The 144,179-nt window shown below is 44.1% G+C and overlaps 5 protein-coding genes and 1 long non-coding RNA gene across 55 annotated transcripts; 4 read left to right on the forward strand and 2 right to left on the reverse strand.

The window, feature by feature from the left end:
* Window positions 1–24,198: 24,198 nt before the first annotated feature.
* On the reverse strand, window positions 24,199–45,349 carry LOC135913811 (zinc finger protein 2-like). The gene is made up of 3 exons (XM_065446509.1): window positions 40,855–45,349; window positions 32,608–32,988; window positions 24,199–28,288 (listed from the first exon to the last, which is right to left on the reverse strand). The coding sequence occupies exons 1-3, from the start codon at window positions 40,970–40,972 to the stop codon at window positions 27,864–27,866; spliced, it is 924 nt and encodes a 307-aa protein (XP_065302581.1). The 5' UTR covers window positions 40,973–45,349; the 3' UTR covers window positions 24,199–27,863.
* A 2,127-nt stretch (window positions 45,350–47,476) lies between these two features.
* On the reverse strand, window positions 47,477–79,149 carry LOC135913789 (zinc finger protein 436-like). 50 transcript variants are annotated; one of them, XM_065446444.1, is made up of 10 exons: window positions 78,907–79,149; window positions 78,601–78,797; window positions 77,881–77,918; window positions 76,866–77,096; window positions 73,952–74,032; window positions 67,375–67,435; window positions 64,843–64,888; window positions 56,497–59,357; window positions 53,468–53,704; window positions 47,477–48,760 (listed from the first exon to the last, which is right to left on the reverse strand). In XM_065446444.1, exons 8-10 carry the CDS (start codon window positions 57,245–57,247, stop codon window positions 48,375–48,377), a joined length of 1,374 nt encoding a protein of 457 aa, XP_065302516.1. In that variant the 5' UTR covers window positions 57,248–59,357; window positions 64,843–64,888; window positions 67,375–67,435; window positions 73,952–74,032; window positions 76,866–77,096; window positions 77,881–77,918; window positions 78,601–78,797; window positions 78,907–79,149; the 3' UTR covers window positions 47,477–48,374. The 50 variants fall into 50 exon arrangements, 44 of the variants coding, with proteins under 44 accessions (XP_065302516.1, XP_070397382.1, XP_065302519.1 ...); XM_070541281.1 differs by lacking the exon at window positions 78,601–78,797; XM_065446447.1 differs by lacking the exons at window positions 73,952–74,032; window positions 76,866–77,096 and adding an exon at window positions 60,380–60,452.
* On the forward strand, window positions 55,888–57,905 carry LOC139061353 (uncharacterized). Its single transcript, XR_011515387.1, has 2 exons — window positions 55,888–56,227; window positions 56,259–57,905. It is a non-coding gene; the product is annotated as an uncharacterized lncRNA (long non-coding RNA).
* Window positions 68,779–73,091, forward strand: LOC135913788 (uncharacterized). Its single transcript, XM_065446441.2, has 2 exons — window positions 68,779–70,403; window positions 71,504–73,091. Exons 1-2 carry the CDS (start codon window positions 68,847–68,849, stop codon window positions 71,546–71,548), a joined length of 1,602 nt encoding a protein of 533 aa, XP_065302513.1. The 5' UTR covers window positions 68,779–68,846; the 3' UTR covers window positions 71,549–73,091.
* A 6,937-nt stretch (window positions 79,150–86,086) lies between the features above and the next one.
* On the forward strand, window positions 86,087–96,714 carry LOC135913791 (uncharacterized). The gene is made up of 3 exons (XM_070521047.1): window positions 86,087–86,168; window positions 94,449–94,607; window positions 95,816–96,714. The coding sequence occupies exons 1-3, from the start codon at window positions 86,087–86,089 to the stop codon at window positions 96,211–96,213; spliced, it is 639 nt and encodes a 212-aa protein (XP_070377148.1). The 3' UTR covers window positions 96,214–96,714.
* Window positions 96,715–126,192: 29,478 nt separating this feature from the next.
* On the forward strand, window positions 126,193–128,624 carry LOC135913774 (uncharacterized). The gene has a single exon (XM_065446418.2). It carries the CDS (start codon window positions 126,225–126,227, stop codon window positions 127,431–127,433), a length of 1,209 nt encoding a protein of 402 aa, XP_065302490.1. The 5' UTR covers window positions 126,193–126,224; the 3' UTR covers window positions 127,434–128,624.
* The last annotated feature ends 15,555 nt before the right edge of the window (window positions 128,625–144,179 follow it).

A 144,179-nucleotide genomic window follows, 5' to 3' on the forward strand; every position in this document is an offset into this window, starting at 1 on the left:
CGATCCCTGCGGGGTACAGCGTGAGCCCAGCTCGATCACTTCATTTTACCAAGGACCCACAGTATTACTCATATTCATAGCAACCATACTGAAACACATTTGTATTTATGAAATAAACTGCATTTTTTACTTTTCCTTTAAGCATCTACGAGCCATTATGCAAGGTGGTGTCTGTGTACACAGGAAACAGCCTTTCTACATGCTGTTTTATCTTCCCTAAAATGCGCTCTTCCCACACTTGTACTCAGTTCTCCTGGAATTAGTACTGCATGCAACCGTTTAGAGTGCTGCTTACTTGAGATGATAGTGGTATTTATTAGTTATATTCGGTCGCGAAAATGGCATATGTGGTTTCTGCATATGCATCCGTGCATTTTTATACCAATGCAGATCTACTGGCACATAAGATGCACATGCAGTGCAACCTACTCATGGCCTGTTAAACAAAGAAAATAGAATCGTCAATTTGTTTCAATATTCCAGACATACTCGGACATACATGCTTATGAAGCGCGCTGCTACAGCCGGCAGGCATAGTATAGCATGCTAGTACTCATCCACTAGTACAACAAAACAATGGTCCTTTCTGACTCTGAAGATGTAGAAATACTTACAGGCATGGTGCTCAAACGTTGAGAATGGTTAAACTAAAGGACCTGTACCTTAAGTTGTTAAAAATAAAGGGGCATAATGAAATGTCGCTCTTTCTGCCACGCTTGCGTAGCAGCAGACATCATACTTTCTAAGAAAACCTCCATCAGTGTTTCATTACCTACTTTGGTACACGTTAAAGTTGGTTAGTGCTGACGCCATTTAATCACTAGGAATTACTTATACTTGCATTAACTTAGGCAAAAACTGTTGTCTTGCATTTTAAAAGGAATGTGTGGGAGAAACATCTGTAGAGCTCAAATACACTTCTTTGTGAACGTTGGAATAACTATTTCGGTACTGGTGCTAGTATTGACAAAAAGTATTTTGTTACACTGTATTTATTACTTCATTAACTGATCATCAATTTGGCATTTGTGCACTATCACAGCAGCATGAAATTAAGGGCTTGACAGCAGCTCATTTGGTTGAGAATTGGCACAAGACACTGACCTCAGTCAAAGTGAAAATTTTACTGTGACGTGACGTGCAAAATAAGAATCCTACCTTCCAGGATCGTAAACATGGTAAGCAGAGCTAACTATAGCACCTGCGAAGCTGAAACAATGAGCCTGGACACTGAATGTCTACACCGCAGCTACAGCAACGCTTCCCAAGGTGGCTACTAGACGTAAGTGGAGGGAGCATTATCTGAGCTACCAGCTGACTTGTACAGGTCTAGGCCTAGAGCACAACTTGCAAAAGACGGCTACTAGTTGTGGCTTTGGCTAGATTCAGCTTCTAGCTAGCCGCGTGTTTCCAGGTGCCGGCTCCTCCGCGCCGCAGGCGCTCCGGTACTGTTGCCGCGGCTTGGATGAGGCGAGGAAAAAGAATGAGTTTGCGCTGCTGCGGCACTTCTTAGTAATGTGTAAATGATGACTGACGGTCTTCGAGGGGCAAAGTGCATTCTGGCACACCTGTTTATTCTAAAATGCACTTATTTAATATTTTTCACGCACGGGGGTAATCCCACAACTTCACGTTGGTAGGTATACAAGTGGAATATATTTTCAAGAGTTTCTTCATGCGTCGGGAGCGCACTATACACTGAACAATTTGTTAATTATGAAAGGAAGTTAAATTATGGAGTTTTACGGGCCAAAACCACTGATTATGAGGCACGCCGTAGTGGAGGACTCCGGAAACTTGGTCCAGCTGGGGTGCTCTAACGTGCACCTAAATCTAAGTACACGGGTATTTTCGCATTTCACCCCCATCAAAATGCGGTCGCCATGGCCGGGATTCGATCCTGCGACCTCGGGCTTAGCAGCCCAACACTCCATTCACAAAGCAACCACGACGGGTAATTTGGTGATTATACACAGGGTGTCCCAGCTATCGTGCCCTAAGATTTAAAGGTTTTCTAATGAAAAGTGACCGGACAGAAACAGGGTAATGTTGTCTGCCGTCCCTTGCAGATAGAACACTTTTCCATTCCGCCTAAATACATATTTGGTCCAAATTAATTATTCAAATTCTTAAATATTATACTTAGATGAAAAGTGTCAATGAGAATATTGTATAGCAACAAGAAAAACTCCTGATACAGCTTTCTGTTGCTCAAGACGTGGTACACAAAAGTGTTTTCTTTTTTTTCGAGCGTAAAAGAAGCCCGCGAATATACGCTATGTCCCTGGAGTGGCCAGTCACGCGACAATTTTGCGTCTATTAGCAGGCATCTTTACGCTCGAGAAAAAAAAAACACTTTTATGTACCACTTTTATGTACAACGGCTTCTTTACGCTCGAGAAAAAAAGGCAGCTCAGCGAAATTAACATGTTCGGTTTCAAATGGCACATTTCAATGAGGTGGAAAAATCATGCAGTCTGTCTTCTGCTTATATTTTGGATTGTTCAGTTGACATTGTTGTCACGAGCTAATGTAATCGCTAATACATTACTTTATACCGGGCCATGTAAATATTCTCCTCATTATGTAGTATGTTTGCAAGAAGCCGTCATGCCCTCCTGACTTTGGACTGTCGTGATAGAGGTCGAGAACTTTTGTTTTCAGTGTATCCGGTACGTGAAACTTTCCGTCTAAATACATCAGCTGTTCTGTGCTTTGCCACGTTTTAAGTGAGTCCACGCTTTCTTCGTTCCCACAGTTACTAACAGTGGGAAGTCGAGAAAGTGCATCAGCATCTGACAATTCTTGTCCGCTCCTGCGTGCCACCTTAATATCTAACTGTTGAATTTCACTGATCCAGCGAGCAATCCGCCCTTTCGGTTTATTACCATTCAGCGAATGAGTAAGCGCCTGATGGTCAGTGAACAGTTTGAATTTCGCGCCTCCTAGGTACGATCGAATATACTTAATCGCTAGTACAACAGCCAAATGCCCCCTTTTCAGTTGTGCTGTAGTTTTGTTCTGATTTTGTGGAAGTATAAGAGTAATATCCAACCATTTGTCTTCCTCTTTCGCTGCCACTTGTGCTTCTTCGTTGGTACAGTACACCACCTGTTCCGTAGTTCGATCCATCCGTTGTAAGTTCAAATGGAACAGTGAAGTCCGGTATTGTGAGGACCGGGTCTGATGATATGGCTAATACCAAATCTCTGTACGCCTTCTCACATTCTTCAGTCCAAATGAAATCTGTGTTTTTACGGGGTAGGTTGTTCAACGGTTTAGCTCGTGCAATGTCCTGCAAGGCCAAAAAAACTATGGCTGCGTGTACATTGTCCAGCTTCTTCATCTGTCGTACACGTTCCACGGACACCCGTTTCGTGCTCTTTGTGAATCCGTCCAAAATGCGACCGTGAAATGTAATTTTGTGTTTAAAAATTCACTTTTCTTAAAATTCACTTTAAGCTTGGCGTAACTTAATGCCATCAAAATAGATGTGAAGTGCTCGGCGTGTGATGTTTTATCATTGGAGTAGACTATGATGTCGTCTACATACACATTACATAATAATCCGAGAAATGGCTTGAGAACACTATTCATCACCTTTTAAAACCATGCTGAACTGTTTTTTTTTTTCATTCAAAAGGCGAACGATTATATTCGCACACAATAAATGGAGTGACAAAGGCTGTATGCATTTTATAATCCTTTTCGAGCGGAATCTGCCAAAATACTTCGCAAAGGTATATACGGGAGAATATTTTGCAGCCTCCGGTTTCTTCAATTATCTCGTCAATCCTTGGCATGGGAAAAGGAAAAATGCACGTTTGGCTATTCAAGATCCGGTAATCAGTTCGCAGTCGCAGAGATCCGTCTTCTTTCGGAGCCAGAGTAATAAGCGAGGCGAACGTCGACACCGATGGCCGTATTATTCCAACATCTAACATATTTAGGATCTCATTTTTCAACCAAACGTTCTTTTCGCGTGACATACTGTAAGGCTTTTTTTCTAACTGGCGTAACATCTATCAGCTTAAAGGGAACAGTAAATGTTGTAGCCGGTGGATAGTTGCCTAGACAGATAAGTTCAGGGAATTTTTCACGAACGTCTTTTTCACACTTTACACGGCGGTCCGCGGCGTTCAAGGACGCACACGTTTAGTGCCCACAGTTACTTCATCAAAGCACACGAAGAAGCAACCCTTGTTTCTATACCTTTATCGCGGACCGACGCAGACCAACACTTAGGCAAGCTAGCGCACTCTTTGACATTGGAGAAGTGGCACACACCTGAATTTACTCAACATCGATTGCATTCCCTAGATCCCTCTATGCAACTGCGGCTGTTACCAGGTCTTCCGCGAAATGAGGAAACAATGCTGTGCCGCTTACGTTTGGGCGTCGCATTCACCAATGCAAATGTATTTTTGATTGGTATGGCTCACAGGGCCGAGTGCAATGCCTGTGGTATCGAGGAAACCATAGAACACCTACTGTGCTACTGCCCATCTATTGAAAATGAAAGGAAAGACCTCTGCACAGCTCTCAATCAGCTAGATGGAAAGCCGTTCACCTTGAATAAGATATTGGGACCATGGCCTCGCATATCGCAGCTACTAAAGGCCACAAAAGCGCTGCTGCGATATTTGAAAGCTACCGGATTAAGTCAGCGTCTGTGGTCCGGACTGAGTGACCGACTGATATCCCCAGTGGACTTTCTCTTCTTTTAATCTTTCCATCCCTCTTTCACTTTCCCCAGTGTAGGGTAGCCAACCGGGCTCAGTCCTGATTAACCTCCCTGCCCTTCATTTATCATTTTCTCTCTCATCAATCCAACAAAGGTTTAACTTCAGAGTCTTCATATCTGGTCTGTAAAGTAAGAATTTATAGACACATCCCTTCACCACAAGGGCGTCGATATTAGCCTTCCGGCCTTGATAAGAGGCATTCGCTTTCACCCATTCATCATATATTTGTCTCGTCCCATCAAAGCTGTGTACCTGCACCGGTCTTCCTTTAATTATTTCGTCCCTTTTAACAAGAGCCTCATTTATTCAAGATACAGATGCACCACTATCGAGCAATGCATCAACATCGTCTCTATTGATATTGATATAGACAAGGCTAAGGGCGGTTAGAAAAACAGTATCAATTTCTGTCGTCAGGTGGGACTGGACACCCTCTTTTATTACTTCTTTGGTTGCGCTTTCTCTGAATTAGAGGCTACTGGTTCTGCGTCATTGCTGTTAGTAGACATTAAGTTGACGACTCCATTTCGACCATGAGGATTTTCGAGCTCGCGAGACCTCCACGGAGCCCTTTCGAAAGTCTGATCTGTCCGACGCATATCTTGTGGTGTAAAATCGGTGCTACTGTTCTTAGATAGCTTTAGGCGATTTTGCTTGCACCTGTTTCTGAAGTTCCTTGGGTAAGCCATGAACAATCAGTGGCACTACTGCAGATTCCGGTAGTTCTGCATTTGCCATATGAAACCGCCTTTTCTCGTAAAAATTTTCTAGGGGCTTTTCTGAGCGATATTTATAAAAAAATAGCTTAGTCCCACCTTTCAACCGGCTTTTCGACAAAAGCTGCCAAAAAGCTCGTTCTCCACTACTTCCATGCATCCGTCATATGTCAAGCGCAATGGATGTCATACCACTTCTTGGCAAGTCCGTTGAGAAATTGGCGCATGTTCCTGATGCGATCGAATGGGTCGTCCCAGGACTTCTCCTCACACGCTTGTTCGTAGAACTGGATCCAAGTCTCTGAGCTTGAGCTCTCTCCATCAAAGAAGTCGGGCTTTACCATTTGCCTGTTTTGCCGTTGTTGGGCTTGAACAACATTAATAAGATTTTGAATGAGTTGCTGCTGTCACTCGGCGTGGTGCAGATGCAGGCGAAGCATTTCTAGCAGGCGCGAGTCCATGGAAGAGTTGGTCTTGATCGGTGCAGTTCTTGCTGTCAGCTGCACCAGCGGCGTCATTATGTGTTTATTACTTTTTTCAAGCGAAGCTTGTAATGGCTCATAAATTTCGGTGGCGGTCTGGTCATGCAAAATCCCTTGTTGCTCCCAGAACATTTGCGGGAAAGGGCGGCTTGATAAGCCGACAGATGCGCCAGCGCCGGATCATGAGTCAGTAGCAAGGATTCCAGCGGCATAGGCGCGCGCTCACGCCACGCGCGCAACCAACCAGAGGAGATTCGCTTCCGCCGGGGAGGGAAAAGGCAGGAGAGAGTTTCGCGCGCGTTGCGCTAGCTTCGCTTCCATTCCGTTCAGTCTTGGAAAACGGATGGGGCGGCCACGCGTTCTGCATTCCTCGGAGAAACGGGCAGCCTTCGACGAGCAACGGCGAGAACTCGCCCGTGAAAGGGTTCGCCGTCGGCGGGCCCGGCATAGCGTGAGCGCGCGCACACGCTGCGTCGTTGACTTACCTCACGTTGACGAGAGCAGCGTCTATAGTTCGACCGATGATTCGACGCACTAGCGCGGCCAACGCGCTTCGACGTGCCTGGCGTCGAGCGACGCTAGCCTGCGCGCCGATAACGCCCCTTTAGAGCCACCCGGGCCCAGGAAATCCGACAGCAACGAGAAGAAAATCCCGAGCTGAGGGAGTGGGACGCCGAAGCAATCCGGCACCGTTACTTGTGAGTTACTTAACCGTGACAAAGGTCAGGTGCACGCAGGACAAGCTGCGCTTACCCCCATTTTCCGGTAGGGAAAGGGTTGGTACTTTTTTGCTGCCATCTCTAGAGTAACGTTTCATCGTGCTGAGTTATCAACTGTAATGTAATTGTCATTTCATTCTAAAATTTTGAACCTTGTTTACTGACAGGAAATAGTGTTGCGTCTATTGATATGCGCCAGCTAAAAAGCGAGAACCTTCAAACTTATTATGCGAAGGTACAGAATGAAACATTTTATGCGTGTCTATGTATGTAGTGTTGATTTTGTCAGCACACGGACAAACTGAACTCGCAGGATTAAGTACGCCAATCCAAAGGCAAATATTAAAGCTGAACTGTCACGGAAATGTGTAAACGCACAATGAAGTTTTCAGCTAAGGCTTAAGAAAGGTTTTTGTGGGGATTAAAGGAAATTCGTATGTTCTGCTGTGTGAGTTTGAGAGCCCTTATCTGCAGCGTGCCGCCGTATCAATGCAGGATGGAGCAAGAAATTGTGCACCAAGCGTAAAATAAATTATGCAATTATTTCTTCATATATCAGCATATGTAGTTGCCGCTCAAGCATGCATTACCATAACTAAAAATAGTAATGATTAAAATGTCAATAACATCAACAGATACTAGCTTCTTTTCTGCGCACCTGTCTGCTTACAGCATGTGTATTTTATTTAATCATTTATTTATTTATTTATGAATACCTTACGTGGCCTTCAGGAAGGCATATTGAGTAAGGGGCAACAAGCTTCTATCAACGTAAAAATAGTTTTTACAACAAGGTCAAAAAATCACCACTTGACAAAACAATTATTCGCACGAAGCAACAGCACGATTCATCAACCTAAAAGAACAAGAAAAAGAGTACGTGCGGGAAGATACAAGTAAACATTCCACAAACATCATTGCATTATAGAGTAGGCACACAAACTCGAAAACTGCCCTAATAATTGCTGAATCACCACAATTCAAAGCGCAATAAAGTAAAGAAAACAAACTAGGCAGACAATTAAACTCTGCCAGCTACGATAAGCTAGAACTTCACGACAACTGCTGGTGTGCGAACCTACACATAATTTGTTTAGAAAAAGAAAGCCGCAGTTTCATCTACAAGACGAAGCATATGGGAAAGTAAGTTGTTCTATAGCTATACCAAATAAAGATACCAGTTTTATCGACCGTATAAAGTTGTAAACATTTGCTAACTAATTTAACATGCATGGTGTCACGCACACACAGGCAAACATGAATACATGAATAAACTAGATGACCAAGGTCATTCACTGGCGTGAGGAAGAGCGGCAGCAGCAGCGATCCAATTGACCTTCGTGTTGCCTCTCTCCTCAACGCGAACTAATTGGCGAAAACAGAGCACACAAGAAGCTGGCAGCCCTCGGCACGCCTACACTCTGCAACCATCGCAGATCGCTATCAAGATAGGACCCATGTGGCCGCGCTCAGCCGCGCCATACGCAGCCGCCGCCGGAGTAGAACGCCCCCCTCCCTTCCGGTGCCTTGCTCGCGATTGAAGATGGCGACCGTCCTTCCCGCCTTCCTCTGGAGCGCCCGAAATCGAGCCAACATCCTCAGCCGCCCCCCCCCCCCGCTCTACGCTTTCACTCGCACCCACAGCATATGGCGCGTGGCCTCGATGTTACCGCACTTGGACTTTCTACTGAACATCACGACGACGCCGACGGCGGAGAATACACTAAAAAATCAATTAATAAGGACAAAAGCAGATGCAAGAAAAAACAAAGGCACAAAAGAACTAATCGGTTGAGACTGAAATATTCTCTAGGCAGAGCTGAGAAACGGTCTGCGATATACCCTGCGAAAATCTCTCCCCAACACGTGAAAAGAGGAAATGCGCACGTTGAAATCCCGCGTACTTTGCCTGCTACGGCTACCTCCACGGCCGCGGAGCCCTCAGCTAGCAGTGTCACCTCATGGCAGTCGCAGGCGCGATCTGGTTTATACTTTTATTGCGATATCAATTATATGGACACTTCAGGCGAGCTTCCGCCGTCGGTGGCGGCGGCGTCGTGATGTTGAAAAGCGGCGCAGAGCTGGGATTACGACGTGGATCCGGGCCAAGAAGGTTGGAGCGTCAGCATCGTACTGGCGACGGGAGCCATGGAGGTTCGGCCAAGCCCGTGACGCTGGCGATCCGGTGTGTGGCCGTCGACCTTGGCGACGTTCGAGTGAGGCTCCTTGAACCTGCTGCAGCCTCTCACGGCGATGCCGGGCACTCCAGGAATTGGATCCCTCTTCAGAGGCAGACCAGCACGGACGAAAGTACCCGGGGCGTCTCGTCGGCACTCGGAGAAATGGCGGCGCAGCCCGGCGTTAGGCCTAACCAGGGAGGCCGGAGCGCCATGTCACCGACATAGTTCGGGACACCGACATCCGAGACGGAGGAGCTAGCCGGCCGATACCAAGGCAACGAATATTGCTGAGTCGGCAGGAGCACCGACTGGGACCAAGAGCTGAAGCGCATCAGACTTGGAGAGACGTACGACGACGGAACTTTGCAAGAGCGTTTCTTTTTGATAGTATGCAGCGATAGGCCAGGGCTGCCGGACATTCACATGGAACGCGCTAAGAACGAACGGGGGGGAGGATTAGGACATATTTAGGCTACGCAAGTGTGGAGTTTTATCTTTGTCAATTGAGTTTTGAGTTCCATTTTGAGTGTTTTATTTTGGGTTTGTTCTTAGTAAAGTCTGTTTACTGTGCTGTCCTGCGTCTCCCGACTCTATCTCTCCCAACATCCGCCCGGCCCCGAGATCAGTGACAGATGGCGCTTTCGGCGGTGCGCCGCCCATTGCCTCAGCGAAAGCGTGCGAATATGAAATATTACCGCTTTTGCTCTGATTCTGTTCTATCAGCTGTAGGGAATGCAACTGGGCGCTCGCCAATGCACAGTGCTCAATTTATGCTGCAAAATGTGGAGCGGTGGAGGGTAGACGTGTGCTGTACTTGGCTGCATAGACTGCCATATTAAAGGAACCGACAACCGATATTTAAGAACCCGGTTTTCTTTTATGGCGCAACGAAATGCTCACCTGCAGCGGTTACTTCTAAAAGCGCGTGGATAACTTGTAAGCAGAATTTTTCGATCTGAAAAAAATTACATTATAGGGTTTTACGTGCCAAAACCACGATCCGATTATGAGGCACGCCGTAGTGGGGGACTCCGGAAATTTGCACCATCTGGGGTTCTTTAACGTGCACCTAAATCTAAGTTCACGAGTTTTTTTTTTGCATTTTGCCCCCATCGAAATGCTGCCGCCATGGCCGGGGTTCTATCCCGCGACCTCGTGTTTAGCAGCCAAACACCATAGCCACTAAGCAACCACGGCGGGTTTTTCGATCTAAGCATCCTCTAAAAGGGAAGAGTCCCTCCTCAACACTGAGAAGTGAGAGCGATGCCGATAACTCCTCAAGAAAATTGTGAAAGGCACTCTTCCCTTTCTTCTCAGAGGAGTGAGTGCAACTGTGGTTGGCCTTTTCAACCCCTTTTGAAAAACAAAAGCCTGATGCAGTAATTTTGGGCTCTTCCCAAGTACACGCCTACGTCATGGATTGATGGCCCCTGGCATCGTTATCTGTCGACAGACGAATCACGCCAAACCATCGAAAGCGAAGGAGAAAGCAGCGACACCTTTCTACTCACTATCAGCGAAGGCTTATCTGCACATAGTAGGTTAGGAAGAAGCTATAATAAAAAGAATTTACTTCATTTGAACACTAACAAAAAGACCACGAACAGCGTATACTAGATAGTCAAGTGACAGGTAGGTCGGAACCCCGGAACGACGGCAAGAGTGAGTAGCGCTCGTCGCTTACGCATCTTCACGGGTTTTTTTTTTTCTTTTCTTTTTCCGCATGGGGCGCCGAAGATATCTTTCGCGACATTTAGTGAAGAATTAAAAATACTATACCTCGTTTCATGAGAAAGACAGTGTTCATTTTAGCCAATACGTTGGGCAATCTTTCTGTCAGCGGGGCTTTCTCAATTCATATTCTGAACGGTTGTCTGTCCTTTTAAGAAATGGAATTAATGTGCGACCAAGTTCACGGACTGCTGCTATATAAGGACTGCCTGTCTCGCGCGGCCTTTCGTGATGCACTGCTTTCCCCGAAAAAAGAATTCCCTCATCAGCCATTGTTGTCTGACTAACCTCCTAAAAAAGAACTTCAACCCCGGAACGACGGCAAGAGTGAGTACCGCTCGTTACACCATGTCAACGGGAGTAGCGCCCCTTCCTGGCATAGTAATCTTCTCGCACGTTATCTACACGCATCTACCGCAACTCACACGCAAACTTACGCCCACTCCATCGCCAACGAATAAAGAATAACCAAATGGCAGTACCGACAGCATCGATTGCTCAAAGCTGAACGTTTCGCGACGGTCCACAGAGCAAGCGAGTGACAAGCGATATACGTCTTCATTACAAGCTGTTACAAAGTACAGAACATCTACGTCCCAAGTCTTGTGCGCAGCAAGAACAAATCTATCGCAAGTAAGCAGAGCCGCGAGCGATTAGGCAGAAAAAACAATTAGACAGTGACCACCGAGTAATTTTGCTGAATCAGGAACATGGCAAACCGCTGCTTCAAAGTGTTTGAAAATAAAGCGCGAAGAGCAAAATACGCTGATACCCATTTAAGTCATAAGCGAGAAGTTTGGACAGCTTAGAATACGTTTCTATAGCTCCGCTTTTGGTACAAGCACATATACGCTGCTCGCGCGGTTTCGACAAGGCGAAATGAGCTAAGCAAGCGCTTACATTTCCTCTAGAGCTGTGGCCAAAGCTTCGTGTCATTCGCGTAGTCACCATCCACGATATTTGCCGAAAAACAGGTCTGCCGAGACGCAGCGACGTCATGCACATCCATTGTAAACATAGAAGCTGAGGCAAGCAATGGGCGTGCAGCCCGTTATAAAACACGTTATAAAACACGTTATAAAACGCGGCGGCGTCCACGGGATCGCCGCGAAAAGGATCTATAACGTCCACGTGTGATAACATCGCTGCCGCGCGCTGTATGCTGTAGGCGCGAGGGAAAGCTTGCGAGGATGAGCCGAGAAGCATGGTGACCTGATGCGGCGGCGTCCTCTCGCGCGCGCAAGAAAGGCGCGGAGGGTGCGCCACGCACGCAAAGGGAGGGTGGGGGGGCTGCGAGAGAGCGGGCAGTTCTGCGCGCTCTTGAAGAGAGGGAAGAGGCCAGGCTAACGGGCGCACATCTGCTACACCCGCTGCTGCGGCTGAGCGCGGCCGCCCGCGTCCCATCTTACAGGCAATCTGCGACGTGTCCGAAGGCTAGGTGACCCGACACAACTGATGGCTTCGCGTGCGCTGTGTTCTCGCGCGCCTAGTTCGCATTGAAGTGAGAGGCGGCACGAAGGGGAAACTCCCTTGCCGGTGTTGCCACTCATCACGCCAGCATTCTCACAGCGAGTGTCCGCGGTCATCGATTGAGGTGCGTTTCTGTTTGCCTGTGTGTACGGATGACAGCGTGCATAGTAATTTAGTGAGTGAATGTATGTAACAGTTTATATAGTTGAATATAGCTAGGGAAAACACGGGGAAGGCGGGAGATGGAAATTGAAGACGATGGGCATATCGAGAACAAGGTAAAAGCGGGAGCCAACGTTTTGACAAGCGGACTTGTTGCCTAATATGTCGCCTTGAAAAAGACAAGTCCACCTGCCAAAACGTTGGCTCCCGCTTTTAACTTGTTCTCGTTTTGCTCATCATCTTGTATATACTTGTACCGTAATTTGCTATCACAATAAATGCTTCGCTTCCAAGGCAAAGCTGCAACTTTTTCCGAGTAATCGCACAGGTTTGAAAAATATGGCGCCTGTATTAAAGTAGGTCGGCGAATGTATTAGACATTTTTGTTACCAGTATATACTTTGAGGCACATGCAAATCAAAATTGTATCAAACACGTGTTGGGCCCCAAATTCTTAATTTCGTTAGAGCAGATTACCCCATTTAATTTCAACCCATTTCCATCAATCAACCAATGTTTGCTGTTTGCAAATAATAAGTGCACCTACATCAGTTATTTATTTATTTGCAATACTGCCAGCCTCAGTTGAGACCAAAGCAGGTGGGCACAATTTTACAGAAAGAAACAAACGGGCCATGTTACATGGTACATTAAAAGAAAAAAAAAAGGAAAAACGCTTCCTTAACTACAGCAGAAATCACTATTAATACAATACTTTTGGTTGGTATAACAATATGGCCATAACAATATAACAATGTAGTTAGTATAACAATATAACTATATTGTATTACTAGAATTTATATAAAAAATAGCGAATGAATGACACTTGTAAGATCAGAGAACTTATACAGGTAACAGATAACCGCGCAGAAGCGGCGAGTTTGGGGTTTGAAATGCATAAATTCCACGCACAGAAATAAGTATTACAGATATGTGGGTTAAGATTAAGATATGTGGGTGTGTTAAGTGGCGTCTTCTCTGTTTGATGTCTCCAGTAGGTTGATGAACGATGAAAGTGACGGAGAGGAAACTATGTCTGAGTGGAGGAGATTCCATTCTTTGATCGCACGTGGGAAAAGTGAAAACTTGAACGTGTCATTGCGAATACTGTACTGGTTTAGTGTAAATGGGTGATTTTTTCGCGACAGGCGTGATGTAGACAAAGTAACGTACTTAGTTCGGTCTATCTTATAACTGTCGTGCATTAGTTGGTAGATGAATTTTAAGCGGGCGTGTCTGGCCCTAACAGATAGTGTTTTAAGACCTGCATCAGCTAAGAGGTTTGTAGGGGAGTCATATGGACTGTATTTGTTAAAAATGAACCTCACAGCTTTTCTTTGCACCTTTTCTACACTCTAAAAACTAAGAGAGTGCCGGGCACTCCCTTTGAGGGAGTAGCGGCTTGTCCCATATTTCACTCTCTTTTCGAGAGTAGATCGACCCTCTTTGAGAGAGAGTAGGTCAACTCCTGTTGACAGAGTTTTGTTACTCCGCCGCAAGGGATTGCTAGTACTCTTCTGCAGAGTGATAATACTCTTCCCACAGGGAGTGCTAGTACTCTTCCGCAGAGTGGTAATACTCTCACCGTAGGGGTAATGGCACTCCACCAGACCGAGTACTTCTACTCCCCCAAACAGAGTGCAACTACTCTTCCCAATACCCTCTTAGCGAAGTCCTGGCCACGCATGCAGGCAGGAAATCAGATCAAATTAGGGTCGCTGATACACCGTTCTCTAGGCGGCTCCTCAGACTCAGTGGCCCGATTCCAAGCGGCCTTCAGAATAGGCGTGAGCAATGTTATGCAGGATTTTAAAGTCATTTTTCCTGGCTATTTGCTGCCTACCACGAGTCGTGACGGCTCGTAATCGGCCTATGCGTATGTGTCCCGAACGCCACTGCGGAGAAAAAGAAGCTAATTCACATTTAATCGGCAAATATTTTCGCATATTTCACAATCAGGAGACACATAATCTAATTAGAACACAATAGTCGAGGGAATCACACACTTATGGAGAACCACATTGCTCTATACATCACGTGGATTCGAACCCGCGTACACTCGCATCAATACAATTCAAAGCACACATCCTAACCATTACACCACAAAGCCACCACGCTCAGTCGTGTTGTTTTAGAGCTTATATACATAACAAATGTATTTGAGGAATCTGCTGCGGTGGTTGGAGTTTCTCTGCAGTGTGCTGTGCTGTTGTGTACTGGAATACGTTTGCGTTTGCATCATTTCCATTCCTTGCTACGACTAACGGAGGAATACAACGTAGACGACGACGTGAGAACTATTCACGGCTTGTCGTCACCCCAGGAAAATAACAAATGTGCCGTTCAGCTCACGATCGAGTGCTTTTCCAGTCCATGCATTATATGTTCTCCGAAAATACGCGGATACAAAGTATCGTGCCAACCATCCACGTATGTGAATTTAGGTCGCGCGTATACTGGTGAGCATTTCTGTTTATTTTTTCCGCCAGTTCCATTCGTATGTGGTCAACTGCGATGCCAGTACCAGGCATTTCGACGTGCCTCACGCTGCCGTGTAGGCGTTCTTTTCAGGTGCATTAGTTTAGAGTTTGGTTCAGTCCGCTGTGAGCTGTTGTCCTGCATTAGCAGCGGATCGTTAGCGTTTTGAAGAGCACGCATTCCAACATTTGGAGACTGCTTATGCCGATAGCCGCGTCACATGCATTGGCACGCATGTTTAAATGAGTAATGTGTCCACTTGTTACGCGTGCACTGCTCGTATCCTGTGGCAGTGCTCGTTCTAAAAGCTTCGAAGACCATCTACATTCATACGTGTGTTCAATATATATGCACAGGATAGACTTGCCGGCTAGTTGGTTGAGCATTTTAGAAGAAACAGCGCAACACAAGGACGAGGCAAAAACATGGACAACACCACGAAGCGCTGGTGTGGTCGATGCTTTTTTTCGTCCTGGTGTTAGCGCTGTTTCTTCTTCCACGATACACGCACACCACAGGTACGCGAAAGTTTAGGAGTATAGGGCGTTAACTTTGCTTTCCCCGTTTCCTCTCAGTGCCAATGGCACAATGCGTTGCCCGAAATAGCGCACGCTTACCCCCATATTCAGAAATGCATCATAACTTGAAGCCCATGCTTGACTTGATCTAAATGACGCAAGTCGTGAACGCACCAAAAGAAAGGCAGTGAGCGTCTGGGGGACGTTCGCACCAGGCGTCGTTTATATAAAGTCAAGCATGGGCTTTGTATTAATATACATTTCTGAATACGGGGGTTAGTCATCTACTTCTCACAGAAAATGTCGAAGAAACGCCCACCAAAACCAGGCACATTCGTAAACCTAACTAGGCAATACGAAGCTCCATAGAAAAAGAGTGGTATTAAAAGCTTTCAGTATTTTTCTTTACTCCAAAATGGTTGCGCTCTCGTGGTTTCAATGTACAGAGATGATGCAGCGTTAGCTAAAAAGCATGAATTTCCGAACTCCATGCCAAAATAAGCTTGTAAAATTATTTAGGTGCTAGAAACCAGGGTTTGTAGCGATCCTTGAAAACCCTTTATTTCTAAAATGCCGTTTTCAAGGCATTGAAAAGCCTGGAATTTTTAGAAGTACTGGAAAGTCCTTAAATTTGTACACTTGGCTAGACATAGCAGACATTGCCAAGTGTTTTTTTTTCCCTTCTGTGACATTCTTCGCATGTCACAGAGAATTGTCTGTGGAGGTAATAGAAGGAAAGCGACATCCTTAAAGTTCAAATTACAAAGGAGCTGCAGATACCAGTTTTAGGCACATGGAACCGGCGACAAATGTACTTGGAGGAGCAGAAGCAGGAAGCTCAACGGTTGAGGCATTCAAAGAAAAGCCGTGATGAGTAAATTGAGAGCTACAGACACAATAAAAGATCACCTTTCTCCGGTGCTGTGTTGTTCCGCGATCTTGAGCGCGCGCGCGCGCGGTGGAGAACTCCGAGTGAAAAAGTAGAGCGCTCGCTACGCGTTCCTTTGAACTGCGGCGGCCTGTTCTCTTAGAAGCAAAACGATGTGTTCTTTGCTCAGCGTGCATGAATGATACATTGTCATGTTCGGGGCCAGCCACCTACAGTTGAAGCAGAAGATCACGCTACGTTTTGTTCTCTATTGAGAGTAGAACTACTCTCTCTCTCTGAAGGGGGAGAGTGAAAAGCACATTTCACTCTCTCCTTGGTGAGAGAGTGAACAATGCATTTCACTCTCCTCGACATTTTGCGAGAGTAAAACGACGCTTTGAAGAGTGAACCGGCCTCTTCACTCCTGCGATACCCTTCCTAGTTTTTAGAGTGTAGTTTTGATATGTTAGTTGATGTGTGTGGAAACCAGATGACGTTAGCGTATTCTAAGACGGGGCGAACAAAAGTTGTATAGGCTAGTAGTCTGGTGCGTTTCGGTGCAAGGCGTGTGTTCCACAGTTGGGAAAATCTGTGGGAGAAAAAAAATGTCATGAGAGAAAATTGTAACCTAGAAAGTGCTAAATAGTCAATACATTTTAGTGCATCAATGAACACCGATATATTCAGATATGCCACATAAGTAGTATCCACATCGCATCTCCCCTTATCGACGGCTCCTTAAAGATTTATTTATTTAAGCAATGGGACTTAGCACTAAAAAGTGCAAAAAGAAATATAAGCATAAAGGACTGTGTTAGATCTAAACAAAAGAGGTAAGAAACGCACGACGGCCCCTGTGTTGACTCTACAGATTACCTAAGGGTTGCAAAGGAGGTAGGAAATGATGTGAAAGCATTATAGTATCATTATTAGGTGGTGTTCAATTTCATAATGCTACAAAAATGTTATCATGAAACATGATGCGGCTTTTAAGAATGTGGCATTGCGTCATCGTATCGCATAATCCGTTAATCGTGAAGCTCATTTTCCTGACATACTGCTATGTTGCCACTTTTCTTCCAATAAGTAGAACATGACATTCTTAAACTAAAGCCTCCAGCTTAAAAGCATGGAAAATGCAGTTTGACTGTACCCAGTTCAGAGCTTCAGAGGTGTGAATCAAGTGTAAGCTGCAAAACAACTGATGCGTTAGCTTAGCAAAGCATCAATACGAGACAGCAGGCATGAGAAGGAATGCCGACGTCGTGGTTGTTTTTATTTGGACAGCACTCATAATCTTACATGTGTGTGGTCCAGGGCAGCTGCAGATGCATGGGCAACTTGCTTGCACATGCTTCCATGAATCGCTGTGCCAAGATGCCTCACAAGTGTCAAACTATGCTGATGCTCATGCTAGAAATAGCACACAATGTCAAGCTTCCTCAAGAGACACGGCAACTACTTTGATATACCACGCTACGACGGCACATTACCCCAAGCACTGAAAACTGCAATAGCAAGTGCTACTGCATTAATATTGAAAATACACCTATAAAAGTCAAATAAAGATGGCAAGTGTACGTCAAGCACAAAGCAAGTTCTTCGCTTATTTTCACATACTTCTTTATTGAAAAAATACCATGATTTGCCAATTTGGAATATCTTAATGCAGCTAATTAACAAAGGTTGTTAGCCCTAGTGCTAATAGTGAAAAGAAAAATCCACCTCAATTTCACCCTGTGAAAGTGAACGTGGAGTGAAACTGCTGTGGATGTTAGACAGGTACTCTCCCCCCCCTCCCCCTTCCCCACCATAAGCGGCGTACGTCGCACGCACACGGAAGTGTGCAGAAGTGTTGCATACATCCTCATTCTTAAGGCAGTTTGCCAAGCACAAGCGCCATATTGAAGTAAATCAATGTTTAAAAGGAAATTGCGTCAGCAAACACATAAAGTACAACTTTACACACAAGTTGCAGACATAATAGCTTCGGATTGTTATTGGATATACGAGTAATGCCAACATTTAAAGATGGAGATCACTCTAGCGCATCCAGCTACAGACACCAGTTTTGATCCTTAGCATTATTAATACTATCTTTGATAAAATTATTGCCACTTAGATACAGAAATTTCCGGATAAACACACAATATTATGCCCACAGCAGCATGAATTCTGTATGCATCACCCAACAGCATCTGCAATGATGATTAACACAGAAAATTAATGCAGCACTAGACCAAAACATTTTGGTAGCAGTGGTGTTTCTTGATCTATGGGAGGCATTTGATACAGCAGGCCACCGTATTCTTTTATTGAAACTGTAGCATTATGGTTTCCGTGGGAAAGTTGGAGACCTTTATTCTTCTTACATTAATGGTCGTCAACAGAAAGTAATGATAAACGACACATAGTCTTCCATTTCACACACAAGTGTACCTCAACCTTCAGTTCTCGGCCTGATTTTTTTTCTCTTTATGTAAATGACCTTCCCAATGCTTTGCAGTCATCTGATGTACACATGTATGCAGATGACAGAGCAAAGGTAATTACAGCTGCTAAACCCACTGAACTTGAAAACAAAACTAATTCAGAGTTAAAACGCATATCAGAATGGTGCTCAGCTTGTTAAATTTTACACAATGTTCCACCCATGCAGACGAGATTTATGTCATGACTTTTGTATTAAAATTAATTCCTGTTTACTTGAGTGGACACCTGTCTTCAAGTATCTCGGAGTGTCATTGGACTGCCATTTACACTGGCGAGATCAAATTAATTATGCATGTGCGAAAATGGCATCTGGATGTTTTACTCTTTTGCAAGCTCAGAATTACTCTGATGTCGATATATTGCGCACCCTGTATTTTGCATTCATACACAATGTTTTCTCCTACTGCGTCGAATCCTGGGGTTGGACGCTCAAGACATATATTGATCCTGTGATAAAATTGCAAAAACGAGCACTCAGAATAATTACAAAATCAAAGCATGACCATCCCCGTAAGCCACTGTTTGATAACTTAATGACACTGACATTTGATTGCTTACGCCAGTTAAAGACAGTTTCAGTCGTAGCCACTATCATACATTATAACAATCCATTTGATATGTAAATATTTCACACGTCAGATCGCATCACCAGGAGTGTTACTTCTAGAAATTTTAACTTATTCGTAGCAAATAATATATATGGAGAACGGCTAATACAGTTTCTCATAGCCAAACTTGCATTGCAATGAACTTACATTTTATATAAATGAGGTTTCTCATTTTCGGTCCGTCATTAGGCAGTATTTTGTACAAAACATTTCAACAGATGACAAAGAAGATGTATTCGTGTTTGTCTCTAACATTAGGGTGTTAATAAAACCCCTTTGTATACCTTTTATGTTGTCAATTGTGCTTATAGGTGGGTGTGTACAGGTGTTCTTTTTCCCTGTCTCGTTTGTATATTACCAAATCGCATGGTAAATATATGATACTATCTGTTATTAGTACTGGCATTACTTTATTATGCCAATATACTTCGTAAAAACATTTTTTTCTTACTTGCACTAACACAAATTTTATGTAAGTGACCCCTTACTAGCCTCTGGCTATGGGTCAAGACAGTTTTTGTGTATTTTTTGTGACGTAAAAAGAAAGAATAAATTGAAATTGAAACGTAGACCTGTTACGTGGAAACTGAAAAGACAAAGCTGTTTTCCAGCTCCTGTTTGAAGTCTGAGTGGCCACGGTCGCTAGGTGGCGGTACTGTTGGCACATCATGCATCTCCTTAATACATCTCCTTGTATACACCTCCTTAAAAAAATTAGACAAAATGTATACAAACATGCTAGATAAAAAACATGTATAGCATACCGGATTAAATCGAGCAGGCTAGGTGACAATTTGTCAACATCCCATTTCATGGGAGATGCCACTAAATCGTCATTATCATACATCCTCATTTTTGTAGGCCCTCCGCCTTTTGTAGGCCCTCCGCCTAGCACAAGTGCATTATTGAGCTCATTTATTTCTCAAAGTAAAATGCATCAGAAGATTAGTAAAGTATGGCTTACACAACTTGCTTACATGATAATATCAGATTGTAATTCAAATATACGAGAGAACACAATTCTGTTACACGGAAACTCAAACACAAACTAAGTTCCCAGCTGCTGTTCTTGGGTCAGCACACCACGCAAAATTCCGACCAACTAGAGGCTAACAGATCCGCTGTAAAATTTATAATAAGCGAACAACTACGTTCATTTCAAGTGGAAACTTTAGCTCGGGCCCAACTCCCACAGCTGCCCAAACAGATACATGAATAATGCAGAAATGCTTTCCTGAAGTAACCCGTGGACTCCTCTAGACCGAATGCATCTTTTTGCAGTTAAGAGAGAAAGTTGAAATTTAGTTATGCTAGGGAACAATTTCGAGTTAGAGCATGAATTGTTCAATCAAACATTGCGAAATATTGGTGTTCGAAAAAAAAAGAAGCACGACGTTTACAAACTTGTAGCTCTGCACCAAACAAAACAGATAGTGCAGTTTTGTAAACTGCATCCATTAGAGCACCTTAAAAGACATATTTGGGAAATTATATTACATATTACATGAATTCGTTACACTCTTTACAAGAGTTTTGTAAGCTCCTATTCACAAATTTGTGATATCCTTCATCAGGGTGCATATTATATAAATTTTGATTGTTTTCGATGCATTATTAGTTTCAGCTTACAGACTTATGATATTGCTTTTCATTGCTGAGTTACCGAGTTGAAACTTGATAGTTTCGTTTTCCTAAATGCTGCAATTTTCAACCTTTTTATAAAAAAAGCGATGGCATAAAAAAAAATCTGCTTCCAACGGTCCCTATATTAGACCTTTTTCTTTTAAATTTAAGTTTAAATGAGCCTTAACAAACTTCATCAGTGAAGCGATTGCTAAAAAAAACGATTTCTCCTTTCCCATGTTTTTAGACTGGAGCCGCCGAGTTAAATCTTCCTCTGAAGCAGGCACGTACCCAGGATTTTTTTTCGGGGGGGGGGCCCACCACCTCCATCATCATCATCATCATCATGTTTTATGTCCACTGCAGGACGAAGGCCTCTCCCTGCGATCTCCAATTGCCCCTGTCCTGCGCCAACCGATTCCAACTAGCGCCCGCGAATTTCCTAATTTCATCTCTCCACCTAGTGTTTTGTCGTCCTCGATTGCGTTTCCCTTCTCTTGGTACCGATTCTGTAACCCTAATGGTCCAACGGTTATCTAGCCGGCGCATTACATGACCTGCCCAGCTACATTTTTTCCTCTTGATGTCAATTAGAATATCGTCTATACCCGTTCGCTCTCTGATCCAAACCACTCTCTTTCTCTCTTAACGTTATGCCTAGCAATCTTCGCTCTATCGCTCTTTGCGTGGTCCTTAACTTGCTCTCAAGTCTCTGCCCCTTACGCACTGGCAAAATGCACTGGGAAATGCACTGGCGAATGCATTGGCACTGGACATATTGCACTGGCAAAATGCACTGATTGCACACCTTACTTTTCAATAATAATGGTAAGCTTCCAGTCAGGAGCTGGCAATGTCTGCCGTATGCGATCTAACCTATTTTTATTCTTCTGTGAATTTTCTTCTCATGATCAGCGTTCCCTCTGATTAATTGACCTAGGTGAACGTACTCCTTCAGTCTCTAGTGGCCGACTGGCCATCCTGATCTCTTGTTCCTTTGCCCGGCCATTTATCATTATCTTCATCTTCTGCATAATAATATTCAACCCCAATCTTACACCCTCTCTGTTAAGGTCTCCAATCATTTGTTGTAACTCGTCTGCATTGTTGTTGAATAGAACAATGTCATCGGCAAACCGAAGGTTGCTGAGATATTTGCCGTCGATCTTTACTCCTAAGCCTTCCTAGTTTAATAGCTTGAATTCTTCTAAGCACGCAGTGATTATATAGCTTTGGAGAAATTGTGTCTCCCTGTCTGACCCCTTTCTCTATAGTTATCGCCCTGCTTTTCTTGTGTAGAATTAAGGTAGCTGTAGAACCTCTGTATATATTCTAACGCGAAAGACGCGTCAGTAAGACGAGAAACTATTTACAGAACATATTTACAACAACGGTTGCAGCGCTGACCGGTTAGATTCACAGCGCGAGCCCAGTTCGTTCTTCCTCCTCTTTTCTGGAGTGATGGCGCCTATACGCGCCTCGTTCAAACAAATAAATACCTCACGCATGTAGCAATATTTTCCAAGCTTTTTACGTAAGCGTTCTGTACTCCTTGATTACATAGTGCCTCTACGATTGCTGGTATCTCTTCTGAATCAAATGCCTTTTCGTAATCTATATAAGCCACATAGAGAGGCTTATTGTATTCTGCAGATTTCGCGATAACCTGATTGATGACATGGATGTGATCCATTGAAAAGTATCTCTTCCTGAAGCCAGCCTGTTCCCTTGGTTGACAAAATCCAGTGTTAACCTTATTCTATTGGAGATTATTTTGGTAAATATTTTGTATAATACTGGAAGCAAGCTAATGGTCCCACAATTGTTCAATTCTTTAATGTCTCCTTTTTTTTGGATTAGTATAATGTCTGCATTCTTCCAGTTTTCTGGGACCCTTGCAACCGATAGACACTTCGTATAAAGAGCCGCCAGTTTTCCAAGCATTATGTCTCCTCCACCTTTGATTAAATCGACTGTTATTCCACCTTATCCTCCCGCTCTTCATCGTTTCATGTCTTGCAGGGCCCTTCTGACCTCATCGCTAATTATAGGAGAGTTTCTGTATCCAGTTCATTACTGTTTCTAAGTGAACTATCGTGACTCCTGTGGGTACTGTATACAGGTCAGCTTAGAATGTTTCCGCTGCTTTTACTATATCTTCGAGACTGCTGATGATATTATCCTTCTTATCTTTTAGTGCATACATCATGGTTTCTCCTATGCCAGGTTTCTTTTTTACTGATTTCAGGCTGCGTTCATTTTATACGGCTTCTTCAGTCTTTCTCATGTTATAGTTTCGAATATCAGTTATTTTCGCCTTGTTGATCAGTTTTGACAGTTCCGCGAATTGCGTAACGCTGTGCGGCCGCCAGTCCCATACAACCGCGTAGAGCGCAGGACTCGGCGATTCTAGACGTACTGCGCTCACTGCGAAAGGTTAGAAAAACACCCACATAAGCACAGCAGAGAAGTGGCTACGTGAGGCGGTTCGACCGATAACTGTAGAAGAGTCATTCAAAACAAGTAATTGTTCTTCACTTCCGGCGGTGTTTTCTCTACTTCCTTTTTAAATAAAAAGATGTTGATCCATAAATATTCTCATAAACAACGGTTAACTTTTTTATTATTTGCTTTTGCTTGCAGTTTGGTAGTTGCCTTGGCTCTTTCCCTTAGTAGATCGCTTAATTTCTCAACTCCTTGCAATTTTTGTTTCCAGTTGCCAATTTTGCACGAAAAGTGCTATACAGTTAGGGAAAAACAGACGAGGCTACGGACGACAGTCATCTTGCTTGTGGGTTTATGGGTTGTTGCAGGGTTTCAGGATGGACGCTCTTTCACATTATTTTATTTCCCACCTTATTTAACCCATATCACGTGTATATGATTCCGGGCATCTGCCAGCGTCGCGGCGAGCCGTAACTCAAGGAAATAATGAAGCAAAGGGAAAAGTTAAACGCAATCGGCGTTTTCTCCGGCCGCAACTCGTTCCATGAGAGTACAGACCAGCTAACAGCCGCATCCCACTCCTGGTCCCAGTATCAGCCTAAACAAAGAAGGTTGAACTAACAAAAGCAACAGCTATGCGCGTGATGGTTGAATAGATGGTGACAACTGAACGCATCTCGAGTTAATCGCGCGGGTGCCGAATCTATGAGAAAACTGTCCTTCACATTACAAGAGATGCCGATAACTACCGCCATATAAAAGGAGTGAAAAAGGCAGCATGCTGACCGATGAACAGCTGCGAAGCCTCAACATTGATCTGGCGGCGCTTTAGGAATGTGTGAGGAGTGGTGGCGTGGGGAGGGGGGGAGTGTATGCCACTTGATTTCGGGGGGGGGGCCCGGGCCCCCCCGGCCACTCCCCCCCCCTGGGTACGTGCCTGCTCTGAAGTATCACGTTAATGGTCTCATTGCAGTACTGAACAAGAAATAAAGTGAAACTACAAATGGCTCCCAATCCTCCTCTACTAGGCAACGCCTAAACATTTTTATTTCTCATATACATTAATGATGTGTCTTCTAACATTCCAGCCAATGTTAGACTTTTTGCTGACGATTCTGTTCTGTATCGGGTAATCAGTTCTTATAATGACCATGTGGCCTTGAACGACGCTTTGTCAGTTGTATACAAATGGTGTAACGAATGGAAAATGACTTTAAATATTTTAAAAATCAGCTATTTTATCAATTACCAGAAAAAATCTCCCATCAGAATTTAACTACACTATAAATAACGCCACACTTAACAAAGTGAAGGCGTACAAGTTCCTTGACTTAACATTAACACGCGATTTCAGGTGGGAGCGCCATGTTAACAACGTTACCTCGACCGCACAAAAAAAGTTGTTTTTTTAAACACACGTCTTAAACTAGCACCCCCAAACACAAAACTACTAGCATATAACACATTCGTCAGATCTGTATTAGAATATGCTTACGTTGTTTGGTTTCCTTTCACCAAAGAACTCGTTAACAAACTAGAAGCCATTCGAAGGAAGGCACTAAGATATATTTACAACAAACACAGGTTAACAGACTCACCCACAGAATTGCTAAAAGAGCCCGGTATACTCACCTTACAAAATCGAGTCAAGCTTGCACGATTAAAAATTATGTATCAACTTATTCATAATGAATTGAAAATAGACAGTTCCAAATACTGATCTATAGCACAAACACGACTCACCCGACATAAACATTCACTATCATTAAACGAACACCCATTTCATACGGAAAGCCGTAAGCATTCGTTTTTCCCTTTAATGACACGTGAATGGAATAAGCTGGACCCTACCTAGTATTACATACAGCCCATCCTTAACTACTTTTTGACATTAGCCGAAAATGAATTGCGTGCTTCACATTTATGACGTACCTGTGTTACAGTGGTGTACCTGTGTCACCATATATTTCTGTGCCATTCTATTTCATTATATTGTGTACATAATCACAATTTCTTTAACGACACCATAAACGTATCTTATGGATTACTACCTCTTGTGTATACCTCACTTTTATAACTTGTATTACTTGCCATTATTGAGTAGTATTGTTTATTTATGCAAATTGTTTACTTCTTTTCCTGTTGTAATTATTGCCTACCACCATTGGTATTTGACAGACTAACTTATTACCCCTTGTTACTCTTAAATTTAATGCTATGTGTTATTGTGTAATTTATGCCTACCATTCTGTTCACCTTTGTAAATTTTCTACCTTTTTGATTACCTCTTTTTTCGTAACATTATTACAATGTATTACGTTATTTTTCTGCCTACTATATTGTTTGCCTTTGCTAATTTCATGTCTATTATGTGTAATCTTAATATTACACTAATTATTATTGTTACATTGCAAGATAACTACGTATGCCCTTCCTGTTACGATCCCTGATGCGATTGGCAGTATGAATAAATAAATAAATAAACAAGAGGACTGCAGTCTTCTGTTTTAACATCTTGATATGCTGCAGCAGGACAGCAAAAAAGGAAAAAGAAACATAACTGGTAATGACAACAGGTCCAATGCCATTGGACATTTCACGCCAAATAACCGACAGTCCTCACAGCTCAAGACCCGGCACATTCAGCTGTTATGCCACACTGACGTAATGCCGAATGTTCACTACAACTTCCCTTACATCGTAGAGTTTCCAACAAAACTCACTAGGGGGAAATCTGGCATTGATATCTATGGGTGCTGCAAGCGTGGCCATCCAGCCAGCTGCCTAATGATGGACAGTACATGGATTTGCCTAAACTTCATTCTTTTGCCTTCAAATCGTATTGCGAGATTACGAATGTATCATATTCAATGAAATACAGCGCCATGAAATCTACATTAACAATATTGTGCTCTAAATGCCACAAATAGCAAGCAGTATACACATATAGGGAGAGACATTGCCCTCATGGGGTATAAAATATGACTGCTCAAAAATTGAGAGAGATGAACTGTTAATAATGGCATGAGCATGAAGATTACAATGAATATGTGTAAAGTAAAATGTTGTTATAATGATAGGGTGCCAAACATAAAAATATTTTTAGCTACATTCGATATTCATAATGAGCATGCGTTCACTACATGCTGTTATCGGCAAGAAACATTTTCTATTTGCTTTGTTCTATCCAATAATGTTATATCCACATTCATTATACACTAGACTTCTGTTAATTTGAATCCAAGTAAATCAATTTTTCGGGTAATTCTATTCTGATTGATGGCTCTGGCCGACGGCCATCAATTTCCATTGGCCTAAACCTCCATTATTTCAATCTCAAAATTGGCCTTCACCGAATAATTAAAGCTTGGTTCGCAAGCTTCCCCGCAATACAGATATGTTAAACGGTGAAGCATAAGCAATTTATTGCGGTGAGGCATACTAAAAACGCCACATTATATAGTACACATTTCTTAAACAAACAGGCACGCACCCGCTGCCTCCGATCACAGTAAAAGCACCTGGGCGCCTAATAAGCATACATTGGGTAGCCATTCAGAGCGGTTTCTGACGTTGCTGTGGCGATTTGAGCCCTCGTTACGCCCGCCAAGCTTGCCCCGTATCCGAGACAGCCAACGGGGCCTAGTACGCGTTCCTTAAATAAACGCACACGCCGTGCACCCAGAAGCGGATAAAAACCACCTGTGTTTGCAGAAAGCTAGCGAAAAGGAAGGCGGTAAAATGAAAAAATAACATCAAAAAAAAAATAAAGAAGTCGGAAAGTCCAAAGTACGTTTAAAGCCAACAAAAGAGCTGGGGCCCAAGGCCTGCCAGCAACCTCATTAGACGTCTCGGTGTTCGTACTGTGACCGCAGGCGGCGCATGTGCGTGTGTAAAGTGGTTGTGGGAGTTCGTGTTTTTTTCTTTTTTATTGTTTAACCTAGGTAGGTCATTGGGCAGTATATTAGCAAGAGCTTGGTGGCGAAACCCACCGCCCCGTCCCAAAGGGGGCATTCATAACATCCACCATTAGGAGCACGTGCTATGTCACGTAAATGCGACACCCTTTCCCGCTTAGTACGCTTCACATCAGAACACTGCTGCATAGCGGCGAAGCTAACTTATAAAGCAATACCGCCAAGTGAATCAACGGTGTATATCGGCATGTTTTCTGCCATTTTGTTTAGTTCGACCTGCCGAAAATTCGACCAGTTTCGTCGATGCGGTCAGGATCGAATTAACGGAAGGCAACTGCATTAAAGTTCGAATGTTGGTTGGTTAATCAAAGTGTTTGCCACAGCAATCTGGCCGTCCAATTTGGCAATTTCTCCCTCAGTGCATCTATCTCTCTCGCTGTTGCAGAGTTCGATACATGATAATGACTTCAGTTTCCCGTACATATGCGAACAGAAGGCATGAGACCTCCTCACCCACTCCCCTTGGCCCTTCACCCCCAAGGTAACTAATTCATCTCAGCGTAGATTCTTGTCTGGCAAACTTATTACAGAACTTTGCGCTCTTACACTAGTAGTCTTTCCTCAAGACCATGTGCCCTGCCAAAGGCGCATATGGAGATTACAGTGTGAACGCCTCGTGCAGTCACAGGATGGAGCGCAGGTGCCCGCTCATCTCGATGTAGAGACATGTTCGGCTGCCTGCTGCATCACACGGCTGATCTTGGCGCCCTGTGCGCAGTGGTTGCCGCTATCCTGGGGGACGTGCGAGCGCAGGTGCACCTTGACGTTGCTGCGCTGGGCGAACGTGGCCGGGCACAGCGGGCACCGGAAGGGTCGCTCGCCGGTGTGCGTCCGCAGGTGGCGCACCACGTGCGAGCGATGCACGAACCCGCGGTTGCAGAGGTGGCACCGGAACGGCCGCTCGCCCGTGTGCACCCGCTCGTGCTGCACCAGGCTGCTTCGCCACCTCGACTCGTACGGGCACAAGCGGCACTGGTGCCGCAAGGCCCTCGCTGACGACCCCGCGCCACCACCTCCCACGGTCAGTCGAGGCATCTGGGTTGAAGCCGGTGGGCCAACTACGTGTGGGGACGCAAAGGTCAATTAATTATTTTTTGTTTGCCTTTGGGCTTACTTGCATTACTTTACATTGTCAGTTGGCTTTATGTGATTGTAAATAAAAGAAATCGAGATCCTAGGATCTTGTTCTCGCTCGATCATTGCATGACCAGGGCCTCGAATATGGAACCCTTCATGCCACGATGTCGCATACGAGGTTTCAGTGGCCAGCTTCCAGCTCCTCAAATATTGACTTTACATGACGCCTGTAACTGGAAGGTCATTACATGTCCACAAACATGTCTTTGAGTGGCGTTCTCTTATGCTCCCAGTGCTACATTTAAAAGACACACAATAGAGTAGTCTGGAAGACACCTGCTGTCATAGCTCGATTGGTAGAAGCACAGCACTGCACGTGTAAAGTGTCGGTGGATTCAGTTCTTACCAACCGTAAGTTCACATTTTATTCACTCAAATTTTCGTTTTCCTAATCATTTTTACATTACAATAATAAAGCACTTAATTTCTTGTATGCTTTCTGTGGCTTCATTTCCCATGCCTTTTATGTAGTTCTAATAAACAGTGTACCAGTTAAGAAGCTAAACTTTTCTTGCTCTTTAATGTTTTTGGTATGCTTCTGGTGAAATCTAGTTGATGTTTGCAGCCTGACCACTCTCCATGTAAATCGTAGCTGTTTGTACATGCGTTACCTTGTCATTCCATCTTCTTTTCCTGAACCAATCTACTCCACCCTAGCATCTAGCTTTCAGGCGACAAATCTCGTAACTATATCATAATTTTCCACACCTGCATAGCTCAATACTTATTTCACCCACACACACATCTCGTCATATATTCAGTTCAATAAGCCTTCTTTTTTTCTCATGTAGTTGTAAATGGAACAGCCTTCCTTATGACATTGCTGCCATCACCAGTTCATCTGCATTCAGGAAGAAGTGTCAGCGATTCTCTCACCTTAACTAATATCATTTTAAATACAGTTGTAATCCCACCCCTTATGTAACACCCCCGTGTGGGGTCCTTAAGGAAATAAATGAAGAAAGAAAGGAACCAACGAAGGAAGACCGACTTTATGGAGAATGCAACATGTTTAATAAATTGTTCCTACGTAATGTCACTGAAGCCCGGAGCAGTCTACGAAAACCAATACTGTTTTTATATCTACCTTGCAACTATAACTATATACTGTGTATTTGTAAGGAACTGAATCCATATTTGGTCTACAAATGACAAAGTTTCACTCGTATAATATTTAGGCTGGAGAAAAATTCCACATTCTAGCTGACTTCTCTTATTCTATTCTACATAGTAGTTCATAGGATATATCAGACTACATAGTTCACTGGTGTATTATAGATGAGTGCAAATAAAAACATAGAGCCCTGAAGTTATGGCTAGAAGCAGGCAAATAAGGCAATGCCAATCATAATGTTGTTTTGATTTAAAAACATACATTGCGAAAAAAAGGGTGGCAAGGTGCATTGCTTAGAAAGACAATGCATAGCAATGCGTTCAGCAGCTTTCAGTCACCGATAGAGTACACTCATACAAAACAGGTTCTCCAGGAAACCCGAGAGCAATGAAACACTTGTGATTGTGCTCCCTCTCATACCTAGCAGTTAAGGCTGTGAAAGGTATGCAAGTAGCTAGGTTATAGAAGTCTCACTCCATACATATTGAGAGGCGTTGTTATTCATCTGCAACACTTTCTACAGAATACCATAAACTGCAACAGATAGAAAAAAAAGTTACATGTTGTGCACCTCCGCGCTTCCATTATCCATCATGCCTTGTTTTGGTTGTACGTGTGAGCAACGTGTTGCTGGTTTAAAAAACATGCAACTCTGCTCATGCAGTGACAAATGGGGCTAAATCTATGATGCCTTCCATGTAATTATTACAACATATTTTTTTAATGTAAAGGTATCATGCTAAATGTTACAAAGAATTGCACAATGCATACGTTTGTTTTTGCTTCATATGTGAAGCACAATTTTTCGTCCAGAATGCAGTCAGTGAGAGGTCTCTCTAGCCTTCATAGCATTGCCCGCTATGTATGAAATGGAGCATTGCACCACATCAGGATGCAAACTGCGAATTCAAATTACGACTCCTATTTAAGGCCAACAAAAGAAAGCAAGTGGCAGACATGTGCATGAAACGACAAAAAAAGCAGACGACAAATCTTCCCCCGAGCAGGACAAAACTGCATTTGTTGAGCACCTAAAGACCTGTGCACACACATATAATAACAACCCCAATCTCCCTCAGGTCAAGACGGCATCAATTGGCACCCAGCCTTCTTCAGCAGGCGAACACCTGAAACCATGGAACAAGAAAAATGCCATATCAGAACTTCAAGGAATTTCGTTTTCTAAAGCACAGGCATCATAGGAGGAATACTAAAAGCCAAGTTTAAAGGGACTGTAAGGGAAAATATTATGTGGAGATGAATTGAAAAATTAGGCTCCTGCAATGATGAATTCGTCATTCACAGAGGGAACGCCTTTCATAAGTGAGAAAATGACAAAAATAGAAAATCAGAGTGGCGCAAACTGCTGTGGACTATTGTACCTCTCATGTGACGCCGACACTGGTTGATTCATAAAGAGCCCTATTGAGTTAGGTGAGGTTAAGATTACGCCAACTTGTCCATTCTGGCACGGGCGGTTTAAGTTGACCAGCAGCAGCAGTACCTTCAGGGGCTATTTTTATGCAACAAAATTACATATATGCACACAAAAACAATGATACACTTCTAAAAAAATAGTCTTTGAATCTATCGAAACTTTGTATTTTCCTTTAGTGACCCTTTAACCTAAGTCAGAGCAATAGATTACGCCTTAGCGTCCTAAGCATTAAGTTGATGGAGAACAGAACATTCGTAAGTGCGAGAAATTGTGTAAACATTGAATTGCATTGGTTGTGCCACTGTGAAAATGTACCTAATCCCACGACTTAACATGTATGGTTTAAGGAATCATAATAAACATCTGATATTATAAAGAAAGTTGATTACACTGCATCGACAAGCAGAAAAGTACTTTTTACAATTTTATTGAATTTTCATACAGAAGATTTTACCAATACAGCCACTTAGCACCACACAGCCGGCGCTATTTATAGAAGTGTGGCAACCTCTGTGAGCATGCTTCCTTTTTACTTAAACCGGGCAGGCGTGTACAATAGACCATGACATCTGAGTCTGCGGGCACAGCTATGTCACAGATCCTATAGGTAGTGTCCAAAACATGGCAACTATGATGACACTTCTTGTGCCTAGAATACATAAAAGCACGACATTCAGCATTAGTTTCGGCTACTCTGAGGGAGCCGCTAATTGAGGAGTGCAATGTGGGCACTGGGGTGATTGAAGGTAACTCGAACGGCATAAGAATGGTGCTCTCCCCTGTAGTCCCAATTGTGTCGGCAGCAAGTCACCTTCAAAATGAAACAAGCACTGCGGGCTTTCCAGAAAGTACTCTATCATTCTGGATTATTCAATACTTGTGTTACATGAACATTGCTCTGCTGACTGCAATGAAATACTGGTACAGGACTAAACATTACAAGCAGAAACAAAGTCAAAGCCATGAAAAGTACAAAAGCTATTCTACACAAATACAAAAGAGTCAATAAGCAGAACAAAATCAAAGCCACGACATAATCCCAAAGCTATTGTACACAAATATGAAAGAGTGACACAGCTTGTTCACAACATCACAGGTAGTGTACAGTGCACCAAGTAAGATAATCAAAAGTACCTTCTGTTGCACAAGCAGTTACACCACAAAAAAATTACAAAAGTGCAAGTAACCGCAGAGCACTCACATGCAGCTGTTAATGTTACAACTGAAAGTGCAATAGAGTAAACAGACCTACATGAAAGTGCTGCTTTGCAACAGACATGGAATAACAATGCTTGGTGCACTTCGTGTGTCCAGTGGTAGTTACCTTTCATTGCTTCATTGTAGGAGGATGCCTGTATTTTTTTGTGTGTGCCATGTCATATTTCTTTATACCAAACATGCGGATCAAATCCGAGATCAAACTTAGTGTGGAAACAATGAAAAGGGCAGAGATGAACACGCTCCTGTACACATTGTTTGTTCTCTAAGAATACCAACTAGCCTGATCAGTGACTAAACCGAACAAATTCAACTCACTCAAATGTCCTTGTTTAGCAATCTGATAAGGTCCTGATTAGCCTGATAAGGTCAATCTCTCCCTATTAACAATAGGGGGCACCTATTACAAAACAAGTCATTTCCTGTCAACTCCTCATAAATAATCACAGCCTCGTGAAAGTACTTGCAGGAGTCACTCTGGTGTCAATGCCTAGTGCGGTCAAAGGCAGAGTGGGCAAGCCTGTTGCGTCGTGCCACTGGTGTTGACCGGCCATGCAAGCGGAGGTGGACACGGGCATTACCGCGCTGTGAGAAAGTGGCTGGGCACAGCGGGCACTGGAAGGGTCGCTCGCCGGTGTGCGTGCGCAGGTGGCGCACCATGTCTGTGCGGCCTGCAAACGCACGGCTGCAGAGGTGGCACCGAAAGGGTCGCTCGCCCGTGTGCACCCGCTCGTGCACCACCAGGCTGCTTCGCCACTTCGATGCATACGGGCATAAGCGACACTGGTACCGCGACGCCCCTGCTGGCAACTCCGCACCACCTCCCACGGACAGCCGAGGCATCTGCGTTGAAGCTGCTGGCCAATCTACAAGTCAGAATGAAAAGACCAATCAATTTCTTTTGTTTTCTTTTATTTTTCGATGTACTTCTGTTACTGTACATCTTCAGGTGGCTTCGTGCAACTGTGTTATATTGTTTCATTTCTTGAGTTTCATATTTTTGCAATTCTGCCTTTTATACATGTACTTTTATTTGTTACCATGCCCCTCCTGCTTGGGCCACACGGCCTGCAGTATGCTGTAAATAAATAAATAAATAAATAAATAAATAAATAAATAAAAAACAATGCGCTCTTCAGATTTTCTTGTGCTGGCTCATTGCATAACCAGGGCCTCAAATATGAAACCCTTTACGCCAGGAGGCTGCATGTGAAGTTTCAGTGGCCAGCTGCCAGCTCCTCAAATATGGATATTACATGACACATGAAATGGAAGGATGTTTCATATCCATTGCCATGTCTTTCAGCGGCATTATCTTATGCTCCCAGTGCTAGATCTAAAACACATACACAATAGAATGGACTGGGAGGCACCTGTTGTCATAGCTCAATTGTTGGAGCACTGCATGTGTAACGTGGCAGTGCTTTCAGTTCTTACCAACTGTAATTTGTCTTTTCATGCACTCTCGTTTTCCTTTTCCAAATTATTTCTACATTACAACCATAAAGCACATCTAATTTCCCCTATGCTTTTCGTATCTTCATTGTCCGTGGCTTTCATGTATTTGTGATGAGCAGTGTACAGGTTACGAAGCTAAATTTTTCTTGTGATGCAATGTGAGTATTGGCGTGCTTCTGGCCAAAACAATGTGATGTTTGCTGCCAGACTATCCTCCATGCGAATCGTACCTGTTTGTATATGTGACCCCTAGTCATTCCACCTTCTTTTTCACAACTAATCAACTTCAGCTTAGTGTCTAGCTTTCAGACGGGACATCTTGTAACTGTTTCATTATATTGCAGTATTTCTCACCTGCATGGCTCAATATTCAATACTAATTGCACCTACTCTGACATCCCATCACATATTCAAATGTATAAACCTTCAACGTCTTTGTGAAGAAAGCAACGCCTTTACCAAATCATTCCAACTTATTGTCATTGAAAACTGGAAGACCCTACCAGAACCAACGATATTATTGTTGTGTTACATTTCTCATGTTACCATTGACATACATTCCTTACTTGTGAAGAAATCGCAATGTATTTTGTCTACACTTTCAGTATTTCAAGTTTCACTTGTATGAAAAAGTATCTTGTCGAGCAATCCTTCGTGGGAGCTTTTACGTAGGAGTTCATGGAAAATTGCAGACATGTTATTTCACTGTTGTATTATATACAGGTGTAAATTCGAAAATAAAGCAGTGAAGTTATAATTAGACGCCAACAACTAAGGAAATACTAACGATTAAAATGTTGCTGTTGTACACAGCCATTGCCGCAGTGGGTGAAAGTGGCCGGGTACAGCGGGCCTGAAAGGGTCGCTCGCCAGTGTGCGTGCGCAGGTGGTGCACCATGTTTGTGCAGCTTGCAAAGGTGCGGCTGCACAGGTGGCACCGAAAGGGCCACTCGGCTGTGCGCACCCGCTCGTGCAGCACCAGGCTGCTTCGCCACTTCCATGCATACGGGCATAAGTGACACTGGTGCAGCGAGGCCCCCACCAGCAACTCCGCATCACCTCCCATGTATAGCTGACGTATCTGACTTGAAGCCGGTGGCCACTTTACGTGTCAGAGTGAAAAGGTCAATCAATTTCTTCTTATTCTTTAGCATTTCGGTGCACTGCTATTGCTATACATCTAACTGGCTTCGTGTGAGTGAAATAAAAAAAAATCGGGCCCTTCAGATCTTGTACTTGCTCATTGCTTAATGAGGGCCTCAAATATGGAGCTCTTCATACCACGAGTCTACATACAATGTTTCAGTGGCCAGCTGCCAGCTCCTCAAATATTCCTTCTACGCGACGCCTGCAATTAAGAGGATCTTTCATATCCACTGCCGTGACTTTCAATGGCATTCTCTTACTCTCCCAGTGCTAGATCTAGAACATACACACACAACAGAGTGGTGTGGAAGACACCTGCTATCATAGCTCAATTGGTAGAGCATAGCACTGCATGCGTAACGTGGTAATGAGTTCAGTTCTCACAAACCGTTACTTCTCTTTTCATCCACTCATATTTTCCTTCTCCTCATTATTTCTACATTACAATTATAAAGCACTTCTAATTTCTGCTACGCTTTTAGTGGCTTCATTGTCCACGGCCTTCATGTATTTGTGATGAGCAGCGTACAGGTTACGAAGCGAAACTTTTCTTGCTAGGTAATGTTTGTATTAGTTTGCTTCTCCTGCAATCTATTTGATGTTCGCAGCCGGACCACTCTCCAGGTAAATCGTACCTGTTTATACATCAGCCACCGTGTCATTTTATCCTCTTCCTGAACCAATCAAGTTCACCTTATCATCTAGCTTCCAGGCAACAAATCTTCTAACTATATCACAATTTTCCTTCCCTGCATAGCTCAATACTGATTCCACCCACACACACATCTCGTCACATATTCAGTTCAATAAGCCTTATTCTTTTTTTTTTCCCATGTAGTTGTAGACTGGAAGAGCCTTCCTTACGACATAGCTGCCATCACCAGTTCATCTGCATTCACGGAAGAAGTGACAGCGATTCTCTCACCTTAACTAATATAGTTTACACAATTGTTGTAATCCCACCCCATATGTAATACCCCAATGTTGGGTTATTAATGAAATAAATCAGGAAAGAAAGAACGTCCTTACGCAGAAAGAAACATGTTTAATAAATCGTCCCTACCTAATGTCATTGAAGCCTGCAGCAGCCTACCAAAACCAATAATATTGTTTTTATATCTATCTTTCTACTATAAACATATATTGTGTACGTGTAAGAAACTGGCTCCATATTTAGTCTAGAACTTCAATATATCAACAAAGTTTCGCTAGTATAATAATTAGGCCAGTAAACAATCCTAGATGCTAGCTGCCTTCTCGTACTCTACATAGCAGTTCATGGGATATTTCATACAACTTAGTTCACTGGTGCATTACAGATGAGTGCAAATATAAACATAGAGCCCTGAAGTTATGGCTAGAAGCAGGCAAATAAGGCAATGCCGATGATAATGTTTTGATTTAAAAACATACATTGCGAAAAAAAGGGTGGCAGGGTGCATTGCTTAGAAAGACAATGCATAGCAATGCGTTCAGCAGCTGTCAGTCACCGATAGAGTACACTCATACGAAACAGGTTCACCAGGAAACCCGAGAGCAATGAAACACTTGTGATTGTGCTCCCTTTCATACCTAGCAGTTAAGGCTGTGGAAGGTATGCAAGTCGCTAGGTTATAGAAGTCTCACTCCATTCATATTGAGAGGTGTTGTTATTCATCTGCAACACTTTCTACGGAATACCTTAAACTGCAACACATCGAAAATAAAATACATCAAATTCCAATCACTTGTGCACCTCTGTGCTTCCATTATGCGCCATACCATGTTTTGGTTGTACGTGTAAGCAACGTGCTGCTGCTTTTAATAACATTCAACTCTGCTCATCCAGTGACAAATGGGGCTAAATCTACGAAGCCTTCCATGTAATCATTACAACATATTTTTTTATATAAAGGTATCAGACTAAATGTTACGAAGAATTGCACAATGCACACCTTTGTTTTTGCTTCATATGTGAAGCACAATTTTTGGTCCAGAATGCAGTCAGTGAGAGGTCTCTCTAGTCTTCATAGCATTGCCCGCTATGTATGAAATGGAGCATTGTACCACATCAGGATGCAAATTGCGAATTCAAATTACAACTCCTATTTAAGGCCAACAAAAGAAAGCAAGTGGCAGACATGTGCATGAAACGACAAAAAAAGCAGACGACGAATCCTCCTCCGAGCAGAACAAAAATTGCGTTTGTCGAGCACTCAAATACCTGTGCACGCACATATAATAACAACCCCAATCTCCCTCAGGTCAAGACGACATGAATCGGCACCCAGCCTTCTTCAGCAGGTGAACACTTGAAACCATGGAATAAGAAAAATGCAATATCAGAACTTCAAGGAATTTCATTTTCTAAAGCACAGTTACAGTAAGACGAATACTAAAAGCCAAGTTTAAAGGGACCAATAGGGTAAATATTTATCATCGTCATCATCATCAGCCCATTTTGTGTTCTCTGCAGGACGAAGGCCTCTACCTGCAATCTCCAATTACCCCTGTCCTGTGCCAACCAATTCCAACTAGTGCCCACGAATTGCCTAATTTCATTGCCCCACCTAGACTTCTGCCGTCCTCGACTGCGCTTCTCTTCTCTTGGTACCCATTCTGTAACCCTAATGGTTCAAGTGTTATCCAACTTGCGCATTACATGACCTACCCAGCTCCATTTTTTTCTCTTAAATGTCAATTATAATATCGGCTATATCCGTTATACCTAGCATTCTGTGCTCCATCGCTCTTTCCACGGTCCTTAACTTGTTCTCAAGCTTCTTTGTCAAGTCTCGAAGTCTCTGCACCATATGTCAGCACTGGTAGAATGCACTGATTGTACACCTTCCTTTTCAATGATAATGGTAAGCTCCCAGTCAGAAGCTGGCAAAGTCTGCCGTACAAGATCCAACCCATTTTCATTCTTGTATGAATTTCCTTCTCATGATCAGGGTTCCCTGCGATTAATTGACCTAGGTAAACATACCCCTTCACAGACTCTAGAGGCTGACTGGCAATCCTGATATCTTGTTCCCTTGCCCGGTTATTCATCATTATCTTTGTCTTCTGCATATTAGTCTTCAACGCCACTCTTACACTCTCTCTGTTAAGGTACTCAATCATTTATTGTAACTATCCTGCAGTATTGCTGAATAGAACAATGTCATCGGCAAACCGAAGGTTGCCGAGATATTCACCGTCGATCCTTACTCCTAAGCCTTCCCAGTTTAATAGCTTGAATACTTCTTCCAAGCACGCAGTGAATAGCATTGGAAAGATTGTGTCTCCTTGTCTGACCCTTTTCTTTAGAGGTATCTTCGTACTTTTCTTGTGCAGAATTAACGTAGCTGTGGAATCACTGTAGATATTTTCCAAGATATTTACGATAGCGTCCTGCACTCCCTGACTACATAATGCCTTTATGACTGTTGGTATCTCGACTGATTCAAATGCCTTTTCGTAATCTACGAAAGCCATATAGAGAGGCTGATTGTACTTTGCGTATTTCTCGATTACCTGATTAATGACATGGATGTGATCCATTGTAGAGTATCCCTTCTTGAAGCCAGCCTGTTCTCTTGGTTGGCTAAAGTCCAGTGTTGCCCTTATTCTATTGCAAATTATCTTGGTGAATATTTTATGCAATACTGGGAGCAAGCTAACGGGCCTATTATTTTTAAATTGTTTAATGTCTTCCTTTTTGTAGATTAGTATGAAGTTTGCATTCTTCCAGTTTTCTTGGAGCCTTGCAGTCAATAGACACTTCATATAGAGAGCTGCCAGTTTTCCAAGCATTGCGTCTTCTCCATCTTTGATTAAATCGACAGTTATTCCACCTTATGCTGCCGCTATTCCCCGTTTCATGTCTTGCAAGGCCCTTCTAACCTCACTGCTAGTTATAGGAGGAGTTTCTATATCCTGTTCATTACTGCTTCGAATGGAGGCATTCTGACTCCTCTGAGTACTATACAGGTCAGTATAGAATTCTTCTCAACGCTGTTACTATAAATATTTACGTGGAGAGAAACTGAAAGATTAGACTTCTGTAATGATGAATTGGTCATTCACAGAGGGAACACCTTTCATAAGTGAGAAAATGACAAAAATAGAAAATCAGAGTGGCGCAAACTGCTGTGGACTATTCTACCTCTCATGTGACGCCAACACTGGTTGATTCATAAAGAGCCCTATTGAGTTAGGTGAGGTTAAGATTACGCCAACTTGTCCATTCTGGCACGGGCGGTTTAAGTTGACCAGCAGCAGCAGTACCTTCAGGGGCTATTTTTATGCAACAAAATTACATATATGCACACAAAAACAATGATACACTTCTAAAAAAATAGTCTTTCAATCTATCGAAACTTTGTATTTTCCTTTAGTGACCCTTTAACCTAAGTCAGAGCAATAGATTACGCCTTAGTGTCTAGAGTATCAAGTTGACGTAGAACAGAACATTCGTAAGTACGAGAAATTGTGTAAACATTGGATCGGATTGGTTGTGCCACTGTGAAAATGATGTACCTTATCCCACGACTTAACATGTATGGTTTAAAGAATCATAATAAACATCTGCTATTGTAAAGAAAGTTGATTACACTGCATCGACAAAAAGAAAAGTAGTTTGTACAATTTTATTGAATTTTCATACAGAAGACTTCAACATTGCCACGCAGCAATACACAGCCAGCGCTATTTATGGGAGTGTGGCAACCTCTGTGAGTATACTTCCTTTTTACTTAAACCGGGCAGGCATGTACAATAGACCATGACATCTGAGTCTGCGGGCACAGCTATGTCACAGATCCTATAGGTGGTGTCCAAAACATGGCAACTATGATGACACTTCTTGTGCCTAGAATACACAAAAGCACGACATTCAGCATTAGTTTCGGCTACTCTGAGGGAGCCACTAATTGAGGAGTGCAATGTGGGCACTGGGGTGATTGAAGGTAACTCGAACGGCATAAGAATGGTGCTCTCCCCTTTAGTCCCAATTGTGTCAGCCGCAAGTCACCTCCAAAATGAAACAAGCACTGCGAGCTTTCCAGAAAGTACTCTATCATTCTGGATTATTCAATACTTGTGTTACATGAACATTGCTGTGCTGACTGCAATGCAATACTCGTACAGGAATAAACATTACAAGCAGAAACAAAGTCAAAGCCATGACAAAAAACAAAAGCTATTCTACACAAACAAGAAAGAGTCAATAAGCAGAACAAAATGAAAGCCATGACATAATCCTAAAGCTATTGTACACAAATATGAAAGAGCGACACAGCTTGTTCACAACATCACAGGTAGTGTACAGTGCACCAAGTAAGATAATCAAAAGTGCCTTCTGTTGCACAAACAGTTACACCACAAAAAAATTACAAAAGTGCAAGTAACTGCAGAGCACTCACATGCAGCTGTTAATGTTACAAATGAAAGTGCAATAGAGTAAACAGACCTACATGCAAGTGCTGCTTTGCAACAGACATGGAATAACAATGCTTGCATGCACTTTGTGTGTCCAGTGTTAGTTACCTTTCATTACTTCATTGTAGGTGGATGCCTGTATTTATATGTGTGTGCCATGTCATATTTTTTTATGCCACACATGTGGATCAAATCCGAGATCGAACTTGGTGTGGAAACAATGAAAAGGGCAGAGGGGAATACGCTCCTTTACACCCTCTGTCCTGTGCATTGTTTCTTCACCAAGAATACCAACCAGCCTGATCAGTGACTTAACTAAACTAATCCAACTCACTCAAATGTCCTTGTTTAGCAATCATAGGCCGATAAGGTCAAAACACTATCTCTACCTGTGAACAACAGGGAACACCAATTACAAAACATGTCAAGTTTTGTCAGATCGTCCCATGTAATCACAGCCTTCTGATAGCACTTGCACGAGTGACTGTGGTGTCAATGCCTCGTGTGGCCAAAGGCACAGTGGCAAAGCCTGTTGTGTTTCGCCGCTGGTGTCGGCCGGCCATGCATGTGGAGTCAACATGGGAGTTGCTGCACTGGATGAAAGTGGCCAGGAAACAGAAGTCACTGAAAGGGCAGCTCACCAGTGTGCGTGCGCAGGTGGCGCACCATGTCTGAGCGTCTTCCAAACGCACAGCTGCATAGGTGACATCGAAAGGGCCGCTCACCTGAGTGCACCCGCTCATGAAGCACCAGGTTGCTTCGCCACTTCGATGCGTATGGGCTTAAGCGACGCGAGGCCCCCACTGTCAACTCCGCACCGCCTCTCATAGACAGCCGGGGCATCTGCGTTGAAGCTGGTGGCCAGTCTAAATGTCGTAAAGAAAAGACCAATTAATTCACATTTCTTTCTTTCGCCTTTCGGTGTACTTCTATAAGTCTTCTGTTGGCTTTGTTACAGTAAATTAAAAAATCAAGCCCTTCAGATCTTCATGTTCTCACTCAATGCATAATGAGAGTCTCGAATATGGTACCATTTATGCCATGAGGATGCACAAAAGGTTTCAGTAGTCAGCTGCCAGCTTCTCGAATATTGATGCTACACGACGCCTGCAAGTGAAAGGATGTTCCACATCCACTGCCATGCCTTTGAGTGGCGTTCTCTTACACTCCTAGTGCTAGATCTAAAACACACGATAGGGTGGATTGGAAGAGACCTGTTGTCATAGCTCAATTGGTGGAGCACTGCGTGCGTAATGTGACAATGGGTTCAGCTCTCACCAACTGTAATTTGTCTTTTCATCCACTATCATATTCCTTTTCCTCATTATTTCTACACTAAAATTATAAAGCACTTCTAATTTCCACTATGCTTTTCATGTCTTTATTGTCCATGGCTTTCATGTGCAGTAATCCCTCGTTATAAATAAGTCAGCTGGATGGCAAAAAAATGCATTAAAAGCGGCAATTCGATATAAGTGCCCACTTGACAAAAGCTAAAGCAGTCGACCTTTAATTGCGCCATAACTGCGAGGAAGTCAAAATAGGAATGGGTTCAGTGAAGCAAAACTTTATTGAGGTGCAAAAAAGGCAGTGAGCTTTGGCTGTTTCTCAAGTTCTCACCGGGCACAAGCAACTCCTGATCTGATTTGACCAAGCATTGCACGGGGCTGTGGTCACCACCCATGAATTCAACCTTATTTTGTAGCAGGCACAGGTACTCCCGCTTCTGCACCATAGTTGGCACTTCACATGGCTTTTCGTCCACTGGCTCTTCGTCCTCGTCGGGGCAACCAACAGTGTCAATTCGTATCTCTGCATCCATCGCTGGGGTGACCACGGGAGCAGCAGTGTCAGCCAACACGAATGTGTTAAACTCACCTTCTACCTTTTGGCCAGCAATTTCAAGAACAGCATTGTACAGATCTCTTCAAGCCTGGTCATCATCATCACCACTGACAACAGCACAGGAAAAGCCAGCGTGCGCAAAGCAGTTGGTGACTTTTGAAGGTGCGAGTTTTTTCCATGGAAAGTTCAGCAAATGGATCGCACCAAGCAAATCAATGTTGTACCTCTTGCTGGTGTCATACCGCAATGCAAAAGAGCATTGCGGTACAGCTTCCGGGTGGTCTCAATGATGCCCTTATCCATCAGTTGCAGTACCGCAGTTGTGTGTGCAGGCAAAAATTCCACAGCGACCGCCTTGAGGTTGTCGATCTTCCCGTGGCTCAGACAATTGTAAATTATAAAGAGCACTTGCCGATTCTTTGCGTCAAACTGTCTATCCAGAAGGCGCACATAGTCTTCGAAAATAGCAGCAGTCATCCATGCTCGTTTGTTACTTCTGTAGATGCACTCAATGAGAACCGTTGCATTTCCAAAGCACCGCAGCTTCGCCGCCTTCCCCAGTATCAACAAGGGAAGCTTGTCCTCGCCTGTTGCATTGGCACCAAACAGCACCATAACATGCTCCTCGTTCTGTTTTCCTCCAGATAAGGATTCGCCAGCGGTAGTGAACGTGCGATTCGGTAGCATATTGTAGAAAAATGCAGCCTCATCTACGTTGTAGATGTCTTTGTCTTCATACTTTTCAAGTACAGCTTGGAGCCGATGCTGACGCTATACGTCTACAGTGTCACGATTCACGACTGCGCTTTCGCCAACGATCGACTTCGAAGTCGCGCCATGTCATTTTTTGAACCACTCAAGCCAGCCATTGCTGCACTTGAAATCTTTATAGCCCATTTGGAGAGTGAGAGCTTGCAGGTCCATGTACGGGGAGATTTGCACTCCTGGCGTTCTTCAGCCACTGTAGAAGTGCACCTTCCACTTCGGGGTATATTGAATCACAATTCCTCTTTCTCTTCACTGAGAAGCTCTTTTCAAAGCCATCCAGCACAGCTTCCTTGTTTTTCAATGCAGTTGATAAAGTAGACAGTGGTATGCCGAATTCCTTCGCGATGTAAGTTTTCTGCCGGACAGCTTTTTCCACTTCTTTTATCAGCACAACTTTCTGCTCCAAAGTCAGACACTTTGGCCTGGAGACGGACGGAGCCATTTATCAGTGTAGACCACAAAAGCACACGCAGGGAACACCTAACGAAGCACTCTGATTAACACACAGTCACATGGCCTGCAGCACGGATCCAAACGCATGCGCCGTTGGTGCCAAAGTGACTGAATGCGCCGGGTGATGCAGAAGGCAGAAGCTTCAAAATGTCGTCAGGGCATCTCGCTTTCCTCGTCAGTGCGCGCTGGTGATGGCAACGGTTGCAATGGCGGGCTTCACATGTAGTAAAAGAAAGGCGATCGGAGTTCTGGAGACCAAGAAGCAGGAACCACGGGAGGGCAACTGTTGCTCAGGAGGGCAGGCCAGAAGAGGGCAGCTTTGGAGGAGCAGTGACATCAAAACTGGCAGCGAGGAGACGAGGAGTTGACATGAACGCAAGAGGAGTGACTGGCATCCAAACGGCTTGCATATTGGAGAGCGAATAAGGAGGGGAAGGCAGTGGTCGCATTTATAGGGGGGGGCGGGGTGCGGCGGTCACGAAAGACCACAAGAGTATCGTGCTGGAAAGTGCTCCAAATGCCATGGCTTGAGTCTGAGGTTGTTTGTTCTGCTCAAAAAACAATTAGCCGCTCATTGTGGGTACACAGCACGATCGTGAAAACTGAACGGCTTTGCATGATCACTGGGCAATCTTTTCTTGGGGTGTGCAGCCATGAAGTTTGCAAAACGAGAGTTCTTTAGTGCAGCATTGTTGACGCCACTGAGCTAATTCTACGGTTCAAGTGTTGGTGTTCACGCACCGTCGCATCTGCGCCATTGACAAATATGTAGGAAAAAAACTCAATGACCCTACCACGTATTTAGACTGGTTGTCTAATGTCAGATGGCGCGAATCGAGCATGACCGGCTCGAGAAAATCACCAGGGAAACACGAGCGTGCTGGCGACGCTTCGATTTTTCAAATTTTCAGCAAGTTACCAGTCGATTTGCACAATAAAAAGTGCAAAGAAGCTACGGGCAGTGTTTTATTTAGATGCAGGCTGATTATGGCGAGAAGCAAGCAAATTTCTGGACCAGCTTCCCCAAAGTCCGCTTACCAATTGGTTAACATAGTTCCTTGCGTTGAACACGGCACTTATAATCGGAAGGACACTTCTTTTGTGCTTTTCGGCACGTTTCAGTGCCAGAAGTGCTTTTCAGAGCAGTAAAACTTTGCTGATCAAACACACCCCATGGAATGCAATAGCGAAAGTCTGCCCACAGTCTCTTGGCCACTTTTCCGCATCCAAGAGGCCGCGGTTTTCTGGCATCACAAAGTGTCAGGAAAACTTAATTTTTCTGTGGATTATATAACGGGGGACACCAGCGATGCGACTGCAACCGAAATTAACAGTTCAAGCGCGCTGCACCATGGAATTTGAAAGCTTCCGTTTGCTCCGCAGTCAACAGCTGGGAACCCTCGCCACCCACTTGGTACCTGTTACGAAGTGGTCGTCAGCGGTGGGTTTGGTACTTTTGTGGCCTGTTCTGTGCTGGCATGAGACTAATTCGTCGGTGGTATTAATTTGACACTGCACGCGCAAAAGGGTTGCCGCCGCTCGGTAGCAGAGATGCCTCTGCTCGCCACTTCGCTCTAAGCAGGTTGAAGTATTCGTGCACTTCGAATAATGCGGCTTAAAATGCATGCGTTTGAGTTGGGACCGGTAAATTTTGAATTAAGCGAAATTTCATGTAAAGCAATTTCATTATAATGAGGGATTACTGTAGTCGTAACGAGCAGTGTACAGGTTACGAAGGTAATCTTTTCTTGCAGAGTAATCTGCATTTTGGTGTGCTTCTGGTTAAAGCAACGCGATGTTAGCTGCCCAACTATTCTCCATGCGAATCGTACCTGTCTGTATATGTGACCTCCTGTCATTCCTTCTTCTTTTCCTGAACCAATCAACTTCAGCTGAGCATCCAGCTTTCAGACAAAACGTCTTGTAACTGTTCAATTATATCGTAATATTCCTTACCTGCATCGCTCAATAGTCAATACCAATTCCGCCTACGAGATCTCATCACATATTAAAATGCATATACCTTCGATGTCTTTATAAAGAAAGCAATGCCTTTACCAAATAATTCCTACTTATTGTCATCGAAACCTGGAAGAGTCTACCAGAACCAACAATATTCTTGTAGCGTTACATTTCTCATGCTAGCATCGGCATACCTTGCTTAATTGTGAAGAAATAACAATATATTTAGGTTATAACTTCAATATTTCAAGTTTCATTTGTATGAAAAAATGTGTTGTTGAGCAATCCTGGAGTTCGTACATAGGAGTTCATAGAAAATTGCAAATAACTTATTTCACCTTTGTATTATATACAAGTGTAAATTCAAACGTAAAGCGCTGAAGTTACAATTAGAAGTCAACAACTACGGAGATACTACCGATGAAAATGTTGCTTCGGATGAAAAACATGTCATGTTAATAACAGGGAGAAGGGGGAACAATGCTTAGAAAGACAACAGTCAGCAAGGTGTTCAGCAGCAGTTAGTCACTGATAGTCTAGTACATCCACGTGAAACATGTTCATCAATGACCTCAACTCAAGGGCAATGAGAGCAACCTATCACTGTGCGTCATCTCATACTTAGCACGCAAGACCGAGCAAGCTATGCAAGTAGTGGGGTCATAGACTTCTCATTCCATTCATGTTGCAGTACAGCTTTCTTTATTCTGCAACTATTTCTATAGAATTACTGAAGTACAACTTACAGAAATTAAGTTACATCAAATCGTACTTAATTAGGCACCTTTGTGCTTCCTGTAGTGGACATGGTACTATGATTTGATCGCAAAAGTAAGTAGCGTGGTGCGGCCGTTGGTTCCAATCAATGTGTCACTTTGCTTTTTCGCTGGTCAATAGGTTTAGATATGTGAGGCCTCCCACATAAAAATTACGCCATATTTTGCAACATGAAGCTATGGAAATAAATGCTATGTTGAACTGCACAAAGCATACGTACGTTTTTGTATCTTATGTGACAGACTATTTCTTGGTCTCAAATGTAGTAAGTAAGGGAAGTCTCTCTAGCATTCGTAGCATTGCCTGCTACACATGAAACGGATCGGAGTATGTACTACATCTGGAAACAGGCAGCAAATTTAACTTACAACCACTCCTCTTTAAGGACGAAAGAGAGCAAGTGGCCGACATGTGCCCGAAACACCAAAGAAAAGAGAGGACAAATCATCCCCCACTAAGACAAAAATTGCAGACACTTAACAAGCTGTGCAGACACGCATAACAACCACTATCTCCCTAAAGTCGATACATGAATCAAACTTCTTCGAATGAATGCCTGAAACCACAGAACAAGAAAAATGCAATAACACAGGGTGCTGCACTGATAACTTGTGATAACCGCATTTGCACCTCTGCTGTCAGACTGTAAGGCTTGGCAGGCAATACAGATGCAGCATTGTGGAAAATATGGTTCACAAGTAACAAAAATAGATTAATGAAGCTTTAATTAGTGATTTTAAAGGCAATAATGCATTTGCGAAATTGAAACCTGTCAGTCACACGTTTCTCAACGGCTTCACAAAAATCATCGTAGACACTACGGCGTGCAGTATTTTGCTGTGGGCAGGCCTGAACCCGAATAAAAATTAAATAGCGTGACAGTGATGCTGATCTCCCCACCCTATTAGAAAACGCCACTTGCTTCCCTACTGCGCGGGTGCCAATGCTATGACCATTACAAGTTCTCTTCATCCTGATCCATAAAGCCTTTTTTTTTTCTGCTATTGGCAAATGTGCTTATCCGAGCTGTGGTACCGTTACAAGATAAGAGATTGGGAATGCAATAGAGCACGCTTCGTGTCAATTACTGGCGTCGCCATGCAAAAAATAAAGAAGACAGCGATGAAGCCTGTGCCAGCGGAAGCAACAGAGAGTACGGAGATATTGACACCATTGGTGCACTATTTCGCATTTCTTTCGGTACTGCCATACCAGGCTACCCGCATTGCCAAAGTACTGCAGGCTCTAGCATCCAAGATAATTTTGCAGAGAGAAGCTTTTGTAGAGCTAAAAATATGAATTTGGGTCCTCAATGTTTCCTCTATAATTGCTAATTAAGCAGTTATTTAGTATATCCTTATTAACTATCTGCCATACTTTGCGCGATACCAAGTTCGTAGTGGTCACGAAGACATATAACGTGATAAAATATTGAAAAATAAACTCACAAAGTTCCCCTTTTTGTGAGACTCTGTGCAGCTGAAACAACACAATGTATTTGTGACATGAAGCCACACGACAAAAAAATGACAGGGAGACAGCTAGGACTAGGAGACAGTGTTTTTATTCAACACTGCGAAACTGATAAAAAAATAATACAAATGATGCAAAACTGATAAATGGAACGCTGTATACATACTGACGATGCAGAAACCATTTAGCGAATTAAATTTTTAGCCCGGACATTCGTGCGATTTTTACGTAGGATGTTGATAAAGCTGCAGCCGACAATGCACATCTGCTACATCAGGTACACGAGCTCGGGCTGCTGGTTACCAGAGCATTCTTTATCATTTGTGCCCAGTCAAGCCAGCAGAAAGAGGGGGGTCTTCACACAAATATGACACCCCTCCCCCACCCTAAACTGGCACCCGGGACCCACAGCCGCCCTAACTCCCCCTCCCCCTTCCATTACTACGCCACTGCTGTTAATGTTACAACTGAAAGTGCAATAGAGCAAGTAGACGCACATGCAAGCGCTGCTTTGCAACTGACACAGCAAAGTAATGCTTGCATGCATTTCGTGTGTCCTGTGTTAGTTGCCTTTCATTGCTTCAGTGTAGGAGGATGCCTGTGTTTATTTCTACGTGCCATGTTATATTTCTTTCAACCAAACATGTGGATCAAATCCTAGATCACACTTAGTGTGGAAACAATGAAAAGGCTGAGGGTAACAGCCTCTTATACACCCTCTGTCCTGTTCATTGTTGCTTCACTGAGGAGTTTCATCATAGGATACCAACATGCCTGACCACTGACATAACTAAACAAATCCAATTCACCTGAATGCCCTTCTTTAGCAATGATAACCTGATAGGGTCACAACACTATCTCTCCCTATGAAGAACAGGGAGCACCTATTAGAAAACAAGTCATGTCCTGTCAACTCCTCCCGAATAATGACAGCCTCGTGAAAGCACTTGCAGGAGTGACTGCAGTGTCAATGCCCCTTGCGGTCAAAGGCAGAGCGGGGAAGCCTGTTGCGTTGAGCCGCTGCTGTCGGCAGGTCATGCAAGCCGAGGTGAACACGGACGTTGCCACGCCGGGTGAAAGTGGCCGGGCACAGCGGGCACTGAAACGGTCGCTCGCCAGTGTGCGTGCGGAGGTGGCGCACCATGTCTGAGCGGCTTGCAAACGCGCGGCTGCACAGGTGGCACCGAAACGGACGCTCGCCTGTGTGCACCCGCTCGTGCAGCACCAGGTTGCTTCGCCACTTCGATGCATACGGGCATAAGCGACACTGGTACCGCGAGGCCCCCACTGGTTGCAACCTTGCACCGGCTCCCATGGATGGCCGAGGCATCTCTGTTGAAGCCGGTGGCCAATCTACATGTCGGAATGAAAAGGTCAATTAATCAGTTTTTCTTTTGCCTTTTGGTTTACTTCTATTAATATACATCTTCAGTTGGCTTTGTGCAACTGTAAATAAAAAAAAATTGAGCGCTTCAGATCTTCTTTTTCTCACTCACTGCATAACAATGGCATCAAATATGGCACCCTTCATGCCAGGAGGTTGCATGCAAGGTTTCAGGAGCCAGCTGCTAGGCCCTCAAATATTGTTTCTACATGACCCCTGCAATTAAAAAGATGTTTTATATCTACTGCCTTGTCTTTCAGTGGGATTCTCTTATGTGCCCATTGCTAGATCTAAAACACATTTACAATAGAGTCGGCTAAGAGACACCCGTTGTCACAGCTCAATTCGTAGAGCACTGCATGTGTAACGTGGCAGTGGGTTCAGCTCTCACCAACCACAATTTCTCTTTTCATCCACTCTCGTTTTCCTTTTCCTAATTATTTCTACATTACAGTTATAAAGCCCTTTTAATTGCCCCTATGCTTTTCATGGCTTCATTGTTCATGGCTTTCATGTAGTTATTACAAGCAGTGTACAGGTCACGAAGCTAATCTTTTCTAGCAGTGAAAGGTGCGTTTTGCTGTGCTTCTGGCGAAAGCAATGCGATGTTAGATGCCCGACTATTCTCCATGCAAATCGTACCTGTTTGTATATTTGACCCCCTGCCATAGCGCGTTCTTTTTCTGAACCAATCAACTTCAGCTTAACGTCTAGCTTTCAGACGAGACATCTTATAACTGTTTAATTCTATAGTAATGTTCCTCACCTTCATGGCTGAATAGACAATAATAATTTCACCTACATGCAGATCTCATCTCATGTTCAAATGCATAAACCTTCGATGTCTTTATGAAGAAAGCAACGCCTTTACTAAATCGTTACTACTTATTGGCATTGAAGCCTGGAAGAGTCTGCCAGAACCAATAATACAGTTGACTCTCGTTACAGCAGACCCTGATAATCTGACAAAAAAGGTTCGTTTTAACCAAAGTCCGTAATATCAGAAACACTTCACTTCTGAAACATTTGTCACGATGTCTTACGATTTTATCGCAAAGAATGAGTGACGAACGCTCAACGTAAGAAAACAAAAAAAGTTGCAGTTTCAAAGGCTGAGCATTGATTTTGATAGCAAATTAAGCAAGATAAGCCTGGCAGCAGCAGTGAGCGAATTGGCCTTCGTGCTGTCTCTCGCTTAAACACGAACTAAACGCCAAAAGCAGAGTGCATGTGAAGCTACTGGCACTGGGCGCACTTTGTCCACATTGCAGACTGCTTTCAAGATACCGCAGCCCCGCCGTAAGCGGCAACCGCCTGCTTAGAACCCCTCTCTCTCTCTCGCCTCTCCCCCACCCCTCCATGCCTCACATACGAAAGACAGCGCGTTTCTGCCCCGCTTTGCTCCTCACGTGATATTAAGCTGCAATCGTGGGCTGACTCGTGCAAGTCAGTTGTCAGGCTGTGTCAACATGGCAGCAGTACAATTTATACTGCCGACTTTGAAAAAAATTGCCACTAATTTCGTCCACTGTAGCCGATAGTCTGTTATAGTGCGGTACGTTAAAAGTGAACTTTGTAGCATAAATAAAATTGGTAGAACAAACTAAGGCTAAAGTATGATCTGTTATATCCGAAAATCTTTTGTATGCAGGTCCGTTGTAATGAGGGTAGATCGTATTCTTGTTGTGCTACATTTATCATGCTACCATTAACATACATTCCTTACTTGTGAAGAAATAACCATGTATTTAGTTTATACCTTCAATATTTCAAGTTTCACTTCTATGAAAAAGTATGTTGTCGAGCAATCCTGGAGCTCCTACGTAGGAGTTCATAGAAAATTGCGAACAACTTATTTCACTGTTTTATTACATACAAGTGTAAATTCAAACATAGAATGCTGAAATTATGATTAGAGGCCGACCAATAAGCAAATGCTACTGATGACAATGCTGCTTCGGGTGAAAAATGTGTCATACATGTTAATAAAAGAGGGAAGGGGGTCAATGTTTATAAAGACAACAGTCAGCAAGGTGTTCAGCAGCAGTTAGTCATTGATAGTCTACTACATTCCTGTGAAACATGTTCATCAATGTCTTCAACTCAAGAACAATGAGAGCAACCTGTCATTCTGCTCCGTCTCATACTTAGCACTCAAGACCGAGCAAGCTATGCAAGTAGTGGGGTCATAGACGTCTCATTCCATGCATTTTTCAGCGCAGCTTTCTTTAATCTGCGATGCCGTCTATGAAATAACAAACTACAGCTTACAGAAGTAAAGTTACGTCAAACTACATTTAATTATGCACTTCATGCTTCCAGTATACAACATAGTACTATGTTTTGGCCGCAAGACCAGGTAGTGTGCTACGGCCGCTGGTTCCCGTCAATGCGCCACTTTGCTTCTTCAGTGGTCGATAGGTGGACATTTGCGATGCCTCCCACATCAAAATTACGCCATATTTTGCAACATAAAGATATGGGACTAAATGTTACGTTAAATTACACAATGCATAGGTAGATTTTTGCAACATATGTGATGCACTTATTCTTAGTCTCAGATGCTGTCAGTGAGCGAAATCTCACTAGCCTTCGTAAAATTGCCTGCTATGTATGATATGGATCACAGTACTACATCTGTAAACAGGCTGCAAATTCAAGTTACAACCACTCCTATTTAAGCACAAAAAAGAGCAAGTGGCAGACATATGCCCGAAACACCAAAGAAAAGAGAGGACGCCCGACTAAGACAAATATTGCGAGCACTTAACAAGCTCTGCAGACACAAATAACAACAACCACAATCTCCCGCAAGTCGAGAAAACATGAATCAGCACCGCGCCTTCTTCAACGAGTGAACACCTGAAACCATGGAACAAGAAAAATGCAATATCAGAACTTTGAGTAGTCTTGTTTTCTAAAGCACAGTCACATTATGAGGAATACTAAAAGCCAATATTAATTAAGGACACCACAATGGATTATGTGAAAGTGCCCAGAAAATCAAATTGACAGAGAATAGAAGATTTGCTAGTTAGAAGAATACTGTACACATTGTGTATTTAGAGTGATAAATTGGTTTTATGGCAATTTCAACAGCATAGGAATTACGATGTGCCCTATATCGCAACTTACTCGCACAGTGGATAGCATTGACAGTGCTACCATAAATTTATTGTACCCTATCCCCTAACTTAACATGTATGGCAAAGATTTAACAAATCATAATCAACATCTGATAATAAAAAGAAAGTTGATTACACTACATCAACAAAAAAAAATGCAGTTTGGCCAATTTTATTGGCTCTTGACAAAGAAAAATTCACCAACACTGCCCCTTTGCACCACTCTCGGCACTATTTTTGTGAGCACAGCATGCGCAATGGGCAGGTTCTTTCTTAAACCAGGAAGAATTATACAACAGAGCATGAACTCCAAGACTGCTGGCATAGCTATATCACACATCCTACTGGCAGTATCCAAAACATGGTGTTTATGATGTCGCTTATGCTGCCTGCAATACGCACAAGCATGGCCTTCAAGATTAGTTTCCCTTACTCTGAAGGCTCATTCATTGGGAAGGGCAATGTGGACACTGCGGTGATTAAGGGTAACTTGAATAGCAGAAGCACTGTGTGGTCACCTTCAGTCGCAATTTTGCCGGCAATAAGTCATCTTCAAAGTGAAACAACACTGCGAGGTTTCCAGAAGGTACTCTAGCATTCTCGATGATTCAATACTTGCATTACATGAACATTGCTATGCTGACTGCAATGCAATAGTGGTGCAAGACTAAACATTACAAGCAGAAACAAAGTCAAAGCCACGACAAAGTACAAAGGCTATTGTACACAAATATGAAAGAGCCACAAAGCTTGTACACAACATCACAGATAGATTACAGTGCACCAAACTAGATAATCAAAAGCCAATTTTCTTGCAGAAACAGTTACACCACAACAAGCTTGCAGAAGTGCAAGTAACTTCCAAGCACTCAATGCAGCTGTTAATGTTACAACTGAAAGAGCAATAGAGCAAGCAGACACACATACAAGTACTGCTTTGCAACTTACATGGCAAAACAAAACTTGCATGCATTTCGTAGGTCCAGTGGTACAGTAGTTACCTTTCATTGCTTCAGTGTAGGTGGAAGCCTGTGCTTATTTCTGTGTGCCATGTTATATTTCTTTCAGCCAAACATGTAAATAAGATCCAAGATCACACTTAGTGTGGAAACAATGAAAAGGACTGAGGGTAACGGCCTCTTATACACCCTCTGTCCTGTTCATTGTTGCTTCACTGAGAAGTTTGATCATAGGATACCAACATGCCTGATCACTGACATAACTAAACAAATCCAATTCACCTGAATGCTCTTCTTTAGCAATGATAGCCTGATAAGGTCAGAACACGATCTCTCTCTATGAAGAATAGGGAGCACCTATTACCAAACAAGTCATGTCCTGTCAACTCCTCATAAATAATCGCAGCCTCGTAAAAGTACTTGCAGGAGTGACTGTAGTGTCAATGGTTCGTGCGGTCAAAGGCAGAGCGGGCAAGCCTGTCGCTTCGTGCCACTGGTGTTGACCGGCCATGCAAACGGAGGTGGTGGGCACGGGCGTTGCCGCGCTGTGTGAAAGTGGCCGGGCACAGCGGGCACTGAAAGGGTCGCTCACCGGTGTGCGTGCGCAGGTGTCGCACCATGTCTGAGTGGCTTGCAAATGCGCGGCTGCACAGGTGGCACCGAAACGGACGCTCGCCTGTGTGCACCCGCTCGTGCAGCACCAGGTTGCTTCGCCACTTCGATGCATACGGGCATAAGCGACACTGGTACCGCGAGGCCTCCACTGGTTGCAACCTTGCACCGCCTCCCATGGACAACCGAGGCATCTGCGCTGAAGCTGGTGGCCAATCTGCACGTCAAAATGAAAAGGTAAATTAATTAGTTTTTTCTAGAATTGCCTTTCGGTGTACTTCTATTACTATACATATTCAGTTGGCTTTGTGTGATTGTAAAAAAAAAATCGAGTCCTTCAGATTTTCCTGTTCTTGCTCACTGCATAACAACGGCCTCGAATATGAAACCCTTCGTGCCACAAGGTTGCATATGAGGTTTCAGTGGCCAGCTGCCAGCTCTTAAGATATTGTTTCTACGCGACGCCTGCAGTTGAAAAGATGTTTCATATCCACAGCCGTGTGTTTCAGTGGCATTCTCTTACGCTCCCAGTGCTATATCTAGGACACACACAACAGAGTGGTCTGGAAAACACCTGCTATCGTAGATCAATTGGTAGAGCAAAGCACTGCATGTGTAATGTGGCAGTGGGTTCAGTTCTCACAAACCGTAACTTCTCTTTTCATCCACTCTCATTTTCTTTCTCCTCATTATTTCTACATTACAATTATAAAGCACTTCTAATTTCTCCTATGCTTTTCGTGGCTTCATTGTCCATGGATATTATGTAGTAGTAATGAGCATTGTACAGCTTACGAAGCTAATCTTTTCTTACAGTGTAATGTGCGTTTTGGTGTGGTTCTGGTGAAAACAATGTGGTGTTATCAGCCCGACTATCCTCCATGTAAATCGCACCTGTTTGTATATGTGACCCCTTGTCATTCCGTCTTCTTTTTCTCACCTAATCAACTTCAGCTTAGCGTCTAGCTTTCAGATGGGACATTTTGTAACTGTTCAATTATGTTGCAATATTTCTCACCTGCATAGCTCAATGTTCAATATTAATTGTACCTACTCTCACATCCCATCCCATATTCAAATGTATAAACCTTCAACGTCTTTGTAAAGAAAGCAACGCCTTTACCAAATCATTCCTACTTATTGTCATTGAAACCTGGAAGACCCTACCAGAACCAACGATATTATTGTTGTGTTACGTTTCTCATGTTACCATTGACATACATTCCTTACTTGTGAAGAAATCGCAATGTAATTCGTCTACACTTTCAGTATTTCAAGTTTCACTTGTATGAAAAAGTATGTTGTCGAGCAATCCTTCGTGGGAGCTTTTACATGGGAGTTCATGGAAAATTGCAGACAACTTATTTCACTGTTGTATTATATACAGGTGTAAATTCGAAAATAAAGCAGTGAAGTTATAATTAGACGCCAACAACTAAGGAAATACTAACGATTAAAATGTTGCTTCGGACGAAAAATGCGCAATGAATGTTAATAAAAGGGGGAAGGGGGAACAATGCTTAGAAGGGCAACAGTCAGCAATGTGTTCAGCAGTAGCTAGTCACTGGTAGTTTAGTACATTCATGTGAAAAATGTTCATCAATGACCTCAACTCAAGAGGTCAACTCAACTCAACACCTGTCATTGTGCTTTGTCTCATATTTAGCATGCAATACCGAGCAAGCTATACAAATAGTGGGGTCACAGACGTCTCATTCCATGCATATTGCTGTGCAGCTGTCTTTAATCTGCAATTATTTCTATAGAATTACTTAAAGTACAACTTACAGAAATTAAGTTACGTCAAATCGTACTTAATTAGGCACCTTGTGCTTCCTGTAGTGGACATAGTACTATGATTTGATCGCAAAAGCAAGTAGCGTGGTGCGGCTGCTGGTTTCAATCAATGTGTCACTTTGCTTGTTCGATGGTCATCAGGTTCAGATCTGTGAGGCCTCCCACATAAAAATTACGCCATATTTTGCAACATGAAGCTATGGAACTAAATGTTACGTTGAACTGCACAAAGCATACGTACGTTTTTGTATCTTATGTGACAGACTATTTCTTCATCTCAAATGCAGTAATTAAGAGAAGTCTCTCTGGCCTTCGTAGCATTGCCCGCTAGGTATAAACCGTACACAGCACCACATCTGGAAGCAGTCTATGAATTCAACTTATAACCACTCCTCTTTAAGGACGAAAGAGAGCAAGTGGCAGACATGTGCCCAAAACACCAAAGGAAAGAGAGGACAAATCATCCAACAATTAAGACAAAAGTTGCGAGCACTTAACAAGCTGTGCAGACACACATAACAACAAACACAATCTCCCTCAAGTCGAGATGATATGAATCAGCACCACGCCTTCGTCAACGAGTGAACACCTGGAACCATGGAAGAAAAAAAATGCAATATCAGAACTTAGTAATTTTGTTTCCTAAAGCACAGTCGCATATGAGGTATACTAAAAGCCAAGATTAATTCAACTTACCACAATGGATTATTTAAAAGTGTGGTATTGCGGCCTACAGGTCGACAAAGAGAGCCAACCAGCCATAACCCAACCAAAGAAATCTCTCTTTATTTGATGACACCCAATTATGTACATGGGGACAACAGTGCCACAGCCGTTCAAAGGGTTCCAGACTGAATATGGAAACCAAAACTAATGTTACAACATATTCCTTTGTTAAAACTTTCAGTGGTTTAGTAAACTGTTAGTGGGTTAGTACTTCAAGGTGCTTCAACTCGCGCTCATAGTACTTCAAGGTGCTTCAACTCGCGCTCATAAGGGAAACATAAGGCAATGAAAAACGGTGACCAGTCAAGAACAGAGGAACATCATTAATGTAAGTACACTCAGGAGCAACTACAAATCTTATATACAAACCCATGAAAACCTCATTCTCTCCCTACAAAAAATAGTTTATCTCTAGAAAATGTTCAAAACAACATAGACTGTATGAGAAGAACAAAAAAACTAATAGAATTGTCACACCATATTCACCGTAACATTTCAAAGGTTGTCTTGCCCATGGCTGTAGGACGCAAAAAGGAGCTAGACCCGGTTGCGGTTCAGGGGGGTCTAGGTCAGGAGCAGCCCGGTCGGCCACAACAGCAGGAAGAGGTGCACCTGCTTGCAGCTCAGGCATGTCTGGGTCGATTGCAGCACAGGTAGCCACAGGAGCAGACAGAGCCGCAGCCGCCACTTGACATGCCTCACGAGCAGCTGGTAGCCCGGGGCTCCCCGGTGACGGGAACCTCGGTGTGCTAGCCTCTTGCGCTTTCCAGGTCTTCTCTGGATGCAGAGAACGGGCACCCGAAGAGACTTTGGCAAGCTTGGATGCATTCCAGGTCGTGCCATCATTAAGGCGGAAAGAGTCCGTGATGCTCCAGCACTTTGCAGGGACTGCCAAACGAAGAGTCTCTTTTGAAAGTGACAGAGGGTTTCCACACCCGGACGAAGTCACTAACTGCAAAGTTAGTGACTTCGCGGCTCGATGAAAATCTGTATGCTTCTTGCTGCTCTCTCGCTTACGCTTCATCCGATGACACAGCTGACGGAGCTCGGTAGCTGGGTCCTTGAAGAAGGACGACAATGGGTGCCCGACGATGTCCAGGCGTGTTCTCAGCAGCCTTCTATGCAGCAACAGAGCCAGGGCGACTCCCGTGGTCGCATGTGGTGTGCACCAGTAGATGCCGAGGTATTCGACGACCACTGGGTGTAGTGACTGATGTTCCAGCAAAGCTGTCTGCATGAAGTTCTTGAAACCACGGTTGAATCGTTCTACAAGTCCATTCACCTGGGGGTAGTACACCGAACAGTGTGAGAGGTGAATGGCACAATTGTTCAGGAATTGTTTGAACTCTCAGGAACAAAACTAGTCCCATTGTCGCATACAATCTCGTCGGGGTAGCCCTCTCAAGAAAGTACTGAGAGCAGAAAGATTGCCACTGTGCGCATTGACACCTCGATGCAAAACTGTACTTCAGGCCACTTGGAAAAGTAGCCTACGAGGGTGACAGCGAACATGCAATCGTGCGGCGCTCTTTCCATGGGACCGACAATGTTGATGGCGACCTTATGCCATGGACGCTCTGGCAGGGGCACAGGTTTCAGCAGAGTCAGTGCAGTCTTGGCATTCTTGTCTGCAGCCTGGCAGACTATGCTGTTGTGAATGGCAATTTCCACTTGCTTGTCCATGCGAGGCCACCAAAACCACTCTCTTAGTTGCGCCTTGGTACGAACTATCCCAGGGTGGGCTTTGTGTGCAGTGGAAACGGCCTGTGGGGTAAGGGAAAGAGGAACTACAAGCCGTTGCCCACGTAAAAGCAGGTCGTTGACCACAGCCAGTTCTTACGCACGGCTAAGAATGGCTGAAGTTCACCTGGGGTGGACTTGTGGGGCGGCCAAAATGATGCAACGTAAGCCTTTATTTGCTCCAAAGTAGCATCTTCATGCAGGGGCTGCTGGAACTGTTCTTTGGTGCGGCAGAGTGGAGCAATGAGACACGCCCTCTTCGGTGAACGAAGCATCTTCCTGCGAAACAGACACTGAAAGGCCGGACAGTGCATTCGCAACTTGATTCTCTGACCCCTTGCGATACTCCACTATAGAGTTGTAGTGCAGAAGACGCTCTGACCAGCGTGCGATGTGAAGGGTGCCTCTTCCCGAGTCATGAGACGACAGAAGGGAGACCAACGCTTGGTGGCCCGTACAAAGTCTAAAGCGCCGTCCCCAGAGGTATGTGTGTTGACACTCGCAGGCCCAGACGCGCACAGGTGCTTCACGCTCACAAACTGCACATTTCCTCTCTGCTGGGGAGAATGTGCGTGATGCGAAGGCGACTGTGCTTAGCTGGCACCAATCCATTTTTTTTTTTTTTGAGAACAGTGCCAAGGCTGAAGTCAGAAGCATCCGTGGAGACAACCACCGGAAGAGTGGGATCAAACATCTGAAGCACTTTGCTGTATGACAACAGGAACTTGACCTACCAAAAACTAGCATCAACGGCATCACTCCAGGTGAAGGGTTGATTCTTGCAGAGCAGTGCACGCATCGGATCCTCGACTCCAGTAAGGCTGGGAACAAACTTGGCATAGTACTCGACTAAGCCGAGGAACGAATGCAAACCAGCGGTGTCAGTGGAAGCGTGAGTGTTCAGGATAGAATCCACTTTCTCTGACAGCAGTGAGATGCCTTGAGCAGTGGCCCTGTGGCCCAAGAAAGACAATTCAACGCAAAAGGTGCACTTGTGATTGAGCTTGAGTCTAACTGCCTTGATGCGTCGGAGAACAGCAGCCAAGTTCATTTGGTGCTCTTGGCCGGTCTTGCTGAACACAACGATATCATCAATGTAGCGCAGAATTCCAGGGCACCCTTTGAGATCTGCAGCATCAACTACTGGAAGACTGCAGGGGCAGACGCCAGCCCAAAGCATACCTGCTTAAAACAGAACAGTCCATCGTGAGTCACGAATGCAGTCAAGTCTCAGCTCTCGGCATTCAGCAGAACCTTGTGGTATGTGGATGCAAGATCCAACTTGGAAAAGGTAGAGGCACCGACGAGGCTGTTCAGGGGCTCTTCAGTGTGAGGAAGCGGGTAGCTGTCGGCGATGAGTGCTTTGTTAGGTTCCCGAAAGTCAACACAGAGTCGAATGCTGCCATCCTTCTTCCTTACCACGATGAAGGAGGACACCAATTCTGAGGCATTAACACGCTCGATGACATCCAGTTCTTCCACCCGACAGAGCTCTTCCGAAACTGGAAGTGGGAGTGTCAGTGGGAGGCGCCGAAGTTTCGATACCACAGGAGGCACTGCAAGTCGGATCTTGATTCGATGGACGAAACCCTCGGCGAGACCAAGGCCTGAGGCGAAGAGGGAGCCAAAAATTTTAAAAAATCATAATCAGTATCTGATATTAAAATGAGAGTTGATTGCACTACACCAACAATAAAACACAGTTTGGCCAATTTTATTGGCTTTTCACATAGAAAAAATTGACCAACACTGCCACTTTGCACCACTCTTGGCACTATTTTTGTGAGCACGGCATGCTCTGTGGACAGGTTCTTCCTTAAACCAGGAAGGAATGTACAACAGAGCATGACCTCCAAGACTGCTGCCACAGCTATATCACACATTCTACTGGGGGTGTCCAAAACCTGGTGTTTATGATGTCGCTTATGGTGCCTGCAATATGCACAAGGTTTGCCTTCAAGATTAGTTTCCATTACCCTGAAGGAGCCATTAATTGGGGAACACAATACAGATACTAAGGTGATTGCAGGCGATTTGAATAGCATAAGAAATATGCCATCTCCTCAAGTCACAATTTTCTCTGCAAGAAAAGTCATCTTTAGAATGAAACAAGCACTGCAAGGTTTACAGAATGTACCTAGAGTACATTCTGGATGGATTCAATAGTTGCCTCACATGAATACCGCTATGCAGACTACAATGCAATACTGGTACAGGACTAAAAATTAGAAGCAGAAACAAAGCGAAAGCCAAGAAAAGGCACAAAAGTTATTGTACACAATGGTCAAAAAACTACACCACCTTGTTCACGTTATCACAGGTTGCCTATGACACAATAAACCGGACAATCAAAAGTACCTTCTGTTGCAGAAACAGTTACAATGAGTAGTTAAAAAAATACTCATGACAGTGCAAGTAACTGTAGAGTACTCATACACAGCTGTTGATGTTTCAACTCAAAGCTCAACACAGTGGACACCTTGTATCAGACATTGCAAAACAATGCTTGTGTGTGTTTGTGTGTCCAGTGGTAGTTACCTTTCTTTATATAGACACAGGTTAGTGTGTTTCTTCCTGTGCACCATGTTACATTTGTTTACAGTAAAAATGTGCATCGCATCCAATCTACCAAAATTTCTTTTTTTAGCAAGCACAGCTTGAAAAGGTCACAACTTATATCTCTCCCCATCCACAGGGCACACCTGTTACAGAAAAAGTCATTTTTTGTCAACTCCTGTCCAATAATGAGAGCCTCTTGTAAGCACTTTAAGAAATGACAGTTGATTATCTAGACAAGTAGGAATATATTTAAGCAGCAGAAGTGATGGGTGAGTTGGTACGAATTCATAGTGAAATATTTGAGCACATTTCTACCCATACGATTGAAGCTCATGGTACCATCACTTCAATTTAGAAAATCACTTTCTTTTACTGAAAGAAAAAAATAATATTGAAGCTTTAATTCTGGATGTACATATTTGCCAACCTGTGAGCAGTGAACTTGGTCAAATCTCAGGAACATGACACCAAAGAAGAAAGAAAGGTAGGGATGGGGAGGAGGTACAGTAGAAGACTTTTTAATAGCATCTTCTGAGCACACACACTTTATGTTAACGATTATTTGCATTTAGATGCAGCATACAAGCACCTAATATAGTACAGCGAGGATTGACAAACAACACATTGTTTTTTGATCGCAGTGAGTTTTTCACCGACATTGCTATTGTCAATTTTGCCTGATTTAGCAACTCATCAGTATAAACCACCTCGAAACCAAGCACTTACTCCTCTGGCATCCTTTCAGCACCAGAAGACGCTCTTCGAAAACAGACGAGCAAATAGCTTTGTGTAAACATTGATGCAAAAATTCATAAATTTATAAAAAGATTGCTAATTCGTAAACATTACGCAAAATTTGAGAGGGTAGGGAGGTATGCATTACTATGTGTGAAAGACTAAGAATTGGTGGTAATGATGTTCAGATCTGTGATATCTTCCATGTAATAATTACGTCACATTATGTTACACACACACACTCAAAAAAAGAAAACAGCTCACACCAAAACTCCTCTGGTAGTTGTCCAAGTGTGTGTAAGCATTGTGCCACATGGTCATCTACATGCAGCCCGGTGTCATTATCAATGTTATGAAACGTGATCCGACCAGTATAAACCCTTATCAACCCTCAATGGTCGTTCACTTATCACATTTGCCAGAGTTAATTGTCCACAGTTAATTAAGATATAGTTAATTAAGGCACTCAGACCCTTGACCTTTGGTGGGAGTCCTTTGGTGTTATTTAATGTGAATTAGGGTTAATTTAGTGAAGCTGTTGCAAAACAACCACTGCATTTGCCAGGGGGGGAGGGGGGTATGAAAGGCTTTACTGATGGTTCAGACGCTTGTTTTGAGCTTGTTTATTTTTATTGAAAAATACACTGTTCTCATGTCACTTCATTTTATTACCTTAAAGACCCCATTCAGCGTATTACATAAGGGGTGGTTAACATGTATACACAAGAAAAGGCAGGTGTTACAGTGAAATACAAGTTTGAACAGTTTCTAGAAATTCGGAATGACATATGAGTTCTATTCTGGGTGTTGTCTGGTTGATTTCAATTACTGCTTGCACTGTTCACTGCACTTTTCTGTGTGCTTGTAGCCTCTGTGTGATGTGGGTGTGAGCCATTGCATTTCTTGCTTTTTGCATTTTAAGGGCCCTGCCGGGGTGGCCTGGCAGCCATCGTGTTGTGTTACTAAGCACGAAGTCATGGAATCCAATCCCGGCCACAGCGGCCGCATTTCAGTAGGGGCGAAATGCAAAAACGCCTGTATTCTGTGCGTTGGGGGCATGTCAAAGATCCCTTGGTGTGCAAAAGTAATCCGGAGTCCCTCACTATAACTTGCCTCATAATCAAATTGTGATTTTGGCACCTAAAACCCCAGAATTCAAACATTGCTTAAGGGGGTATGAGTAATTCATCATCTTGAGTGACGGACAAATTTCTCATTGGGTAGGCATAGAAATGCTTATGCATTTAAATCTACCAATGTTCATGATACATCAAATTATATGGTGTATGCCTATATATTTATTTCATGTGTAACATGATGTATTTTTGGTGACAAAAGCAATGGAAATCCCTAAACTTCATAGAGTTGCCTGGTACATGTGAAATGTAGTGCAGTTGCTATTCAAGATTCAGAAATCATCTGCTGCCACTGCATAGAACCACCATTTTGTGTCTAAGCACTGACAACTTTTGTTGTCAGCAGCTGCATAGTACTAAAAGTGCGTTGGCTGTTACCCTAACCATATTATTGTTGCAATATAACAGGGGGTTAAAGGAGCCATGACACCCAATTTAAGAGCCTAAATTATGCATTGCATGTAAAATGGCAGACGTCCTACAGCAAACAGTCAGAATTTGAGTGCGTTCAGTGCCGTAAAAAATTGTATTTAAACTTAGTATTACTACAGCTCAGCCATATAGCACTTTGGCAAAACTAACTGGTAACAAAACAACTTATACCCGCAGTTACAGCTTCCTTGGAATAATGGAAGCCATCTCGGATGCCATGCTTCTGTACAAAAAACTAAGCAATACAAGCCAAACCAGCCTTTGTATAGAATCACATAGGCATCACAAATAAATAAACCTTCACTTCGCATTAATTCCAACATGTACATTGGATGTGCGCAATATTAACTGGTAGGAAAAGAAAGTAAGATGAAAAAAAAGAAAGCATGAACATTTCATGAAAATTATTGTTAAAAACAATAAACATGCACTTGTGTAAATATGTCATATGCATAAATATGCGTGTATGTGTGTGTTACCATAAAAGATTATGCTGAAGGATGCTTTCAAACCTCTCGCTCACAAAGATGTCAACCCAATGTTGGTTCTACTAAAATTTTTTTTTCGTGTGTATAACCACACTGGACTCTCTACTTTGTTACAATGATAAACTTAGAATAGTTGGCAGGCTGTATCATGTTCCTTTTAAGAGACCAGCCGCCACAAGCTACAAGAAGAGGTGTCCCTGCACTCTTGGCACGACCCGGCTTTCATCTTGGTCTCTGGTGGGCCTGTGATATTGTAAATACAGTGTAAATAGCCTCTTTTGTATGTGTCTCTCTACACATTGCGGTGGAAGTACTCAATCCTCGTTCTTCCCACGAAGCTCAGCAGCAGTTGATACATATAGCTTGCCGCAAAGTTGCAGTTACCACAATGCTTCAATGTACTCCTGCAATGTTATGTGTGGCAAAACATGCATGGTTACCACACATGGCGAAACATGTGTGGTAACCGAACGAGCACTCAGAGATTCGGATTCGCAACGAGCACTTTATAACAGGTATACGCCATGAATTTTGGCCTGTAATGAGCCTTTGTATCAATATTTGCCCTTCAATTTTAGGCCAGCCTTCAAACTTTTCTAACCACTCTGACTACGTGCTGTTTTCACATACACCCGAACTTCCGGACAGCTTGCAGTGCAGTGGCACGGTCGTTGCATGGATAAAGAGGCACGTGACAGCACGTTAATGACAGGAAGTAGAATTACATTGAGGCATACGGGCAATGACATTGGCGAGTGGTTTCAAAGTGCGCTCTTGTGCTCAATGTATACTCCTAGCTCTCAGCATGCGGGCTAGCTCCGCCGGCTTCACGCGGGCATAAACCGCACATGAGCTAACACGTGCATTCTTATTGCGAGTGGAAATGAAAATTAAAGGCCGTATTTGCTAATGACTATTTTGAAATTGATGCCATGCCGTCTCGCATGTCGCTATGCTTCCGATAACACATAGATTGGCTACTTGATACGACGGGTTTTATATGACATAAATTCAATCCGTTGGAAAATATGACGCTAAGTCCACGATCATTCTATGCTGCCACTCAAAGTGCAAGATAAGTGAGTGTTAAAGCAAAGGCTAACCGATGGAATGCAGCCTGCTTCGACAGCTGACGATGCAACAGGCTGTATGTGTTAGTGTCTACCCAAGCCACTCCAGTTCATTCCTGGGCTTCATTTAAGCTTAGTTTTAATACCTAAATATAACAGTTTGCACAGCACTAAATGTGCATTGCAATGTATATAGTACAGCTTCTACAACAATGCAGAAAGAGAAAAGCAAGAGTGAATCTACAGACGTCAAATAAGATGGGGCAGGTGTAAGCTGCCCAAACAAGACCCACTTGTGGGTCACTGGCGCTCAGACTGAGTACATAACATTCTTAACACAACCCTCTTCTTTGAATACCCAACCACGATGGGCCTGACACACAGTCACAGTTGTTGAGTGCAGGGAGCTCCACACATAGTCACTGGCAATCGAGCATCACGAGAAGTCACAAGTCCACCAAGCGTCCAAAAAAAGAAAACGGAATGCAGTCTTCCTCTATCATTTTCGACATGTTGTAATACAACTAAACAAACACTGTGAGCTGAATTTCACGCCATCAAACTCGATGACACAGGTAGCAACAAGGCGATGACGGGGAATATTTTCCACACAAATACTCTCGCATCCAGTGCCCCGAATGCTTCCTTACACCTACGGCAGAGAGCACTCACTTTTTTGCAAGATGTCCATTCCCACTTTTCCCGGTAGGTAGACACCCTGGGAATGTAGGGTATGACACGAATTTTAGTATAACCTGTCTGGTAGCACACCAGAGGCCAATGTAATGGTGAGATGCTTTGTTGAAATTTCGCTGTCTCATTTTTTTTTCTTTCTTTTTACCTCAATGACATTTTTTTGCCAGCCTTCCAATTGTTCTGCTTTGGTTAATTCTAACAAGTCCGCATCTGAGATCATGCCTTGGACTGTGTTCAGGGAACGATCTGGGGTCACTGTAATAGGGACGCCAGCAAACGCTGCTAGTTTTGCAGCTTGTCACGCACGTCAAGGAGGAGGTCTCAGCTTGCCGTCTTGCTAGCTTTATTGCCTGGTCCAATCATGTCTGTTAGGGATTTCGATACAAGGAAAAGCGACATAAATCTTACTGGCTTTTCAGGTGTATCACTGTGAATAACATGGTATCGCGGGAAAGATTCTTTGTCTTGAACAAAAAAGTTCAGGGAGCCTTCAATGCATATGGGCTTTGCAGCGGCACAGTCAGGTAGCAAAGGGAAATATGATCTATGCATGCTAGATGTAGTTGCTTCGGCAGCAATGGCAGCAACCCACCACAGTAACTAGTAGTCACTACAAGTTTGACAGAGCAATGACTTGCATACACCAGCCATGCATCGCTGCCATAACCCAATGCGCCATATTCAAGGTTGGATATACTGCACCAGGTTAACCAAAGCTGCCTGAGACAGACAGAAATAAATATGAAGAAACGAGATGACAGTATATAAAGGGTAAGTAGATAGGAAAGCAATAGATTAAGACAGGTACAGGAAAAGACAACCACCGGTTTCCCCTGGGAAGATTAGTCTGGAGGTGTCATCTACATGAAGCCCCAGCCAAAGGAGTGTGTATCCCACTGCCAAGAAGTGTTAAAGGTCCATAAATCCAGCATCAGCTCAACCCTCATGATCCCCTTTTCCCCAGACATGGCTAAACCGTGTACAGTTAGGCGCGGGAGGGTCCAATCTCCCCCTGCTCGGGTCCGTGGCGTCGCAATGCACCCAGCACCTGCTGACGCAGACGCCTCTATGGGAATTAAAGAATTAATGCTTTATTCATTTCAATCAATTAGGGAATGAACCACAGATAAAAAAGCTACAAAAAGGTAGCTTAAGGGCATCTCAATTGAGTCATTTCTTATGGTTCAATTCTGGGCAAAAATAAAAGTCAATAGGTATGGACATGACATTCCAGGAAAATCATGGGAATGATGTGGAAAAGCGGGCCGAACATGTAAGGGTTTGTTGCAAAGATTCCAGGCAAAGACAATGCCAGGTGGTCCTTTGTAACTCTCCAAAATGAGGGGGAGATGACAAAATAAAAAAATGGAAGCAAAAGAAATGTCCAAAAGGTATAAAATGAAAGTAAGCACATATACCAGACAGCTTGAACATGCTATCATATAAAGTGAGTGCGCATTTTCTTGAAGACTCTGCACGTATAATTCAAGAATTGAACATGGCCATCACAGATGTTTTGTGAAATATTAAGTGTCAACTCTCTGAGGTCAGTGAAGATGAAACCGTAGCAAGAGCATTTTTTTTTTTTTTACAGTACCATTGGCAATACTAGGAGCCAATTCCTGATCAGTCACTTTTGGTGACATAAGTGTGCCGGCTAACAAAGCCACTGAAAGGTGGCGTGTGGAACGGAAGAGCACAGCATCCATCAGCACAATTTCATGTCATGCAATTTGCAAGTGTACTGCTGACTGGGTGCCCGCAGCTCTAGCAAGCCACCACACTGGATGTTATGTCCCACGAGAAAGTAGTTCTTTGAAGGGAAGTCTGTATGGTCAGAGAGAGCCGAGAAGTATTCACAGCAGAATCTCGCTTCTGTAATGGCTTTGTCTAATCTCTGGCAACTTTTTGATAAGGAATCTTCCTTCTAAATGGGCCTTTGCCTCGATGCTATTGAGAATGACATGCTTGCTCCGTTAAACCGTTGCTTAAAATTTTTTCCTAACGGAATCATAGAGGGCAATAGTTTTTTTTTTGCCGTCAGTGGTTGGCCCTTGTCACTGGGGCGCACATCACCATGGCACGCTTTGCAGTGCCAGGGCCGTCGGCAATAAGAGGAGTACGTGCCACATAAGAACGTACTTCTCCTATCAATGAACAAGAACTGCCATATAACCTGCAAAATGATATTTTACAGTAAAATGGATTTGCAGTAACAACGTATCATTTTCTTATTTGTCCACGGCCCCTAATGCGTCATCTACTCTACATCTACGAAACAGAATAAAGTCGCAGAAGTACAAGCTATGCTACCCACAGCCTGCTTAGCCATAGCATTTTGCAAAGCAATATAATTTCTTTCGTGGCTGTCAGCACAAATTACTTTACAAAATAACATCCTGGTAAGACTGCCATCGTTGGAGTAATCATCATAATGCTTGTTAACTGGCACATTGAAGATTTTTCTAAAGAATACATGGTTTACTGATGAAACTGTGTATCACTTACCAACATTTATCACAGCATGCCGCTTTTCTTACTATATGTTTGCTTGCCATGCAGCATGCACCTGCAAAAAAAGGTTGTCAAGAAGGGTTGTGGTTGCATTATGAGCAGGCAAAGTGCTTTCTGCATGCTCACCATCTAGGTGAAGAAACACTGCAACAAATCAATCCTGCACGACCAGTGGTGCATGTCTAAGAATCTACCATTTATTTTCCCTGCCTTTTTCCTCTCTAGTGCAGTGTAATGACAGCACAGGGAAATTCAATACAGTCCACTTGGGAGGGGAATAAATTTGCGAGTTCGGCGAAAACGTCACGTAGGTGACTGCAGAGTTATCCTTGGAGCAACTTGTGGAATGTACCACCGACCGGAAGTACTCAATCAGATCAAGCAGCACTGATCAATGGCTTTCGTCAAATGCAGAAGCAAATCCCAGGAGTGCAAGTGGCCACTGATAGATAGCAACCACAGCAAACGTCAGACGAGACTTGGACAGCAATGTAGTCATCTTGCACCTATCGCCAAGATGACACTTTACATTCTGCCTACAGCTTTTTTTCTGTCTGTACTGGTGGTCAGGTCTATGACATATATGCTGTGATTTAGTCTCCCGTTGCAGGACTTGGAGATGCCATTGGAGTCAACTGAACAGGGCATGCAGCTGGCAGCTGTCATGAGGTTTTTTGCAACGCACATGCTGCGTTGCAAAGAAAAGGCGAAGATGACGATGAAGGCACAATAATGATCGTGCAATGACACTGGACAAAGTCATACAAGAGAAAGAAGAATCGCCGGAGAGCCTCATGGAGCGAGCAAGGAACATGGAAGCAGCGCCACTGTGAGAGGAGGAGCGAAGAGAAGGCAGCAGCAGTGAAAGAAGCAGCCTTGTAAGGCTATACGTCCAGGCACCTGCCTATGCCTGGTGCTTCTGAGCCTACGATTCTATGCCTGATGCTGATTTACATCTGCAGGTCATCCCGTGGAGCATCCACAACAGCCTCTATGCTTTTGGCCTACCTTCCTGGCCTATGCTTCTACCCAGTTCTGCCATGTCCTCTGGCCTCCTGTCACAGTGGAAGGCCCTAGTCGCAGCGGGTAAACTGCCACCTGCATCACTCCGCCCTCTTATGTGCTCTGACACTCCATGTCTAAGTAGGGCAACATGTGAACTTTGATATTTGACTTAGGTAGTTTGGGAGTAATTTATGAATTTATATCTAGTGTGTTTCTAGTTCCTATTTTGTTAATGAGCGATGTCCTGCAAGACTTATAAAGTGTATCTGTGTATGTGCGACAGAGAGCATACACTTCATTGTTTTGTCTGAAATAGATTCTTACTTACAAGTTCCAGCACTGGTGAACATACCTATACCATGCCATATTGCCGTCTGCTCAACAGGACGAAGCTGTTCCCTGTTGTACAAGCACATAATCAATGCTTTGGACACCTATGCTGTATCGTGTTTTATAAAGACATGCACATCATGTTCAACTCGGCATTACTGCGCATGCCCACTAACGATCGAACCAACGAACATGCCCTCGAAAGCTATCTTAAACGTGTTCCCTCTCCTACCCACAACGTATATATAGTGGAGCAAATAAAGCAACGGCGTTCTGTGTTGACTGACACTTGGCTCGATCTTATTGTTTACGTGAACAACACGAAACATGGTGTCAGAAGTGCGCTGCCACCCGTGATGGAATTCTTAAAGCCTCCTGAACCGTTACGCCTGAGTGGCGACATTGCCAAACAATGGAAGCTTTTTAAGCAAAAATTCGAGCTTTTCCTAGCAGCCTCGGTGCCAAGAGACAAGCCTCGGGATGATAGCACGAAGACTGCCCTACTGCTCAGTTTGGGAGGTGAAGATGTGTTGGAAATCTACAACAACTTCACTTTCACTGAAGACGCCGAAAGAATGGACTATGCGACCGTCATCAAGAAATTCGATGAGTACTGCGCAGCGCAGGTGAATGAAATACATGAGCGGTACCTATTTCGACGACGAGTCCAAGCAGAAGGTGAGCCCTTTGAGCCATTCGCAAGGGACCTGAGGCACCTGGCGAAATCGTGCAACTTTGGCGTAATGGAAAATTCAATGATCCGCGACCAAATTGTATTTGGAACGAGCGACGACAAAGTGCGCCAGAAGCTGCTAAGAGACAAGGAATTGACACTGACGAAAGCTGAGCAGGTGTGCAAATCCGCGGAGTTGTCAGATGCACAAAATCAACTTTGGGCACGCGAACAGCGCCAAGTTGACCATATCCAAGCAAGGCCAAAGGAAACTGTTGCATCCCCAGTATTTAAATGCAGTAGGTGTGGTCGGGAGCACGGCTTGAGGAATTGTCCGGCGTTTGGACGCACCTGTAGACGATGCGGAGGCAAGAACCATTTTGCGGTGCAATGCAAGAGCAACAGGCAAGTGGCAGAAGTCAATGCCGACGAAGACTTCACGATTCTCGACGTATCGGTAGATACTGTCAAAAGCCATCGTGACTGGGTAGCAGAAGCACTAGTCGGCAGCAAGCACATCACCTTGAAAGTGGACACCGGCGCACAAGCGAACCTTCTGCCGTATGCTATGTACCGCGCATTACAGCCCGCGGCACAAATAAGAGAAAGTAATGCAGTACTACGCTCCTATGGGGGAGGAATCATCAAGCACTTCGGGGTAGCCAGATTGAAGGTCACAGTTGGCAAGACGGCTACTGAAGTCGACTTCTTCCTTGTAAAGAAGGGGCGCGCGATTATTGGTCTCGAAGCAAGCGAGCGCCTGGGGCTCTTCGTCAGGTCGGTTGATGCAATGACGACAAAGGGAACTACAGAGTTCATGCAGGAATACAACGACGTCTTCACCGGCACCGGATGCCTTCAGCGGCTGCACAAAATGGTGTTGCGACAAGACGCCGTACCGACGGTCCAGATGGCTAGACGAGTACCCCTGGCGCTGCTGAAACCACTGCGGGCTGAACTCGACCGGATGCTCAAGGCAGGCATCATTGCCAAGGTGGAAGAGCCAACAGACTGGGTAAGTCCGTTAGTTATCGTCAAGAAGAAGGACGGTCAGCTACGTATATGCATGGATCCTAGGAAAATTAATGAAGGTCTCAAGCGGGAGCACTTACAGATGCCTCGTCGCGATGACATAGAAGCCGAGCTTGCGGGAGCACGATATTTTTTCACGACTAGACGCCAAATCTGGATTTCATCAAATACCGTTACATGAAGAAACGTCCAGAATCTGCACGTTTTCGACCCCGTTTGGGCGTTATCGTTTCCTCAGGCTTCCTTTCAGCATAGCGTCAGCATCCGAAGTATTTCAAAGGTACATGAACGAGATCTTTGACGGAATTCCTGGTGTATGTGTGTACGTCGACGACATCCTAGTATGGGGCTCTTCAAGAAAAGAGCACGACGAAAGGCTACGAGCTGTCCTTCAGTCCGCGCGTAAGGCGGGGTTAACATTCAATGCTTCAAAATGTGAAATTGGCGTGCCAGAAATTTCTTTTCTTGGCGATGTTATTTCCGAAAACTGCATACGGCCAAGCCCTGATTCTGTCGAATCAGTTCTACATCTACCACCACCGAGGGACAAGAAAGGAGTTCATAGAATGCTAGGTGTCGTCAACTATTTCGCTAAGTTTGTACCGGCCCTCGCAGAAAAAACTAAGTTACTCCGAGACCTGATAAGAAAAGACAGTGTTTTCGATTGGACGGATAACCATGCCACAGAATGGAACCATATCTGTGCAACTTTAAGTAGCCAGCCAGTTCTGGCTATCTTTGACCCGATGCGTGACACTAAAATAGCTTCGGATGCATCGCAAAATGGCATCGGCTCAGCATTGCTACAGCGTTACGGGGACGCTTGGAAACCTGTTGCGTATGCTTCCCGAGTACTTACCGAAACTCAAAAACGATATTCACAGATTGAGAAGGAGGCGTTGGCTGTGGTATACGGGTGCGAGAAATTTCACCATTTTGTGTATGGACGCACGGTCATCCTTGAAACAGACCACCGCCCCCTGATCAATATTTCGCAAAAGGCAATTGCTGACATGCCCCCGAGACTGCAGCGCTTCTTTCTACGTTTGCTAAAATACAATTTCACTCTGCATTTTGTTCCAGGAAAGCAGTTCTTGCTGCCAGACCTGCTGTCGCGTGCCTCTGTAGGAAAACCGCAAAAGGATGAAGCAGAAGAAGACATCGAGATTCACGCCGTAGGTGTTGTATCGTCACTTGTAAGCGATGCCACGTTAGAGCGCCTATCAAAAGAAACGCGAAATGACAGCTACTTGCATAGTGTCGTCACGTGCCTTCAGAAGAACCAACCTGTGCAGGGACGGCTTAAGCATTTCGAAAGTGAACTGTCAGCCGTAAGCGGGGTGCTACTAAAAGGGTGCAAGGTCGTGGTGCCAACCAGCATGCGCCAAGAAATGTTAAGAAGAATCCATGAAGGCCACATGGGACTAAATAAGTGCAAAGAACGTGCGCGTCGTTTGGTTTTCTGGCCCGGTATGAACACTGATGTCGAAAATGTGATTAAAAAATGCTCAGTATGCCAGAAGCACGCTTACAAGCAACACAGCGAACCCCTTCTTATCCGCCCAGTTCCTGCGCATGCCTGGTGTAGGATTGGTGTTGACATCTTCCAGTACGCTGGAAAATCGTATCTTTGTGCGTATGATGCGTTGTCTAATTTTCCCGAGGTTGAGCAGTTGCAGGACACGTCAGCAGCCGGTGTGATTGATAAACTAAGCGCAATATTTGCTAGACACGGCATACCAAAAGAAGTGTGCACTGACAACGGACCGCAATTCTCCAGCCGCGAGTTTCTGCTCTTTTCAGAAAGATACGATTTCAAGCATGTCACTTCAAGCCCGCGGTTTCCACGCTCAAATGGCTTGGCCGAGAAAGGGGTTCAGGTGGTAAAAAGAATCCTTAAAAAGACAACCGAAGGAAGAGAGGACTTCTGGCTCGGATTGCTCAGTTACAGGTCATGTCCGCTGGAAGACGGCAGATCGCCGGGTGAACTGCTATTTGGTCGACGGCTTCGAACGCCATTGCCGGATTTTGCGGAAGTACCCAGCACGTCCGTGAGGAAGCATCGACAGACGGAACAGCCGAGACGCTCCCTGGCTCCTTTACGGAAAGGACAAGTCGTGCGAGTGCGCGGAGACCGATGGGATGCCAAAGCCAGAGTGATGCGAGCGGAGCAACCAAGGTCCTACCGAGTAGAGACAGAAGACGGCAAAATTCTGCGTCGGAACCGGCAGCACCTTCTTGCGACAGCCGAACCTTTCAGCATGGAGTCATCCACCGGAGATTCCACGGACGACGAAAGCGACAACGACGGCATTGTAAACGAACCTACGTCATCAAACGGAGGTGCACCGGCGATATCAAATGAAAGTCCGCTTTTGAGGAGATCAACACGGCAAAGAAGACCGCCACAGCGCCTCCAATACGACAGCAATTTTAAGCAATGTTCGTAACCCCTCGTAATATCTTTCGATAATATTTTCACTTTCGTGTTTATACAGAAAAGAGGATGTATCGTGTTTTATAAAGACATGCACATCATGTTCAACTCGGCATTACTGCGCATGCCCACTAACGATCGAACCAACGAACATGCCCTCGAAAGCTATCTTAAACGTGTTCCCTCTCCTACCCACAACGTATATATAGTGGAGCAAATAAAGCAACGGCGTTCTGTGTTGACTGACACTTGGCTCGATCTTATTGTTTACGTGAACAACACGAAACATATGCACTAATTGAACTTGGGGCTTGTTGGGGGCAGAGCTCAGAAAGCGAATAATAAAGCAAAAGGTCATAGCTATGAGAGGGTAGTGGAGCATGAGTGGCTTGCCGACGATCATCCGTCGTCGGAACAAGCTCGAGCAGAAGCGGAAGAGTGGAGCCTTCAGCTACGGATCAAGCTCGCTGAAATGGCCGCAGCTCAAGGGGACAGAATGCAGGCAGGAGAACCCAGTGAAACTGCACAAGTGGTATGTTCACAAACGACAAATCCATGCAAGTTTCCCCCGCAATTTGAGGACGCCCAAGACGATTTGGATGCTTGCCTCGAAAAATTTGTGCGCGTCACCATCAACCAAAGCTGGGATAAATCACAGTGGGCCATTGCATTGTTTTGCCTCACGGGGGAAGTGTAGGTGCATGGCAGACTGTCTCCACAAGACTGCAAAGATTGACAAAATCGAAATAGTTTTGCTGCAGTGTTTTGATTTCATGGAAAAAAAATTACCGCAAATATTTCCATGCCTCCAAACCTCTGAACGAAGATAGCTATGCAGCATGTAGCTAGGATTAGAGGATACTTTGATAGGTGGTTAGAGCTATCAAAGGCACCTCAAATGTTTCGAGGCCTTGCTGAGTTGGTCATGATGGAATAATTCCTAGCAAACTGCAATAAAAACATGTGATGCTTTTCCACAAGCAGGATTGCTGTACTTTGTGAGCTGCTACAAAAGCAGCTGATTATTTTACGAATGCCCAGCAACAAAGAAATTTGTACAACTCAAGGAGGATTCAGAAATTAATAATACTCACGAGTAAAAAAAATTGGCCTGGACAGTGGTGATACAACTTCAAAGTGGTTCTGTGTGGTAGGAAAGGCCAAACAAATCCAAACTGTTGAGCCAAAACAAAAACATTTTGCCCGAAATGCCGTCAACATTAACATGAGGCAAAACTGTGCCCAGAAACATGGTTGAGGCAAGATGAAACGTCATGTCTGGTAGATAATGCCCAGCCCATGTCCAAAGCTATGCACCAAATAGATTATGTCAAACTTGTGCTGCCTGGAGGGATGCCAGGAGACGAAATGGATACAGAGCTCCAGTTCTACGAGACACAGGCAGCAATATCGTGGTGTACAGCAGCAATGGTATACCATTGCCTGGTGTCCCAAAAATCTTTCACCTGTACGCAACAGGTCGTGATATTGGTTGATGGAACATCCCACGTTCTCCCCAAGGTCTAGATCACCTTGTCTCCTTTTTTACAGGAGAGATGTTAATGAGGTGTACGGAATCACGTATTTATGATGTAATTCTGTGGAACATTACAGAAGCCTGTGAACCTGATACTCATTGTACATGGAAGTTTCCTGAAACAAAGTTACCATGGGGTCTATATCAAGTACACTTTTCAGACCTATCTGAACTACTGGAGGAGGACGTTCTCGCAGTTGCAAAAGGCCTGAAGGATATGAACATGCTGAAGACTAGTGGGAAGAACAGCGTGACCAAGGAAGACTTTAAAGAGACACAAAGGGAGCATACCAGTTTGAAAATCTGCTTTCAGACAATCGGCCAGGAATTCAACCGTAAAGGGAGAAAATGGAAATTATACCTCTGAAAGGAAGTTTTACATAAACAATACGAACTGTCAATGATATTGGATTCAAACACGTAGTTGTTTCCTCAGCATTACGTCAACAGATTTTCTGAAGCTGCACATGAAAGTGCGCTAGCTGGACACCAAGGTACAAAACGAACTATTGATAGGATTCCAGAAGCATTCTGTTGGCCCGGAATCCAAGCAGGTGTCCATTGACTTGCAAGTTCCTGTGTACGTGCCAGCAAACTGTGCCAAAGGGCAAGGCAGGAAAACCCAGGTTGGGCAAAATGCCTATTATTGATACACTCTTCGAAAGGGTAGCTGTCGACATAATCGGCCACTTGTCACCTACATCCCTTACTGGTATGTCCTGACAGTGGCAGACTTCACTACAAGGTATGCAGACGTGGTCACTTTGGATAAATTTCATTTGGCATCCATTGCAGAGGGACCAATACAGATTTTCTCACAAGTAGGTTTTCCACACGGAATGTTCTGTGATTGAGGCTTGCCATTCACCTCAAGTCTAACACAAGAGATCAATGACTTAATAACAATCAGCAGATGCAAACAGCCTCGTACCACCTAATGAGCAATGGCTTGGTTGAACGTCTCAACGGATGTGCCAGGAGAAGCCTAAAAATCTGGAAAAGTTAGTTGGCTCCGTTGCTTTTTGCTTATTGTAAGGTGCCACAGTCCACCATGGGCTTCTCGCCCTTCCATTTACTTCATGGGCATTATGTACGTGGCCCTGTCACCATGATGAAGGAACTGTGGATGAATGAAAACCTCAAAAACAAAGTGAAGACCACTTACGAATATATTCTACAGTTAAGAGAAAAACTGGATATGACATAACTTGCTCATAGGAAACTCTAGCAGGTGCAAAAGTATCAAAAGAAGCACTATGACTCATGCACTTCACGATGACAGCTCAAGGTGGGAAAGAAGGCACTCATTCTTCTACCAACAAGCCACAACAGACTGTTGCTACCTTGGAAAAGCCCTTTCTGTGTTGTCACAAGGCAAAATGATGTTGATTATAATATATGTTCCACGAGATGTTAGCACTTGGTGTCAACGAAAGGTCGTCATCTTACATAACTCTCTTCTGGTACTCATGAAAAAGTCAGATGGCTCATATAGGACATACATCATTTTTCGTCAGTTGAACTGCATGCTCATTCTAGATGCAAAGTCAATACCACGAACTGATATGGTTTTTGCCAAAGTAAGCACAAGGTGCTATTTCTCAAAGTTCGATCTGGCCAAAGGAAATTGGCAAGTTCCTCTCACTAACAGTCAAAGAAGAACCCAACATTTTCAACAGTATCAGGTCACTATCAGTTACATTTCATGCTTTTTGGCATAAAAATTGCATCAGCAATTTTTGCTAGTTTAATGAGGAATGTACCATAAGAAATTCCAAATGTCCAGCAGTACAATCTAGTGGCGACTGACGCTTGGGAGTAACACATGGTTAAACTAGAAATGGTGCTCAAAAAGGTTCAAGGAAGCTGGGCTGACGCTAAAGCCAGGGAGGTGCCAGACCAGGTCAAGGGAAATTAAATCCTTAGACACATGATAGGCTCCGGTGTGTTTGAACCACTGCGGATGACTCTCCAGAAAGTAATTAACCCAGAACAACCTCGCACCAAAAACACGCCTAGACTTTTCTTGGTCTAGCTGGTCATTACTGTCAATTCATAGAGCAATACGCTTTAACAGCCATCTATTAACAAAGCTCACTCAAAAACAAGTTCAAAACATTATCCACTGGACACCAGAACATGTGATACCACTTGAAATCTCAATTCAATATAGCACTATTGCAGCAAAGAATACTCCAAGCACTTGACTTTTCAAAGTCTATGCTTCATACAGATGCATCACACACTGCACTGGGAGCTGTACTGATGCAGGAGCATGAAGGTATTCTGGACCCCATTTCGTATGCCAGTAAAGAAAACAACTTCAATGAGAAACAAAGTATGCCACTATTAAGTGAGAATGTTTAGTTCTTGTGTGGGCACGCCATATGTGTGTGACAAAGAGCGTACGCTTGCTTGTTTTGTAGAAAATTGGTTCTTAGAAGTTGCAGAACTTGCAGCCGTGAACATACCAACTCCGTGACAGCAGCACTCATCACTGCAAATCTTTGTCCCTGGTGGCTGCCATGATGGGGCCCAGTGTCGCCACATCTCAGTGATCTACATTAAAGTCACAGCTCGCCTGTAGTAACATTGACCCAACCAAAGATGCAAGGTCCTCGATCAGCATTATCATCGAAGTACTGGTGTCTTGGCAGGACTGCACTTGCAATGGAGGCAGTCTTCAACTTGCAGCACCTTGCCTAGACCATAGAGCAGAGGCAGCACCAACAAGTCATCCTAGACTTCACATGCATACTTCCACTAGTCCACAAGGATGTGCTCAGACAGAGGAAACAAGTTTCTGATATCTTCCTTCATGAACAAAACACTGAGACATGATCTTGCTCATGAAGTAAGAGGGTCAGATGACTTCTCACCAGGAGAGGTGGTCTTTTGTTCGGCCAAGGCAGCCTGTGTTGATGAAATAGCTTCTTGATTAAATAGGCTGTGCTGTTTAACAGTGCAAATGCTGCTTGCAGCATCTGTTGCTCCAGAAAGCAACCCTGCATCCTTTCGAAGACTAAGTGTAACTATCACACTTATGGAAGTTAGTCCTATATTTTATGAAGTTTTATGTGCCAAAACCATGCGTTAGGGTTGTCCAGGTTGAAGCATAGGTAAACTTCGCAGATGCCTTGGCATTCCCCAACCAGCACTAGCCCTAGCACATTGATGGGTTGCAATAGATGCACATTCCTTGAAGTTGGGGTGTATATAGGCGTACATAGGTCAGTGAAAGTATTGTGACCAGTTCAGAATAAAATTTTGAGGTTTTACAAGCCAAAAGAACGATATGATTATGAGGAAAGGTGTAGTGATAGATTCCAATTCTGACCAGTTGGGGTTGCTTAATGTGCAACCAATGTACAGCTCACGGGAGTTTTTGCATTTTGCCCCATCGAAACGCGGCCTCCGAGGTCAAGATTTTGATCCCGCGACCTCGTGCTTATGCCATAACCGCTAAGCCAGTGCAGCAGTACTCACCTTCTAAAAGAAGTGTTGCTCTACGGACGCCATTCCATCTATAAAAACAGGAGAAGGTGCAGTCAAGAAAATGTGTGCACCAGAAGATAGAAAATGATAAGTCAGAGTGCATGGCACACTTCAAGCCAAAACAATCGAAATGGTAGAGGAAGAAGGAGAACCCGTTGCAACCGCCTTGTGACGCCGAGTGCAGCGCTTCCCATCACTACTACTTCACGAGGTGCGGAAGACACACAATAGCTTTTTTCGCTTCATTATACAGTCTTTAAGATTAGAGAATAAGCCAGCCACTAGTGTTACACAAAACGAGAAAACAAGGACACATATTCATGAAAGAGGCAAGTACGGCCACCCTAGTTATGTACCGTCTCACCGTTTACATCAGAACACTTGCTTGCTTTTTTTTTTTTCGGACTCGCAAATGGGAGCAGAAAGCAGCCAGTCGTGCACAATCCCCTGCTCTCTTCAGGAACAGGCAGTTTATTAAGAATAGTAATGCACCACGGCGAGCGCATGCCTCGAGACCACATTATAATCGAGACCTAGGAAAGAGGTCAGAAGCATCAGAACAGGGCTTCGCGAACTTGGCACACTCATGCCGCGCAGCGCACCACACTGCGAGCACAAGTCACTTTACCAAAGCCGTCACTTGATTTCCTTGCGTTGTAGGTCGCCCACTCGTTCTCGAGCAGTTTTGTTCATTGCCTTTCGGGCTCTCACCTGGCTGGCAGAGGGATCGCGGACAGGTCGGATGAAGTACTGGCTCTGCTCTGGAAGAACTTGCAACAGTTCAACCAGGCACATCAACAGCCATCACAAAACACCATCCAAACACCCAGAGCCTGCGCGACCCCGCGCATTATCGAGCAACAAATTGAAGACGAGCGGCACGGTCAGGGTGCACAGCTATGAACCATCTATGAACGACAAAGGGAAAGAAAGAATTTGAATATTTTTCTCTAGGCCCGCGGGCAGCAGAGCCATAGAGTAATATCATAGGTCATATAGTAAACGCCTGCTACTTACTCTTCAGTAGAGTTGCAATATTTGTCGAATACAGTTTGGAAAAGCATAGCCTTCGAGATTAACTTTTGTTACCCAGAGCGCGCCGTTGCTGGGGCACGGCATTCGACCCCACTTACGTTGGAACACTGGTTGGAAGTGTCACTGGTGTCGCGCAGAAAAAGATACACGGAAGTAACTTGTGCGAGTGCTTCGTTCCATCTTGTCCTCTTGTTCTTGCGGTGCTTCAGTTGTATTGGCCTCGAGCTCCACCACTGGAAAAGCTGGCGCCACCGTCGGCGTGACGTGCTAGGAGGGATCACGTGGACATAGCGGCCGCGTCGGCTGCTTCGGGAGCGCCGAAGCGAGCTGAAAACGAGTTTAAATTCCCTCGTACGCTGCGGTCCTCATTTAGTGGCGAAATTTTCTCGCTTCGAGTGTCTCCTTTACAACGCTTGAAAGCACTACAATAGGTAGTGGCTGCCTTTGAAGGCGCGCAACATGGTAGGCTACTGCTCGGTGCCGCAGGGCCGAACGCACGTAACGGAGGCCGGTGTCAGCCTTATTCACGCCTAGCCGCAGGACAAGAAGCTGCGTGAAGCTTGGCTCGCGAAACATAAAACCGGCAAACAGTCATCGGCTACAACTCGGGTATGCAGCAAGCACAGACGCGAGGAAGATTTATGCTACGGCGCCCGGTCTGCGGTGTTCTGAAAACGCGCACTGAGGCGCTCGCCCGAGTCCGCTGCCCGAGTAATGTCATGACGGTTTGGTCTATGATCGAACTTGTCGATGCTATAGATACTGGCAAGTTGAGTGGAGTGGAAAGGCAACGGTAAGAAGCACATTAAATAAAAAGAATGGCATATGGTCATGTTTGTGTTATAAATTAATGCACTGGATTACAAAAAAAGGAGCAGCGGGAAATGGCACGCTTAGAACACCGATAAACATACAGTGCGAAGCAACTCGAGAAATAATATTGAAAGATCAAAGAATTTAGAAGAAAAAAAAAGGTTGAATCGTCGCGACGGCACATCACAGTCCCCGTAGGTGTCGAAGTCTCTACAGTGAAGTTATTTTTTAACAACTCTGGTAGCACCCACGCAACAATGGTTGCTTGCATACTGTCAAATGCTCATATTCTGCGGCCTAAAGCTCTTGGCACGGTGCGAAAACGCGCGCGCGGAGAAAGCGAAACAGTGCGCGGACAAGCTTGCAGACGCGCAGTCGGTCGCTGCGAATGTACGCGATCGCTGCATTGAGGCTTCGTTCTATTACGATCCATTTAGTTATACAAACACTATAAGAACATATTTCACATAGCTTGCTCTCAGCGTTTACCTACCTTTCACGCAAGAAGCCGGTTCGTGAGACTCCATCGCGGCGACCGCGCGCAGTGGCGTTCACTGTACGTATTCGGTAAAGAGGTAGCGTCTGTAAACGATTGTGTGCTTTCAGTTTGCCCAAGATTGTTATTTAGACAGTAAAAAACTTCTATCGTTTCGAAAGTACTTACAGAAATGTCCGGGAGGGCTCGCGCGTGGTGTTTTCAGTGAGCGCTGCCAGCAAAACCTATGAGGAGCGCGCCACGTGATCCCTCATACTACGCCAGCGAGGCGCTTCCGCTAGATGGCGACTCCGTAACTCCTCGCCGCCAATAGTGAGAAACTCTATGTTCAGTTGATGTACAGTATACTAGAAGCATGACTAGAAGGCTCCAAGGAGGTTATGTACTAACCTCTGGAGCGGTGGTGGCTCCCCGAAAGTGAAGCTGGTAGCCGCCACATTGCTCGGGGCAAAAATTGTGCCGCCATGGGTAGTCGTCGTAGCAAAGCACGGAGCGTGCTGCCGCGCGGCTGTTGTAATGGTATTTTAGTGATTGTGGCATGTTGTTCTGGGGCATTGCAGCACCTCAGTACGTTCTGCAATAGTGCGGTTTCCGACTGTACAAATCGGCGTAAGAACACGCCGGGAATAAAGTATTTCACCGGAACCATTGGAAAGGCGCACGTACATTATGTACTACGTACAGTACGTGCCTCGATGTTAAATTTACGCCTTAAATACTCATTAGTGCATCGCTGCTTGTGTTTGGGCAGGGATTTCACTGCTAGCTTATTGCAGCGGGCTCACCGCAATGTGGACTTTAACCACGGAGTAAGACATGATGTTTCTTGCTCCGTGACTTAAACACAAGGGCGTTTATGTATCGAGCATTACACTCTAAAAAAAGTTTACACCCTTTGGGGTATATATTTGCCACACAACGATAATCGTCATCTGTCTTGCTCGTATTTCCTTTCTTGAAAACGCTGCGCTCGTTAGTTTCCTCGAATGCTCGGTCATGCTGATAACGCGCATGCCGTTCGTGTGACTTGGAAGTACCGGGCTCGCAGCGGTAAAGAAAGGAAAAGCGGGCAATTAGTATTTGTTGTTGTGTGGCAAATATATGCACCCCAAAGGGTGCAACTGTTTTTAGGGTTGTAGGTAATAGTGCGTACTAGTAGGCGGGTGTAGATGCGCTTTAAATTTCGATCGAGTTTCTTAATGCGTAAGCATTCTTTGGCGAGTACCCCAGCTCTGTCACGCGAAGAGTGCGATGCCTTGTATGTGCACAAAAATGCGTAATTTGCGATGACATTTAATCGTTATAATAGTGTAAATGTAGATACTTGGTAGCTATATGAGCGATAGAAGCAATTTAAACTAACAGAAAAATTTATCGGAGAGAATACCCATAGGAATACATAGGGCTCCATAGAATATGCATGAGGAAGCTTACAGTAGGGGTAGGCCAACTGAAAGTTGCGTGTGGGCAAACTGAAATTCGGGGATGGGCCAACGTAATTTAGGAGTCGGCCAACTTGAAATTTGCGGCTGAAAAATTGCAGTTGGCCCACCCCTCAAATTACAGTTCGCCCATCCACGAAATTCAAGCTCCATGGCCAACTCCCAAATTTAAGTTGACCCACCCCCAAATTTCAAGATGCCCATCGCCTAATCTCAGCTAGCCGTATACCCTAAATTTCTGTTGGTCCACCTCTACTATAAGCTTCCCCATGCATGTTCTATGGAGGCAATATACCCTATGGGTATTCTCTCTGTTCATTTGTTATATTGGTTAAAATTGCTCGTAATCACTTACGAAGGTACCAATCATTGACATTTACACTATTATAACGAATAAATGTCTTAACATCGCAAATTACGCATTTTTGTACATGCAGATACAAAATGCATTACACTTTTCGTTTTACGGAGCGGGGTACTCGCCAAAGAATGTACGCATTAAAGAAGTTAATCATTAAAATGCTTTCATGCACCCAAAAATAATTGTAGTATAGTATTTTACTGTTATAAACTTGCCTCATCGCAAGTAAAATATTTATGTAAGGTTAACAAACATTTTTGTAGGCAATTTTTGATCGGGGAACCGAAAACGCACTCAAGAGCCGCGCGCTCCCTTTTGCCCCCGGCAATATGGCCGCCACTAGCTTCACTCGATCCCGTAGGTCATAGAGTTTTTTACAATAATTATTGTATCAAACTCTACGCCGTATAGGCCATTCGTAGGCGACCGCAGCGGCTGCCACTACAGAAGTTTTAGTATAACGACACATAGAGTTTCATACAAAATTATTTGTATAAAACTCTATGTAACAACCTTGATGCCTTCCCACCTTTTTGTTGATCACTTAGGTGGCCGCCAAAAGCACTTAACTTAATTGAATTGCAACGAATAAAATCAGTCCTCATGAACGCAATTGAACGGCAGTTTCTTTTATTTCTTTTATTGCATTTCCCCCCCTCAATATTGTAGCGCTTCCTGCTGTACATCTTCAAACAGTAGCACGCATGGTATACCACACATGCTTGTGATTTGTAGCATCTACTACATCTACTACTTTGTGTGATAGCGGCGACCGCTGTGGTTAGTGAAAGTTGCTTTGGTGCATGGTGGAAGTGAAAAAAGTCATGTTTCGGTGTTCATGTCATGTGGCGAAACGACTCCTAGTATGAATGTTTCCTTTCTTTTTTTGTGCGTTGTGGAAGCCTGCCACTGACTCTGCTGCCTGCTGGCTCAACGCTGCGTTCAGCTCGCACCCTGCCGCTCGTTTTCAATTTGTTGCCGGATCATGTGGTGTGCCGTCACCGTGCAGTGCAGTGTCACGTACTCGCTGGTTGTGTGGATGGCGTGTCGTGATGGGTGTTGAATTGTTGCAAGATTTGCCAAAGCAGAGCTAGTAGTTCATCCGACCTTTTCGCTGTTCTCCATCTGTTTGCTCGTGTGTGCGTGAGTGTTTGTGTGTATCCCAGTGATGCCAGTGGGAGCTCCAGAGGCGATAAATGTGCTTCAACGGAAACTACATGAAAAAAAGAAAAAGAAAATGTGGGTGACCTACGACGCAAGGAAAGCAAGTGACGGCTACGGTGCAGTGACGTATGTTCCCAGTGTCGTGCGCTGCGCGGCATGAGCGCACAAGTTCGCAAGCTCTGTTATGTTTCTGACATCTTCCACAAGTAATGTTCGATGCATGCGTTCCCCGTGATCGTTTGACACGTGCCTGCAATGCAGAGTGGCTTACCGCTTAGAGTTAGCTGCCTGTTTCTGAAGAGAGCTGGTGACCGTGCGTGAGCGCCTGCTTTTTGCACCCCTTTGCGAGTCCTAAAAACGCACGTGTTCTGATGTAAACAATAACACGGTACATAACAACTGGGCTGGCCGCACTTGTTTCCCTCGTGAGTGTGTGTCCTTGTTTTCTCTCTTTCTTGTAAAACTAGTGGCTCGCTTATTCTCTAAAGAAGGAGAAAGGCGTTATTGTGTGCCTCTCGCACCTCGTGGAGTAGTGGTCGTGGGAAGCCCTGCACTCGGCGTCACAAATCGGCTGCAACGCGGTCTCCTCTCCCTCTACAGTTTCGATTTTGTCATGGATCGCGCCATGAACACCGACCTAACTCAATTTCTCTTGTGTAATGTGCACATTTTGTTTACTGCACTTTTTGTTGTGATCATAGATGGCACGGCATCTGCAGAGCAACGTTCCATCCCTTCAGAGTTTTCGTCTGCGCCTAGAGCCACTGAACTAGTCAAAACACTTTCATAGACCTATGTATGCCTATATATGCCCCGACTTAAAGGACTGTGCCATCAGCGTCAAGCAGAGCGTATGGCCGAAGCATAACTGTAGGCATAGTGCACGCCGGCCAGGCATCACCATTGACAGGCATGCACTTTCGGTTTTCTTGTAGTGCAATGTTTTCATTTCTTTTCTGGTTCTCTTTCATTTGAAACCAATAAAAAAAAAAATAGGAGAGAACAGAAGCCAAAGATGTTGCAGTAGGATTAGCGTATTTGCCCCTGCAGGCATACCGGATAAGCGAATCTAGCTATAATGATGACTGTTATACAGCACAAGCTGTATGACAAGCATCGCTTATCATGTTTCATTTGATGCCGATAGCACATCATGTTCGTCGTACTGTGCGATAATGGCACTGCGATATTCTAGCATATTCTAGCTTCTGTTTTCTTAGGTGTCTTTTTCTCACTTTCAAATAAAAGATAAGCAAAACAAATGAAAATGTTGCAGTATAGGAGGAGCATCATTGGGCCGTGTGGTCAAACAGGATGTGCGCACCTGTTAATAGGGATGACTGGACAGCACACACTACACCTTCAGTTATGCTTCAGTCACGTGTGCCGCTGTTTGTGTTTCATTTGATGCCTATATTACATCCATTGCACCCCATCAACATGCCAGGTCAAATGCTGTGGCAGAATGCTGGGACATCTGCGAACACAATGTGTGCTTCAACCCAAACAACCCCAACCGCAAAAATATGATAGTGACTCTCTGTAGGAAGTCTACAGGTGCAGGTGTCATGGTCTCAGGGTGGTAAACACGACACAAGGAACATTTGAGTTAGGAAAAGCCTTTATGGGGCATGAGCATAAGAAAAACACATATATCCAGAAAGCACAAGTTGCCAACCCAATGGCAAAACCCTAACATACGACAAACTATATACAAAGCTAATTAGTTGAAAATATTGTCTTAAGTCCTTGCACATGACGTATTATGAAGTTGAAAGTATTTACATAAAGTCTATCGACTTGGCCACGTCACCGCGTCGTCGCTACTTCTGACGACACGTTGTTGAGCCCACCGATGTGTCGTAGACTTGATGTCGCTGTGTCCGACGTTCGGTCTACAGTTGGCCTGTTCAGGGGGTCAGGAGGGTGGAGTGACCTAGGCGCCAGGATCACCCGGTCAACTCCGCGAGCTGCGGATCGTGGCCGCAGGTAATCTGGGAAGCGGCGCTGTCAGCCTGTAGCTGCGGCTTCCGGTGGGAGGTCCACTCAGCTCGCTGGTTGTGGCCGCGGCAGCTGGAGAACTGCTTCTACTGGGTTGCCGTTGTCTCCGCTATCCACCCGTCCTGTTCGGCCTCCAGCCCCTTCTGCTCGCCTTCGTCCCAGAGCGCAGCTCCGCCGCTCTCTTCGACTATGTGTCCCTTCTCGCATTGGCCACGTACCTACGCGTGCACTTTTGGGCTTCTTCTTCTGCTTTCATATTGTATTCTTTTTATTCACACGCTCTTATTTTCTATCTTCTTTTTTCTTTATTTCTGCCACCGACTCCTTGTGTCTCCTTGTTTTCTTCTTTTTTCTTCCTTTATTGGCTCATGACAGCTGGGCTGCCTTGTGCAACAGACGCCAAAAGCAGCATCGGCACAACAGCATTGTACAGGCAGAGGGAGGAAAGGAGTTAGTTCATCAATCCGGGCTGCAATGGCCGACCAAATGTATACCTCTCTTGAAGGGAGTTAATCTGACTCACCTACTATGTGGACAGAAGCATCAATGTCTGATTCATGAAGGAGGATACCAGTGTGCTGGACTGGGCTAGTTGGTGCAAGATTAGATAGGAATCGCACAGCACAAAAGATGGGATGTAGTGAAGACGATAGACACAGTACTGTGTCTGTCGTCTTCACCACATCGATTCCCAAGCTTGCTAGCATTGTGTTTCGTCTACCTGAGTAAACCCTCAGACTACTGGAACTATGCTCGTGAAGTTGTCTGGTGTGAGCTGTTGGCACTGGTTCCCTGCTCTATGGCCTAGGCCAGGCGGTACAGATTGACAACTTCCACTGTAGTGGAAAGCGCAGATACAGTCACTGCCACCTGTTGCTGAGTGACATGGTTTTCCCAAGGAACCAGAACCATGGTAGTGTTGGTGACAGAGGACCATGCATCTTGGGTGCCGTCATTGTCAACACAGGCAAGCTGACAGTGAGGATGACGGTGTTGTCAGCTTCTTGTTTTGTGAAGTCAACTGAGCTGACAGCCTCGTTAAAAGTCGTACTGCTTTATACAATGCTATGGCTAGCAGGCTGTTGGTAACGTAGCATGTACCATCAAACAAATTCAAAATTGAGTAATTGTGAAACTACTGCAGTTGGTTGTTCTGTTCACAGATTCACTGTATTTCTAAGAGTGGCGTAATTCAGACTCCAAAGCATACACTTTAGACTGCCGCATGCTTCGCAACTGGCTACAGTGCAGGTTCTGTCTTCTTTTTCTATTTTTGTTGCACTCTCATTTTCCACACAGTTTAGTTGCTGCTCAATTTACTGAGCAATGTTCATGCTGCAAAATAAATTGCAATGCTTGCTGCTACGAATGGCTTGAAATTGTTGAAATGTCAAACACAAAAGCAGTAAGAGACTTGCTGATTCGTGGCAAAGAAGTTTTATCAGTTCAAATCAAGACGCTGCTGTAGAGGCCACAAAAATGCTACAGAAACAAGGCAACAAAAGGCACTTGCTCATTTGCTAACAGTCGCTGAGGACTGATCTGCTTGACTGAAATTTAGGAGACACTATAAAGAGAAACACTAAATTAATTTAAGCTGACAAGATATTCTTTTAATACTATATTTTTGTTAATTTCACAGCAATAGGTTGATTACAAACCCTTTATGAGTGAAATTTTTTTTGCAACCACCGTGCCCCCATGGTCAATATTTTTATTGTAGTTTCCAATAGCAGGAAATGATTAGAGGCTCATGAATACAGAAAAAATTTATTGCAAACAATGTGTTGTTTTCAAAAAGCTTTACACACAGATATATAAGACACTCAAAAAATGTATAGCAAAATTTGTGGCTATCGATTTATCCCCAAACACATTTCACGGAAAGAACATATGAGTCGCGACACGAAATGCTTGAGCAATCACCGCAAGAATTGGTAGCCATTCATTTTTTATCCCAAGAAACATGTTTCATGAGAAGAAGAAATGTGTCGACAATGAGTCGGAACGAGAAATGCTGGGGCAGTCACCGTGAGAAAAGGCACGGCATGTGGCCATACCAACAGCACAGCTGCGCACACCTCAGTGTGTAGGAATATGTGAACTGGCAAAGAAAAAGAAAACTTATTAGTGACTCTGAACTTCAGCCATGCAGGGCTATATTTAAGTTGCCGGAAACATGACCGCAGCAGCTGTATAAAATGATGGCATCTCCTCCACATACGCCTTGTAGGTAGCGGACAACATGCATGGGAACATGTGGGCACGCACTCGGAGGTAAACAGGTCTGGTTTGGCGCCCTGTTGAGCTGAAACACTTTTTCAAATTACTTTGGGCGACTCTATAGAACTGGCAGCAGCTTTAAACAACTAGTGGTGTCCAATATATGCGAAATATCAAATATAGGATTGGTTCCATACAAATGCGTTAAAAGCCATGCAGGACAGATCGGTGGCACTGTACTTGTACTGCAAAAACCCTCAACGAGTTACGAAAACTGATGATGAGAGCTTGTGTTTTTAAAATTGTTTTGTGCCGAAACCGCAGCATCGATGCATTAGTGTGACATCACGAATTTCAAAGTATTTGCTCATATTTTAGCTGTAGTGCTGTAAACATTCTCAAAACTTCTCAGGTTTGGTCTTTGGTTTCTTTAGTATACAGTGTAATCCATGTTTGCTTATTAACATATCAAGGAGACCGGATCAGACATGAACATTGAAAAAAATTATGGCTAGCAGAGGTGTTGGAACCTGAAAGATGTGTTGCCACTTGCCTTTCGTTTTTGAGTATTTTCTGGCTTCTCTGTTCTCAAAGCAAGAGTGCCTTTCGTATTTTAGAAAGGCATTGCACGAATACACGTCAACTTATTTTTCCGTTTAGCACCTCTTTGAAACGATAACCTTCATTGCCTACTTCTCCCACTTTGGATAGGCTGCGTTTTCAGCCACTGAAAAGGTAAAGGTAAAGGAAGGTGCAATGAACACACCCCAAATGCGGAGGTGTGCTCCAATTGGTTGGTGCAAGCATGGATGTAACCAGCGTTGTCAAAGAAGATCACAAGCCTTTGGTTTTTCTACTGGCATGGGCCGTCGTTTTGTAAATTGACGTTGGCACAGAGCAAGGCTACCGACCATAATGTCGAATGCTGAACATGTCAAACCTTAGCACTGGTTTCTACTGGCATTGGATGATGTTTTGTCACACCACATTGATACAAAGTAAGGAGACTAGCTGGAATGTCGAGGGTGGGGCACGATGTGTCCAGATCTTCGTGTTTTACCCTGGCATTCTTGCTTGTCACTGTGCCCAGTGTCTATGCTAAATGACGCAGTGCCAGCCACACCAGCCACCCATGTCAGGCCTGGGGTTCCCCAGGGTAGTGTACTTGGGCCTCTCCTTTTTATAATCTATATGATATACGTAACCGTGATTCTTCAAAAATTTGATTGTTTGCTGACAACTGCATAAAATACTTTATACTCGATTAACAAGAGGTTAATAAAGCATGCACCTTCCTACAAATGTCTCGGGGTTCATTTAAACTTTGAATTTAACACGAAAAACACACATTGGGCACACTCTAGCTCCAGCACACACCCTTGAAACGCGTTTTTTCACACTTGCGCAAAGACCCGCTGTGGTAGCTATGGCATTGCACTACTAAGCCCAAGGGTGCGGGATTGAATCCTGGCCACGGTGGCCACATTTCAAGAGGGGTGAAATGCAAAAACGCTTGTGTGCCGTGCTTTGAGTGCACGTTAAAGAACCCCAGGTGGTCAAAATTCATCCGGAGTCCCTCGCTACGCCTTGCCTCATAAACAAATTGTTGTTCTGGCACATAAAGCCGCAGAATTGTATTTAATTTAACCCTTGCACAGACTAGCATATGTCAGCTGTTTGGCACATTGACCATGCTTGCAAAAACACGCTGTTCGCTTTATCTATTCTGATTATTCACGAAACTCGAGCATAACGGCACTAAATAGACACGCCGAACTCTAGAATTTTGCATGTCTCTACCAAATCGCTTGGCTCTCACATTTTCATGAGCTTTACTATTACAGTCTGCTTCATGAAGATTTATTTCAAGCACCGTCTGTAACCTTCCCTCTACACAATCTTTCCTGCAAGATGAACTGCTTCTCAAGTCACACACGCCGTTTTGCCCAGTCCTCCGTACCTAGAACAATAATTGATTGGAGTAGTTTCTCGCCCGACATAGTCACTGTTACTGACCCCCATAAATTTCACGAGTTTGTGAGCAATATTTGTTGCAGTACATGATGCATTTCTTGCATTTATTGCATTTTTATTTTTTCTGCAAATTGCACAGCTCTATTAAGCATGACTTTTGTATATATTGTATTTCCGTGTCTGCCGCTTCTAATACACTTTAACCAGAAATTTGCTGTTGCTTAACTTATAATATCTTGTGCAATTGTGCGGTCTGATGGATTGCTTTGCCTGCGAGCATTTTTGTACTTATGTATTACCTGATTTTATTGCTCGCCCCCCCCCCCTTTATGTAATGCCCTCAGAAAATAGCTTTTAGGGGTGCTTTTAAATAATAAATACTAAATGCTGGAGTCAAGATCTGACATGTCCAGCCGTGTGACATTTTGGGTTGTTCCCTTGGTGTGCGTTGATTGCGAGCTGTATAGGTTACACTGGGAAGCTATCACTTCATGTTGAGAATTATCCCCAGTTCTTTCCGTCCAATTTTTAAAATTATGTTTCCAGAACCATGAACAGTGCCTGCAGAGTTCATTGCAACATGTTATCTCAAGAGGTTTTTTTCTAGTGTGCTTTTTCTGTACATAGTATGAATTATCCAGAATGAAAGCTTCAATCTTATTTTTTTCTTTCAGTAAAAGATAGTGATTTCCTAAATTGAAGCAATGGTACCATGAGCTTCAATTGTATGGTTAGAAATGTGCTAAAATTTATTCATACTTGTCTAGATGATCAACTGTCATTTCTTAAAGTGCTCACCCGAGGCTCTCATTATTCGACTGGAATTGACAGAACGTGACTTGTTTTGTAATAGGTGTGCCCTGTTTATGGGGAGAGATAAAGTTGTGGCCCTATCAAACTATGTTTTCTAAAGAAGGAAATTTTGGCAAGTTAGATTTGATGCAAATTTTTACTCTAAACAAATGTAACATGGCGCGCTGAAATAAACACACTCATGCAGCTGTGCTCATACAAAGAAGGCTAACTACCACTGGACACACAGACACGCACAAGCATTGTTTCACAATGTCAGATACAAGGAATGCGCTGGTTGCACTTTGAGCTGTAGCATAAACATAAACAGCTGTGTGCAAGTACTCTATGGGAACTTGCACTGTTGTAACTGCTTGTTTCAGTCTTTATGACTACTTATGCAACAGAAAGTAGTGTTGATTTTTGTTTGTTGCATTGTAGACAACTGGTGATATTGTGAACAAGTTGGTGTGGCTCCTTCACAGTTGTTTGCTATAACTTATGTGCCTTGTTTAGGCTTTGACATATTTATTCTTGTATATTTTAGACCTTGCATTGTAGCCTGCTTAGCAGTACTCATGTAAGGCAAGTATTGAATTCGTCCAGAATGCTAGAGTACCTTCTGTAAACCTCAGAGTGCTTGTTTCATTCTAAAGACGACTTTTGTTGCTGACAAAATTGTCCTGACTGAAGGGGACGGCACAGTTCGTGTGCTGTTCAAATCACCCTCAATCACACTGGTTTCCATGTTGCACTAGCCAATTAATGGCTTCGTCAGAGTAATAGAAACTAATCTTCAAGGCCATGCTTTTGCATATTGCAGGCACTATAAGCAACATCATAACCATCGTGTTCTGGACACCACCAGTAGGATGTGTGATATAGCTGTGCCAGTAGTTTTGGAGGTCATGCTGTATTCCCACAATTAGCTCTGATAGAGTGGTGCTAAGTGGCAGCATCAGTGAATTCTTCTGCTTGGAAATGTAATAAAATTGGCCAAACTGCATGTTGTCTTTGCAACGTAATCAACTTTCTTCTTATCATCAGACATTGCCTGCAATTTTCAAACTATAAACCAGAGATGCTAAGTCGCGTAATGGGTTACAATATTTTCACCATTGTGCTGCCAATCCTCTTCAATGTTTACATAATTCTCTGTGCGAAATGTCTGTTTTTCATCAGTATGGCACTCCGGACACTTTGGAATAATCAGTTGCTCTGACTTGAATCCTAAGTCTAGTATTCCTCATAATGTGACTGTGCTTTAGAAAAGAAAACTATTCAAAAGTTCTGATATTGCATTTTTCTTGTTCCATGGTTTCAGGTGTTCACTCGTGGAAGAAGGCGCGGTGCTGATTCGTGTCGTCTCAACATGAGGGAGATTGTGGGCGTTATTGTGTGTGTCTGCACAGCTATCTAAGTGCTCGCAATTTTTGTCTTACTTGGGGGGCTGATTTGTCGTCCCTTTCCTTTGGGCTTTCAGGCACATGTCTGCTACTTGCTTTCTTTCATTGTCCTTAAGTAGGAGTGGTTTTAACTTGGATGTCGCAGCCTGCATCCATACGTGGTACTATGCTCCGTCTCGTACATAGTGGGCAGTTACTTTTGTGCTTGAATACGTAAAATGACGTTTTGATAAGAAAGTAACTGTAACGCCAATTCATTTCTCCACTAAGTTTGAGAATTAATATCTCGAAACTGGTGTCATCTTGAGAATTCGTTCCAAGTGAGAATTCCAAGCCTTGCAAACTCCACGACTATAATTTGTAAATTGCAATATGGGCCGTATAGCAATTAGTTATAAACTTAATTAGTGCATTTTTGTTAATTAGTCGATTATGCATTTCAATTTTTGTCCAAGTATTGTCTGCCACTTCGAGTAGTTCACCTCAAGAACTGGAATTCTGTTATCGGCCACAGGAAACCTTTAAGAATTTTGAAAGTGTTTGCTGAGATGCCCTGTATATTCTATATAAGTAATATATTATATTATATAAGTAATATTATATAGTTTATACTATACTATATATTTTATACGTATACTTTTATGAAAAATGCAGTACGATGGTCATGTCTTTGTTTTTCATGTTATTTCACTGCAGTGTGCTTGCACTGTAGAACTCATTAGTATAACTGTGCCAAGAACAGTATGAAGCATTGCTTAAAATTGAACTTCACCTAATTAAGTGCAAACAGGTATGCTACTTCAGCAGCAGTGTTGAAGGTAAACTGCAACAAAATTTCAGTTTTGCTGAATTGGTTATAAATTAGCAGATCATACTATTGAAGCAATCTTGCCATAGCTGCAGGGCTGGTAATTGTGTAATTTTCTAATAAACAACCTTTAAATATGGCACCCAAGCGGGCGAGATGTGTGCCTTGTAGTTGGAGAATATGACCCATATTCCGTACACCATTGCAGAGACATTTTCAGCAGATATTTCGTGCCAGCTATTCTCGAAGATCATACCCAGGGGTTACACTGGGTTCTGGGTTGTGCTTAATTTCTGGCAAACAATAATGCTGGCGTCTTTCTCTTTTCTTTTTTTTTCCTTTTTTTTCAGCTTTGCTATCCAGAACATCTGCTTAGCTAGCGTGTTGTGGCGCATCCACTCGTACTTCAAACATAAAATTTTTCTCTATATCTATTATATCGGAAGCCAGACTCTTCCAAAGCTCAGAAATGTCGTTGCACTTGGCCTTTGACACCTTCACTACAGCATGTATCGATGGCAGGTTGCAGCAGCTGCTTGTGTGGCTGGAAATGGGCAAGTCTCTTCCCTAGTGCTGGAGTGATATCTTTGCAATGGCTCTGTCCGGGTGAAAATATTGCTGCTGGCTGCAAGGAACAGTGGTTACATTTCTCAGTTGCCCGAGAACAGTGACATGGTGAATAACTTGTCAGTGGATCAAGATGCATAGTTATTGGGACCTCAGTAGGTCCTGCCACAATGAGTGTGTTAAAGCCTTGGCATATGGTAAATTATATTTTTCTGGATGGTACTCCATGGATTTTACATGTTTAAGAGGAAGATGGGCACCAGCTGCGATTTCCTGATACAAATACATGTGAGAAATGGTCTCATTGGACAGCCATTAGATATATATGTTGAATTTATGTGAGAGAAGGTAAATTCTAGCAATGTAGGAAGCAGAGATCTGATTTTAAACCTCGTACTTTCTTACAAAAAAGTGTCAGAAATTAACATGTTTAAAAAAGTTGAAGCGCAAAGTTTACAATTCCATAACTCTGCTATGAAGACTAATACAGTTCCGAAACTGCATAAACTGCATTTGTTAAGAGAATCTGAAGTGGACATATTTCACATACGAGTCTACAGCCTACAGGAAATGGTTACAATGCTTATGAGGGTTCTTCAAAAGTCATGGGATATATATATATATATATATATATATATATATATATATATATATATATATATATATATATATATATATATATTGATATATAGGAGATAGATGTCTAATACATCAATTTTCTCTGCTTGAGATGTCTTATAGGCGGTGCTTTACAGAATTATAGTATTATTTATTACCAAGTTTTAGTAAGAAATTTTGTAGCTTAGATTTCTTTCAATTTTGCAGTCTTCTGCAGTTCTTGTTAAAAAATTGATGGCCTAATAAATAAAATCTGCTTCCTGCAGTGACTGAATATTAACATTTTTCTCTAAATGCTGCATATCTCATCAAATTTGTTGCAGTGTATGCACAGCAAAGTAATCTCTCCGTTCCCTTGTATTTAGAGAAGAGATCCCAAGGCAAAGCTTTGTCGTAAAAGCTTTAATTTACATTATGGGGGCTATATAAAGGTTTGGTCTTAACACAATTAAATTTTTCAAGGTAATAGGCACACTTAAAAGAAACAATACCTTGCTATGCCTGGAACTTTTCACCATGCCAAATCGCATAGTGCAATGGGCTGATAAGTTAAACAGTCTAATACAGAGTCCAGTGTCATTAGGCCGTGTCCATAGACTAGATCGTAGGGTTACCATAAAAAAAAGTTTATGTGTACAGTAGTTTTTAGTGGACTTATTACTTTATATTGCTTCTTTCAACTTTGCCTTTTCTCTCGTTTTTCTTTTCCTGTTAAGTTTTCTGTACTTGTAACTTGGCAGAGCTAAAGAAAAAAAATTCACGACTGGTGGCAACTTTTGAGGCATGCTATATTGCCCAGCTTTTGTGATGGGGGTTGGCATTTGCAGCTTATAAACTTTTTTTTCCCCGGAACTTCAAGGATTGGGCCTGGAGCCAGCTGCACGGGACCAGCCAGTGCTTCGTGGAATTGATCTTCATTCGCTGCCAGTCTACCTCCCGTCGACTGATCTGGAGGAACAGGACACCCTGTCTTCTGTGCCTGTCATCAACGCTGCGAGTGCGAGGCTTTCGGAAACAGGTAGGCAAGTGTATTATCAACACAACTGTAACATCTATTTATCTGTTCATTTATTCATTTATTTTGTTGTATACTGTTGAAAATGTTACACTCTGAAACGGCAGTATTGTAGAGGGAGTACATTGCAAACATTAGAAATACAATGATGTAAGAAGGGGAAATAAAACATTAAAATAAAATGAGACAAGTTACTACGGCGTAAACATATGCTAGGTGTACATGACATTCATGGCCACAAAGACGGAAGTGAAGGACATATGGTTGCTGATAACCATTTTCCTCTAGTGACTATGTAATAGAATTGTTAAGACCAACCCGAAGGCACCGTGAAAATCTGTTTGTCTTATGAGATCGTCATCTTGGCAGAAGTTGTCCACAACACTGAAAATCTGCTATTCTTGGCACGCCAAACACCCACAGCACAATATAATAAATGAAGCAGCAATAAAACTAAAAGGCAGATCAAAAGAAAATGGCATTTATTGTGTTTGCCTTCTAAACAGGGTGTGAACTGGGCACTGTCAAAAAACCTGAATGACTGAAAATTATTGAGCATTACTCAAACTGGTGCCCCTACACAACAACTACAGCTCTCCTTCAGCAAAATCATTTGGAACAGCTTTTGCGTACATTGTTTGCTGTGCCTCGAGGCTCAGATAAGTGTTGTTATTTCTTATGTATTCGTAAGAAAATGAATATTCGTTCATATCGAATAGCGTATTCTGAAATCGTTTATGAATTAAAGAGGGACTATTAGATTCATATTCAAAATTACGAATATATTGACATGTCCTTAAGCATCTTAAGGACGTTACGGATAATCTTCCTTTCCTTTTTTTTAAAAATTCAAGTCAGTTTTATTAAAGTGTTCATCAGAACTACATATATTTACACTCAGGTTTTTGGATATATAGCTATAGGCTAGTACCTGATCCATCGGTTGTCATGCATTCTGAAATTAAACAACGTAGCCAGTGTAGCATTTCAAGAGTATTTCCCTTCCTTAAGTATGCCCAATTTTAGGAGCAGGCAACTGGCGAATAAACACTTTTATGCTACCAACTGACCAAGGCTGCCAAATGAGGCTCGGAAATTAGCATGAATAGGGGGATCCGAGGGCTTAATAGCTACGGAAAATGAATAGTGAAATGTACCTCGAAAGGCAAAAAAAAAAAAAGACTGATCAACCTTTTAACTCCCACACGTAGCAGGTCCACCTGCATTGACACAGAGGCCTCGGCTGTCCCTGGGAACCGGTGCGGGGTCGCCACCGGGGGCCTTGCGGCACCAGTGTCGCTTCTGCCCATACGCAACGCGGCACCGGGGCAGCCTGGTGCTGCACGAGCGGGTGCACACGGGCGAGCGGCCATTTCGGTGCCACCTGTGCAGCCGTGGCTTCGCACACCGTTCGCACGTGGTGCGCCACTTGCGCACGCACACCGGCGAGCGACCCTTCCGGTGCCCGCTCTGCCCGGCCGCCTTTTCGCAGCGCAGCAACGTAAAGGTGCACCTGCGCTCGCACGGCCTGGACGTTGGCAGCAATCGTCAGACGCAGCCAGCCGACACCAACGGCGCCGCGCACCAGGCACCCACACTACACCTCTGACTGCAGGAAGCACTGACACCGCAGTCTCCAATTGAGCATCCAGGTCCATTTTTGTTGGTCATCTGCAATTGGCAGAGCACGTGTTGCTGACTGCAGAATACTGCTAATGGAAAAGCACAAAGAGTCCTGCTAAACTTAATGGAGAGGAAACGATGCTGCGATTGTTCAGCTACCGTGGGAATGATGGACAGTAAATTCAAACTTCACTATAAAGTCCATGGATATAACGAAGTATCATATATGCCAAATAAACATGGATATAACAAATTTTTGCGTGTAACAAAATAAATAATGTTTCATGTTGATATCAACACCTAACGTGTATGCTCACAGCAAATATTAGATATATAACGAAGGTATTTTTGTGTCCAATGCCACTTCTATATAATGGTGTTCAACCTTACATGCAGGGGTTTTCAAACCTTGTGGTCTTGGGGAAAACCACCAGCTTTCCCAGAATGACATGGAACCCCTCCCTTCTCCCTCTTTCCACCGATGTGTCTATACACAGTCGCTGTATATATATATATATATATATATATATATATATATATATATATATATATATATATATATATATATATATATATATATATATATATATATATATAATGTTACGCATGAAGAAAACGAAGACCAGTGAACGTGCTTGCGGTCCCGGGTGGAGGAAGGAAGAAGAGGACGATGCTCAGTTGATAAACCAGCTGACCGCTCTTGCGCTCACCTCCGCGACTTAAAGTAAACGGTCCCCTTCATCTGTAAGGGTTACAAACGGTCTCCTTCGCACGCAACAAAGTGGTATGCATAGCAAACGCGGTAACGTACTTAGAACAATATTACTGTTCTGTGAAATGTGACCATTGTCGGCACATACAGAGAGCTAGGGGACCGTTTACGCAACAATATATATATATATATATATATAGAGAGAGAGAGAGATAGAGAGAGAGAGAGAGAGGGGAAAGGCAGGGATGTTAACCGTCAAGAGTCCGGTTGGCTACCCTACGCTCTGGGAAGGGAGAAGGGGAAGAAAGAGGAAGAAGGGAGAGAGAGGTGTATAGAGACATGAACGGACAATACTACAGAGTCAAATGCACTTGTGCAAGCCAGACATTCACAGAAAGCACAAAAGTGCCTTCACTGCCTTCTAAGCCGATGATTGGTGGGGATGGTGTTTTAGTATTGTCTGTTCACTCAGAGAATGCTCATCTACTTCTCCCCGAATGCAGACATGACATGCAGGACTGTCAGCCATTCCAGTTAGTGCAGAATAAGGTTTCATCAAAGCAGCTCTCAACCACTACTGAAACAAAAAAGATGCTTCATATCGGTGAAGTCCAGTCGGAGGTCCAAGTTGCATCGAAGGCTTTTTTTAGTTTGTGCAGTCTGGTGCGCTTGTATGTGTGGTATTCCACTGAGCTAACAAGAGCGTGCGTGCTAGAATGCGAAGCTGTCTCGCAGTGTCGATCCTTGAGAGAGGAATGGGGACACAGCGGTCTTCTTGGTTCAACGTCCAAGCTTTCTTATCTGCGTCATTTCCAATGATACTGCAGATACTCAGTATAAAGACTGAATTAAGCATGCAGAAAATGAAAGGGGGAGGGCTCTTGCCGCATGCTCAATACTGTGAGAGCTGAAGGGCCAGCATTTCACAGGGGAAGGGTAGAGGAGAGGCAGGTTTAGGGTGTCATATCCCCTCTGGATCTGCCACGCCGAAGCAGCGCTCCTTCTGCATCTGCATGTGGCCTCTATTCCTTACGGTTTGGCATGTTATTCTCAATCTTGAAGGGCATTGTTCTTGATGAGAAACGCACGATAACAATTAGATAAGTGATCTTTTCTTCTGCTCTACTTCACGCACTGTTATTCAGGATGCTGTTTGTATGACTACTGCCAGTGGTGTAGCCAGTAAAATTTTTTTTTTTTTTGGGGGGGGGGAGGGGTCCCTCACTTGATGAGAGGAAGGGGCTGTGATTACATCTGTTCACAGGCAGGCACTGGTATACAAACAATGCTAGTATATAAACGATGCTGCCATGCCCACATTTCTTTTTTTGAGACTCACAAAAACTGACTACTCATTGTTGGCATTAGGACGAAGCATTACTGAAAGTTTCTGATTCATTTGGTTTTCCTGATGGCTGCAAAACGATAAGAATTTTCTTGCGTGGGCTCTCATACACAGTTCAATTGCGCTGTAGACGTGCTCATTGGTTGCTCTTCTGTGAGCCGAGCAGTGGTTCCTTCAAAGTGGACTACTGCTCATGAACCGAAATGGAATACCGTAGAATCCCGACAGATAGCCCATCTAAAATCGAGAGAAAATCGAGTGAAAATATGAGCTAGTTGGTAAGCATTCATTATGCAAAAAAGAAGTGAGGCGTGCAGACAGGACACAAGAGTAGAGGAGTGGAAACACGAAGGCCGACTGCCAACTGAAGGGAGCACTGAGGCGAAAAAAGAAAGAAGACACAAAACTAATCTGCGCATGCTCAGGAATGGTAATACTACGTGTCAGTCGGGTACACGTGCCGGTCTACGTGAGAGATAACTGTTAAGGCACTTAATCTCTTCCTTATGTGAAGTAATCGAAGGCTGACTCACGCACGCACCTCCAACATTATAGATATGCCATTCCTCTATCATAAGACGTGTATCTTCATTCTTATGCCTGTACGATATCGCGCATTCATCTAACTCTGGTGTGCAGTTACAATCTCGGCAATGTAGCGAAAGATTAGAAGGCGATCCACTGGTTAACGACCTTTTATGTTCCATTAGCGTCTGATTGATACACCGTCCCATTTACCCTACGTAGAACTGGTCACAGCAAAGCGGACTTTTATAAACCACACCCATACGACAGTCAGTAAAACTGTTGTTCTTATTGTGCTTCACTGGACAAATATCTGTTCATTTCTTGCCTTTTACCCACTCCTTTTTTCTCTGTACGGCAGCGTATATCTTACCTAGCTTATTGGGAGCAGTGAAAGCAACATTAACATCATATCTACTTGCAACTTTTTTAAGCCTGTGCGACACAGAATGAATATACGGAATAGCCACTACTCTTTTTTTGCTATTGCTGCTTTCTCTAATCACGTCCGTCCCTCTCGAAACCGACTTCTTTAGGCGCTCAGCCACAGTGGCCACTGCTACACAAGGATAACTTGCTTCTAATAGGCGCCGGACCTGCGCATTAAAACTGGCGCTCATTTTGTGCATGCAGGATCTGGTGAGGGAAGACTTAAGGCACGACATGGCAATTCTGTTTTTTACTACTTTGGAATGCTTGGATTCAAAGTTTAGCAAGGGCTCCGAAGATCTTGGGGAGTACTGCCAACAAACATGATTTTGTTCGAAGATGAAGGAAATGTCAAGAAACTGAATTACGCGTCGCTGTGGAAATTCCTTGGTAAACTTTAATCCTCCCCCATAAAGTTTAAATTGCTCACTTACTGAGGTAGCTGCGGAATCGAATTCTTCCCTATTGCAGAAAATCAGGTAATCGTCAACGTAACGAAATATCTTGATAACGCTATCACCTAAGGCTTTCTCTAAGCAGTTGTCAACCTTACTCAGGTAAATATTGCTAAGAATAGGGGCAACCTTTGAGCCAATAAAAATGCCTGATTTCTGCAGAAAAACGCCATCTCTCCACCCAATCAGCGTCGACTTCAAGTGCATTGAAAGAATTTCTAGAAAAGCTCCCGTGGAAACGCCGCATCTGTCAATAAAAGCCGACTCTTGTACTTGTTCTTTAATGCACTAATTTATGGAATTTAGCAACCCGTCATGCGGCAAAGAATAATACAGGTCTTCGATATCCATACTAAACGCTGTACAATCACCAGGATTTTCCTCTCTTAAATACTAAACTAGTGCCTGAGAATTACGTAAGCAAAAGGGGTCTAAAAAAACTAGTGAAGCTAAGCAGTTCTGTAGGTAATTAGCGACACAGACCTGCCACCTCCCTTTCTCTGACACTATAGCACGAAAAAGAATTTCTTGTTTATGGGTCTTGGCTAAGAACAACAGTTCTAAGGTGAGGGATTTAGCTTTTTTGACATTACAGACAAGCCTATCAAGATTATGCCTTGACAAGAGGTCAATCGCACATTGCTTTAACTACCGAAGGCTTGAGTTTTACTGGCTGTAAATACTTTTCTATGGCTGAAATCGCTATGGCTGAATGCCACATTCGACAGCCACCTCCTTCTTTTTCTCGCCTCTCGAAACAGCATCCAAGATGGCCATTTTGTCTTCAAAGTCAATATTTTACTGTTTTTCGTCGAGGCACTCCTCCTTGAATTGATACACCAAAGTGACTCGATGCGGGGACACAGGAACCAACTCGCACGTGCCCACGGCATCCAAAACGAAGAGCGAACAACATGATAGTGAAGAGAATAGACAAAGAGACACCATGACTCACGAGACACGGAAAGCTATGGTTCCTTTTCTTCTAATAGACACGTCTTACCGTGTCTTACCTGGTGTCAGCTTAACGAAGTGAAGTGCTGAGACTTCTGCAGCAACCAAAAAGTGGCGTTTTCTGCGCGCCGCTGGGAACCCCAGGCGGCAGCAACGTTGCTCAGAATGAGCGGCAGGATGAAGCTTGAAGGGATAAGGAAAGAAGGGCACGGCCGCGGCAGCAAGAATCACTTTGCCGGCCTTCCTGGCTCGAAGGACGCCGGGGGTGCCTGAATGCATGCACAGGCAGATGCAGACCAGCGACGTCTGCGTTGTCCTTCCCTGCTCTCTGTGCCAGCAGCACTCTCCGCAATTCGTCGTTGGCGAGGCAACCACAGGAAATGCATGTGTCTTCTGCTTGTGCTAAAATAGCAAAATTTTTGGGCAATATCACTAGGTGGTTGATGAGGGGAATTTGTTATTTCAAGAGTGTCTCCTGCTGCCACTTTGTTACATAGAGGTTACAAATACTTGTGCTTTCATGGAGTCTGTCCTGTCTTCTTCCTTGTGACTGCATACAAAGCGCATCCAATCTTTCCATATACAATGAACCAACTTGCCCAACAACGCATTCTGCTGTACTGTATCGTGAACCGACCTTGCCCCTAGACATGGCACTTCCTCCTGCTGCAATCTCAACAAGCGAGCATGCGCGCGACGCTCGGTCTCGCCAACCATGCACGCCAGCTTGCCCGTACTCAACTGACGGCCTCGCAAACCACTCAGCAGTGTCATTACAATGCCCACCACCATGACGTACAGTTTTCGCCTGGTGCGCTCGTGCTCCTGTGGTCGCCCTGTTGTCACGTCGGACTTTCAGAGAAGCTCCTTTTGTAATACACAGGGCCCTACCGCGTGCTGCACCAGGTACTGTACGCCTGTGACGTACGAAATTGCTCCTGTGTGTTCCACCTCGTCCTCTCCTCTGGCATCTAATGATGTCGTGCACGTCAGTAGGCACAAGGCCTACTACATTGCTTCCGAGTCCGGCCTTTAGTCACTCCTGGACGGCGCTTTTGCCGCCGGGGGTAGTGCTACGGAACAGTATTTGTGATCACGAAGAGGTGAGCAGTGTGAAGACGACGACGACGATTAGAGGCTAGCGCGGGCTTTTGCCTCTTGGCCAAATGGGCCGTATTTTCTTGTAAATATACTTGTATATAGCTTTTCGTCTGCGTCTTCCTACGTAACAATACTAACCCAACATGATCAATGCATTCAATACGTTTATTGTTTGTGTTGATAATGTACTGATTACTTGTCTTGCATAACTCGAAAACATTCCCTTTATGTTATTGATCTTACAATTTTTTGTAAGCCCCTTCACATAATGTTCTAATAGGAACCTGTGATGTATCTGAATGAATAAATAAATAAATAAATAAATAAATAAATAAATAAATAAATAAATATAATAACCCTGTAATCAGGAAAATTTTACAAGACTTTTCATGCAAGAAAAATCTGTCGACGACTACGTATTTACATAAAAGGGCAAATTCATTATAATGAAATTTCGTTATAACGAAGTGAATTGCTGATTTTACCAACTTTATTATATAAACGTTTACCTGTACCACCAGCGAGTCCAAAGCAGGAACTTCACGCGGAGCGCTTTCTTCTCTGTGCATGCCGGCTGCGTCGTCATTAGAGAAAGCATTTTCTTCCCATTGCGAAAACTTTGTAGGCAAGCCACAAGTTGACATTCTAGGCTTCCTTTTTTGGAATGCCTTCTTGGACAAACATGAGGGGGCATTAAAGTAGACCATTAGAACAACAGCAGTTGTCAACACATGTCGATCACGCGGGATCTTGTCAGTCTCACCATTGATAACCTGCGTGAAAAAATGTATGATATACTGTTTGTCAAAATGCAACTTGGAAAGTGTTTATTTCTTGTTGAGAGCCTTGTCAGCATGGGCAACTGCTCGGCACCAGACTGCAAAGCATTTTGGGTCCTTCGGCATGGAGAACAGAGACACACGGCGACGAGGCGTTCTCTATGAGACACATCTAGAGTTGCAGCGAGACGCAAAACAGTGGGTCCGCAATGGTTTCTTTCAATTCATGCCACATTCCATTTAGAACATAGTGAATGCGGTACTGACAGGTCGATGCTTTTGGCTCAAAGAAAAAGCATCATGATGAGCCGTGGCATATGTCTGGCACTAAATAAAAACAGCATGGCAAACAGTGTCACCAGAAGGCCTCTCCAGAGATGGCAGGTACCCACATACCTGCCATCTCTGGCAGCAGCATTTTCAGCTGCTGACTATTGTGCCACCATGGTTGTTGCAGCAACATTGTGAACTGAAGGATCTTGTTTACCCTGTCGGAGTAATGGGCGTTCGTGTCACCTACCCTTCTAGACACCATAACCAAACTGCGAATGTGGTGCGATGTCTTTGTTAAATCTCAAATGCGGTGCAAAATTCCTTTCCTACACTAATGAATTATAGAAGTCAATGGGGAAAGCAGGGTAGGATCGGACCTGTTCTGACCACTCGCGGGACCTTCAGATGCTCTTTATGGAATCCTCAGGTTCTGCAGAATCTAGTTTGAGAGCCCCTGACCACACATACCCTGTCTACTCTTCATGCCTGTACTATTATTGCAGCTCATCTTTCTAAATCTCTGAGGACTCATGTTTTTCTAAATGCCTGAGGGCAATATGTCTCTCAGCACATTTGCATAATCCTTGCCAATTGTTGCATTTGTAGCACAATATTTCGTTGAAGATGATCAATTGTGAGCATAATAAATGGCACAAAGTCACTTGAAGCAAGAAGGATGAAGTTTAGAGGAATCCATGTACTATCCATCATTCCAAAGCTGACTGAATGGTCATGCTTGCAGCACCTATAGACACTAGCGCCACATTTTCCTCTGGCGAGGTTTGTTGGAAACCCTGTAGTACAACGACAGTTGCAGTAAACACGCATCATTACGTCAGCGTGGCATAAGAGCTGCAAGTGAGCCTTCCAACTATGAGGACTGTCTGTTATTTGGCGTGCAAATGTTCAGTGGCATTGGACACCTTGCCGCAACCTACACTTTACTTTAGAGCGCAGCTCTTGGGCACACTTTTCTGCGTGAGCGTCAGCATCCTCGAACGAGCACAGCAAAGAATGAAAGAGAGAATGCAGAGTACAGCAGGAGATGAAAGATGGCAGTAGTAAAGAGAGCACGAGAAGGAAAGCGAAGGAGGACGGTATAGCAAAAGCGTGAGAAGGAAAGGCTAGTGCCGCACAAGACGGGCTCTGCAGTGGCTACTGCTACGAGAGGGCACCAGAGTAGCGCGGCAGCGTCTGTTCACCGATGACGTCATTGATAAGGCATGCAACGAGTGCATCCACCAATATCATATATGAAAACAAAGTACTGCATGAGCAGAGGTCTGTCTGTGGCGGCTGCTGTGAATTGTGCCCATGCGTCACCCACATGCTGCCTCTCGCGATCTCCTGATTAGCGAGGCAATCAGGCCGAACTTCGGTCTGCTTACATGCCATCCGAGACGGATTTTCCACACCAGCCAATATACCGAAAAATGAAAACACGTATAGAGCTGCACTCAAATTTCGCATTAGGGAGTATCATAATCGTCAGTGATTTTTTTTTCTTTCTTTTTTTTCTGTTCGGCTAGGCATATCAGGCAGTAAAAGCAGAAGACTGCAGCCCTCTTGTGTAGTTTAGAGCTACTGTAGCGGGTTTAAATGCCATTAGGTGTCACTGTATTTTTTACTTTGTGCTGTTATCTTGCAACAAATGTGACACTTAAAATAAATGCAGTCGTTTGCATCTAAGAAATTTTTTTTATCACTGCTGGTGCTAGTACTGGTAAACATTGTTAATTAGCTACATTAAAATATTCCAAATTGGCTCATCTTTGCATTCTTAAAAAAGATAGAGGTATGAGAAAATAAGCAAAGTATCTGTTGAATGTGCACATGTCGCCTATATTTGCCTTTTTCATGTTTATTTTTAGCATCATCACTGCGGTGGCACTTATAACTTCAGTTTACGGTACGCAGGGTCATATGGTGTACTAGCATGGTGTATCAGAATCATTGTCATGCCATTTGAGAAAGCTTGATATTGTGTGCAGTTATGAGCATTAAGAGCATAATTTCATGGTTGTGAGGTGTCTCAGCACAGCAATTCATTCACAGTCGCCCTAGATCACGTGCATGTAAGATACAGAGTGCTGTGTAAAAATAATAACAATAAAAGTGACCATAAACTTGCCATTGCTTCTGGAATCCTCTGTCTCATAATAATGCTCTGGTAAGCTAATACAGCAGTTGTTTTGCAGTTTGCTCTTGATTCACACATTTAAAGCCCTGAAATTAGTGCAGTCAAACAAACTTCATTTTTAGTGCTTTTAAGCCGGAAGGTGCAGTTTAAATCTGTGACATTCCACTTTTTGAAGGAGAAGTGAAGAGGCTGCAGTATGCAAAAAAAAAAAGAAAGCGGCCTTCGAGATTCTAAGTTCTCGCACTATTGCAACAATGGAATGCCACAGTTGTGGAAGCCTTGATAAGATTTTCAGAACTTTTTTCACAGCATCTTGAAGTTGTACACCACCTAACAACACTATATTGCTTCCACATTAATTTGCTGCATGCTTTACTGCCCTGAGTTTAGCCATAATTCCAATGTAGAGCCCTTCCTGGATATACATTTTCGCACCTTGCAATGCTAAGCACCATTGATTAACCCTTTCGGTATCACTGACGTGCTGGCACATTTCCGTGTTTCTCTCCCGCCGTGTAACTGACGTCGGATAGGAATGCGAGGACATTGCCAAGAGAGCATTTGCCATTATCTGTGTCATTCTCGCCCTTCTGCACAACCAAAAAAAGACCATTGTGTTTGTTTTATGATATCTGATAAAAAAAAAACTGACGCTGGAAGTGCGTAACCTTTGAAAAAGCCCGACACTGATAAATTAAATAAAATTTTAGGGAGCTGTCACCAGGGGGCATGTGACGTGGACACCACCTCTTTACCCCTTTGGCATATCTCAATAATCAAAGTGTTCATTCAGAAGTACTAGATAAAATCATAAATTTGTGCACCGTACAGGGCATGATTTTCTCCCACGGGAGTAATAAACACTTTTTGTTACTCGAAAGCTAGCTTTCTTTCAAAGGAGTTTGCCCAACTGGGGGCAGCATAGTCATTTTTGGCAGACAGCATGTACAAGCACAGTTTGCTTGTATTAGGGCATGGAAAATGTAGGTGTGGCTCTAGTGATGAAAGCATGTGCAAGAAACGAGCCCCAGCATATGCAGCTAGTAATGCATTTAACTGATGACCACTGCTGCCATTAGTTGGGCAAATGTGCTGTGCAGAGATGCGCACTTGTGAATAGTGAATAGGGTCTGTCATCTTGACTATTGCGTGTACTTGTTTAATGCTGTGTCCCCTGTACTTTTCCATTCAGGTATGCCACAGTCTTTGTCACAGCAAAGTAGTGAGCACACAGGGTTTAATACATTCAAATTCTTTTACTATAAGTCACATATGATATGAAAATAGCTTCTTTATGTCTAATATCCATTATAGGCAACTATTTGTCACATGCCGATATCTTCAAAAAATTTGGGAATTGCATTGTAATAATTTGTTATATCCATGTTCTTTATTATTCAGGTTCAGCTGTAAGGAAATTTTGCACAAACAGACAGTGATGTAATCATTGTGGAACAAAATAAATGCTGAAGCTGTAAACAATTATAAGAGTGTACAAGTGTGGGCGGTTTTCTTGAAGACCAGAGGTTTTACTGCTAAAATATAAATGGGAGGGTAAGCATTGGGACACAGACATCCGATGGGTTTGTGGCATGCAAGTAGAGAGAGAGAAAAAAAAACAGAGCAACATAGAATACGAATCAGTGGCATGTTTACTTAAACACTTAGCCCATAGAATGCGTAATGGAATTAGACCAGCATAAACTAGAATAATAAACAGATGTATGATGGCCATGACAGTGTTTCACAGGTGAAGCTCTGAGTGCCATTTGTAATCGTCGCACCCTCAAGCATACTAGTATTGGCAAGTTTTTGGCTTGGGCTCTGCTTGACGTAAAGGAAGTGAGCATGTGTATTTGTGATGCGCAACTTCATTTTGTGAGATCCTGACTGCACTGCTCGATGTGACAGCTGTTCACATTGATGCCAAAGGCATTGCCTCATCAGCTCTGCTCTGCCCGAGAAATGAATGTATTCATGGATTTCCCTTTCTTTATTCTTGTGAATTCTAGGCATCTGAAAGAAATAACATGCATGTGTATTTCAGCACCCTAAATTCAGCTGCCCGGTGAAGGACATTAGCACCCTATTATCACAGTAGCAGCTATGCTGTGGCATTGCAGTGTTCGTCTTCAAATTTGCTACAGACAGAGGGTGATGCTGAGTGGATGTGTTCGCGCATTGCCGAGAGCGCCTGCTACAGCACCACATGCCTCGTAGCCCAAGATAATGAATAACCTGCATGGTGGTTCCCAAGGCATTATTAAATCTGTTTCGTGAAACTTGAATTAGAAATTACAGCACAGCAGAAAGTTTACGCATTATCTCTGTTTCCAAACGAACTGATATTTAATTAATGAGGTTTTGCAGTATGTCAGCATAATGGTCTTCTGCAAGTGGCACTCAAATTTAATCTCTGCCTTCTCACTGTAATGAAAAGAAAGAACTTGTTAAGTGAAAATCTACGATGTAGTGCACAGTTTTGAAAAAATCTGAACATAGGAGGATCATCACTGCATTTTTCGAGACAGCCAGACACCTGCCTTTTATGTCGTCGCCATCTGCTCAATCCAGCAATAAGGCTTCATACAATGTTTGCCTTGTATAGACTATTTCAAGAAAACATTAGAGTGGGCTGTCGGCATGGATGTCATCTGAGAACAGTAGCCGGTGCTTGGTGGGTCTCAATAATTGAGTAAGGGTTAAAGCAGTTGTACAATCAATGGTCATTTGGCATGTCGCAAGTACAGCGACTTGAAAATTATCATATGCAAAAGCACAAAAATCATGCAGATTCCGTGCACTGTGGAACTCTGTTTAAGCTAGCTATGGTGAACCGACGAGACGAAATGGTGTATCTTTGATATGAGTAACACTGCAGACTTATATGGGTGCTGTTCTTTATTGAGCTAATCATCAAGACAGCTGCAACCATGATCAGCATATTCCGGGAGGCTTCACCAGGAAAGCTTTGCCTTTAGAATTGTTTGTACCACAGTTCAAGGTGGTGGCACCCTTGGCACTGCAGGCGTATTGTACGGCACTGCTAGCACATTAGTTAACAGTGCCACCTATGGTGGAGGCTTAAGTCATAGCATGCGAACCAGACTATTCTTCTGCAGATAATATCGAGGGTGTATGCTGCAGTTGTGCTTTGTTGTAGCTTTGGGACATTTACTGTTACTGACTTTGTGAACCTGAAGCATTCAAAAATATACCACTGACCACATGTGCAGCCGATTGCTGGTTTTCAGTATCGATGCATGTGATTGGGCTGCTAACTGTGGCATTAATTAAACGTTTAGAGCATAAGCTTTACTTTCAGCACCATGAAGTGTACCAGCCAACTGTGACATGTTCCATTTGCGTCTCGATGCTCTTGCATTAGATTTTGTCAGTGTTTTTCACCCATGTCGCTTTTTTGAGGCCGCAACCAAATTGCCTATGTTTGATTATATGTCTGTGCATTCTGCACTGCCCTCTGTCCCACTCAGACTTTGTACGACAAGCTGCAAGGATTAGTCGGAACAAGAATACAATAAGATTATATTCCACATTATACAACTCATGATTGGAAGACGATCACTATTTAAAATAATTTGCTTAGACCAGAATATGTCACAGAAAATATGTGGCAAATTAAATTCTACCATAACTGTTCTTGCAGCGGTTTTTCATTGCTGTTGCGGAGGGCTTAGCATACGGAGAAACTTGTGATTTCAAGTTGCCAGGGGCACTTTTGAGACTTCACAAGACAAGAATAAGACTACACAAGCCCGCAGACATACATTTGCTAGTGGGGAACAGCTAGTTTTAAGTACTCATGTCCACAATACCACTATGGGCATCAGTAATACTGTGCTGCCATATTGCATTTTTACACAGCTGTCCTTGCATCTCATCACATGAAAGAGTGTTCAACATTTGTCAGAACATTGGAATGATATGAGATCAGAGCCAAAAAATTCTGTCAGAAGCCACCTCAGCATAAATGTCGTCATCAATGCGATTAGCATTGAAGGAATGTAGAGACACACCATATTGTCGAATTGTTCTCTTCTGCGGAGCCAACTGCTTCAATTTTCTGTTCCTGACATCTTCGTCACTTCTCTGTAGTTCAACGCCCCTCACTCAATGCGCGCTGTGTTCTTACTCTGTTCACTTTTTTCTTCATGTTCAGCTGCTTCACACGCCCAGCGTCACATGCCGATTGGCCCAAGTTGTCTATACCCAAATTGTCTATTCAGGCATATACACAGTGGCCGCAAGTTGATGTGAAAAAGGTTAGAAATGGACATGATACCACAAAGTGTGTGACATTACCAAAGACAGCTAATCTCAATTAAGCAACAGCATGACTCTGAGGCAGCAATCGTACGCCCTGCTGAAAGCAGCTAGAAGGTCACATGTTACATTCCATGAAGATGCTGAGAGAGGCTACAGCAAATCTGAGTTAGTAGATTTTGTTCCGTTCTGATTCCAAACCACACTGTGAATTTCCCATTGCGACTATATTTAATGTCTCTTCCTGCTCCTTCATCTCATTAGCTCACATTAGCAGGTTCCTCAGAGTTTATAGCTAAAAAGTAACTTGCGAAACGTAAATTATATAAAACCACGCCATGTCCCAGCACTTCTCCTTAGAGGAGAAGTGCTGGGATGTGGAATAAACTTTGAATAGTAAATACTTTCTTCAGGAAGTGCAGCAACAGGAAGTGGACCTGGAAAAGCCCTAATCGAGAAACAAGGAGTTAAGTATATTTCATACTCTCTGCAGATCCCTGCATAATGCAGGGTATAGAAGTATTAGGTTGGGTGAAAGGCAGTTATTATAGGCTAGTAAGGTCTAAGATTGCTTATAATTTGAAGAGAGAATTCAGGCTGGTGCTTTCAAACAAACATGCTGCTCTAGAACAAGAAGATGAATTTAACAAATGGGTTATGAATTAAACTCTTATCTAGCTGATTTCAGAAGCAGCAATTGAAGTGGGAAGTAAGGCACCAAGGCAACCCATAAGTAGGCTTTCCCAAGTAACAAAAGATCTAATAAAGAAATGGCAAAGCATGAAAGTATCTTACCCAAGAGATCAAATAGAATTCGCTGAGCTGTCAAAGGTGATAAACAAGAAGAAAATAAGCTATATTCGAAAGTATTAAATCGGAAAAATTGAGGAAGTAGTAAAAAATGGCAGCAGCATGAAATCAGGGAGAAGAAAACTTGGCATAGGACAGGACAAGATGTATGCAGTGAAAGATAAACAGGGTAATGTTATCAGCAATTTGGATGATATAGTAAAAGCAGCAGAAGAATTTTATACTGTCCTGTACAGTACCCAGAGCAGCCATGTAAGCTTCACTAGAGAAAGGGATGAATAGGATACAGAGGGTGCTTCTATACATAGCGATGAAGTTAGAAGGGCCTTGTAAGACATGAAACAGGGGAAAGCGGCAGGATAAGATGGAATAACAGTCAATTTAATCAAAGATGGAGGAAACATCACGTTTGAAATGCTTGTGGCCATTTATACGCAATGCCTCACGACTTCAAAATGTACCAGAGAGCTCGAAGAATGCGAACATTATACTAATCCACAAAAAGGGAGACGTTAAAGAATTGAAAAATTATGGGCCCATTAGCCTATTGAATAACATATCCACAAGGATAATTTCCGATAGGATCAGGGCAACACTTGGCTTCAGTCAAACAAGAGGACAGGCTGGCTTCAGGAAGGGATATTCTGCAATGTACCACATCCATGTCATCAATGAGGTAATTGAGAAATCTCCAGAGTACAATCAACCTCTCTATATCTATTTCGTAGATTACAAAAAAGCATTTGGTTTAGTAGAGATACCAGCAGTCATAAAGGCATTACACAATCAAGGAATACATAAGGCACACGTCAATACCTTCGGAAATATCTACAAAGATTCCATGGCTACCTTGCTTGCCCACAAGAAAGTAGAAAGGCACCTATAAAGAAAGGGGTCAGGTAAGGAGAAACAATCTCTCAAGTGCTGTTCACTGCATGCTTAGAAGTATTCGAGGTATTAGATTTGGAAAGCTTAGGAATGAGGATCATTGGCGAATATCTCAGCAACCTTCAGTTTGCAGGTGGCATACAGTAGATTAGACTTCCATTAAGAGGAAATTGAGGGGGCCGTGAAAACCTGTTAGCCTTATTGGAAGGCCATCTTGAACACAAGTGATTCAAATAGCTCAAAATTTGCTATTCCTAATGCATTGAAATATGTGAGACACAAAATAATAAATAAAACATCACAACAGCCAAAACCATTTCTAAGTGGCAACTTTAATTTAATTTGCATGACATGGAGCGTTTATACGCTCTTGCTTAAGCTGTCTTGCAAATGCTGCTTGCCTGCACTGAGCAAATATGAGCAATGTGAAAAAACTGATATTTCGCCTAGCTTGCGGGAAATTTTTTTGTTTCCCAGTGTATTACGAGGAGTACGAGCTGTGTCAAACACCACTTGCTCATTGTTTAGGCCGCAGAGTCGCCTCCTTGAAGTCTGCCAATCTGGGGTGCTCACTGAGCTCAGTTGCTGGCCTCGGTGACGACTGTGCAAGTTAGGCTTATGCAAACTTGCGGTTCATTTTAGGCTGATTTTACTCGCACTGGGTCTATGGGAAGCCAGTGAACTGTTCATAACTTGTTGCTTATATATAAATAATTGGTGGCACATCCATCCTGTGAAGAGTATTGAGACCTTGCTAATGCGATTAACAATCTGTCTTATGGTGGGTGTGTAATTGGCGATATGTTTTATATGTTAGACTGGTTACTACAAAGAGCACCATACCCAGTGCTGGCGAGCGTGCCAGAAAACGAGCTCTTCATACTAGGCAATGAGAATTTGCATGTGTCGTAGTTCCGAATGATATAAGTTGGCATGAAAGAGGTTCATTGAAGAGCAGTACATACACATTGGTACGCACTCAGTGACACATACTCAGTGGCATAAATCCAGTAAAACATACAGAGCTTCACGTACTCGGTGACCCAAGTTGGCATGAAATGTGTCAGATACACACAGATAGATGCTAAAAACTGCATGAAGTGTCCTCCGAATGCCAATCTCATTAAAAATTTGGGTTAGGTGGATTTGTTTAGCAGGAGTCTACTGTGTTCCAGATCATGAAAATCCAAAAGCCAATGTGGAGCTTCACAGGGAACGTACAGAACTATTGAAATTATGGCTTGTTCAGGTGAAGTCTCTGGTGCAAGTGATAATATTTGCTGGAACACAAAATGTGTGATTTTTGCCTCTGTCAAAAGTTTGAAAACCAGTCAGGTAATTCCATACTTACATACCTTATTTCGAGAGATAAGTCGTATTCATGCACGAGCTTGCCAACCTTCATTGTATATTACATAAGCACAATGCTGACAGAATTCAAGGTTGACATAGCCAGCATCAATTTCGTATCAATGTGCTAGTGCTGTACATCTGTGTGTATGCTTTAGAAGTATTGGAACCTGTGTTTTATTTTTGTGTCCTGGTGAGCTTTGTTTACTTGGACCGAGTTGTGTCTTTTTGTTCAGTCAAATCAAATCTTTATACAGCCAAATTTGTACACTAGCTTTTCCTTTTCGTTTTGCATGTATGTATATTGAAGTGTCTGGAATGCTGCCACTGCCGGGAGAGCTTAAACTAGCTTCTTGGCTGTGTTTCCATATCACACATTAGTTTATTTCATGAATCAGGAAAATGGCTACCAACACAAGAGTAGCAGAAAATTGCACAAGGAAAGCTTTGCAGTTACAAGGAAAGTTTTCCCTACTTCTGGTTTGAACCTGGGACGAACGGCTTGCAGGGGGGCAGTTGCTGTACTATGTTAGTTAGCTGGGAGGTTCGCCGATCTTGGAGCGAAGCCAAATTATTTGGATGGCTACTGTTCGCAAACTGATTTTTTCCTCGGTGTTTCTGCATTTGCATCGACCACCGTTGTAACGCTGATGTTAAATCCTGTAATTACTCTGTCATTTTATATGTTCTTTTTGCCTTGTACTGCCTTAGATTATGAACGCCTTCCTGAACCAACTATCAGTGATTGCCTACTCTTGTCTGCCATTAGCTAGTACTAGGGAAAATAAGGGGAAGGTGGGAGATGGAAATTCAAGATGATGAGCAAAGCGAGAACAAGGTGAAAGTGGCAGCCATTGTTTTGACAAGTGGACTTGTCTTGAAGAAGACAAGTCCACTTGTCGAAATGTTGGCTCCCACTTTCACCTTTTTCTCGTTTTGCTCATTAGCTAGTATGTACTGTATTGTATAACTAGGGTAAATTTGTGTTGCAAGCATTTACCATTATACTTTGTGTTCTTTTGTTCTTGCAAATTAATCAGTTAATTTTGCATATCTAGGTCCCTTACTAGGTAGTTTTTGAAATAGGACACCCAAGGTTAGGGGTGCCATTGGTCATGCAAAATAATGCAAAGAGAGTACAAAAGAATAAAAAGGCATATGTATAAAGGTGTTTGGGTTTTCGGGTATGCAAAGCTTCTTTGGGAAGCAATTTCCAAAACTGCTTGTTATAACGTGTCGATATGAGGCTTTACTTGTTCCTTTAAAAATAAAAATTATTTCATTTATTCCTAACCACTCCACTTTGTAATGCTTTGAGGACAAAAAAAATAAATAAACGGAAAAGTCACAGTTTGGCCCAACAGGCGAAGCATTGATTGCAATAGGAAACTATAAGACAGCCATAATAAGCAAGCTTAGTCGTTTTATCAGCTGTATACAGAGCTGTAAACATTCGCTTAATAATTAAAATAACAAGCACGCTGTCACGCACACACAGGCAAACACGAACACAGTGCACTCAGTAACTGTAGACACTTGCTGTCAGAACGCTGGTGCGATGAAGAATAGGAGCTCTAGTAGTGGCGAGCGAATTCTCTTTCGTGCTGCCTCTCGTTTGAACGTGATCTAGGCATGCGATAACGCAGCGCACACATAGGCATCAGCTATCTGAGGTCGGCTAGCCTTCGAACCCAGTGTAGATTGGCTCCAAGATAGGACGTGTGCGGCCACGGTCAGCCGCCGCACCTATAGTAGAAGACTAGTGCTAAGCAGCCCCCTTCACCCCCCTCCTAATGCACGCACATCCCCCCCCCCTTTGCACACGTGAGAAGACAAACGCACATCCTTCCCGCTTTCCTTCTTTGTGAGCACAAGAAAACACTGCCCCTTCAAGCTACCATTCTTCTTGGCCCACCCTCGCAAGCATTTTCGCTGACACCAATGGCATACGGTGCACAGCCGTGTTGTTATCGCACTTGGGCTTTATATGGAACATCATGGCGACGATGACAGCGGGACTTCACCTGGAGTGTCTATATAATTGCTGTCGCAATAATAAATGCAAAGTGTTGATCCCTGTAGTTTGAGCCCCTGACTTAGACATATTTTTCTTCAAGTGCAAAACTTTCTTTACGAGATACCCATATGGATTTTCTTTGGAGCTTCGTGCCACTCTTGGGAGGATGCCAATTTCTCTCTTTTATGAAATTCCCTCATCCTTAGAAATTTTCACAATACCGGATTACAGATTTTTAATTGTATTTATAAAGGTTGGTGTTCTTTAGCAGTACTTTAGCAAGGTGAAGTATGAAGATTACATATTTGGCAGTGTATCTGAATACGCTTAAATATTGTGTACAAATATGTGCGTTGTGTGAGAAGAGCCATAGTCAGAGCTTCCTTATACTGACATATCAAAATTTATAAAATTTAATGAGTGAAACGTAATTTTATTCACGGTGCCGGAAAGCATTTAACCATGGCTCTTACACAAATTTATTGATTTCCAGAGACTTGTACCTAAAACAATTGACTCCCAATTATTCTACATTTGGTCTTTTCAGAAAAGATTAATGCTGGCATGTTCATTTTAAAAGAACTTCAGTATTTGCATATCGTACAAAGGAAATGTTTAATTTTCTTTTGAATCATCCTGCTTAGATTCTCTATGAAATGTGCTCATGATGTAAATTTGTAAATAAATATTTTTGGTTTGCCCATATTACTTCTACATCATAGTTAGTGTAGTAGCTGGAATTTTTTATATACTGTGTTATTGATGTTCACTTTGCAAAAGTTTCAATAAATATATCCAAGCAGCTGTGCAGCCAAATGCTTTGACTTGCAACTAAAATACAGCAATGGCTGTAATGCCACGAATACTAGGCAGATGCTGACACTATGTTGACACGCCATACCACATACTCAGTTGGGCGTTTTTGTAATGTTACTGCATGGTGACATTGCGCAATTTCAAGCATTCCCTTGTGACAGTAAATAGCTGCCATGACTATGGCTGGAATGTTGTCAGCATCTGCACCCGACTGCGACGAAATCATTTATTTATTATGTTATTTATGGATGCTTTTCACCAGGCTCCTGTCGGCACTGCTATGTTTAATCATGTGGTGAGACTTCTGTTGTTTACCTCAACCTGCCTCTGCTGATTGTGTTTACGATGGCAGCGGCTGCAGTGGAGCAAGCTGCTATTTGAGAAGTGAGAATGACCGGGTGAACGATAGAGATCTTTGGCCAAAGCTTCAGAGGACATATAAAGGTTATGTATCTATTCTTCTGAGCTCCTTATGCAATGTCTAGATGGTTTGAGCACTGTTGTGTAGTGTGTATACATGCTGTAAGGCAGGGCTAGAAACTATTCCAAGGGACAGCCTTGGAATGCAGTTTCTCAAACAGTGCCTCTGAAACAAATCTGATTCACTGTCTTTTGCTCTTCGTTATTTTTTAAATTATATATCTGCTGGTTACATTGGAGTAGTAGCTTGTCTTGTTGGTTCAGTAAGATTTCTAGGTGCAATGCGATTTGATAAATTACTATTTTCAATCTAACAGCTCATGAGTTTGCCCGGTAGCGTTAGATTTCTTTTTGCCACTCACCGGTCTTTCAACGTAAATTGCCTGCACTTGTGGCTCAGCTATGCTACCTTATCTGTAAATACTCACCATCTTCCCGTGATTTTATAAGTAGTACTAGCACTGATAGTACAGTTTTCAATGTGTCGCGCCAGTAGACACACATGCTTGTAATACATTTGTAAGCATTTGAAACTGGTGATGGTCAAATAGTATTCCATTAGTTGGAGACCTATGTATGCCTGCTGAAATAAAGAACTCAGCTGGGTGGTGGCGTATAATTTCAAAAGTTGAAGTACATATAATAAAGAAGACATATTGCTTCAGGCATATACTTCTGCAATGCGATCTTTAAATCTGTGCTTTGTTTGCCTGCAATCCTGGGTTGTTGCAAAGGTTTTTTATGATTAACGAGCATGACCTGCCCTCCTTGTGGTGACGCTCCAGGGAGAAAAAAGTTGAGAAAAGGAGTACTAGCGTAGGGCAAATTAGAAATGCTTGGACAAAAGCGTCCCACGGAAATATTCTATGAGAGTCCAGAATCACCTTTCTGTAATGTCGTGCTCCTCGCTTAACCTCTTCAACATATATATATATATATATATGTTATATATATATATATATATATATATATATATATATATATATATATATATGTATGTATATATATGTGTGTGTGTGTGTTGACCACCAGGAGTGGATGAAATTCTCTCTTGCGAACACTTCTATAGTTGGATACAACTCAAGTCTGCAGTGAAGCCCCGCCCATGCCCTCATAACCACCAAGCACTGTTCCTCCAAGAGGCTGCAAATAGTTCATAGGTAAATCTTTCTCTGTTGCTTAAAGGCAGTAACCATAAAAATAAAATTATAAGTGCATAATTTTGTATGTTATCACACGTCTATTATAGTGAGACGGTGAAAGCCTAATTCTTTATTGGACTGAAATAAAACACTTTGCTGCAACTATTTATTGTAAAGTTTCAGTTCAGTTGGCAGGGATGTTTCATAAGTTAAACGGGGTCAGCAGTGAAATGAACTGTATCGCGGACTTTTGAAGAGTGAAATGCTCAGAGTGCATACACTTTGTCCATGTTTGTTGCATACATCATTGCTTCTGCCGGTGAAGACTCTTCAAGAACAGCAGGTGCTCGGGAGATGTCAAGTACGATGCCATTTTAAAATGCTCTCATGATGACAATATTGTTTGCTTCTGTGATTGGCTGGCGGAGTGACAGCCCCGCAAGGTCTGTGTTCCTTGGTTGCCAACTGCTGATTTAAGTTGTATCCTACTATATAGCATAAGAGCTTTTTGTGACTACGGGACGGAAGAAGAAGAAGTGATTCTATTGCTGAGTGCTTGTTCTCCGTCACCAGTAATTTGTGGTAATTCTCGCTTTCTTCCGGGCATCACTGTTCCCTGCCCGACGGGAATGGAAGTGGAGCCACCCGCACTCCCACCTGATGTAGCGGCGCCCGCGTCGGCAGCCTCAAGGAAGCGGAACAGCCTCTCGAGCGACAGCGAGGCTACCCTGATAGACTCGACCGAGAGCGACGACAGCTCCGACGACGACTACGTGACTGTCCTGAGCCAGAAAGCAAAGCGGCGGATGCTTAGGGCCTCTGTGGACACATCTACTATGAGGACTCCGCAGAGTTCGCCGAAGTACACCATCCTTTTCTTACCTGTGCTACCCTCCGACAACATGAGGTTCCTCAACAGGCAAGTTGCATCGGTTGAACTCGAGAGACTGTTGCCGAATAGCATTGAGGACGTACGAGTCAACCCTCGGAAGAATATTGTCGCGGTAGACGTCGCCCAAGCGTCGGCGTTAGATTCTCTGCGAGCCGTCACTGTTCTCGGTGGCATGAACGTCCGTACCATCATCCCGATGGGAAAAGAGACTACTACAGGCGTCATATATGACATTGATGCGGCCATCTCAGGCGAGGATTTACCCCTTTTGATAAAGCCTGCCAATCATGGGATCCAGATACTACAGGTGGCCCGTCTCGGAACTTCCAGATGCGTGAAAATTGTCTTTAAAGGTGACTGCCTTCCATCGCATGTGAAGGTAGGTCATTTTCGACATGCTGTCCGGCCCTTTGTTCCGAAGCCGCTTCAGTGTAGAAACTGTCAGAAATTCGGTCACGTGAGCGCCGTATGTGGAAAGTCTGCTGTATGTTCCCGCTGTGCAGCGCAACACTCTGCAGGCAACTGCCAGGCAAAAACTTTTAAGTGTTCGAACTGTCAAGGGCCCCACGATGCCTCATCAAAGGAATGTCCTAGAGTTAAGCGAGAACTCTCCATCTTGAAGAAAATGGTGAGGGACCGGTCGACTCATCGTGAAGCAGCTGCTGACGTCAGGCGACGTCGTTCTCGTCGCAGACGCTCATCAAGGAATTCTGCTCTCCGCACAAAGAATACGCGTGCCGCACAGCCTCTTGCTGTTGAATCTGCTCCAACCTCAGTGCAGAATGTTTCCAAACCATGTATAGATAACGGAGCATCTCAAAAGAATGCCGTGGATGAGGAATGGCCACCACTGCCAAGGATAAGCCCTGTGGAAAAACCCCAACAAGGAAAGGCACCACAATGCTCCACCCCTCACCCAGATGAGCTGACAGAGCATGACCGCCGAATCGTTACAATGCTCAAGTCTTTGATACATGCGATTCGCACGCTTGTGGGCAACTCGAATACGCCAACAGCTCGAAGCGCAGTGCAAGTGTTGGATGCCCTGAGCCCAGTGCTTGCAAATCTTGCATAAGCACAATGGCTCTTCCACTGCCTTCATTCCGTGATGAAGTGCGTAGCGCGACGATTTTCCAGTGGAATGCCAGAGGACTTAAATCACGGATTTCATGTTTCCGCCAATACGTTTTCACGCACCAATTTCCTGTAGTGGTAATATGTGAACCGAACGTGTCCAAAGCGCTAAGACTCTCTGGATACGAAGCCTTTATGGCGTCGACGTGCGGGCAATCCAGCAAAGTAATTGTTTACATCCGTACAGAACTGACTTACATTCCCCACTCCGTGCAGCCTCATGATGGAAACCAATACGTGTGTCTCCGCATTACGAAGAATAAAGTGGCCTTCACCCTTATCGGCGCCTACATATCCCCATATAGTCGGTTCGACGGCGACCGATTGCGAGACATCCTGACGGCGACTACTGGACCCTGGATTATCACGGGAGACTTTAATGCTCATCACTTGGCTTGGGGAAGCTCCAGAATAGATTCGAGGGGCCGGAAACTTGTGGAATTTGCTTCCGACCATGAACTTAGCATTATGAACGATGGCAGTCCGACGTACTTGCGTGGTTCGAACTACAGCAGTTGCTTAGACTTGACCTTGGTGTCACGGCAACTTGATCAAAATGTTCGATGGTTCTCTGACATCGAGACTCATGGTAGTGACCATATTCCCACCTACTTAAGTATCACTGGATTCGGAAGCTTCTCCTCTTGTACTTCCCGACAAGTATATATAAGGTGGTCAACGTATAAGACAAAGGTGGAAGAGGCATGCAAAGAAGGATTTACCGGCACCATTGAGAATCTTATTACAAGTGTACTGGAATCGTCTAAGTACACATTTACATCCGCTAAAAAACGTACGGATTTTGACATGGAGCTTGAGCGACTTCGAACCATTCGCAGAAGAGCCGAGAGGCGATACAGGCGCACGAAGTCAATTCATGACCTTAGAGTCGCTCGACGTATACAGAAGAAAATCCAACGTCGTATGGACAGGCTGGAGGAACAACGGTGGAAGACGTTCTGCGAATCACTTGACCCCCGCAAGCCACTGTCTATCATATGGAGGACGGTGCGCGGCCTTAGCTCGTCTCCACAGCAACGACACCCATTCTCATCCCTAGCCCTCTATCAAGGCCGCTCACAGGTCGACATAGCCGAAGACTTCTGTGTGAAGACTGCGGGCAGTGTGGTCACCATCAGTGGCGAAATTCTGGGTGAGGTTCCTGCGACACGCTTCCCGGAATTGAATGTGTCCTTCTCACTTGAGGAATTGGACGCTGCTCTGGCCTCATGCAGGCGCTCATCGTCGCCAGGACCAGACGGCATCACCTACGCTGCTTTATGCCACCTAGGTGAAGATGGCAGAAGCAGACTTCTGGAATGTTATAACCAGTCATGGACTGATGGCGTCGTTCCTGAGCGGTGGAAGTCCAGCCGCTTGATACCACTCCTGAAGCCTGGAAAGTCGCCACTTGACCTAGCGTCCTACCGACCCATTGCGCTGTCCAGCTGTGTTGGGAAGGTCATGGAAAGAATGATTCTCACCCGCCTAGAATGGTATCTTGAGCGCCACAACGTATACCCCGATGCCATGGCTGGTTTTAGAAGAGGCCGTTCCTCTATTGACAACGTCATCGATCTAGTCACCTCTGTACAACAAGAAAAACACCACAAGCGTATACCGGTTGCACTATTCCTCGACGTGAAAAGCGCCTACGACAATGTAACGCATGAAGCCATCCTTGATGCCCTGGAAAATAATGGAATTGGTGGACGCATGTTTCGGTGGATTCGGAGCTATCTATTCAAAAGATCCTTCTTTGTGCACTGTGCAGATGGCCGAACTACTGACCATTACACTTATCGTGGCGTCCCTCAGGGTGGGGTTCTTAGCCCCACTTTGTTCAACCTTGCAATCCTTGGCCTTGCCGACGTTCTACCGCATACAGTAAACCTCTCAATATATGCTGACGACGTATGCATATGGGCCTCGGCAGTTACACGTCTCCAGGTGCGTGCACGGCTCCAAAAAGCAGTGACTCTAACATCATCGTACCTGCGTGCGCAAGGCCTAAGCATTTCGACCGAGAAGTGCGCCTTAGTCGCCTTTACCCACAAGCCCATGACCTGGTAGCCCATTTCTATTGACCACCAACCAATTTCGTACGCAAAAACTCACCGATTCCTAGGCGTTATTATAGACAGAGACCTTTCATGGAGCCCCCACATCTCATACTTGAAGAAGAGGCTTACTTCTATCTCCCATATACTAAGGTTTCTTGCCGGTAAAACGTGGGGCATATCCGTGGCATCTATGCTTCAACTATACAGGACGCTCTTCCTAGGATACTTGCGATACAGCACACCAGTGCTGTCCAATGCTAACAAAACTAGCATCCATGTCCTACAGAGCATTCAAGGCCAAGCCCTTCGAACATGTCTGGGGCTACCTCGAAATGCTTCAACCGTGGCAACAATTGCCCTCGCGAGAGACAACCTAATAAGGACCTATATAGATATCGACACACTACGGGCGCATGTTCGCCATATATCCAGAGTCCCTGACCACCATCTCGCTCACTTGCCTGAGAAAAGACCCAAGGCAGCGTTCTCCAGATCGATTGCGGCTAACCGGCACTCTTTGTCTTTGAGGCACTCACCCGCAACAAGAACGCCATCCCCTATGTGGTGCTTGAAGAAGCCTCCTGTGTACCTTGCTGTTCCAGGAATAGTGAAGAAAGCTAGCCTGACCACCGCGGCTCTCAAGCAGACCACATTGGAACTTCTACATTTTTCATATGCTAACCGAATTCATGTTTACACGGATGGTTCCGTGTCGGAAAATTCTACGGGCGCCGTTGTTCTACCATCTCAATCGGTCGTCATCAAGTTCAAAACTTCTCACGTAACGACATCTACAGGTTCTGAACTGGCCGCTCTTCGCGCTGCTGTCGAATACATTGAAAAAGAACCGCCCAACAAATGGGCAATATTTTGTGACTCGAAAGCAGCCCTCCAGAGCTTGCGAAGCTTACGACGTGGTAATTATGAACAGCTGGTGTCACAAATCAACGAAACCTGCCATTGCGCATCTGAACGAGGACATGACATCATATTTCAGTGGCTGCCGGGCCACTGTGGCATCGTTGGTAATCACCTCGCCGATGACGCTGCCCGACGTGCCCAGGCTGGCTCACCGACAGTCCTTATTCCTTTATCCAGAGTCGACGCTGCAAGAGAGCTTCGCAGTCTTGCTCGTGCAATCACGTTAGGTTGCTGGCATACACCACAGAACTCTAAGTGTCGTTTACACAGTCTCGACCCATCACTAAAACTTACATTACCAGCGAACCTTCCACGACGTGACGCAACACTGCTGTGTCGGCTGTGGGTAGGAGTAGCTTTCACCAACTCCTACAGCTACCGCATTGGAATGGCGGATTCACCAATGTGCGCTAAGTGCAAGTGTGAAGAGACCATCAGTCACCTTCTGTGCCACTGTTCTCGCTTCGATAATCAACGTGAGACTCTCCAGTGTGCATTAAATAGACTGGATGACAGGCCATTCACGGAAGCGAAGATCTTGGGAGCCTGGCCTCACAGCTCATTGGCCCAAAAAGCAGTTAGAGCGCTTTTTCGCTACCTGAAGGCAACGGACTTGAGTGCCCGACTATAGACAACCTACACTTAAGTTCTCTCTCTTTCTCTTTCACTCCCCATTCCCCTCCCCACGCGTAGGGTAGCAAACTGGACTCAGTCTAGTTAACCTCCCTGCCTTTCCGTCTTCCCTTCTCTCTCTCTCTCTCTCTGTGACTACGGGGCCAGGACCCATATTCACAATTGGTCGGGCAAAATAGAGCTAAACCTAGATATAACGATGTTGGTAAAATCAGCAATTCGCTTTGGTATATTAACATTTTGTTACATTAAAATTAGATTTTTTATGCCAATAAAGTGTTGCCAATTAATTTTTTTACACGCAAGAGGCCGCAAATTTTCTAAATTATCATGCAATTGAAAAAAAAAGAAACCAAATCTGTATGAGAAAAAAAAATCTTGGATTTGAGAGCCGGCGATGGAAGATACTTATCATGCCGTGTCAACGATGTCTTCACATCGGGGGTACGAAGCGAAGCAGCTCCACTTTCGCATCCACTCCGCCCCCGCGATTGATAGTTCGCCCGACGACTCTGATATAGAAGGCACCCGCAGCGGCGAGCGCGCTTGCCTCTGGCCTCAACGCATCTCCGAAACTCGAGATCGCGCAACCTCCAGCACTGAACGCGCGGGAAGACGGCGCACGACGCCACGTCATTTCCATCAGCTCGCCCAGTCTGCGCACGTGGCAGATTATCCTAAAGCAGGGCGCGCGCGCTGCCTACGCGCTCAGCCACGCTGACAGCCATGCACAACCACGACCGCACATCGAAAGGAAAAGCTACCTCACTCCCCCCTCCCTCCTTCTCGCACCCTCGCGCGTGCTTGATCGCGTTACCTCGAGCTCGCTACTCTCTCCACTTTCCCCTTGCTCGTGCGCGAAGACGGCGCTCATCATATCCCTCTCTCTCTCATCTTTCACTTCCCATCTCGCTCTCCCCTGACGACGCTTCGCCGTGCTCCCTCACGGGTTGCAGAATCGAGCGTCTTTCTTTAGATCGCTATCTCTCTCTGTCTCTCTCTCGGCTCTCTTTTGCACGCTTTCACTTGCACCCAAAGTATACAGCGCGCGGGGCGCGATAGGATCATATCGCACGGAACATAATGCGGCTCCGCTTCGACGGTCACTCTCGGTCGGACGGCGGGCTATTTGAAAGCTGCGTTCGCAAGCAGCCACATGTACTTCAACCATTGGAACTACATGTGGGGAAAGAAAGAAGAAAACAAACAACGTTGGAACCGAGCAAATTGGTAGGTGACCTGAACCCCACGGGTCAGCTTCACATGACCAGGCCAGGCGCACATCTCTCGTTGATTGTTCCTCTCCTCTGCCGACAAATGTAGGTGAGCCGTCATTGAAGGTTTGTAGATCATGTCTAACAGTAAGTTCACTGATCACCACACCACGACTGTCTTGTGGACGAGAACACCAGTGAGGATGGTGAGCATTGAACTATCCGCACAGCGCAAATGAGCCGCAACGAGACTAAGCACTCCAGTAATGTGGTGTCTGAAGACCGCGTCGATCGATAATATGTGCTTGCCACAGTCGTTGTATCTCAGAGACTTGTAGCTAGAGCGGAACATTCAAAATCAGCGTCGCAGACGTCACCTGCATCAATAACTGCGAAATGTAGATCAGCTCGTACGTATAACGATGCTTTTGAAGCATTTCGTGGATGTGTGTCGTCCATGCACTGGAAATACCGCATGCCGGCAGTGCGCATCGAATGTTGCTGTAGGCGCCTACGAAGCATGGAAGTCTGAATTCTTCTTTTCATACATTGGTTTCTTGAAGCACTATAACGTCTGGCGGAGTGTTCATTGCGATGAGCCGAAGGACTAGATCATCATGCCGCGGTTGTAGGGACTTTACATTTCACGGCAGCACAAATGGACGAGGCTTTGGACAAGCGTTCATGTTGTTTCTAGTGAAGGCCGTGGAGAACTGAAACGAGAGCTTCGCGAAGTTGCTCTCCGGCTAATGCTGGTGGTGTCTGACGACTGGCAATCAAAGACCTAATGATGTTAACTGGCAAAACCTGATCAAATCATGCAGGCTAGTTATTTGTCACCGTCCCGTTTCAAAGCAGGTGCCAAGAAACGGCATAATCATCATCATCAAGCAAGAAGCCTTCATGCACGCGCCATTCTCCGTTTTAGGGTGGTCACAGCCTTTGAAAGAACACGTGCCGTGGTCTGCTGTGTGCAGTGTGAAACTTTCGACTAAATTTAGCGATTTTCAGACTCAAAATGGTGGTCCACAAACAGCCCATCCACACGATGACATGACAGCGGCATCCGCGAAGCGGCCATTGGTACCTTTCAAGTAATCACATTTCAGGTAATCATGGGCTTTGCACCTAGCCACAAGAAATACATGGGCATTTTTTAACGTTAACGGAATAAAAGGTCGCATGTGGCATATAACACAAATCTTCTTTTTGAAGTGGATTACACAGCAAGGCGGGCATTACTTACACTCGAAACCAAATTCATAAGGGTTTAATTAATAAAAAATCACTGATCAGGTTAACAATTATGTTTCCGCACTTATTGTAATACCCAAAATAAAGCCAGTGATTTTACTAAGCACATCTACTTAGAATGAATTTTGATACGTGCAGAGATTTCTGTATAAGCGCTGTCAAACTCGCACTAAACATACGGTGTTATTTCTTCTACTTTTTGAAGACAAGCAGCTTTCAAATAGCGCGCCGCCCGACCGAGAGTGACTGTCGAAGCGGAGCAGCATTATGTTCCGTGCGATAAGATCCTATCGCGCCCCGCGTGCTGTATGCTTCGGGTGCTGACCTCTTCCAGAAAAAAAAAAAACCGGCCATTTTGCGCCTCCAGGGCCTCGTAGCGAGTCGCGAAAGATAGGGAAGTGTCGGTCTCAAAGAGACAAGAAGGACTAATTAGTTTCAGAGTAGGGAAAAATGGTATGGGCGTAATTAAAGAAAATATAGTCGAAAGAAAATTCACCAACGATTACGATACTCCCTGATCCGAAAATTGAGCCCAGCTGCATACGCGTTTTCATTTCGCGACATATTGGCTGGCGCGGACAATCTCTCTCTTGCGGCACGTTGCAAAGGGAGCGAAGTGTGGCGCGACTGCCTCGCTAATCGCGACGCGTGGGCGCGATTCACAGCAGCAGCCGCAGACAGACCTCCACTCATGCAGCACTTTGTTTCCATACAGACGACACACGCTGCTCTGGCGCCACCTCGTAGCCGTCGTAGCCGCAAAGCCTGTCGTGCGCGGCACTACGTATTTGTTCCCACGCTTTCGCCACACCCTCCTGCGCTGTCCACCTCGCGCTCTCTTCTCTATCCCCGTCTTTCATCTCCCGATGCGCTCCGCGTTCCCTCTCATCTATCGCTGAGCTCGATCGCTCAGTTACGAGGTAGCACGCTGACGCCGACGCTCGGTGCAGGAACGGGCAGCTAAGAGCTGGGCACTAAAACCACGTTGCACTATATCCCTGTAAAGGGTGCACCGCCGCATATATAGACATGCTGAGGCGAAGCCGCCGTACCGCACAATTTGAAAGAATGGAGCGACTTCACTTGGAATAAGTAGGGTTCGCGCATTGCAGTGGTGGCTTGAAAAACTGGAGGACGCTTAAGCTTCGCCTTCAAGAGTGGAACGCGACAGCGTTCCTGTCGACTCGCCAAGGGATGTAAGACAGTGGGCTACGGCGCAGCGACTACGCGCCCCGCATCGGACGCGGTGAGCGTCGAGCAACGCAGCGTTCGGCGCGGCAACGAAATGTGCGCCTGAGCAAGCGACGCACGCCTGAGCCTTAGAAACAGCTCGTTTCTAAGGCAACACCGCATTCACTAGAGGCGCGTTTGTACCGCTTTGAAGCATCGAACTCGTGGCTCAGTCGGAGACGCGTCTTGGCTACCGAAGAGGAAGGACGTGTTATCATGTGCTCCGAAGGAGCGGTGTTGGCGGCCGCGAACGGCCGCGGTAACAGGAATGCTGTTTTTGAAGACGAGTATTATCAGGTGATTTTGCCGCACTTGCCTACCGGTCGAATCGTCCTTAATACTGTTTTCTTACACGCGGACGTCCGTGGAAGACCGTACAAGGTTGAGGATTTCCGTGACGCTCTGGTTCGTCTGGAACTGCTCCCCGAAGTAGTTGCTTTGGGGGCGTATCAGATGAATCACGTGTGGGCGGTCATGATGAAGACGACTGAAGCCACAAAGAAACTGCTTGCTATCCGAAGCATCATTGTCAAAGAACGGCGCTGTATTGTCGTTGACCCCACCAATCAAGGCGTGCGCTTGAAGTTACACTGGATGCTGCCAAACGTGTCAGATGAAGACATCAGACAAGCTCTTGCCCCATACGGAATAGTTACGGACGCGGCGAAAGAACGGTGGCGTGTTCAAGGGATTTTGGACAAGGGCTCAACGACGCGGTCGGTGACCCTGCAGCTTAAGGCAGGTACTACAGTGGATGATATTCCGCACCAGCTACGCATAGCAGGGGAGCTCGTCCTTGCCGTCATTCCGGGCCGCGCCCCTCTTTGCCTGCGGTGCCATACAACCGGTCATATCCGCCGGGACTGTCGAGTTCCACGCTGCGAGGTCTGCCGCCGCTTCGGCCATGAACGATCTCAGTGCGTCAAGACATACGCCGTCGTCGCAGGACCAACGAGGAGAGAAGAAGAAGTATCTGAACACCTCATGGATGAGGCTGAAGTTGAAGATATTTCTCCGGTTAAGAGCGACAAGGTTGGCAACACGGTCACACAGAAGCAGCCTCTCCACCCCAAAAACTTGTGCCCAGACAAGAAAACCAACGACGAGGCTGATACTCGGAAAAAGACTGAAAACGAGGCGCCTGAAAACCAGAGTTCCGCGACAGAACAGAGTGATGTCCCCTCGAAGTCGTCGCCTGCCACTACGTGTGCGGAGGCGTCTGCTACGACTGACGTCGACATGTCAGCAGCCACTAGCATGCCTGCGAAGCGGGCACACGAGGAAACGATCGGCGTAACCGAGACCTCTGGAGCAACGACATGCAGCGAACCACCTACAAAGGCGACTCATCTGCGACGTACGCCTTTCAAGCCGAGGCCCAACGTCCAAGTCGAGCGGAGACCCGAGACGGGGCCGCCCCCGTAGCGGCTTCGTTTCGGGCAGTACAGCCTAGATTTGGCCACTACGTGTGATACCGCCAGCTTGACTGGCGGAGCCATGTACAACAGAATAGAGGACACCACTTTGTGCATAGTGCATGGGTCGCTCAAGGTAAGCGCTATGCGACCCGATTGTTCTTGCTCATAATGGAGGCCGCAATTAACACCGCGATTCGTATTGCCACGCTAAATGTCCGAGGACTAAGCACGAGGCGGCGGCAATACCAATTGAGTCGTATCTTTCTGGAAAACAATCTCGACATAATCGCAGTTCAGGAAACCAAGAGAGCGAGTCAGGAGCAAACGGATCGCATGGTGCAACAATTCGTTCCCCGTTACAATGTATGCGTCTGTCATGCGGCCGGCACATCGGGGGGCTGCGCTATTTTTTTGCGCAATAGCCTAAATATAAGTGTAGAAGCAGTCACAGTGTGTGAAACGGGACGCCTGGTTGTTGTCGATTTTACCTTGAATGAAGTTTTCTGGCGAGTTATCTGTATTTACGCCCCTAATAGAGAGAGCGAGAGACAGTCTTTTTTCGAACGAGTTGAGGATTATTTAAAGACCGATAAGCTTTTGGTTTTACTTGGCGATTTCAACTGTGTTTGTTTTCCGGAGGATCGCGTGAAAAAACTGCCGCTGAATGACCATAGTGCACTGCTATTGAACAATCTTGACAGTGAATACAACCTGGAAGACGTCGGCTATGTGTTGTATGACCACAGTGTTCCGCGTTTTACTCATTTTCAGGGACTTAGCCATGCTCGGCTAGATAGAGCTTATGTGTCACTGGAACTGGTGCCGTTATGTAAAACGTACGAGAACAACCAAGTCTCTTTTAGTGACCACAGTTTGGTTGCCTTCACAATAGGAACAAAAGAACGAAAAACAAACTTCTCGTGGGATTTGTGGAAATTTAACGATAAGTTACTCAACGATGACTGTTTCGTAAATGACATTAAAGAAAAACTTGGACGATTGATTGTAGCTGAAGAGAAATATGTAGTAACCATGTGGGAAGATTTTAAAAATGAAGTGAAGATGAGTGCTATAGAAAGGGCAACTAAACTGAAACAAGAAGAAAAACGGAAAGAAAAAGCCCTGAGGAGTAAACTCGACTTTCTACTTAATGTAGAAAGCACAGAACCGGGCCAAGTCATGAAGGAAATCAAGAAAGTTAAAAGCCAGTTAGAAATCGTCGATACAGAGAAGTACTGTGGAGCCATGATAAGATCCCGTGCAGAAAGATTGTGGCAAGGGGAAACACCGAATAAACGTGCGCTAAGTGACGAGAAAGCTTACGCTCGCCGCAGTGATATAAAACAGATAAGCTACAATGATGAAGTAACGAGTGACCGCAGGACCATTGAACGCGCCTTTGTTGAACACTATGGAGACTTATTTGGCGAAAGAAAAACTGATCTGGGTGGCTTCATAAAGCCTGTTTCACATGATGCGATTTTCGTCGCACCGGAAGTGCGATTTCCGTCGTTTGCGATGAAAATCGCAGTCGCAGTGCCGACCCCCCGATTTTCGGCTGCGACCAACCGGTTGGTCGCACAGTCGCACCGTCGCACCGATCGCTGCGATTTTCCGTCGAAATTGCGCGGAGAGCTGTCAACGGAGCTATTTCGCCGGTTTGTTTTGATGGCGTCTCGCACGAGCAGTGCAATCGCGGAGACGTGGATCGTCGAATTAGGTACGTGCGCGAATTAAGGGAGAATAAAAAACTTGTACAGATTGCATTCTCCTATTGCTATGCGTTTGTTGACACGCTACACAGCAAATGAAGTGCATTTTCACCTTTGCTTCGTGCGCCTTTGCGAGTTGTCAGTCCTAGGAGGTGTTCGATCCCCAGCAGACGACGAGGTCGTCACAATTTTCTTTTGTTGAGTAGCATGCAAAAATCGCGCTTACGGAGCAGCTTGAATTATTTCAACCTCGGCAAGGGCAAATGACAAGACAGCAAAGTACCCGAAGTTTCTACGTTGCGCTGAACGCGGTACCGTTCAGTTGCATTTTCTTGTCGGTTTTCAAGCATGAATTTCCCGATTCATCTTGAAAGCTTATCTTGCCTCTTATTAAATTTGACAGAGCAAAAGTGTAGGCTATCGTAATGAATTTGCTACGGTAGTATTAAATCCGTGGCTTGAATAAAATATTACATGCACGCTAAGTTGCACCTCTTCTCTGGAGATTTTTTTTTTCTTGCACAGAAACCAATAAACATAGGCTATGTTGCGGACTTTGTATCCTTACTGCATCTGTATGAACACTTGCTCTGCAAGGTAATCAACTGTACAGCTAGCAGAATAATTAAATTGCTTGCTATAGAGGCAAAGTGACAACGTACCCTCCAGCACAATTATGTAGAACTCGTGCAACAATGCGAAAAGCAGGCAAACGGCCTGTTCTTGTGGGGATAAAACAGTATAAAACGACACGCTGAAGAAAAGTAAATCAAAACTGTGCAGTGAAGTCAGCCAGTACAAGCAGTTCTTGCACATTCACAGCGGATCAAGTGTGCAGAAACATGCCTTCCATGTTTCTAGTAAGTTTCTAATAAGTTTGTGATCACATATATTAGTGTGTAAATCCATATAACGATATCCGCTGCGATTATTATTTTTATAAGTAATGAAATACCATGCTACTTGCAAGAACATATATCACCCAAGGATTTCAGAACAAATTTCTGCATTTCAACTATACACAATATGTGGCTTATTCAATAAAAGACCATAAACTGGGCTTTTTTGCCATGACAAATTTATTCCAAACTTTACTTACATACAGGCAAGAAAAAAAATTATAGACAGAAATATTGTTCTTCAATTTGTTCACCTGCCACTGTGGCTATAGCATTCTGCTGCCAACACAAGGCGAGGGGTTGATTTGCCAGCCATGGAAGTCGCATTTCGATGGGAGTTGTAGGTGAGAAAAAAAGCTCTTGCACTTAGATTTAGTTCATCACCTTTTATTGAACCCTTACACTTCAAAATACTATTGCATAGGGGGGCATGCTTATGCAAAATCTAACACCAATAGAAAGCAAAGGGCAGAATTGTAAACCAACCATCTTTCGTGATAATTCGAGTGTGTAAATATTCATTGCATCGATATGTATTGTTCAACAGCACTGCACAAATAAGCATGAGCAGGTGTAGCAAGTACTCTGTCAGGAAGCTGGTTCTACAGATGTATAAAAGGCATGAATGCTCATACTACGTCGCACACATAGCACAAAGAAAACCTTTTTCGAGAGTTGTCCCTTCTGGCAGATATGAGTGGGACATAAGCAGCAGAAACTTTATTGCAGGACATTGTGTAATACTGCTTATGAAAGAGTGAAGAGAGTGAAAAGGCTTTTAACAGCAGTACCTCATGCTGCTCTAATAAGAGGAACGATAAGCAAAAACATTTCTGGTAGAGCACTTAAACAGCAACTTTCTGAAAGACAGAAAATTTCAGGTGAGAGTTGGAGGTACATTTGGCGCACACACACCAACAACACGGGCATACTACAAGAAACACTACAGCCTATGGTGTATTACAGTCCATGGGAAAGCTATCTTATACAGAAATCAAGAATGATGCAACAAGCCCTCGACAACACTGCAGACTTTCTTGGCCAGTCTGGCCTCTCGCTTTCTGATAAGTCAGCTCATATGGACGTCGGAAAAAAAAAGAAAGACTAGAATCAAGAACTACCCAAGATTGCACATTGTGATCCACATAGCTGGACAAATATGCCCGCAAGTCAACATCCACAAATCCTCAGCTAGTGTAAGCCCGTGACGGCAGAGCCAGCACGTGGGTGAAACAATTATGCAATGCCTGGACGCAACTTCCACACCTGGTGAACAGAATAATCTCGAAATAATGGGGGTGGACTAGTGCATACTATAGAAAATCGCAGATGCTGTGCTTGTGTCCAAGGTATGGCACGGTATGAATTACCAGCAGCACACAAAAAAGACAACTCATCGAATACAGGCATCGGGTAGTAATAACAGGTCTTTCCAACTGTACCATGCTTGATGACCTCTATGAAAAAGAGCTGACGAACAAGCTCCTAGACGGAGTAGAGTTGCAGCCTGCAGCACAAATTCTTTGTCTCAAGAGCTCAGAACCTCGTCCCAAGATACTATGCCAGCTAGCATACGAGATGCAAAGATGACTACCCCTCCCTTCAGAAACACAACCTCGGGAGTACCTGAACTTGAAACACAACAGGCCCATACCGTGGAATATGGGGGCAAACAATTAGGGCAGGAGACTATATGCAACTGCCAAACACACAGAGGAGGTTGCTAATCATGAAAATGCAAGCAAACATAAGGCACATATAGTACACTCATCTGGCAATACCAGTGTAACAGTAGTATGACACTACATAAAACTAAACGCCATATAAGTGAGTACCATTCCAGGTCATCCTACACCTAGAAAAGCTGAACTGAAGGCAATCAAAGCAGCACTTGTAGTGCAGATTACACCCTGCATGGATTCACCAGAAACTGTCTGGGCCTGCACATCACACAAGATTGTCAGGAAAATCAGGAGATTGACACGCGACTTGCAAGCACATAGCCAGAAATTAAATTACAGAATACATAGCCATGCAGATATTTCAGGAAACAAGCGGGCTTATAAGCCTGACATAATAACTGAGAACTAGATGAGTTTGTGTATATTCATTATTAACTAAAGTGCTACAGATAGACAACAGACAAGAAAGAAGTACTCGGTGTGTTCACTTCGTTCCTGTCCATCGAATTTCTGTTGCAGTATAGTTAATGAATTCATAAGGCTGCACAGGAGAAGAATGATACCTCTGCCCAAGGGCCCGATCTCACATCCAAATCCACGCGTGTGCACACACACACACAAATGTTGCAAGAGTGGATAGCATGAAGCAGTATCAACAGGATGACACTAGATATGGATGAGGACGAACTTTCAACTGAGGTTCATTTGTAAAAATGTGGCGAGTTATATAAATTAGCACAAAAAAAAAGGACGATGAGCAAAACGAGAACAAGGTGAAAGCAGGAGCCAACGTTTCGACAAGTGGACTTGTCTTCTTCAAGGTCCACGTGTGAAAACGTTGGCTCCTACTTTCACCTTGTTCTCATGTTGCTCATCGTCTTGAATTTCCATCTCCTGCCTTCCCCGAGTTTTCCCCAGAAAAAGAAAGACATCTTTGAAGGATAGATAAAAATTGGTGCTTGATACAGGCAAACATAAATAAAGATGCTACAGAAAGAAAATATAGAAAAATTCCAAGTGCAAGAAAAAAAAATCATTACAATTGCCAATCCTGCATGCCAGCACCTTTCAAGAAACTTTGTTGTTATTCCAATAGACGGACTGACAGCTTGTTTATGCAAGCACATACTTCCAGTTCCATGCCACTGGGAAAAAAATGAGTTTCCTGGAAGGTAGCCACATGCACACTTGATGATCACAATGTTTTTTTTTTCCCTGGACTTGTATATCTATATGTATTTTCTCCCTTTCCTGCTTTTATGTTTGGTTTCATCAAGCACTAGTCTTTATCAGGTTTTATTGCTGTACTACTTTGTGGTAACCTTTATAGATCACTGCATTTTCACAATAAACCTTTTAATCAGAAGTTAGCATACCCTGTTCTTACTGCTTCACACTGTACATTCTTGCTACATTGGCCAAATAAAAGATTTTATAAGGTATCATGAGGGCCATTAAAGTGACTTGTTGCAGTCTAAAAAAAAAAAAAACGAATAGCCTGGCTGCAGATGGCACCAGAGAACACATAGGACAAACAAGAAAACCGAGATGATCTAACAACCAAAAGTTTAATGTACACACCGAGTAAATGCTCGCTGACAAGCAATAGACTGAACATGCACAAAAAGGAGAATCAAAAATTCATGTGTGTTTCCCGAGAGGAAATGCATCCATTTCTAACGGAGGCCGTGCTGACAGGATTAACCCAGCATTTTTAGATCTACAGCTTGCGTAATTTCTCTAGGCAGCTGATCTGCACAGAATGCTAGCTTCTTCCTCTACAATGCACGCTCAGATGTGGAGAGTGCATTGTAGAGGAAGAAGCTAGCATTCTGTGGAGATCGGCTGCCTAGAGAAATTATGGATGTTGTAGATGCAAACACACTGGGAGAATCTTGTGTCAGCATGGCCACTGTTACACTTTCAGAGATGGATGCGTTTCCTGTTGGAATCTGTATGGACACACATCAGATCTTGCTTCTGCTTTTTGTGTAAATTCGGTTTATTGCTTGTCGAACAGCATTTACTCGGCATGTTCAATAAACTTTCATATATTAATACACCTCATGATTGCCTTGGTTTCTAGCAGAAAGGTGTTCATTCTTTTTACAGTGAAGCTGTATATGCCTAGGCGAAACACTCATGGTCCGATCCCAAAAACCCTAGTGTAGGGGTATGAGCCATTGTTTAAGGGGGTGTGAGCCATTGCATTCGTCTTGCATGATGGACGGCGACATTTCTTTTTGGGTAGACAGAAATGCTTATGCATTTCAAACATACATTTATCTGCGTATTATTGCAGGGAAGGGACACAGAGGGGGACGGGGTTAAGACAAGATCATGATGTCATTATTATCTCACAGCAAAGGTGTGGTGGGCCATTGGCTAGACCGATAGTGACGTCGTTTCTCTCTAGCAGCAGAGCACGCGTGCAGCAGTCTCTCTCCGACTTCCCAATAGGTTCGAAAATGTGTCCCTGTATTTAATTAAATGAAATGTGCAGCCCCGGTGTGTCACTTCGTAACTGCAGTGCATAACTGAGTCATAAACATTATGATTAATGCATTAAAAAACACAAGTGTGTAACATAATTCAGAAAGACTCTGATGGACCCGCTGGAATACCACAATGAACCACTCATTGCACTTTCCATGATAGTGATCTTGCAAAGTGCAATGTGTGGCATTCCAAATAAACAATGTGATAAACCCAAGCCAAACATGTGCATAACCTCATTAAGAAACACAGACATAACCAATAATATAGAAAGACTTGAATAAACCATTGAAATTAACCCAGTGATAAACACCGGGGCTGCACATTTCAGCTTTGCTGGTTTACTGTCTGTACAGGGTGCACGGGCAGTAACTTTTTCTGTTATTGTTTGTTAAGTATTGTATAATGTTGTGCCAGTAAAACACGGACTAGTTGGTGCAATGTATTGGCACTGCTTTTTTTTATGTTTTTTTTTATGTTGTGCCCTTCTTCCTTCTGTAGCTACTTTTCTATTCCCCCTCGCATAATACTCCAACCTTGCAGCCTGCGAGGTATATAAATAAATATGTATATAAGCACATGTCATTCATTTATCTGCATATACCTCGCATCATTTCTTGCTCAACAAACGTCACTGCATTGATGTCTCGCAGCGTGCATCTACATTAACTGCCATTTGCGTTTCGGTATGGTTTGTGAACAGTGTAATGCATAAAAATTACATTACATTAAGGTTGTGACCTATGCGGTGCATAAGCAAACCTTGCAAAAGATGACATGTTGGATTGTTGAAAATAAGACAAATTGTATATATCGCAGTTACTTTAACAGTATTTAATTGACCACTTGACAAAAACTTCACTTCGCATAGATTCCAACACGTACACTGAATCTGCAGTTTTCTTCTTTGCTTATTAATGCAGTCGTTACTGCATGGCCACATTGTAGATTTGAAAACAAAGTGAAATAAATTTGTTTGTTGCAATATAACAATATGTGTAGATCACTGCGATTGTAACACAAAAACTTGATACATACATGCACACTATAGGATGCAGATAAATGCTCAGGACAAACTCCAGAATGTTTGCATCCGGATACTTATGAAAGTGAACAGTTTCACTCCATGGCTGTCAATGAGAGGGAGAGAGAAAACTTAATTGTGTTCGTAGAACAAAAATGCATTGATAAGCTTAGACATATAGTCATTGCTTAACACTTTCGAAATGAATAATTATAGCTTGCTATCGACATTGAAGCAGCCTTTCGACAGCAAGAAAAGGAATAAGTTTCTCCAGCTCTGAACATTGAATTGCAGGAAATGCAAGCAGGCATAAAATTCTGCCAATACAATCTGTTTAGGAATACCAAATTGGAATAAACACTGAGGCTTGCATTTGTTCTTTCTCTGGCTGAGCAATCTAGTTTTAAATGACTCCCGTAAACACGTCGTAACAATGTTGATCTAATACAGGTTAAATGCATGACTAGCTTAAGAAATCCGGATGATTGCTATAAATTACAGTGAAGAAGCTATAATATCTAATAACATTAATAATATAATAATAATATTTATTTCCACAAAACAGGCTAACCTTGAGAGGCGTGCGAGGCTGAGCAGAAAGCTGAAAAATTCTACGGCAAGTCCGCCTGCCGTGGGCCTACGATCCTGCGTTATGAATAGCGCGTATTGATATGGTCTTCTTGTTAGAAGTTCCTAGTATACTACCAGCGCGAGACACGGGACAACAAAGTGGACGAGAAGCGTGTCTTTTAGAATGCTATGTTACAACGTACAGGTTTTTACAAAAGTGACGGTAACTGCTCGAAACATTTGATGCGTCGGCTTTTGCGCCTTTAGAAATATTTAGAGAGGGCTCCCATATATACATTCGCAGCGCGAGCGCGGCGATGGACGAACCAGGCTAGCGCTAAGGTTGAATTTCACAACACAATTTTCATTCCACGTCGTAATCACACAGATCGTTTGAGGCTTCGTTCAGGGGCACACGCGGGCGTTCGGGTTGGTGCTTCTTGTTGCGTTTGGCGTAAGAATATGGCTAGGAGCAGGCACCACATATGCGCAATGACGGGCAATATACACGCATCATTTCTCCAGAAGCTGACGCCGAGCACGGGTAGCGCAAGGATCTTGTTGGGCTGACACGACAACTTCGTGGCAGCCGAATTCCGAATACTGCATATACGGTGAGGGTAGCTATATGAACTTGTCGATAGGTCATCTTGTATATTGTTGTAGCGCAGGCAGAACGAAACGGTCATAGAAGGTAGATAAAATAACACACAGCGCTGAACCATAGAATAAAGAATCGCTGAACCACCTGCGAACAGCTGTTTACCATTGTTTACGTGCGCGATGTCGCACTGAACTACAGAAACCGCCGTCGCGCACTCCGAAACAAATGTTAACTTCAACACGTTTTTAAATTACAAAACAAGCATATTATTTGCTCCTAATAAAGAAAAGTCAACAATATTATAAGTTAAACGTTTTATTCATTACAATAAAATAATTGTGCAACGTGTGCCATGAAACCTGGCAGTAAGCAACCCTGGGAATCGCACCAGTCGCATTGTTAGAGTGACCTAGAATTGGAGAGTGCCCGGAACGAGGTTCCAAAAGTGAAGCCAAACGACCGTAACGCCGCTGGGGGCGCTGCGATCGGTAGCACTCACGCGGCGTGGTGCAGAGGTAGAATGTCTGCTTCCCACGCAAAAGACCTAGGTTCGAATCTCAGCAAGGGATAATGTTTTTCTCTTTTTTTTTAATACTTCATACATCGATATTTATATTATCTATACGGCTGCTTAATTCTTGCTTCCGTTGCTATCTAATGCAACAAAGAGCCAACCATAACATGCAGGAATAATAACAAAATGTTTTTTTTAACGTTGAACGATAATTACTGCAGCGCCACCTCACCGGAATGAACCAAACTATCCCAATTAATACATGGCCTCCGAGACCCATACGCATAGACAAGCCTGCCGACGCCGGCTCGACCGTTGGGCTCGACGGGCTCCGCTGGCAGTGCTACCCGAAGCCATCGACGCAAAAAGGAGAAACGGGCTGAAGTAGCCGACGTTCGGTGACCTCGAAACGGCGCAGGTTCGAATACTACTAAAGAAGCGATATTGTGCCTGTGCTTTCATTTTTACTGACTGTAAACAAAACTGTGGACATGGTAGTTTTCATGAGCGAATTAAGTGCATGTAAATGAGATCTATGCGTAGAGCTAGGTTCAATTAATTAACAGCGAAGACTACATTTCTTGAACAACCTTCTTTATTGGCGTAATACTTCGACTTTTCAAAATATTTACCGAAGTGCATGCTTCTTGCATACCATCAGCGATGGGAGACTTCTCTTGGGGTGCATTCAGTGTACGTATGAGAACGCGCGTTGACGCAGCATATGAATTCGCTGTTGAAAGCACTGCGGCGGATGGAAGAATGAGCGTTCTAAGCAGAGAGACCAGAAACTTCAGCATATCAAGAGACAGGCATGGATGAAGAAGATAAGCGAGCGGCAAACAGACTGGAAATGTACGTTTGGCCGGTGCTTGATGTGTTGCCAAAGGTCAATATATCGTTGGCTTGTGTCCCCGCGCACAGGCGCGCGTGTGGTTGAGAGCGTGTCCCAAAAGAGAATGAATTAGCGCGGTCTGAATCGCGATCAAATGAATGGAAAGCTGGCGCGCAACTAGAAACACTGCCAGCGGAGCCCGTCGAGCCCAACGGTCGAGCCGGCGTCGGCAGGCTTGTCTATGCGTATGGGTCTCGGAGGCCATGTATTAATTGGGATAGTTTGGTTCATTCCGGTGAGGTGGCGCTGCAGTAATTATCGTTCAACGTTAAAAAAAATATTTTGTTATTATTCCTGCATCTTATGGTTGGCTCTTTGTTGCATTAGATAGCAACGGAATCAAGAATTAAGCAGCCGTATAGATAATAAAAATATCGGTGTATGAAGTATTAAAAAAAAGAGAAAAACATTACCCCTCGCTGAGATTCGAACCCAGGTCTTTTGCGTGGGAAGCAGACATTCTACCTCGGCACCACGCCGCGTGAGTGCTACCGATCGCAGCGCCCCCAGCGGCGTTACGGTCGTTTGGCTTCACTTTGAATGCATTGACAGAGCGGCCGTTCCGGACACTCTCCATGTTCTAGTACACTCTAGCATTGTTAAAATCGCAATCATGTGAAATGGGCCCTCTAAAAATCGCTCTGCGACGCGTGCGACAGCACCGATTTTCGTCGTTCCAGTCGCAGCATGTGAAACAGGCATAAGCCACTTCCTGCACTTTATGCCACGATTGGAAGAAAACGTTAAACAAGGCCTCGAAGCGTCTATAACTGTGCGTGAAGTTGAAGCTGCTATAGAAGAACTAGGCTCAGGAAAGGCATCTGGGCCGGATGGATTAAGTGCAGCTTTCTACAAAACATTTAAAGCAGAAATAGCACCAATTATGAAGGAATTTTTAGTGCAGTCCTACAAAAACAACCGAATACCCGCGTCATTCCGAACAGCTCAGATGGTCCTGATACCAAAATCTGACGATCCTGTAAAGCGCTTGTCTGTTGCATCGTACCGCCCCATTAGCCTTGCGAACACTGACTATAAAATTTTTATGAAAATACTGGCGAAAAGGTTACAGAGCGTAATAAAAATTTTAGTTGGAACCCACCAAACGTGTGGGATTAAAGGGCGCACAATAACTACCAATGTACACGTCGCCAGGAGCATTCTAGAATGCGTCGATGCTTTCGAGGGTAAAGTTGCAATGTTGCAGCTAGACCTGGAGAAGGCATTTGACCGTGTGGCTCATGATATTCTCTTCGAGATTTTAGAATACACGAACATAGGATCAGTGATTATTGATGGCTTAAAAATGGTGTACACAGATTGCAGCACACGGCTAATTATTAACAAGAGTCTCACGAGAAGCGTCAATGTCTGCTCATCTCTGAAACAGGGGTGCCCAATTTCGTCATTGCTTTTCGCAATATACCTGGAGCCTTTTTGCTTAGCCATTAAAGAGAACGAGAAAATAAGAGGTTTCAAATTACAGCAAAGTGAGGTGAAAGTGCTTTCCTATGCAGACGATCTAGCAGTGTTTTGCGATGACTATGACAGTGTCAGCGAAGTGGTAACTCTGGCGAAAACTTATTGTGAAAAAACAGGTAGTGCCATAAACTGGGATAAGTGCATCGGGTTTTGGCATGGCGCGTGGCAAAGCAAACCACGCAGTTTCGCAAAGATACAGTGGGTGACCACGCCTGTGAGATATCTTGGCGTGCCGCTTGAGCATTACAGATACAGTAAGCAGTTCTGGGAACAGGAAACACAGACGGCGAAGGAACAAGCGCTGGCATGGCAAGGGCGCAATCTCTCAATGTTCGCGCGCTCCACTGTGTGCAACATTTTTCTGGTTGCAAAAATATGGTACATACTACAAGTGCTATTCATGTCGCGAGTGAATGTACAAAAACTGCATCGAGTGTTTGCTGTGTTCATTTGGAACTCAACCTGGGAACGCTGCAGCCGCTCTAATCTGTTCAGATCAGTTCGCAGCGGTGGTCTTGGACTATCACACCTATTTGTACGCCAGATTGTATCGCGGTTTATGTTCTTGCGGAACCACAGTGATCCATTTTTGCGCACCATGACACAAGTGCGATTAGGTAATCTGTTACCTGACTTCCTTGTTTCGTGTTCGACTGTTCACTCCCCTCCAGTGAAAGGTTTCCTTCAGGAAGTAGTGCTATCTTTCCGTATGCTTAGTGTTCGATTCTCGCTAGAATATTTAAGTTCCGTCAAAAGAAAGAAATTGTACCATGATATGATAGACTCATTAATGCCAGTTCCAATGTATAGGTTAGCATACTATGGAGGTTCAGGCGATGATGTCCTCAAAAGGGTCAAAAGAATGCCTGTGAAAACATCGGTAAAATCATTCTTCTTCAAACTCCACACAAATACCTTGCCTGTAAAGACTTGGCTGGCCGACAAGGGAATATATGTGCCGTGGACCACCGATTGTATAAAGTGTAAAAAACCAGAGACTGTCGATCACGTCTTCATTGATTGTTGGGATCCCTTTTTTCATTGGGACATCTTACAACGAACATTGAAGAAAGCATTACCAATAAACCCACGTGGTATCAGATACTTAGACACAGGCAACAACGATATTCCATATGACCTTATTATGCTGCCGAGCCTCCATAGTATATGGTCCACAAGAATGTCGGTATGTCATGCGGATGTGAATGCCCATTCTGTACGAGAAAACTTTATTGAAAGTGTCGTCTACATGCGTGAAGTGTACAAAGCCCAGAAAGAACCGCCCGATTGGTTGCCGCTGTTCGATGAGTTGGCGAAATTCAAGCGATATTAATTTCAGAGAGTCAGCATAAGCTAAGCTGATTCTCTTTTAACAATGTATTCGCATGGCATTTCTGTGACGAGGAAATAAAGAAAAAAAAACTCGTGGCTCAGTGGTAGCGCCTCCGTCTCACACTCCGGAGACCCTGGTTCGATTCCCACCCAGCCCATCTTGCAAGTTGTTTTTTATTCATCAAGTGCCTGCTGGGATTTATCGCTCACGGCCAACGCCACCAACGCCGACGACACCAGCTTTTCTGCGACACGAGCTCCTTAACGCTGTCGCGTTAAAACGGCTTCGCCAAAGCCCGCGAAAGGGGAGAGTTAACCGTAGAGTGGGTAAAGTTAACGGTGCGGGCGCAATGAGCACCAGTGCAGCAAAAAAAAAGATGTACCACACTGCACCACAGACTTAACAACCTTAAGGATCGGCCCACTGGATCTTTTTGTGAGAGTAAGAAAAGATGGTTATTATAAGAAATATATTCTATATAAAAAATGGCTGTGGCTTAGGTAAGGTTAAGCCCAGGATGCGAAGCATACTAGCCTTTATTTTAGTTGTTGAACCACTGTTTAGCCTGGTGAACTGCTGTTGCTTGGCTATATTTGGTTCGGCTAGACGAAGAAACAACTCATGCATTACTTCTTCGCCTTCAAGAGTGGAACGCGACAGCGTTCCCGTCGACCCGCCAAGGGGTGTAAGACAATGGGCTACAGGGCAGCGACTACGCGCCCCGCATTGGACGCGGTGAGCGTCGAGCAAAGCAGCGTTCGGCGCGGCAACGAAATGTGCGCCTGAGCAAGAGACGCACGCCTTAGAAACAGCGCGTTTCAAAGGCAACACCGCATTCACTAGAGGCGCTTTTGTACCGCTTTGAAGCGTTGTACTCGTGGCTCAGTGGTAGCGTCTCCGTCCCACACTCCGGAGACCCTGGTTCGATTCCCACCCAGCCCGTCTTGCAAGAGTTGAGCCAAAGCCACTTCTCCTCTGTCGTGACGTCACGGTGTCACGTGATTTCATGGTCACCGCCGCGCCTGAGGAGCTGGGTTGAGCCCTCGTAATATGCTTCGCATAAAAGGCCACTCCATAATTGTTTCCGGCGAGGCGCCTAGACTTGATGGATTGTTTCGCTCTTCAAAAGGTAGAGCAGCAAGCTGGCATATATCGCTCTCTCGTGGTAAGTGGTCTGAGTAAGGATGAAGTGCTCAACCGTGTGTTGACACTAAAGAAGACGAGGTTGACGTAATTACCTGTGAAATACAATACAAATAAGATAAGAAATGAGTGAAAAATGAACATGGGAAAAAGAGAGTGAATTTTAGAATGAAGAGATATGTAATCTAGATTTAATCATCGAATAATTTGAACCACCGTGTGCGTCGACCCCTTCTTTAGCGTTCACACTGTGACCCTTTTTGTTTAAATAGAACGTGTTTTTTATGCATTGAAACTCATAAGTTACCGGAACATCAATGCATTTCATCGCAAACTTTGAGAACGCTGATCTCGAAATTTGTGCCATTCTCAGAATTTGTTCCCAGTGAATATGACTTTCGAAGTCACCGGCTACAATTCTAAATTACAATATGTGCTGTAAACAATTACATTAAAAGGTAATTAGCGAAACTTTGTTATTTAGTGATATATTCATTTTGAATTTTGTCCGCCTCTGAGAATAATCTAGATCAAGAAGTAGAAGTGGTGTTACGTGGTCCGAGTGAATAAAATATCTTTTTAATAATTAAAAAGAACACCCGGCCCATATTGCATATGCAAGCTCTACACACGACACGTTTAATGTATAGCTAAACAAGAGTAGTATTTTTTTTGTTACCGAACACATGAAAAAAAAAGAAGCTTATTTTAATGGTATACAGTGCGTTAACCAAAACAGCGCTTATGTACTTTACGTTCTGTATGGGAGACAATGGCATCAAGCGCGTGCCAGCGTGCTGCATAATTTGTTGCTTCTAGTGTTTCGTGTGACATGCACATGTGAATAAGTACATTTCATCTGTCCAAATAAAGAATGAAAAGGAAAAACACACATTGCAGTTGTGTGGAGGTTCTCTACGCATTATCAATATAAGTAATCAAATTTGGTTATATGCATATCATTGCCGTCACATGTCAGTGTTAACGAACTAGACAGCAACGTGACATGCCTATATCTGATAAACATCTGACAGCGTTGCCTAGTGCGACCTCGGGCAACATAGGTGTCTGTCAGCTGCTGCGAAAATGTTAGTAGCTCTATCTCAATGTCTCGTATAAAATAGTCTACGTAGAACAAACAGGCCGTTGTCTCAACGAGCGGGTCAGGAAACACACGTACAACGCAGAGCATGCTCCTTCAGGACATTTAGCCTTCCACTGCAAGGACTACGGCTGCGTGCCCGAGTTTGCAAAAAGGAAGCGATCGCCACCAGAAACCGCGATAGAACTACGCGCGCAATTTCAGGAGCGGGAGATACCTTAAAGCCGCGAGACACCTGTATCGGCACCCTTTGCATTTTTGGATTTGTTTTGATTCTGGCGTTTTACGTGCCGAAGCCATGGTGTGATTATGAGGCACGCCGTTGTGGGAGACTCTGGAAATTCTGACCACCTGGGGACCTTTGAACTGCACCAAATGCATGGCACACTACGCTTTTAGGTAAATAGCCTGGTTTCCTGCGCAGCTGCAGTGGTTATAGTAAATAAAATCTGAACGCGGGTGCTATGCTAGAACATGACTGCCCAGACACGCTGTCACTAGACACGTGGCAGCATCTCTGGGTAGCTCTGGGCATCTCCGGAATAACTGCTTCGTGTACTACAGCTACAACTTGTGGGCCGAATGGTACGTAAGATCATCTATAATTTATTCACATTTGTGCTTCTGGTAAGCATAGTAAGCGTGCTATGGTTGTGGGCGCGAGCTTTCTCCTTTCGCCCCTGGTATCACATAAACATGCCTTACCTCATTTCCAACATGCACGTTTATTTTCTTTAGGGGGGCCGCTAAGAGGTCGCTCACACATGGTGCCCCATTCTGTCTCAATATGGACGTGGCCGGTTTCGTGGGCATCACCTTCTGCAGCCACTTTTCGGGCCTTTCCACCCACATAGCTATAAACTTCACACACTTCGTACCATGTACTCACGTATGCTGGACTCCGTTCACGCCAAATCGTGGCCGAGAAAAGCCACAAGCAAAATTTTTGTCCAGGGTCGCAGCAGGAAAAAATGAACGGGGAGCACCAGTTATGGTTCGTGTATATTGGGGCTCTATGTCGCTGTGCGGGCTGCAGGATCAGGTGCTTACCTCTTGAGGTCGCTTCCTAATGCAGCTGACCGAGCCCGCACCTCCAAGAAACGTAACACGGCGACCACGACCAAGTGGGGTAGCGAAACCAGATTCTGCAGTCGTGCACTTCAGTGCAGCTTACGTAAAGACTCGGGCTATCGAGCAAGAAGGCTGATCCTCAACGTGACTAGGAATTAAATATGCGAATGAAAAAAAAAAGACGCATTCAAGAAAGAAGCCACTGTGCAAGCACTGAAGGCCAGAA

The sequence above is a fragment of the Dermacentor albipictus genome, chromosome 6 (genome assembly GCF_038994185.2).
Source record: "Dermacentor albipictus isolate Rhodes 1998 colony chromosome 6, USDA_Dalb.pri_finalv2, whole genome shotgun sequence".
NCBI lineage: Eukaryota > Metazoa > Arthropoda > Arachnida > Ixodida > Ixodidae > Dermacentor > Dermacentor albipictus.

Coding starts and splice junctions, on each gene's coding strand:
- LOC135913774 (XM_065446418.2), top strand. CDS start 126,225: ATGTGCTCCGAAGGAGCGGTGTTGGCGGCCGCGAACGGCCGCGGTAAC.
- LOC135913789 (XM_065446467.1), bottom strand. CDS start 57,247: ATGCAGACAGCTTTGCTGGAACATCAGTCACTACACCCAGTGGTCGTC. Junction 53,705..56,496: donor ACAACCTTTGAAATGTTACG/GTGAATATGGTG, acceptor TTTGACGTGCAG/ATTGGCCACCAGCTTCAGCG. Junction 48,761..53,467: donor ACACCTGCGCACGCACACCG/GTGAGCGACCCT, acceptor TCCGACATGTAG/ATTGGCCACCGGCTTCAACA.
- LOC135913791 (XM_070521047.1), top strand. CDS start 86,087: ATGGTTTTCCCAAGGAACCAGAACCATGGTAGTGTTGGTGACAGAGGA. Junction 86,169..94,448: donor TGCCGTCATTGTCAACACAG/GCAAGCTGACAG, acceptor CGGAACTTCAAG/GATTGGGCCTGGAGCCAGCT. Junction 94,608..95,815: donor TGCGAGGCTTTCGGAAACAG/GTAGGCAAGTGT, acceptor TCCCACACGTAG/CAGGTCCACCTGCATTGACA.
- LOC135913811 (XM_065446509.1), bottom strand. CDS start 40,972: ATGCCCCGGCTGTCTATGAGAGGCGGTGCGGAGTTGACAGTGGGGGCC. Junction 32,989..40,854: donor TCATGAGCGGGTGCACTCAG/GTGAGCGGCCCT, acceptor TCTGACTTGTAG/ATTGGCCAGCAGCTTCAACG. Junction 28,289..32,607: donor CTTTGACCGCACTAGGCATT/GACACCAGAGTG, acceptor AATTGACCTTTG/CGTCCCCACACGTAGTTGGC.
- LOC135913788 (XM_065446441.2), top strand. CDS start 68,847: ATGCACATCATGTTCAACTCGGCATTACTGCGCATGCCCACTAACGAT. Junction 70,404..71,503: donor TGGAAGAGCCAACAGACTGG/GTAAGTCCGTTA, acceptor ATTTTGTTCCAG/GAAAGCAGTTCTTGCTGCCA.